A 144,179-nucleotide genomic window follows, 5' to 3' on the forward strand; every position below is an offset into this window, starting at 1 on the left:
TTTAGTTGCATCAACACCACTTTCTGTTTATTTAAAAGAAACTTGAAATAATCTGGTCTTGTTGTAAATCAAAGTATTTTTCCCTCAGGGAGATTTATGAGAATACAAGCAGAAACTGTCAAAATTCAACCATATCCAAGAAAAATTGAACTGCAAGGCTTCTTTTAGTGGCATGTATGCATTGTACACTGCACTTCTTACATGAAAAGGTATGCAACAGTGCCACCTGAAGGTTTTTGTAGACATTGCAGGTACATGCCAAAAAATTAAATAACTTTAAATAGAAAAATGTGAATTGGTATTAAAATAGATGTTTTTCAACATTGAAGTTTCAGATTGCTTTAATTAGGCTTAATGACAGCATTTAAAACTAAATTCTGAACCACCAAGATATTTAGGGGTTGATTTACTAAAACTGGACAGTGCAAAATCTGGTGCAGCTTTGCATAGAAACCGATCCCCTTCCAGGTTTTTAAAGCTTAAATGAACAAGCTGAAGTTAGAAGCTGATTGGCTACCATGCATAGCTGCACCAGCTAATGAGTGCCCCAGGTTTAGTAAATCCCCCCCTTAAGGCCTGAACACACTTGACGGAAATCAGACGAAATATCCTCAGATTTTTCTCTCTCATGCTCAGCGTTCATAACCGTTTTTAGTTGACAGTGCATAAATGTTCACGAAATTTCTTGTCCGATTTTTTTTTTGGGACATTTGTTCCTAGACTTCCGGGTCGTCAGCAACTTCAGATCATGCGCAGTCTTTCATATCCGATTTTTTGCGGACGTATTGCATACACATTAAATGAAAATTGGTCATTTAATGTGTATGCAATTGGTCATTTCGGGACGGATGATAAAAATTTTGTTTGTTTTGAAAATACCATTCATTTTGGGTTTTTTTTTGTTTTTTTTTTGCTCCATTGGCAGAATAAATGTACACGCAATTTTAATGAGCAACCCTTTTATAAGAACACACCTGTGCACTTTTTAACACAAGATCACTATATAACTTAAAGTGTCCATGCATTATTGCAAGTTCTGTCCTGATGCTGTTGATGGAAATAAGCATAAGATAAACATTTTATGAAACAAGGGGTGACTTCAGTTACCCTCTGAAGTCCAAGCAACACACAGAGGTATCACAGGGGTATAAAAGGGGATTGAGAGGCAGCAGAAGCAGTAGAGATGAATGAAGTAGAATCAAGGAGATCCTAGCACTGCAGGCCTTCATGTACAGTTTTCTCTGCAGTTGGCCCTCAGAAGACCAATTAGCTACACCGTTTGGGTTTGTTTTAATTTATTTTATTATTTTTTGTGTAATATATGCCTCAATATGATTTATGCTGTATTGGTATAAGTGTTCCTTTCCAGTCCAGTGACCCCATGGAAATATGTGAAGGTTCGTGACTATGCTTGACACAAGAAGGCCCCTACAATTTTGTTAGGGGCCTTTACAAATTCTTGAATGAGCACTGAGAACAATCAGGATGTTCTCCGATTTCTCAGGCACTAGAGATATCCTGTCTCTGTGGGATTTGTCTCTAATTTGCCATTGCGGGGTCCAGATATGACGAGGATATGATGCGGTGATGCATGCGTAATATATTGGGATGCCAGAGACCGCATTTGATGCCATTTTCCTGTCCACATCGTTGAAGGTGGACAAATATTTTTTAAGAGCTGCCTTGCCCACATAAACAGGAGAGAACTTGGGGATCATAGAGGAGCGTGGATTATCCCTCTTACCTGGCAGGCCTGAATTGTGCAATGCACACTACAGAACTGCTTTTGTGAGTATTTTTTGGCCTTTTTTCCTTTTTTTGTTAATGTATTCTTGATATCTAGATGGAATAGATAGTCTTTGTCTACCATCTAGTAGAGAATGGGGGGGGGGGGGGTCCACTTTAATTATTCTTCCCCTTTTTCTTCTTAAAGCGGAGTTCCGGGCACAGAAGTCATTTTTTAACAAACATACCCCCGGGACAGTCAGGGCTAGCACATTCCACAATGGCTAGCCTCTGATCTGTCCCGGTTCGCACTTACCTTTTAGATGAAATACTTACTTATAAAATTTCTTCCACAGCGTTTCCATCTCTCTTGTGGGCAGCTGAAGCCGGCGCGGTCCTCTTCTGTGTCTTCTTCCGTGTCTTCTTGTCCCAGAATGCGCCTGCATCGGCCCCTCTCGTCACTTCCGGTGCGGCGTCGCCCGGAAGTGACGAGCGGGGCCGGTGCCGTCGCATTGATTACTGGGAGCGATGACGTTCAGCTCCCAGGAATCATCGCGAGACAGGAAGTGACAGCGGGGCCGCGGCGCTGAGGGAGGAAGTACCCTGAGGTGAGTATTTACGATCTTCAATTACAAGGTGAGTTTTAAAAAAAAAAAAAAACCTAACTATCCAATTCCTTTTCAGGTTATGCAGAACTAGCGGATGGGCACAAAAAAAAAATATCGTTTTTGTGCCCGGAACTCCGCTTTAAGTCATGGTGTCAAAATCTTTTGGTTATAGTCCAACAGTCTCTGCATAGCATGAATAATAAATCACAGCAATGACATGGAAGCTGTTTGGGCTATGGGAGAACTCTAGTCAAAGAAAGTATATCAGTGGTTCTTAACCTTGTTGGAGGTACTGAACCCCACCAGTTTCATATGCGCATTCACCGAACCCTTCTTAATTGGAAAAATAAAATATGATTTTTTCAAATTCAAAACATAGGTATATATTTAGGTATAGATTTATACATAGGTGCACCAAATGAACAAAACCATTAAAGAACAAGGCAGACTAGACTTATAATCGAATCTGGCTCTCCTCACCTTGAATTCAGTGAGCGTTGTGTTCTTGTATTTTCCATCTCCATGCAGCTTAAGGAAGTGTTCTCTTAGTTTTGCCGGGGCTAGACTAGAATTGCTCAACTTGGCATTGCAAATCATGCAGTTAGGACGCTGACTCCCATCACGTTCCGTTATACATGTGAATCCATATTGTACATATTCGTCCGACCACTTTCTTTTTTTTCTCGACAGAGTTAGTATGAAGGGATTAATATTAAGAAAGAAATCACACGACGTACCATCACGAGTTACAATTCGACTACTGGGCGCGCCAAATTCCCTGCAGCACAGATAGGCCAAGCAATGTTGCATGATCACCTGCAGCCAATGAGCGGGGCGTGTGATCACGAATCATATGAGTCGAGTGTGTGTCTTGACCTTCGCCGAACCCGCGAGAATGACTCACCGAACTCCTGGGGTTCAATCGAATGTATTGAATGTATTAAATAGACCTAATGTATAAATGTATGAAGTATCAAGTCTAAAGTCAATTTATTCTATGTTACAGACGTGGTAAAAATCCCTGAAGAATTTATTTGTACCTTTATTTTGAAATGCGTTGGATATCCCCACCTATTGGGAACCATCTACAGTTGTATAATTGATGATGGAAATGAACAGCAAGTAGCCGAAGAATACCTCTTCCATGCAATCCTAATGTTTTTACATGTAATTGTATGCACAAAAAAAATTAGCTTTGAAAAATTGTTTGTTTTTGTTTATATATTTCCCTTCTTTTAAGTGAGAAAAAAATAAAAGATAATTATATTTTTTAACATATACTGTATCAATGTTTGAATTGCCTAAAATCCCACAAAATGAGGATACAAATTGTGATGACAAATAATAGATGATGGCAATTACCCACAGCCATATGAGTTTTTCTACTATCCTTACTAGTTATTATCTAGATCAGGGGTCCTCAAACTATGGTCCTCCAGTTGTTCAGGAACTACAATTCCCATCATGCCTGTGAATGTTAGAGTTTTACAATGCCTCATGGGATGTGTAGTTCCGCAACAGCTGGAGGGCCGTAGTTTGGGATCCCTGATCCAGAGGACTTCCAAATATTACTTTTTGAGTATGGTTCCATCTTAAAACACCATGGCTATGTAGATTTTGCATCTGATTTGCACAAATCAAAGGAGGAACAGGTTTTAATTGGTTCGCTCCACTCTTTACTCTTACTTTACTTTGGTTCACTTCTAAGACTACTTAATTACAAAAAAACTATAATTTAAGAAAAGATCAGAGGGAGTTAGGTGATAGCAGAACAATGACTGTGACATAAAGGCTCTGTTCACATACTGGCATATTGGATCACAGGCAGAATCACCATGATTCTGCCCATGATCCTGAATCATTGCAAATCGCGGGACACCCGCGCGATGCCTGTGACTTGCAATGGTACCCTAAACATGGCACGATTTTGCGATTCCCGTGACTTGCAATGGCAACCCCAAACGCAGCACGAATTTGCCACGATTGTCGCCCAATGAATTGTAGTAAAATTGCGCAAACAGAATCGCTGGACGCCTGTCGTCCAAAAGAAGTTCTTGTACATTTTTCGGGCAATAGGTGTGCCACGATTCTGTTTGCGCGATTTTACCACGATTCGTTAATTGACAATCGTGCCAAAATTGCAACGCATTTTGGGTGCCATTGCAAGTAACGGGAGTCGCACGGGCATCCTGCGATTTGCAGTGATTCAGGATCGCAGGCAGAATGGTGGCGGTTCTGCCCGTGATACGATACGCCAGTATGTGAACAGAGCCTAATATATACAAAATAGAAAAATAAGCATATGTTTGGGAGAAAAAAACATATTTTCAACAACTTTTTTAATGTGCCACAAATTTTGTGTGCTTATACCTTCCATTTAGACGTGACCACACAGTGAGGGGCATTTTATTTTTTAAACAATCAAATGCTAGAAGCGGATTGGGCACTATGCACAGCTGCTCCAGATTATTAAATGTTCCCCTGTGTAGTTGGCTTTGAGGTGTGATGTTGTCGGTCCTGCCTACTTTATTTCAGATGGATTAAAAAGAATACACCCCTCTCCTCATCCCTATAACCCCTCCTTGTACTCAGGCAAAAAGCACAGAAAGTTTCTAAAAAATATTTTTTTGCAATTATCAATTACATCCAGCCATATCTTGCCAGTTAACCACTTAAGCCCCGGAGGATTTGGCTGCTAAAAGACCAGGGGTTTTTTTGCGATATTTTTATAACTGCGTGACTTTAACGTACAATTGCGCGGTCGTGATTTTTTGATCATGCACTATAAACAAAAAAAGAGCGTCAATTTTGCAAAAATAACAATATTTTTCACATTTTTTTATATGAAATTCCCCAAAAAAAAATGTAAAAATCAAAATTTTTTTAACATTTTCGGCCAATTTGTTTTATGCTACATATGTTTGGTAAAAAAAATTGCAAAAAGCGTATTTTGATTGGTTTGCGCAAAAGTTATCGCGTTTACTAACAAAGGGAAAGATTTTTGTCATTTTTGGTGGGGGTTTTTTTATCGCGTAATGGCGGCGATCTGCGATTTTTTTTCGGTACTGCGACATTGCGGTGGACAGATTGGACCCTTGACTGACATTTTTGACACTTTTGGGGTTACCAGTGACATTACTGCAGTAATCAGTGCTATACATATGGACTGTTACTGCAAAAATGACACTGGCAGGGAAGGGGTTAACTGTATTGGACAGGGAGGGGTTAAGTGTGTCCTAGGGGCATGATTCTAACTGTATAGGGACATTGCTATTGGTGTAAAAACAAAGATCAACGGTCCTACATAGTAGAACCGTCTGATCTTCATTTTTACACCAGGGAGAATGACGGGCGGCTTGTTTACATAAGCCGCTCCGCCTTTCTCCCTTCACCGGAGCGATCGTAGTGTGACCGGCGGACATCGGGTCCGCCGATCACACGCACTGACTTGTCAGTGAACAAGCCTCGGCGGGCGCGCGCCCGCCCGCAATTGGCTCTCAAGTCATTGACAGGCGAGTACATTGGTGGTGGTGCTGGGGGTGCCGTGGCACGCTCCTGCCCCCACTAGGCAGCGGGAATGCCGATCCACGGGACCGGCGGCTGCAATCGCTCCCTGTTGAGAGAGAAGGACGGTCAGCTGTTGTAAATACAGCTGACCGTTGTCCTCTCTGAAATGATTACAGAGCACCTGGGATCCTTCTATATAGGATCACAGGTTTCTATGATCATTTCAAAGGCCCTCCCCCCTCAGTTAGAAAACACTCCCCTAGGCTCACAATTAACCCTTTGATCACCCCTAGGTTAGACCCCTTCCCTGCCAGTGTCATTAGTACAGAAACAGTGCATATTTTTAGCACTGATTACTGTAGTAATGTCACTGGTCCCCCCAAAAAGTGTCAAAAATGTCAGTTAGGGGTCCGATCTGTCCGCCGCAATGTCGCAGCCAACCTGCCATTACTAGTTCAAAATAAATAAATAAATGTAGCACTGCCCCCTGGAGGGCTGCTGAGAATTACACCTTGCGGGTCCCCTGAGTTACCATTAGCAACCGTCTGTAGAAACGTATCACTTTAGACACTTGGCTCAGACAATGAACAGTCCAGGGGTTTTTTGTGTTTTATTTTAGAACTGGGATGGGAGAAGGGATGAGTGGGATACTCCGACTATGAACTATACACAAATCTTGAGGACGACTGACTGTAGTATGTGAGGCAAGGCCGCTGCTTCACCTTGCCACTGAAGTGAAGATAATGAATATGATCCTGAATTAGTTCCTCTTCAGGGTCCTAACTTGGCACCCCCTTTCTCACTTTCTGTGCATGCTAGCCCCTATCCACTGACTCTCCACTGGAGTGATCCTCTTCCTGGGCAGACCCCTGGCAAGCTTCCCGGTACTCACGGACACTGTTTTTCCAAAGGTTGTTCTGCCTTCAGCTCCACTCGTCAGTATCCACCGGACCTCCTGGCTCAGCACCACACTTCTGGCTCACTAGGCCAACCGCCTGTGACCACCTTCCATACAGACAGGAGGAGAGACAGCCGTCACCCTCCTCTTGGGACCCGGCTTCCCACCCAAAGACACCATGTTACATGTGCCCCTGGCTTTTAAAACATATCCCAGGATTCACCACTGTTGTGCCAACCCACTGGGATAGTCATAAAAGCCTGTGTGCCACTGGCTGGGTTTCCTCCACTGTCCAACTGGCTCCCCCTATTGGATACAGTGGGGACACTCCCTCAGACCAGCTGAATTACACATGGGCACATACAACAGGCCTAACTACTGATCAGGCTCCTCTGATAAGCAGATGGAGCAGACTATGGTTTACCCGCTGCTCCCCTGATAAGCAGGCAGAGCAAACTGTTTACACTACCTAGAACCTATCTAGGAGGGTGCAACATCAATAAAAATTACGCTTATTTCGCTTATTGCAATTTTTTTTTTTTTGCCAAAAATATGTAGCAGAATTCAAATTGGCCTAAAAGGATGAAAAATTTAGATTTTTACATTTATTTATTTTTTTTGGGGTGGGGGGGGGGGGGAATGTTATATAGCAGAATTTGAATAATATTGTTTTTTTTTTTTTTTTTCAGAATTGTCGCTATTTTTTTGTTTATAGTGCAAAAAATAAAAATCACACAGGTGATCAAGTACCACCAAACAAAAACTCTATTTGTGGGGAAAAAAGGACATCAATTTTATTTCGGTACAGTGTCGCACGACCGCGCAATTTTCCATCAAATTAACGCAGTGCCGAATCGCAAAAAAATGGCCTGGTCATTAAGGGGGCAAATCCTTCCGGTCCAGAACTGGTTAAAGTGGAACTTCACCCTCCAGGGCATGTTGCCTCCCATCTATCACTCTTCCTCTGCTGCAGAAATTGGGCTTTTTTTTTGTAAACTACTATTGTATCATGTGACGTCATCGGAATGAAACATATGCATTTGTTGCATTTATTATACAGTTTTTTTTTTTTTTGATTCGTTGACATTTATTACTATGTTCGTTCAGACATTCGTATACATCCAAATCTCTGAAAACGACATCCTCGTCCAAAAAGGGAATGGAAATAAAATGCACATGTCTAGGAGACAGTTAGGAGGGGTAGAAGGGGACAAGGCAAGGAGGCTGATCCTGGGCTGGAGCACCCCAATAGATACGCCCCGTTGTGTGATGTTGGGGAAACCAGTCAGGGACCAGCATTGCTGGAGCAGAGTGACGCCCCTAGCTGCCAGGGGAAGAACTCCTCTAGTGAGGCCAGGAGAAAGGGAAAGGAAAGACAGGTGCTGGTGGTAGGGGACTCAATTATTAGAAGGACAGACAGTGTAATCTGTGACAAAGACCGTGTGCGCCGAACAGTCTGTTGTTTGCCGGGCGCTCGGGTTCGGCACATCGCGGATCGGGTGAACAGATTATTGGGTGGGGCTGGGGAAGACCCAGCTGTCATGGTACACAGAGGAAGATGGAGAGTCCTAAACGATTTCAGGGACTTAGGCGCTAAGTTGAGGACTAGGACCTCCAAGGTAGTATTTTCCGAAATACTACCTGTACCTCGAGCCACACCAGAGAGGCAGCGGGAGATTAGGGAAGTTAACGAGTGGCTGAGGAGCTGGTGTAGTAAGGAGGGTTTCGGGTTCCTGGAGAACTGGGCCGACTTCTCAGTCGGTCACCGGCTCTTTGGTAGGGACGGATTGCACCTAAATGGGGTGGGTGCAGCCATACTGGGTGAGAGGATGGCCAAAAAGTTAGAGGGGCTTTTAAACTAGGGAATGGGGGGGGAGGGTACAGATGTAGAATTAGCCAGTGGAAAGCAAGTTTCAGAGGGCAGAAATGGGGGCATTAGCGGTAGGGTGTTCGGAGCTCCTAAACCCAGGGTGGGTACGGGGAAAAATCAAGAGAGCAGCCTAAAAACATCAAATGAGGATAAATGTAACCGATCAAAATTACGAGGCTTGTATACCAATGCCAGAAGCTTGGCCAACAAGATGGGAGAGCTGGAGCTGCTGATGTTTGAGGAGGACTTAGATTTTGTGGGGATAACTGAGACTTGGTTTGACAGCTCTCATGACTGGATGGCGACCATTCAGGGGTATTCCCTTTATCGCAGGGATAGAGAGGGTAAAAAAGGGGGAGGGGTATGTCTGTATATTAAGAACAGTATACAGGTAAATATGAGGGATGATATTAATAATGGAGCTATGGACGAGGCAGAATCCCTATGGGTAGAGCTTCAAAGGGAAGGCATGGTGGGGAAGGTAATATTGGGCGTATGCTATAGGCCCCCCAACCAGAGGGAGGAGGGTGAGGCGGACCTCATGTTACAGATAGGATTGGCAGCAAGGATGGGAAATGTCATTATAATGGGGAACTTTAATTATCCGGATATAGACTGGGCAGAAGGAACTGCGCACTCAGCCAAGGCTCGGCAGTTCCTAAATGTTTTGCAGGACAATTTCATGGGTCAGATGGTGGATGCACCGACAAGAAACAATGCGGTACTTGACCTACTGATTACCAACAATACAGACCTGCTCACGGATATAGAAATACGGGACAACTTAGGGAACAGTGACCATAGGTCAATTGGTTTCAGTATTAATTACAGTAATAGGAAACACAAGGGTAATATAAGGACACTGAATTTCAAAAGAGCCAATTTCCCTAAACTGCGCTCACTGCTAGAAAATATCAAATGGGATAGAACCCTGGGAACAAAGAACACGGAGGAAAAATGGGAGTGCTTCTAGAGCATACTTAACAAGGGGGTGGGCCAGTGCATTCCACAGGGAAATAAATTTAAAAGAGCAAAACTAAACCCTGGGTGGCTAAACTCCAACATAAAAATGTATATTAGAGCTAAAGAAAAGACCTTCAAAAAATACAAGACTGAGGGGTCATTGGCAGCATTTAAGCACTACAAAGAGTGTAATAAGAAATGTAAAGACGAAATCAGGGCGGCTAAAATAGAACACGAGAGACATATAGCGGAGGAGAGTAAAAAGAACCCCAAGAAGTTCTTTAAGTATATAAACAGTAAGAAAGCGAGGCCAAAACACATTGGCCCCATAAAAGATGATAAAGGAAAAATGGCCACAGAGGACAAAGAAAAGGCGGAAGTGTTAAATAATTTCTTTTCTTCAGTCTTCACAAAGGAATCGGGGGGCTACACGAACCTTGCTTGTAAGACCGAACTAAATAATACACCTCAGGAAGTGCCGCCATGGCTAACAGAGGATAGACTTAGAGCTAAACTAGAGAAACTTAACATAAATAAATCCCCGGGACCGTATGGCTTGCACCCGAGGGTTCTTAATGAGCTCAGCCAAGTGATTGCCAGACCATTATTCTTGATCTTTAAGGATAGTTTACAGACGGGTATGGTGCCAGCTGATTGGAAAAAAGCCAACGTGGTACCAATATTTAAAAAGGGGCCGAGATGTATCCCGGGTAACTATAGGCCGGTCAGCCTAACATCAGTAGTCTGCAAAATTTTGGAGGGGATGATAAGGGACCACATACAAGACTTTAGTAATGAAAACGGTATTATAAGTAGTAATCAGCATGGATTCATGAAAAATCGTTCGTGCCAAACCAATCTATTAACCTTCTACGATGAAGTGAGCTGCCACCTAGATAAAGGTAAGCCTGTGGATGTGGTGTATCTGGACTTTGCAAAGGCCTTTGACACCGTTCCCCACAAACGCTTACTGTACAAACTAAGGAAGGTAGGTATGGACCATAAGGTGAGTACCTGGATAGAGAACTGGCTCCAGGGGAGAGTACAGAGGGTGGTGATTAATGGGGAGTACTCGGATTGGGCGGGTGTGGAAAGTGGGGTCCCCCACGGTTCTGTCCTGGGACCAATCCTGTTTAATTTATTCATAAATGATCTAGAGGAGGGGATATCTAGTACAATCTCAGTATTTGCAGATGATACTAAATTAGGCTTGCCAATATCTTCTATGCAGGATGTGGAAACCTTGCAAGCGGACCTGAACAAAATAACGGGGTGGGCAACTACATGGCAGATGAGATTTAATGTTGAAAAATGTAAAGTAATGCACTTGGGGGCCAGAAACCAGAAAGCAAGCTACTCACTAGGGGGGGGAACCTCTGGGTGAGTCTAGGATGGAAAAGGACTTGGGGGTACTGGTAGACAACAGGCTTGGCAGTGGCATGCAATGCCAAGTCGCCGCAAGCAAAGCCAACAGAATACTGGGTTGTATAAAAAAGGGGATTCACTCCAGAAATAAAGAGATTATTCTCCCACTCTACAAGACTCTGGTCCGGCCACATCTGGAGTATGCTGTCCAGTTCTGGGCACCGGTCCTCAGGAAGGATGTGCTGGAACTGGAGAAAGTCCAGAGAAGGGCAACAAAAATAATTAGGGGAATGGAGGACATCAGCTATGAGGAAAGACTACAAGCACTGAACCTATTCTCTCTGGAGAAGAGACGATTGAGGGGGGATATGATATCAATGTACAAATACTGTACTGGCGACCCGAGCATAAGGAACAAACTATTCAGAGTAAGGAGATGCAATAAGACACGTGGCCACTCACTAAAACTTGAGGAAAGGCGGTTTAACCTTAAAGTGCGTAAAGTTCTTCACTGTAAGAGCGGTAAGGATGTGGAATTCTCTTCCACAAGCAGTCGTATCAGCAGGGAGCATTGATAGTTTCAAAAAACTATTAGATGGACACCTTAAAGACCACAACATACAGGGGTACACAATGTACGGTTAAAAGCAAACACACACACACATCATAGGTTGAACTGGATGGACTGATGTCTTTTTTCAACCTCACTAACTATGTAACTATGTAACTATGTAACTATGAGACACCCTGTAACTCCGGCCCTCCAGGAAACTCAGGCCCTCCAGTTGTTCAGGAACTACAATTCCCATCATGCCTAGTCATGTCTGTGAATGTCAGAGTTTTACAATGCCTCATGGAATGTGTGATTCTGCAACAGCTGGAGGGCCGCAGTTTGGAGATCCCTGCTGTAATGGAAAACCTATTCTTTCCCTCCTCAAACAGATACCTCGCCCTAATGCTGCTCCTATGTATGAAAAAGTAAATGATCTGAAGCATCACAGCAACCACCTCCATCCCTAATATTGTATACAACAGGGAGGGCGTAAGGATAGTGGGACTTTATATGAGGTAGGTTGCTATTGCAGATATCCATAGGAAAATAAAAATAAAATAGTTTCAGAATATTGGTTTATTTCTTGCTGCACGATAAAAGAATGGATCATGCAGCAATAATCAATAAATAGAATAAATAGAATTTCACATATTCACAGTACAGATACAGACAATCCAGGTATGGACATACAAGAGGTAGTAAAGGAAATGTCTTGCTAGGTATATACACATAATAAATAGATATATAATAGCAGATACAAATATCATACAAAGGCATATATATATCAAATACATAGCAAGAATACATCCAGTGGCTCATGGGCTCTTTCATACATATTATGTAATCCATGTCCTGATAAATCTTCATATTTCATATTTTTTGGCTCTACGCGTTTCGTGGTGTTATCATCCACTCTGCAGGAGTTTAGTACAAATTTTCTTTAAATAAGAGCTAGTTTAGGCTAAAAAGATCATATATGGATAAAGGAAACACACCGATAAGTTCCCTCAAAAGTTTTCAAAAAAATTTTTAAAGCTCTGATACTTACATATTAAAAACAACAAAGAAAATCGCAGAGAAAAATCGCAAAGTCTCCCGTCGCTGAGTACACCGTGGATATACGCCTGATCTGGGGCTGAGGCGGGTAAACGCCACTTGGTCCAAAAAGTGGGGGGGGGGAGAAGGAGAAAAAATCCCACAGAAGGAATAGAAGAACCAGTGATTTCATCACATCAGTGACTAAGTTATCTATTCAAGAAAATAAAATTTAAATATATAAAAATGTGTCCAGATTACTTGTATTTTTCAGATGTTGGTGTTGTATGTGATAAGAAAAGGGTGGGAGGACATCAGTAGAAAACACCTGTCTGCCAGTGATTTCATCACATCAGTGACCAAGTTATCTAATCAAGAAAATTTAAACATGTAAATATATAAAAATGTGTCCAGAATAATTGTCTATTTCAGATGTTAGTGTTGTATGTGATAAGAAAAGGGTGGGAGGACATTAGTAGAAAAAAAAAAAAACCCTGTGCCAGGTGCAGCATAGCTAAAATTCAGCAAGCAGCCAGAGAAAATATGTATGTCCATACCTGAATTGTCTGTATCTGTACTGTGAATATGTGAAATTCTATTTATTCTATTTATTGATTATTGCTGCATGATCCATTCTTTTATCGTGCAGCAAGAAATAAACTAATATTCTGAAACTATTTTATTTTTATTTTCATATGGATATCTGCAATAGCAACCTACCTCATATAAAGTCCCACTATCCTTACGCCCCCCCCCCCCCCCCGTTGTATACTAATGCTGCTCCTAATCTCTCCCTATCTACACCGAGTGATGCAGAATCTCTTATTTATGAAACTATTCAAGTCAAGATGACCACACAAATACTTATGGCAATTTGTTATCCAATGGGATTCCCATCACAGGGGACAATTATTCTTCAATGGATTCCGGCCAGTCTGAAGAAACAGTACAGTGCCACTTTCACCCTGAAGAAAACACCGCAGTCTACATATGCTTTATAATAAAAGTATAAGAGTGGGATAAATATCCACTACCTGAGCAAACTGGACAAATATCTTAACTGTGCTCTAAAAAACACAAATAAAGCTGCTGGTTGTAAGGACCAAAGAGGTCTAAAGGCCTCTTTGGTCCTTACAACCAGCAGCTTTATTTGTGTTTGAAGTTTACATATGCTATATAATGCCTGTTTGTATGGTTCTGATTAGGACTTCCGTCTGCTGCCTACAAAGACCTCTCGCTTGTCTTTGACCACAACCTTGCCTTTCAAATCTGTATTTGTGCCTTCTGTCAGCTGTTGCCAGTCTGAGTATATCCAAGGGCTTCTACTTGGGGGTCATTTTGCAGCAAAGTCTATCAAGCTTTACATGGTGCACTGGTAAATATTGGGTGGCTCCTTAGATTCCATGAGTCAGGTACTCTTTAGGGCCCTGAATTCACCTGGTGGTGAATTCAACTTGATATGGGCCAAGGCCAGGGGAGGACTGGGCCAGGGGGCAGGGGGGCAATTGCCCCCTGGGCCGCTCTGATGTCCTGTAAAAAGGCTCCACACAGACGTGCCTAAAGGATTCCTGGTGAAGAGAAGTAAAAAGTCCCTGCTGCTGACTTACTGAGTGTGGGTTGAAGACAAGGACAAAGCACAGCCCCCCCCCCCCCCACAGCATGGATGGTGTAAATTGTGTCTGAGTAGAGTCCGGTTCAATGCCCCACTGGAGACTCTTCTGCCCCAGCCAGCCCCAAACAAGCTGTCCCACCTCCCCCGGCTGGCCAGGTCGGGACCCCGGATTCAGCCGGTATGTAGAGAATATCTGGAGCAGGGCTTCTGCTTCGATTGGGGGTCAGGAGGAGGATTGGGAGACTTGGAGGGGGTGAGGGAAAGTGGGAAGGGGGCCGAGTCTCTGCACCATGGGCCTCTAGTTTGTACTTGCCCCCTGGGCCGAAAGTTGCCAGTCTGCCCCTGGCCAAGGCTACATAGTTGCTCCAGGTTTCATAAACTCTGGAAGAAAGGAGATCGTAAGTTGTATGTGGTTCCTAGTTATTACACAGTATATAAAATGCAGCGCTTGATCAAGCGCTGCATTTTATATATTGTTTCTGTTATCATTTGGTGATTTATGCAGGCTGATAATTTCTAATTTGGATGTGCGGTTTGTTCTATTTTATTCCTTATTATGCCAACCAGAAAGTTTAATTAAAAAAGAAAAAAAAAACATAGTTGGGGGCCTACCTGGGCAGTCAAACAAACCACACATATGAACTGACTATTAAAAAAAACTCAGAATCTATATTTTACCTTGTTTCGGGTAGTGCATACAAAAATAAGGGCACATGTTGTTGACTATACAGAATTGTACTACAGCTGTATTTTCTTCTTCTCTATGCTTAGTCACTATACTCTGCCAAGTTGTTATTTTCCATTGTCATTCTCTATAGATCAAACTTATCTCAAACATTAAGATTTGTCAGAAACAGACAATATAATTGCATAGGAAGTATAAAGTTCGATAAGGTACACCTCACAGAGATGCCATTTACAAGAATAATAAACATGGAAATTGACAACCAATTGAGGAAGTATTAAATTGGCCAGCGACAGACGTGTCAACCGGCGGGCAGAACCCCTTTACAATAAAAGGTAAATACGTCTTTAAAAAAAGAAAAGAGGTATTGGTCAATAGGGATGATCGAACTTTTGAAAAGTTCAGTTCGACCAGAACACCCGAACTTCCCGAAAGTTCGGCCCGGATTTCAGAACCCCATTGAAATCAATGGGACCCGAACTTCGGTAATCAAAAAACACTATTTTGAAGCCCTAAAACCCAATAAATGCCCCTAAAAAGTGCCTAGGGTTCTGGGACATGCCCCAGGGACTATTAATCACACAAAAAAAAAGTTCTTAAAAATTGTCATTTTTGATAGATAGGCCAATTATTGAAAAAGTTATTGAAAAAAAAATGAGATTTCTTTGGATTTAGTGTCTGGGGGGTCTAAAAAGTGTACCTGTGATGTTTCAGCTCTGTAGAATGTCCAGAACCAGAAAAAAAAGATTGTTTGTATTAGAATTGCAGTAGAGCAGGATAGTGGCTCCGCTATTTTCACTTCCGGACGTTTTTGTTGCAGGCGTTTATTGGGCTTTTTTGTGGACGTCTTTGGAGGCAGGCATGACATCTGAACTTCTGTGTAGGGGTATATATACACACACACATGTATGTATATATACACATACACATATATAGGTGTGAAAGTAGCAGAACCCTATGCCTGCGCTAATGAAATTATTTGTAGGCATAGGGCTTCGCTCCTATCACACCTATGTGTGTATGTGTATAAATACATATATGTGTGTGTGTATATATAGCCCTATACAGAAGTTCAGATGTTATGCCTGCCTCCAAAGACACCCAAAAAATGCCCAAAAAAAAGGCCTGCAACAACACACCTGGGCGTTTTTGTTGCAGGCGTTTTTTTGGGCATCTTTTGGGCATTTTTTGGGCGTCTTTGGAGGCAGGCATAACATCTGAACTTCTGTGTAGGGGTATATATACACACACACATATATGTATTTATACACATATATAGGTGTGAAAGTAGCAGAACCCTATGCCTGCGCTAATTAAATAATTTGCAGGCATAGGGCTCCGCTCCCATCACACCTATATGTGTGTATGTGTATAAATACATATAAGTGTGTGTGTATATATACCCCTATACAGAAGTTCAGATCTTATGTCTGCCTCCAAAGACGCCCAAAAAATGCCCAAAAAAACGCCTGCAACAAAAACGCCCATGCCTGAGCTAATGAAGCTAATAATTTCATTAGCGCAGGCATAGGGTTCTGCTACTTTCACACCTATATATGTGTATGTGTATATATACATACATGTGTGTGTATATATACCCCTACACAGAAGTTCAGATGTCATGCCTGCCTCCAAAGACGTCCACTAAAAAGCCCAATAAACGCCTGCAACAAAAACGCCCAGGTGTGAAAGTAGCGAAGCCACTATCCTGCTCTACTGCAATTCTAAGACAAATGATCTTTTTTCTATGGCGGTCACCCTGACGTGGAAGAGTTTGGTCACCCAGCCATAGCAGTCAGAGTCAGTTAACCCTACACTACACTACAGTCACCCTGACACTTAATACTTTCCCTACAGAAACTAGATTATTAAATCTAACTATAGTGGAAAATAGTACCCTAACTACACTAGATATCCCTTTCCTCACACTAATAATTGCTAAATGACACTTTTGAAGCAGGAGTAACAGAACTGCTTCCACTCTCTTCCACATCCCTGTATTACAATGCTAGAGATTTGGCGGGGCTATCTTATATACTGTGGGGTATATTCACTACTGATTGGCCTCTGGACCCCCTAGTCACTCCAATCACATTCCTAGCATCCTCCTGCCCCCTCAATTGGATTTTACTGATGGTTCTGGTCCAGTCACTGGCTTTTAAAGCCCAGTTCCTGTCCCATTGCATTTTGGTCGGTTCTGGTTGCCGAATTCTGAACTTTTTCAGCAAAAAGTTAGGAATTCGGCCGAATTTCGAACAGTCAATGTTCGGGTCGAACCGATGGTCGACCCGAACCGTTCGATTATCCCTATTGGTCAATATAAGTTATAAGATTAGGGGCGGAGTGATCATAAAGATCTCAAGTGCTGTAAATACTGTATATGGAATTCAAAGAGGATCTTCTAGTGATCATGAACAGGATATGAACACATTCACACACAAATTCATAACTTTAAACAGAAAGTAGAAATGGGAGGGAAAAAGGGAGAGGGGTGAAATAAGCAGGAATAAGTGTGGAATGGCTCCCCGAACCCAACCCCCTGTGTCCCCCCACCCCTGAGCCAGGTTGTGAAATTTCCATAGGTAGTCATGCCTAAGGGTAAAGTATTGCCACGGTCCCCATTTGTCGTGGAAGAGGCCCTCACAATTGTATAAAGTGGCTGACATATCCTCCATGTCCCTGAGTTAAATTAACCTTGGAGAACCAAAGAGACCTCGTGGGTGGAACAGCTGATCTCCAGCAAAGGGGTATACATGCCTTGGCTGAGTTTAAGAGCTGGATAGTAAGGGATGTTTTATACATTTTGATGGGCCTTTAAGTGAGATGGAGCAAGCATGCTGCAGGGTCATCTACTAAGTCTACATTTGTTAAGTGTTTGATGGTGTCGGTCACTGCTCGCCAGAAGGGTTTAATTTGTGGACATTCCCAAAAGATATGGTACAAGGTCCCCAATCGAGATCACAACGCCAACATTTGTCTGGGACTTGTGGGGAGAAAAGATGTAAAATTGAGGGCACCCTATACCACCTTCTGAGGATCTTGCACCCTGTTTCTTGTACCTTTGTGGCTATTGATTTTTTGTGCAAAATGGAGGATCTTTTCTTTTTGGGCTTCCGTAAATTTAGTATTTAGGTCAGATTTCCAGCACGCCAGGAATGGAGGGGTAAAGTCTAAAGGCGGGCTGACTAAGGCAGCATAAATTATGGAGATGCTATGGTGGATCGGTTCCTTTCTATGACATATACACTCTATTTCTGTCAATTGGCAAAAGATACCTGGAGGACGGAGACATTTACAGGGAAAATGTCGGAGTTGAAGACTGCTCCAGAAGTCCAGGGGGGGATTGGCCGCCCTAGACAAAATTTCCGTGGAAAGTTTCCCATCATTCCCAAGAAAGTCCCAAAGATGTTGTTGACCCTCTGGGATCAAACCAAGGAACTGTGTACCCTCAAGACCAGGAGAAAATCTGGGTTGCCCAAGACGGGCCCCATCGGGGAGGGACGAGGTATGCGGTATGGAGGAAAGCCTCCCTAATGACCGTAAAGCGTGCTGCCTAAATTGGGGTGGCTACTAAGTTCCTTTGGAATAGGTAACGTAGTCCATAGCCAGCTTTTCGCTGTGTTGCCAAAGTCCTACATTTCCATGGCTACCCATCTTTTGGTCTCAGCATGGCAATATCAGTCAATCAGTCTGATTAAATGAGCTGTTCTAAAGTAGGCTTTCACATTTCTAGTCTAGACTTTGGTAGAAAAAGGAGCTGAAGCTGAATGCACGGTCTTCGATGTGACCAAACGAACTTCCGGAACAGGGAGTCCAAGTGTTTAAAAAGAGGGATGGGAGACGCACGGGGAGGTCCTACATCAAGTACAAAATTTTGGGAAGGCCAGTCATTTTAAGAGCGCTGCACCTACCAAACCATGTAAGGGTGAGAGAGTGCCAGTGGGTTAGGTCATTCTTAATTTGCTAAAGAAGAGGGACAAAATTTGCCGCATACAGGGCCTCATGATCGGGTGTAATGTTCACTCCAAGGTATTGAGTCTGTAGCTAGCCAAAACTAGCAAACAGCCCTGAGTCCCTCCATTGTGGTGCAATATAGAGAAATGGGAAGGGAAAGGGACAAAGCTCCATAGCGTTGAAGGGCTTGCACTAAGTTAGGGAGAGATGTTAGGGGATTAGTCAAGAAAAAGCTCAAATCATCTGCGAAGACAGCGACCTTGTGGGCTCCGGATGGCTTTCGATAGCCTGTGATCTCCGACACCCCCCCCCCCCCCCCCCCCGAAGATCAGAGGAGAAAGCGGACATCCCTGATGAGTTCCATTCGTGATCTCAAAAAAGTCAGAACGCGAATCATTAACTTTGACTGCTGCAGAGGTACGGAATAAAAGGAAAGAATCCAGTACATCATAAAGGATCCGAGCCCTATATGAGTCAGAATAGTCTGAATGATCTGCCAGTTGATTCTTTCAAAAGCCTTCTCCGCATCCGTAGATAGCAGATGGGGACTATGTTGGAGAAGTCTGTTAGCCAAAATTCTTGCAAACAATTTAAGATCCAAATTCAGGAGCACAATGGGAGGGTAGTTACCACACTAGGATGGGTTCTTACCCTTCTTGGGAATCAGAGAGATATGCACTCTAAGAGAGTCAACTGGCATGGGTTGACCATCCTTTATTGAGTTAAGGGCCAAAACCAAGTGGGATGAAAGGATTTCGTTAAAGGTCTTGTAATAAATCGGGGTGAATCCATCCGGCCCCGGGGCCTTCTTGGGTTTGGAGTTTGCTAATGCCAGTCCCAATTCCTCAACCGTGATGGGTTCCTCAAGCTCCCTCCTTGCCTCGGTCAACAAGAATGGCATACTTGATGATGTTAAATAGGACTGAATAGATGCAAAGGTTGGATGAGGCAATGCTGAAGTAGTCGCCTTTCCAATGCCATAGAGCGCCTGAAAAAAGGAGCGGAATTCTGTTGCCATATCCCTCGAGGTGGTCAACTTTCTCCCTCCAGTGGTCGTAATAGAAGAGATAAAAGTCCTGGTATGGGGTCCCCGGAGAGCACTGGCTAGCAATGTTCCAGGCTTATTAGAGAATTCAAACATAGTTCGCCGTGCCCACGCCAATTTCTATATTGTCTTGTGAAATAGAAGAAACCACAATTTCTCATGGACCTTGATCAGGTCCTGGTAAGTGGAGCGTGCCAGAGTAGCTTTATGAGCACCCCCAGCAACTGCAACTTTGCCAAGAGATTGTCAGTAAGCCTAGAGTGCTTGCGTTTCAGCTGTGATCCTATTTGTATTAGTAACCCTCTCACCACTGGTTTATGCGCTTCCCAAAGAACAAGGGGTTTGTCTACCGAGTCACTGTTGGTGGCAAAGTAGTTTGATAACACAGTCCGTAGTGCGGTACAAGATTCTGGGGACTGTACTAGAGCTTTATTGAGCCTCCAAGAAGGTGGGCTCATGTGTGTTGGGTCTATGTGAAGGGTCAGGTGAAATGGGTCATGATCTGAAAGGCAGATGGCATCAATTTGAGCGGAAACCACTTTAGTGAGATCTTTGTGAGGTATTAAAAGATAGTCGAGATGTGAGTAAGTGTGGTGCACTTGAGAGAAGTAGAAATAGTCCTGGTCTTGGGGATGTAATACCCTCCATGAGGGGGAGGAGTAGCAAGTCTGCTTTCATTCTCTCAGACAGGCATATGATGATAGATGAGAGGAGCCCTGGGAGACATCTAATTGAGGATCCATCGCAAAATTAAGATCCCCACCAAAGATCAGAAGCCCCTCAGTAAACTCCAAGAGATTAGGGATCAAGTCCCAGAGGAACTGGGAATGTCCAGAGTTGGGGAAACAAAGGACATCACGGGGGGTGATCTGGAGGCCTGCCGTGCTGAAGAGACTGTGGGGGTGCCTTGCACCCTGTGGACATGGTCCAGTTCCGACTCCGCCGGCGGCGGCCTGCCAAGTAGTTGTTTTAGGATGGCAAGAACCGTGGAGCGTAGGTCAGGTCCCAAGGTAGCTTCTGGGATTCCTCTGAGGTGAAAATTTTTCCGTCTTTTCACTGTCACCAAGCCTCAGCTTAATGTCAATAAAATGTCGGCGCATGGCCTGTTGATCTGTTTCTAAAGCAGATAGCCTGGCATCTGTAGAGTTGGAGGTCTCCTCTAACTCTGCAACCCTCTCCTCTACAGAGTCTACCTGTGTGTGGATATCCTGCAGTTCCTTGGATAGTGCATTTACTATTGTGGCTGCCATTTCTTGGATGTCCTGCTTAGTGGGAAAGTCAGCCAGTATCTCCCTGATAGCCCCCTCTGAATGTGCAGCCAGGCCCTGTGTGCCTGAGGAACGGAGAGGAGAGTCCGCTCTAGGGATATCAGGAGATATGATAGGAGAGTCTACCCTGCTATTGTGAGGTGTACTGTCTCCCAGGGGGTCGCCTGGGCAGCAGTTACCTTCTTGGCCGTCTGCCCAGCAGAGCTGGAGCGTGGTGGTGCGATCTTGGGCTGTGTGGCCGGGGAGAGAAACGGCTGCTGGCAGAGGAAATAGTGGGAGATGTCCCGGCTTTTAGCCTCCCCTGGCGTCTGTGGGTTTTTCCGATCCCCAGGCATGTAAGAGTATGCTGATCGGTAAGCTGTGGGTGGTGACCTTAGTCCCGGCCCGTGCAGAGCTCCAAGAGGTGCGTCCTCACTCCTCCATTGCTAAGCCACGCCCCCAACTTATTATTTTTAACCTTCGTGCATTCTTGCTAACTATCAGTGTAGTAGAGTGCCCACTCACTCACCATGCTCAGATGCAGGTGCAGACCCCTTAAATGTTATTTCCCACAATTCCTTGGATTCCTGGGCACCCACAGGAAAGATACATTTTTCACAGTTCTGCAGAGAAACGAATCAGTTTCCAGGATTTATTGCTAAAGCTTAATTAAACAAGCTGAGGTTAGAAGCTGATAAGGTTTCTTTGCAGAATTGTGACTAATTTTGCCCTCTCTAGCTTTGGTAATAATCCCAGTCTAGCTATAAGTCACTGATCGTCACCATTAGTAGTAAAATAAATAAATAAATAAAAATTCCATAAATGTATCCCAAACTTTGTAGATGCTATAACTTTTTCGCAAACCAATCAATATACGCTTATAGGGATTTTTTTTACCAAATATATGCAGCATATGCTTGCTTGATTTGATGAAGAAATAAGAGATTTGTACATTTTTTTATTGGATGTGTTTTATAGCTGAAAATAAAAAAAATGTTTTTTTTTTTTTTAAATTGTCATCCTTTTTTGCTTACAGCGCAAAAAAATAAAACCGCAGAGGTGATTAAATGCCACCAAAAGAAAACTCTATTTGTGGAAAAAAAATACAGAAATTTTATTTGGGTACAGAGTTGCATGACCTTGCAATTGTCAGTTAAATTAACACAGTGCGGTAATGCAAAAAGATGGCCTGGTCATGAGGGCGTACATTTTCTGGAGGTCAAGTGGTTAAAGAAAAGAATACAGTCCTTATAGTCAAACATGGTGGCGGCTCACCGATGTTTTGGGGTTGCTTTGTTGCTTCAGACACTGGATGTCTTGACGTGTACATGGCATTATGAAATCTGAAGACTACCAATGGATTGTGGAGTGCAATGTAGGGCTTAGTGTCAGAAAGTTGGGTCTCCATCAGAGGTCATAGGTCTTACAGCAGCACAATGACCCAAAGCACACCTTTAATAAAAGCACCCAGAAATGGTTTAAGAAAAAGTGCTGGAGAGTACTGAACTGAACCGGCCAGCAAGGAGTTTAGATTTAAACCTCATAGGGCACCTATGGAGAGATCTAAAACCAGCAGTTGGGAAAAGGAATCCTTCCAATCTGAGAGACCTGGAGCAGTTGGCGAAAGAAGAGAGGTCCAAAATTCCAGTAGAGACGTGTAAGACACTCATTGATGGTTACAGGAATCAATTGATTTCAGTTATTTTTTTTCAAGGGGTGTGCTACCAAATATGAAATGGAGGATGCTGATAATTTTGCGCAGTCCATTTTTGGAGTTTTGCATGGAATGAGTCAGATTTGGCTTTTTGTTTCTCCACTTTTTTATGTCATACCAATACAAAAAAAAGAAATAAACATGAGAATGCCTAGATATTTGTAATTGCAACAATTTTCTGGGTGAAGTGGTGCATTATCTGACAGAAATGCAGGGGTGCCAATAGTATCTCACAAAAGTGAGTACACCCCTCACATTTTCCTAAATATTTTATTATACCTTTTCTTGTGACAACACTAAAGAAATGGCACTTTGCTACAACGTAAAGTAGTGAATGTACAGCTTGTATAACAGTGTACATTTTCTGTCCCCTCAAAATAACTCAACACACAGCCATTAAAGCGGTAGTATCATGTTTTTTTTTACTTTTACCTACAGGTAAGCCTATAATAAGGCTTACCTGTAGGTACAATGAATATCTCCTAAACCAGCACGGTTTAGGAGATATTTGCAGTGCATGCAGCCGCTCACGCAAGCGGCGCATGTGCTCTGAAGGTCCGGGGGGACCTTCAGTTTTGCTTTCCGGGAGCTTGCCGGAAAATCACTCCCGCGCGCATGCGCGGGAGTGACGTCATCGCGGCTCCGGCCAATCACAGCGCCGGAGCCGCCGAACCCGCCGAACCCGGAAGAGACGCCGAGGGATCATGGCAGCGCCCGCAGCGATGTCCGGGGGTCCGGTAAGTAATACATAATGAGCTAGTATGCGATGCATACTAGCTCATTATGCCTTTGTCTTGCAGGTTTTTTTTTGTTTTTTTTAGCGTTTTTGGGTCTACAACTTCTTTAATGTCTAAACTGCTGGCAATAAAAGTGAGTACACCCCTAATGTTCAAATTGGGCCCAATGTGCCAATATTTTGTGTGGCCACCATTATTTTCCAGCAATGCCTTAACCCTCTTGGGCATGGAGTTCACCAGAGCTGCACAGGTTGTCACCAGAGTCCTCTTCCACTCCTCCATGACAACATCATGTTGCTGGTGAATGTTAGAGATCTCGCGCTCCTCCAGCTTCCATTTGAGGATGCCCCACAGATGCTCAATAGGGTTTAGGTCTGGAGACATGCTCGGCCAGTCCGTCACCTTTACCCTCAGCTTCTTTAGCAAGAAACTGTTCATTTTGTTGGTGTGTTTGGGGTCGCTATCATGTTTGAATACTGCCCTATGGCCCAGTCTACGAAGGGAGAGGATCATGCTCTGCTTCAGTATGTCACAGTACATGTTGGCATTTGTGGCTCCCTCAATCAACTGTATCTCCCCAGTGCTGGTAGCACTCATGTAGCCCCAGACCATGACACTCCCACCACCATGCTTGACTGTAGGCAAAACACACTTGTCTTTGTACTCCTCACCTGGTTGCCGCCACACTCGCTTGACACCATCTGAACCAAATAAGTTTATCTTGGTCTCATCAGACTATAGGGCATAGTTCCTGTAATCCATGTCCTAGTCTGCTTGTCTTCAGCAAACCGTTTGCGGGCTTTCTTGTGCATCATCTTTAGAAGAGGCTTCCTTCTGGGACGACAGCCATGTAGACCAATTTGATGCAGTGTGCAGCATATGGTCTGAGCACTGACAGGCTAACCTTCCACCCTTTCAACCTCTGCAGCAATGCTGGCAGCACTCATATGTCTATTTCCCAAAGACAACCTCTGGATATAACGATAAGCACGTGCACTCAACTTCTTTGGTCGACCATTATGAAGCCTGTTCTGAGTGGAACCTGTCCTGTTAAACCGCTGTATGGTCTCGGCCACCATGCTGCAGCTCAGTTTCAGGGACTTGGCAATCTTCTTATAGCCTAGGCCATCTTTATGTAGAGCAACAATTTTTTTTTTCAGATCCTCAGAGTTCTTTGCCATGAGGTGCCATGTTGAACTTCCAGTGACCAGTATGAGAGAGTGAGAGCGATAACACCAAATTTAACACAACTGCTCCCCATTCACACCTAACACTAACGAGTCACATGACACTGGGGGAGGTAAAATTGGGCCCAATTTGGACATTTTCACTTAGGGGGGTATTCTCTTTTGTTGCCAGCGGTTTAGACATTTATTGCTTTGTGTTGAGTTTTTTTGAGGGGACAGCAAATTGACACTGTTATACAAGCTGTACACTTACTACTTTACATTGTAGCAATGTGTAATTTCTTCAGTGTTGTCACATGAAAAGATATAATAAAATATTTACAAAAATGTGAGGGGTGTACTCACTTTTGTGAGATATTGTATATGTATATATACATGTGGACAAGATGGAGATCATGTGTTCCTGCAAAGCAGGAACCAGGATCGCTGTCTTTCCCCAATCAGTGCAACCCCCCCACAGTTAGTAAGCACCCTCTAGGGACACACTTAACCTTTTGATCGCGCCTGATGTTAACCCTTTCCCTGCCAGCGTCATTAGTACAGTAACAGTGCACTTTTTTTTAGCAGTGATCACTGTATTAGTGTCACTGGTCCCCAAAACGTGTCAAAAGTGTCAGTTAGATGTATGGTTTGTCCGCTGCAATGTCGCAGTCCCGCTAAAAATCGTTGATCGCCGCCATTACTAGTAAAAAAAAAATAAATAAATAAAAAATTCCATAAAAATATCCCATAGTTTGTAGAAGCTATAACTTTTTTGCAAACCAATCAATATATACCTTTTGGGATTTTTTTTTTTTACCAAACATATGTAGCAGAATACATATTGGCCTAAACTGATAAAGAATATATTTTAAAAAAAAATGTTTGTTTATAGCGCAAAAAATAAAAACCTCAGAGGTGATCAAATACCCCCAAAAGAAAGCTCTATTTGTCAAAAAAAAAAAAAAGACATACATTTTATTTGGGTACAGTGTCGCACGACCACGCAATTGTCAGTTAAAGTAACAAAGTGTCGTATCGAAAAAAATGGCCTGGTCATTAAGGGGATAAACCTTCCAGTCCAGAAATGGTTAAACTAAAATGATTGCAGAACAGTTCAGTAAACTAAACGTGATAAGAAGACATGTTTCAGTTCTTTGGTTGCATTAATAAATTATTTTGGCACTCTCGTACAGCTTGTTCAGTTTACACAACAAACCCTTTGTCTCGCATGGGCCTGAAATCAAACATTTGGTTTTCATTTCCTTTTTGCTGCATTCAAGGGCATAGAACACACACATTAAAATAACCTTTACATAAAACAAACTAAAGGGCATTCATAACCTTGTGGTGTTTGAATATACAGTGGGGAAAATAATTATTTGATTCCCTGCAGATTTTGTACGTTTGCCCACTTACAAAGAAATGACGGGTCAATAATTTTTATCATAGGTGTATTTTAAACGATAGAGACAGAATATCAACCAAAAATCGAAAAACACATACAACAAATGCTATAAATTAAGTTGCAGTTCAGTGAGTGAAATAATGACTTAGTACTTGGTGGAGAAACCCTTGTTGGCAAGCACACAGGTAAGATGTTTCTTGTAGTTGGTGACTTACCAGGTTTGCACACTTCTCAGGAGGGATTTTGGTCCCCTCTTCTTTACAGATCTTCTCTAAATCCTTAAGGTTTCTTGACTGTCGCTTGACAACTCAAAGTTTCAGCTCCCTCCATACATTTTCTATAGGAATAAAGTCTGGAGACTTCCAGCATGACAATGACCCAAAATATACCACCAAGACAACAAAGGAGTCACTCAAGACGAAGCACATTAAGTTCATGGAGTGGCGTAGTCAGTCTCCAGACCATAATCTTATAGAAAATGTATGGAGGGAGCTGAAACTTCAGGTTGCCAAGCAAAAACCAAGATACCTTAAGGATTTACAGAAGATGTGTAAAGAAGAGTGGACCAAAATCCCTCCTGAGATGTGTGCAAACCTGGTCACCAACTGCAAGAAACATCTTACCTCTGTTCTTGCTTCTTCACTTCAGTCCTAAGTCCTGTTTGGCTTGGGGATAAAATACTTATTTTGCTCACTGAACTGCAACTCAATTTATAACATTTGTATCATCATGTGTTTTTTTCTGGATTTTTGGTTGATATTCTGTCTCTATCATTTAAAATACACATATGTAGAAAATGATACACCCTTCATTTCTTTGTAAGTGGGAAAACCTACAAAATCTGCAGGGGATCAAATAATTATTTTCCCCACTGTATGCAGTATTGTTTTAGGCAGTACAGAATAATAAAGGTTAATACATTTGATTGAACCCTAATGCAATAGAGTACCAACTATATATCTGTAAGGGGGTCCTAAATAAGAAGTTGTTAATCTTACTTAAAGGAAATTTGTGGCCACATCATACATTTTCATTTTATAACAATGAAATATAAACTTACTTGGAAAATCTTTTTTCGTGTTGTGAGTTCAGCCTGTCTGCTGGCCATTATCTTTCCGCAACTTCCTGGATTCCCTGCATGCTTTGCAGATTTTCCTCTGCTGCTTATTTTTGATTTCTAAGTACTATATATCCCATGGTACCTTGCTGCTTGCAAGCAGTGATTACTGTACTGACTCCGCCTCCTGAAATTCCTCCTCTCGTAACCTCTGTAGTTCAGAAGGCAGGCTCGGTAAAATGTGTGACACAGCAAATATGTGGGGATTATTTTCAAACTTCAAGATCATTCAGATTAACAGGAGTAGACGGTAGATACGCTGTAAGGAGTTCCCTGTGTGACCTGCCGTTTTTTTGATTGGTGGATATCCCTGGTCAAGTGAGAGCATATCAGCCTGCGTGGTATGGAGAGACATAATACTTTGAAGACTTGGAGGGTCAATTTACATCTGTGCAGTGCGTTAACCCATGTTATGTCGTGCTTTTTTGTGTGCTTGATTAAAATAGTTATAAACCCTTCCATATACCCAGTGAAGTGACTGGCCTCAGGTGATACACATAGATGAAACAAATCCTCCTACATAAGTTGTATCTGTTTATTTTCAGTATATCTCTACATCCATTGTGGAGTGCAGAATTTAAAAAGCTTGCTTGAGACGACAGAAAAAAGGCAGAGAGCTGAAACTACACTCTGCAGAGCTCAATTAGGAGAACTCCGAGAGCTGATTGGAGGGGAGGGAAGCGAAAAGAAGGGACACCCCCCCCCCTCTTATAGCAGCAAACAGGAACAGTGCTGAGGCTGTCAATCAGCTGGATGCCCCTTCCCATCACCTTTTTTTCTCTTAGTGTCTGGAAGTCTTGTCATAAGTGAGGAATGAAGCAGCAGACAGAGGTGACACCAAAGGGAAGATATACTTAAAATGGGGAGTGCAAAATCTGGTTCACCTCTGCACAGAAACCAATTATCTTCCAGGTTTTATTGACAAAGGTTAATTGAACAAGCTAAAGTTAGTAGCTGATTGGCTACCAAGCACAGCTGCACCAGATTCTGAGTGCTCCAGTTTTAGTAAATCCCCCCTTAGTGCTCTTAATTGGGAGAAGTACACACTATAGAGAGATATGCTATGTTCATATTTAAATATATAAATGTGAAAGCTCTCGCGCTACGATTGTGTGTATTGACTTACTATTTCTAGTCAGTTCAAAATGAGTACAAATAAACTGCAGCAGCTTTAAATCAGGTAATTAAATATATAAAGTGATTTCCATTCAAAATTTACAACCACTAAGCTGTGCAAAATCCCCATGACGAAGTCGGAAGTGACGAAACGCATTGGGCGTGGCTACACGGCACACCACAGAATGTGTCGGAGGCTCAGAGGTTCTTCCCTAGGGTCCGGTATACCAGCGTGGAGGTGGTGAGGACTAAGGGAATGCTCCAGACCCCCTATTTAATATCCATGCGCTTTGCATTATGATAGCTTGTGAGTGCAATATTTGTGGGATTTTAATTTTAGTTAATCGATATTAAGACAATAATTCACTAGTGGAGCTTTCTCTTTTTTGGTTAATTTTGATGGGCTGTTTGAGAGAAAAAAGATGTTGGAGGATGATGATCTAAGAACGATCCTTTTACTAGTGTTCCGACTGTGCATGAGCCCTGACCATGAGAATGGGGGGCAATAATTTGTGGTGAGTTTCCAGCTGATGGGAGCAGATGGCAGTGGTGTCACATTGGTGGTGGATTTATGGTGACCCAATCATCCTTAATCACGGGACTCTCATTATCTGATATCACTTTCACCAATTATATATTTTTTTCAGAAGGACTGCACTAAACACGGAGTATATTGGACAATTTCCTTTGCAGATTTATTTACAGACTGTTGACAGTTTATATTTTTATAATTCACCAATATCTTGTATTATGTGATTTTTTTATTTGCACATGCACTTTTTTTTTGCGCAGCTTAGTTGTTGTAAATTTTGAATGGAAATCACTTTGTATATTTATGTTCATATTTCATGTCTGAGGTTTACAACCACTTTAAGGTAGCCTAATAATTTGAATGAGCTGTCTAATGCATCAAAATAAAGGGTCTCCACCAGGCTGAAAGTAAGGAAAGGAAAAGGTAACAATCACTCATGGTTGTTTAAGGTGTTCCTGAAGAATTCCCCTACCCGTTGTGTTAAAGGAAGCCTGCTTTAATAAATAGGGTTAATGACTAGGATGAGCCCATAACTTAGTTATAGATCTGAGAAATAGTGATTTTATTGGTCATGTGTAGAATGGAAGATTATATGAACATTCATGGGCAGTAATATCATCTATTTAACCACTTTACCACCGGAGGATTTTGCTGTCTTCCGTCCAGGCCACTTTTTGCGATTCGGCGCTGTGCGACTTCAACTGACAATTGCGCGGTCGTGCGACGCCGTACCCAAACGAAATTTACGTCCTTTTTTTCCCACAAACAGAGCTTTCTTTTGGTGGTATTTGATCACCTGTGCGATTTTTACTTTTTGCGCTATAAACAAAAAAAGAGCGTTTATTTTGAAAAAATAACAATATTTTTAACATTTTTTTATATGAAATTCCCCCCAAAAAAGATGTAAAAAACAATTTTTTAAAAAATTTTTGGCCAATTTGTTTTCTGCTACCTATGTTTGGTAAAAAAAATCACAATAAGCGTATTTTGATTGGTTTGCGCAAAAGTTATTGCGTTTACTAACAAAGGGAAAGATTTCTGTCATTTTTGGTGTTTTTTTTTTAACGCGTAATGGCGGCGATCTGCGATTTTTTTTGTGGGACTGCGACATTGCGGCGGACAGATCGGACCCTTGACTGACATTTTTGACACTTTTGGGGTTACCAGTGACATTACTGCAGTAATCAGTGCTATATATATGCACTGTTACTGTAAAAATGACACTGGCAGGGAAGGGGTTAATTTTATTGGAGAGGGAGGGGTTAATGTATGCCTGGTGCTTACTGACGTGTGGGGGGGGAGGTGACTGTGTGAGTCATGGACAGATCGGATGTCCAGCTATGCTGAACAGTCCGATCTGTCACTTCCTGTCACTATGGAGATCCGCCCGCTGTGTTTACACACAGCGGGCGGATCTCCACACTAGATCCCCGGCGATCGGGGCAGAGCAGCGGCGATCGCCGCTGCTCCTCCCCTGGCCCGACTCCCGCTGTGAATGAAAACAGCGGGAGCGAGCCTCCGGCAGGCGCGCAAGCGCCACCCAGAAGGGGGAGTGTCTGACGACGTTAATACTACGTCGTCAGACGATAACGAACCACTTTGCCGCAGTACTATTACCGTACTCGGTCGGCAAGTGGTTAAAGTGACCCTAATCAATATCTTTATTTTCCAAAAATAATCCATACACATCTACTACTTAAAGGCCATGTAATCTATTTTCATGAAATTGTTTCTTGCTGTGTTTTCAGTCTCCTTGTAACCCTTCCTTGAACTCCCTCACTTCCATTTTTTGGAATGAGCAGTGCATGTTAGCTGCAGTCATGCGCATTATTCTACGCACACTACAAATCCTTTAATCCATATTGCATAGTCCCTATTCTATCCCCAGAGAAAGCAAGATTAAGTGGACATGTTCCAACACACAGCGGGACCATGGAGAACAGACATAGACGATCTATAACAGGAAGTCAGAATATAGCAGTTACAAAAAAAGGAATTAGGAGATTTAGAGGAGGCTGAGAACAATAGAAGGTACTTTTATGAGTCAATAATACATACATGAATAGATTTCATTTTATAAATTAGAGCTTAGTGTCACATTAAAGAGGATCTGTATCTGAATACCACAAGTTACAAACATCATTAATCACTTGCCTACTGGGCACTTAACCACTTAAGCCCCGGAAGATTTTACCTCCTTCCTGACCAGGGCCTATTTTGCGATTCGGCACTGCGTGACTTTAACGGACAATTGCGCAGTCGTGCGACACTGTACCTAAACGAATTTGACGTCCTTTTTTTCCCCACAAACAGAGCTTTCTTTTGGTGGTATTTGATCACCTGTGCGATTTTTTGATCATGCGCTATAAACAAAAAAAGAGCGTCAATTTTGCAAAAATAACAATATTTTTCACATTTTTTTATATGAAATTCCCCAAAAAATGTAAAAATCAAAATTTTTTAACATTTTAGGCCAATTTGTTTTATGCTACATATGTTTGGTAAAAAAATCGCAAAAAGCGTATTTTGATTGGTTTGCGCAAAATGTATTGCGTTTACTAACTAAGGGAAAGATTTCTGTCATTTTTGATGTTTTTTTTTTTTAACGAGTAATGGCGGCGATCTGCGATTTTTTTTGCAGGACTGCAACATTGCAGCAGACAGATCGGACCCTTGACTGACATTTTTGACACTTTTGGGGTTACCAGTGACATTACTACAGTAATCAGTGCTATTCATATGCACTGTTACTGTAAAAATGACACTGGCAGTGAAGGGGTTAACTTTTTTTGAGAGGGAGGGGTTAAGTGTGTCCCTAGGGCGTGCTTCTAAAGCCCCATACACACGTACCGATCGTTGGCGAACGATCGGCCGTCTTTTGTCCAGGGCTGTCGTGTCTGTTGAAAACTGCAAAAGACTGCACATGAATTTTGTCGGCCAACAACAGCCGACTGCAGAAGTGATGTCATGTGATGGTTAACTTTCCTTGTCTTTTTTCTTTTCTGAGTATGCCCAGTCTTGCAAATCTACTGTCTGTCGGCCGAAATCTGTACTGACTGGCGAACAATCGGCCGTTCTGGTGTTGGCCAACAAAAATTTTAATGCCTGCACGACAGATTCTGTTCGGCCGAAAATGCGCTGTCGGCTGTCGGAAGCATCATACTAACAAGCCTACAATCGGCCGATCGGTCGTCGGCCAAATATTTACGGCCGACAATCGGTACGTGTGTACGGGGCTTAACTGTGATTGGATGTGGCTGTGTGTGTAACAGCAGAGATCAACGGTCCTACATAGCAGAACCGTTTGATCTCCAATCCTTACACAGGGAAGAATGACAGGCGGCTTTGTTTACATTAGCCACCTGCCTTTCTCCCGGTGTAACGGACGATTGCGGGTCCGCCGGGCACACGCGCGGGGGGGTCCGTGACCGAGCGGGAGTGGGAGCGCGCCTCCGGCTAGTGACGTAGTCCCTTTGTCACTTTGCCTGTGAGGTGCTGACAGCCGCAGTAAATAGTCGTGCGGCGGTCGGCAAGTGATTAAACACCCTTCCTGCCCAGGCCAATCTTCAGCTTTCAGCGCCGTTACACTTTGACTGATAATTGCGCGGTCATGCTACACTGTACCCAAATGAAATTTTTATAATTTTTTTCACACAAATAGAGCTTTCTTTTGGGGATATTTTATCACTACTGGGGTTTTTATTTTTTACTGAACAAACAAAAAAAAAATTAGAAGAAAAAAACAGTTTTCATAGTATGTTATAAAATTTTGCAAACAGGTAATTTTTCTCCTTCATTGATGTGCGCTGATGAGGGGGGCACTGATAGGCTACACTAATGGGCACTGATAAGGCGGCACTGATAGGCACTGATGAGGTGGCACTGGTGAGCACTGACAGGTGGCACTGATGGGTGGCAGTAATGGGCAGCACTAAAATGCACTGATAGGTGCCACTAAAGGGCACTAAAAGGTGGCCCTGATGGACACTGATAGGCACTGGTAGGTAACACTGATAGGCAGCACTGATGATGAGGCACTGATTGGCAGCACTGATCAACACTGATAGGTGGCACTGGTGGGCATTATTAGGTGACAATAGTGGGCACTGGAAGGTGGCACTGGTTTGCAATGGTAGGTGGCACTGGTGGGGACAGATGAGGCGGCAGTAGCTCTATCTCTTCGGGACCGATGTCCCTCTGACAGAAGCCAGTGATCGGCTTTTTTTTTCTGTCAGCGTAAGGAAAAAGAAAGCCGGTTACCGGCTCTGTTTACATCACGTGATTAGCTGTCATTGGCTGACAGCTGATCACATGGTAACCGGCCGCTTACTCCGATCTATGATCAGCTGAGTCTCTTGGACTCGCTGATCACAGAGCAAGCCGTGCACACCCCATGTACATGTACGCCCTCCCAGCAATTTAGGCCCGCGCTGTAGCCGTCTTTCGGCTATAGCGCAGGCAGGAAGAGGTAAAATAAATTTTAGTTTTTAAAGCAAGGTTCCTCATCCATGTCTTTATACTTTACTTTGTTGAGAAATCACTTTGAAAAACACACCCTAGATTCCCTGGCTGTGGCCATCTTGAGTAAGGGCAGATGATTCATGCAGCGTTTACTCCCTAGAATCCATCTGCCTTTAGTTCAGGTATGCAGGTAGGAGAGTATATTTAGCTGAGCCATTCCTCCCCTCCTGAAGACTCCTGGGATGTATGACATCATTTGCCTAGGCATAGAAACCAGGAAGTAACCTTGCAGCTTCACAGCTGGTTCCCTACTGTGCAAGCATTAAGGGTGCTGCACTCTCTGAATGGCCTGGCAGCGGGGGAAGGAGGAGGGGTCTAGCTTCTGAGCGATCGTGCTGCTGCGTGATCTCCTGGAAGCGGAAACAGGTACCTGTCAAAAACAGGTACCCTTTACCCCCGAGAGGTGCCAAATGTGGCACTGGAGGGGGGGAGGAGTCAGATAAGCAGAACTTCCACTTTTGGGGGGAACTCCACTTTAAAACAAATAAATGTAATATACCTTCCTATCTATTTACTAATGCTAGAAGCATAAGGATTAAAAATAGTCAATGATGATTGAAAGAGTGAAGTTCCACTTTAAGGTCCTCAAGTTCTGTTCCTGAATGGCTCTAGCAATACTCATAGCGTGTTAGCAAAGGAGCTTTATCCTAATCCTCCTTGGGAAGAGAAGGTTCTATCTCTTGTTCCCATTGCTCAATGTAATATTGGGGTGAAGAAGAAAGGGAGATGTGGGAGTTAGCAGTATTTTGTATAAGTGGGATATGCTATGTGAAGTATTGACTTAGCATAGGTAAAATGTCTCAAATGGGATTCGATCTCTACTGACTGAGCCCTTTCCTAGCTGAAAATAATTGGAACAATACTCCAGGATAAGATGCTGAGGAATCCAATAGATTTGAAAGCAACTTTAGACTGTTGGACTAAGTGCTTGGGTAATAAACGAAGGGGTATCTGAGTGCCAAAAACAAAAAAGTTGCCAAGATTGGAGTAGTAGGTCTGACATAAGCGGTGTTGTGTTTATGAAGTGAAATGTCCCAGGCTGTGAGTTAGGCAGTCACACAAATCGGGAGGTTCTGGGAGCGTGGCCAATGTCAAGGCAAGATCCAGAGAAGAGAAGTGCTTGGTTGAACTGGATAGACTATGTAAGCAGATTAAATATGAAACTATGTAAGTGAGCAGTATGGGAGATGGATTGCGTTAAGTGGTGACCCAGAGCTTATGTGAGACATGATGGAAAACACATTTATTATTCACATGGCTTTTGTACTGGATCTAATTAAAGCCACATGGGTATATAACTTTGATAAGTAAAAATGCTTCCTAATCATGGATTAATGCACTCCCTTCCATCTGGGACACACATGTACACAAGGGGAAGATTGTTTGTGGAAATCTCTACGATATCAAGAGACATATAATGATCTGCACACTGCCATGTGTATTTCCACTATTATATCAAATGATCCAATATTGTTGCCTGAACCTGAATATTACTTAATCTGAACTTGATACATTATCATATTCTGTTTTGTATTTACTAGAAAATAATTGAATGCATTTTTGCATCATACATGAAACCACAACTTTTTCTCCATATTAACCACTTCTGGACCAGAAGGATTTACCCCCTAATGACCAGCACAAGCAAATGGTTACTGCCCATACCTGTAATGGCGCTTTTCCACTGCATGGAACCGAACGGTTCGGCTCGCTTTTGTGCTTTTCCACTGCTGGTACCGCATGGCACGGTGTAGGAACGGTTCGGTACGGTTAGGTACGGCGGCGCTTTTCCACTGCATGGAACCGAAAGGTACGCCTCTCTAAAACAGTACCACCTCAATTGTGGTTCCAAGAGGTACCATGCCGGTACCATATCCCACAATCCTTTGCATGCAGTCACTACTAGCCACTGATTGGTCAGAGAATCGTTGTTATCCCACCCACTTAACTTTAGTACTACTTTAGAGGAAAAGCAAACCATACCAAACCGTACCGAACCGTTCCAACACCGTCCCATGCGGTACCAGCAGTGGAAAAGCAAACCGGGCCAAGCAGGGCCGAGTAGAGCCGAGCCGGTACTTGTAGTGGAAAAGTGCCATGACTGGTCTCTGCAGCAAGGAGCATTGGAAGGGCAATGCATATAACAAGACACAAAAGGATTTCAAGTTCTCCTTACTGACCAGTCTGCGACCAGTCCAACAGTATGCATTAAAAATATGGGTTTAGTTGCACACATTTGCAAATACATGCGTAAGCCCTTTTTAGTCTTATTATATGCCCCTTAACCCCTTCCATACCGCGCCATAGTAAAATGACGGCGGCAGGAAGTCTTTCTCGATCCGGGCGGCCGTCATATGATGTCCGCCCGGTCTCGCCGCTACAGCGTGGCGATCGGGGGTGAGGCTCGTCCCTCGGACAGAGCCCATCCCTGATCTAGGTAAATAGCCAATGAAATTGTTTTTTTACCACGTGACCGGCTGTGTCCAATCACAGCCGGTCACAAATGTCAACAGAGAACAGGTAACTAGCTGTCACAGTGTTCTCCTCCTCACACACTGATCCTGTGTGAGGAGGAGATTGTGTAACAGCTAGTTACCAATTACAGTGCACCCCAATAACACTGATTGCCCCCCCCCCAATAAAGAGCACCTGTCACTAACCTATCAAAGTACCTGTCACTAGCCCATCAAAGTACCCAAGTACCTGTCACCAGCCCATCAGGTACTCTGATGACAGGTACTCGGGTACTGTGATGGGCTGGTGACAGGTACTCGGGTACTCTGATGGGCTGGTGACAGGTACTCGGGTACTCTGATGGGCTGGTGACAGGTACTCGGGTACTCTGATGACAGGTACTCGGGTACTCTGATGACAGGTACTCAGGTACTCTGATGGGCTGGTGACAGGTACTCGGGTACTCTGATGACGGGTACTCGGGTACTCTGATGACAGGTACTCTGATGACAGGTACTCGGGTACTTTGAGTACCTGTCACCGGAGTACCCGAGTACCCATCATCGGAGTACCCGAGTACCCCTCATCTGAGTACCCGAGTACCTGTCACCTACCCATCAGAGTACCTTCCACCTGCTCATCAGAGTACCTGACACCTGAAGTACCCGAGTACTTGCCACCTGCTCATCACTACTCATCAGTACTCATCAGTACCCATCAGTACCTATCACCTATCAGTATCAGTACTGATCATCTGTACCCATCAGTACAGTATCAGTATCACCTATCAGTATCAGTACTACTCATCAGTACCCATCAGTACCTATCACCTGCCTGTCACCTGCCCATAAGAGTACCCGAGTACCTGTCACCTGCCTATTGGAGTACTCGAGTACCTGCCACTTGCTCATCAGTACCAGAGTACCTGTCACCTGCCAAGCAAAGTACCCGAGTACCTGTCACCCTTCATACAGCCACCATGTCTAAGTCCAAAAAGGTTTATATACGTCCTCCGTTTAAACCTAAATACCGGTGTTATGGCAGCAGATAGCTGCCATAACCCTGGTATTTTTTTAAACGGTGGACGGTTGGCTTTCCGATAAGGGTGGTCCCAGCGGCGGATTCACAGCGGGATCACCCTTCCGGGGTGGCAGAAGAGGTGCCCCCCCCCTCCCGCCGCATTCAGGTCCTTTTCCCTGCTTACCGGACCCGCCGGCAGCGGGGAAAACGATCTGGTCCTGGATCCTCACAGACAGGATGTCGAGTGAGGGCAAGCTTGCCCTCACTCGACTCTATGGTCTTGGAGGACCGGAGCTATGGCAAACGTCGTTGCCTAGCAACCGGTTTAAAGGTCCCTTTTTTTTTTCATTTTATTATTTATTTTTTTATTTATTTATTTTTTTTTCTATCTTTTAGTGTACTTTTGAGATCTGAGGACTTTTTGACTCCAGATCTCACAAAAAAGAGGTCCTGTCGTGCCTTTTTCTATTACAAGGAATGTTAATAGAAATAAAAATGATCAATTTTTTTTTTTAAAAAAACAGTGTAAAAATAAAAAATAATAAATAAAATCAATAGTAAAAAAAAAAAAAAAAAAATTAAAGCGCCCTGTCCCTGTGAGCTCGCAAGCAGAAGCGAACGCATACGGAAACCCCGCCCACATATGTAAACAGTGTTCAAACTACACATGTGAGGTATTGCCGTGATCGTTAGAGCAAGAGCAATAATTTGAGCCCTAGAACTCCTCTGTGACTCTAAGATAGCAACCTGTAAAAATTTTTAAAATGTCGCCTATGGGGATTTTTAAGTACCAAAGTTTGTCACCATTCCGTGAGCGTGCGCAATTTTGAAGCATGACATGTTGGGTATCTATTTACTCGGCGTACCATTATCTTTCATATTATGGAAACTTTATGGCTAACTTTACTGGTTTCTTATTTTTTAATTCAAAAAAGTGAATTTTTTCCAAAAAAATTGCGTTTGGAAGACCGCTGCGCAAATACGGTGTGATAAAAAATATTGCAATAATCTCCATTTTATTCTCTGCTAAAAAATATATATATAATGTTTGGGGGTTCTAAGTAGTTTTCTAGCAAAAACAACTGATTTTAACTTGTAAACACCAAATGTCAAAAATAGGCCTAGGCAAGTGGCTATGATGCATGATGGTGCTCCTTGGATGTTGGGCCCCTCTATATGGCTAGGCTGTGAAAAAGTTTCACACATGTGGTATTGCCATACTCAGAAGGAGCGGCAGAATGTATTTTGGGGTGTCATTTTTGCAATGTACATGCTATGTGTTAGGAATATCCTATAAATTGGCAACTTTGTGTAAAAAAAAAAAGTTTATATTTTTTCCCCACATTTTCCAAAAACTTGTGGAAAAAAATGACATGTTCAAACGACCCATAATGCATAATAGAATATACGTTGGAGTGTTTGCTTTCCAAAATGGGGTCATTTTGTGGACTTTTCCATTGTATTGGTGCTCTAGGGCCTTGAAAAGTGTGATAGGTAGTAAGAAAGTTTTATGTGTATTTATGCTCCTAAAACGCCTGATGGTGCTACTTGGATGTGGAGGCTCTTTTTGTGGCCAGGCTGTGTAAAAGTCTCACACATGTGGTATCACCATGAGCAGGGCCCTCTAGTTCCTCCTGTTTTGAATTGTATTGTAACTGTATTTTCTTCCCTCACATTGTAAAGCGCTGCACAAACTGTTGGCGCTATATAAATCCTGTATAATAATAATAATAATAATAATACTCAGAAGGAGTAGCAGAATGAATTTTGGGGTGTCATTTTTGCTGTGTACATGCTATGTGTTAGAAATAGCTTATAAATTGACAACGATTTAGGGAAAAAAAGAAAAAAACATTTTTCTTCATTTTCCCAAGAATTGTGGGAAAAAATTATAACTTCAAAAAACTCACCATGCCTCTTACTAAATACCTTGGACTGTCTACTTTACAAAAAGGGGTCATTTGGGGGATATTTGTACTGTCCTGACATTTCAGGGCCTCAAGAAAGGAGATAGGCCGTCAGTACATCTGGTGTGATCAATTTTCAGTAATTGGTACCATAGCTTCTAGACTCAATAACTTTCACACAGACTAAATAATATACACTAATTTGGGTTAATTTTACCAGAGATATGTAGCAGTATAAATTTTGGCCCAAATGTATGAAGAAAAATAATTTTTTTGCAAAATTATATAATAGAAACTAAAAAAAAGTGTTTTTTTTGCTTATATCACGAAAAAAAAAAAAAACCCAGTTGTGATCAAATACCACCAAAAGAAAGCTCTATTTGTGTAAAAAAATGATAAAATATTTGTTTGGTTACAGTGTAGCATGACTGAGCAATTGTCATTCAAAGTGTGAGAGTGCTGAAAGCTGAAAATTGGTCTGGGCAGGAAGGGGGTCTAACTGCTCTGTATGGAAGCGGTTAATGACCAGGCCATTTTTTTGCGATATGGCACTGCGTTACTTTAACTGACAATTGCGCAGTTGTGCGAATTTGTACCCAAATAAAATTGATATCCTTTTTTTTCCCCACAAATAGAGCTTTCTTTTGGTGGTATTTGATCACCTCTGCGATTTTAGTTTTTTTGCGCTATAAACAAAAAAGAAAACAACATTTTTTAATTTTCTGCTTTATAAAATTCCCAATAAAAAAAAAAACAATTTAAAAATCAAATGTTTTCATCATTTTAGGCCAATATGTATTCTGCTACATATTTTTGGTAAAAAAAAAAAAAAATCCCAATAGGTGTATAGAACTCAATCTACCAAGCGGCTCCTGGGGGGGTAGCGCTACAGTAGAGAGTACTGAGTTCAGGGAAATTATTTTGGACAGACCTGAATTAAATTATATGGATGGATATGTCAGGTCATTTCTGTTTTGCAGAACTTGGTCCATATGGAACCCACCCAAAATACATCTCAGTTTTCTGTGATATTCTCTTATAAACAGATGTATAGTGTATTTTTAGAGATTCTTGTTAATGTGCGTGACCTATTGCGAAAGCAGAAGAGAATCATCTGAACACTATCCCCCATTACAGACGTAAAGACAAAATGAGACTATACATCTGTTGATCATGAATTTCTAGCACTGTGGGAGTTTGGCCCAATTAGGAAGATTGTTAGACTTTTTCTTGTTTAAAAAAAATGTTTTATAAATGATAATCTAATGATCAGGGAGATCTGCATTCTGGACAGAAGACTATGTAATAGGTCATAAGACTGGCTGCTGTTTGAATGAAACGTTTAACCTCCCTGGCGGTATGATTCTGTCAGGAATTCTGTTCCAAATGCGGTACAATTCTTTTCATGGAAATTTGGCGTTATGTATTATAGGCCTACAATTCTTAGTAATTACTGACTTAAACCTGACCAAAACAAGTCTCTAGTAGACATCCCAGATGTGATAAATTTGAAACACAAACAAGTGAATTATAATCGAATCAATAATATTATTTTATTATTTAATATATAATATATATAATAAAATTATATTATTGATTAGATTATAATTCATGCGTTATATATTATATATATATGTGTGTATATAGAGATATATATATATATATATATATATATATATATATATATATATATATGTGTGTGTGTATATATATATATATATATATATACATATAACGCATGAATTATAATCGAATCAATAATATAATTTTTTATATATATATATATATATATATATATATATATGTGTGTGTGTGTGTATATATATATAGGTATATATGTATATATATATATATATTTGCATATATATATATATATGCATATATATATATATATATATATGCATATATATATATATATATATATATATATATATATATGCATATATATGCATATATATATATATATATATATATATATATATATATACATGCATATATATATATATATATATATATATATATATATGCATATATATATATATATATGCATATATATAATATAAAATGTGTTATGTGTTTTGTGCAACGTTTTTTTTTTTTTTTTTTTTTTAATTTCCCTCCCTAGTTCCGCTCCCATGCAGCATTGCTGCTGCAGGGAACGGAACTAGGAAGTCCTCCTACCGACAGACGAGCGGCGGAGATCTCGGCTGGCGGTCACAGCAATGAGAGCTCATCGCTGGATCGCCAGGATAAGGTAAGAGAAGCTCCGCTGCGCTGTCTGCATAGCTCTGCTCATTGACCCCGAGCGTGACTCGGGGATACCGCTAATAGCAGAAAATTCCTACCCCGAGTCACGCTCGGGGATACCGCTAAGGCGGTTAATAAAATCTCTGATGTTTCACGTAGCATTTTGACCTAGGGGAGCACCAAACCATACAAAAAAAAACCTCACACTTAGTCAGCACAAAAAAATTTGCGGCGTTTCCTGCATCGCATTAGTGTGAACCAAAGCTAAAGCTTTAGTTTTGTTGCAAACATTTGCAAATACAGTATCTCACAAAAGTGAGTACACCCCTCACATTTTGTAAATATTTTATTATATCTTTTCATGTGACAACACTGAAGAAATGACACTATGCTACAATGTAAAGTAGTGAGTGTACAGCTTGTATAACAGTGTAAATTTGCTGTCCCCTCAAAATAACTCAACACACAGCCATTAATGTCTACACCACTGGCAACAAAAGTGAGTACACCTCTAACTGAAAATGTCCAAATTGGGCCTAATCAGCCATTTTCTCTCCCCGGTGTCACACAGAGGATGGCACACAGAGGATGTACATGGCACACAAAGGATGGCACACAGAGGATGGCCCCCAGAGGATGGCACACAGAGGATGGCACACAGAGGATGTACATGGCACACAGAGGATGGCACACAAAGGATGGCACACAGAGGATGTGCATGGCACACAGGGGATGGCACACAGAGGATGTACATGGCCCACAGAGAATGGCATGCAGAGGATGTACATGGCACACAGAGGATGGCACACAGAGGGTGGCACACAGAGGATGTACATGGCAAACCGAGGATGGCACACAGAGGATGGCACACACACAGAGGATGGCACATACACAGAGGATGGCACACACACACAGAGAATGGCACACAGAGGATGGCGCACACACAGAGGATGGCACACAGAGGATGGCACACACATACAGAGTGCCAATCAGTGTTCAATGAATCAATATATATTCAGATATCAAACAGAAAAAAGTCCCAAAAAAACATCCAAATTGTGAAAATGGATAAAGGAGTCTCTGATGGGAATCTTTCGAGATGCACTCAAGCTCTTCAATTCCTCCACCAATACACAGGACCACCCGGTGTGCACAAATGCTTACCAGAACTCACAGACCCCTTAATTATAGGGGGTCAGTGCAGGCAGATCAAGTTGTATACAGGGCTGATATTCAATGGCAGGTAAGTGACTGTAACCCGATATGGTATCCACCAAGCATAAGCTCGCGGCCAACACTCCGTGTTCCTCAATGTATATAATACAGGACAGATAGGGCTTACATTTGGTATCCAGCGGACATGAACCTCACAGCCAAAAGCTCTGTATTCTGGGTGGTACAGAGCTGCACTTCCCCCATCATGTATTTGGGCAGCTGCTCCTTGATTTGGATCTGGTTCTTCAGAGCCGCCTGGCAGAAGGTTCCGTCCAGCAGCACCTGGTAGGGCTCCCGGAAGCAGAAATTGTTCCGGTAGAAGCTCAGATGTTTGTATTATTGATTGCACAATTTTGTTTGAGATATATATTTAGTGCACATATTAGGTTGAGCGCAGCTCTGTTATACATCACTGTATAATTTATTTAGCATTTATCACGTTTTTCACGTTTATGCTGCGGCCCCCATATAGGTTTTTATTAACCTCCTTTTTTTGTTTGCACTTTAGTTTTATTGGGTGTTTGAATAATATTATTTACCCTTTGCGTGGGTACTATTGGTGCTTAACGCCAATATCTTTACCTAACACACATACAGAGGATGGCACACAGAGGATGGCACACACACAGAGGATGGCACACAGAGGATGTCACAAACACAGAGGATGGCACACACACAGAGGATGGCACACAGAGGATGACACACACACACACAAGAAGGCACACAGAGGATGGCACACACCCAGAGGATGGCACACAGAGGATGGCACACAAAGGATGTATATGGCAGAAAAAGGATGGCACAGACAGTCGATGGAGAGAGAGAGAGAGAAAAAAATCAAGCAGCCTGCAGCAGTCTGATTACCTTCCACCGGCCGCACAGCACATGAAGGGAGAAGGAGGATCCTCCTCCGCTGTGCATGATGGGTCCTCCTCAGAACGTCACTGGTTGCTAGATGCCAGTTGGCTGGCCTTCCTAGCAACCAGTGCAGCGGAGACTCAGAGCCACACCAAAGCAGCTGGCGCCCGCTACCGGCGGACAATGGGGAGGGTGCCCTAGACCACCAGGTAAACTAATCTGGCCTGGGGGGGCAGATCGGTGTGTAAATTGCCACCCTGTGTGTGGGGCCCCTTGGCAAGTGGGGCCCCCAGGCAACTGCCGGGCGTGCCCATTCGAAAAGACGGCCCTGTGCCCACATACTATAGATCTCTGTACTCTGCCCTACAAAATAGGGATATCTGGACACAGCCCCACATACTACAGACCTCTGTACACTGCCCTACATACAGTAATATGGACATCTGGACACTGCCCCACATACTACAGACCTCTGTACACGGTCCTACAAAATAGGGACATCTGGACACTGCTCCACATATTACAGAGCTCTGTACACTGCCCTACATACCACAGACATCTGGACACTGCCCTACATACTACGGACCTCTGGATGCTGCTTTACATACTATGGACCTCTGGATGCTGCCCTACATACTACAAACCTCTAAACACTGCCTTACATCTTCCTGTATATACATTATTTTAAAAATTATTTGTTGCATACATTATGAAAATCTCTGTGTAAATTGTAGGTGCTAAATCTATGTCTGCAACAAATAAATTACTATTTTAGTAATATGCTTCCTCTAGAACCACTCCTCACAGAGAGACAGGGGTACATGCGTATCTTAGAAGTAGTGAGATGCTGAGCTTGAAGGAGCATAGAACTAACAATATGTATGAGGAACACTAAAGTCCACAAGGGTCCCAGGGAATACAGGTACACAGGATACAGTTGAGGTGCACAAGAAGTCTAGGGCAGGAATTGTACCTATATGGCACTTTTCCACTGCAAGTACCGGCTCGGCTCTACTCGGCCCTGCTTGGCCCGGTTTGCTTTTCCACTGCTGGTACGGTGTTGGAACGGTTCGGTACAGTATGGTTTGCTTTTCCACTAAAGTAGTACTAAAGTTAAGTGGGTGGGATAACAACGGGGTGGGTGGGATTCTCTGACCAATCAGTGGCTAGTAGTGACTGCATGCAAAGGATTGTGGGATATGGTACCGGGTATGGTACCTCTTGGAACCACAATCGAGGTGGTACTGTTTTTGAGAGCCCTACCGTTCGGTTCCATGCAGTAGAAAAGCGCCGCCATACCGTACCGCACCGAACCGTTCCTACACCGTACCATGCAGTACCAGCAGTGGAAAAGCACCAAAGCGAGCCAAACCGTTCGGTTCCATGCAGTGGAAAAGCGCCAATAGATACTGTCTGAGGAGAACACAGCGTGTCCGCATGTGCAGCCAAGGTGAGGGCCTTGGAAGGGCTGAGGCACAGAGTCTAAGGAACTACATGGTCTTTTTCAGAGTTTTTGAAAGTGGAGATGGGTTGCACTGCATGTTGATTCCCAGTTTACAGTTTTCAGACTCACCCAACCCGGCAGCTACTGGAACCTAAGGGCTGATAGCAGAAAAAAACTCCTTGCAGCGCTGAGGCATAGGGATCACAAGACAGTAGGGAGCACAACCCAAGCTGGCAGGCTTGCAAAGAAACACATAGACATTGGAAACAGGTGAAGAAAAACACACAAGACAACCAGAAGTGAGTAGCAGTGCAACAAGGGACAAATGGGAATCTCTACAAGCAGGTAAAAGGGCACAAAGGACACAGACCAGGAGACAGACTAGACTGGGAGGCGCGGAAGCAGAATGCAGACACAGGTGATGCTAACAAATAACAGACAGAAATTCACAGGTGAACACAGTGGGGCTGGAAGGCTGAGAGTTGATACACATGAAAAACAGGGGGACAAGGACTCTGGAATTTACAAAGGACCCCACAGGTGTAAGGAACACACTAAGAGCCACTGGAGACAGGCTGGAAGATATTAGGGGTACAGAAGTCACATTGGGGAGCACTGGTAGATGCTTGCATACAGAAACTAGGAATATGAGGGATCCAGTACAGGGTCACTAGAAATATCAGGGTCATCAGGGCCTTCTTCAGGAAATCAGGGGTTAGTGGTTTTGAACAAACCTCGGTTCTATTTTGCCATGTTTATTATGACTGACCTCCACTGGTTTTACTACACCTATTGAGCCATTGGCCATTTTTAATATTTGACACTCAATTTTGCTCCACCTTATTATTGCCATGCCCACTCGTATATTTCGTTTTCCATGGACCAAAGATTATCCTACAGTAATTTCAGACAAAATCCACTGTGAAGTATATTACGGCGTACCAGTGACTGGGAACCTTTGCTATGGGTAACAACTCTCTTTTTTTTTTAATTGGTCTACTTTTAGTAAATGTGTATTGGCATAAACTTATGTATAAAAACAACAGTATGTCTTGCATAAATGTATAGACCATTTTGTACACATAGTATATTAAGAGTGATTTATTAAAACTCAGATTGATAAAACATACAAAAGGATTGAACTGCAGAGTTACCATTTAGCAGCACAAATTACATCACACAGACCTACACTTCACAGCTTCAATAGGTCAGAAGAGAAGTAAACCTACAAATAGGAGTGATGCCAGCAGAGTAGGACTCTAGGGTGAGTAGTGAGGAAGAGGTTATAGGTTAAACTAGGCATTAATGATCTCATGTGCCATAATGGTCATCATTCTCAGTAATAATAACTGAAAATAACAGTCACATGGACGGAAATATTGAATATTGTGTTTAAAAGCAAGAAACTGTTACTGAATCTTAGTGGTCTACTTTTCACTTCAGATGGAGGATTGGGTTGCTTTTATGTTGGAAAGCAGAGACTAAAATAAAATATGACTGCTATTTTTTTTTTTTTTTTAGTAACAGAATTTTCCTAGGATGCAAGTATTGTATTTAGAATTTGGTTTAGGTTTAAGCTTCTTTTTTTTTTTGGTGGGGGTGGGAAGTGTTAGTATATTATTTTAGGAAATGGTTAGGCTTCAAGTGTTCAGCGTAGGGGACAATTGAGTAGGAAATTATCTTCAGAACCTGTGCCCAAAAAAGGCAGGTAGAGGGCAAAGAAATAGTCACTAGTATTGCGCATGATGTTCCTGCAGCTAAGCTTTTCCCAATATTGACTTACCTCTTTCTGTGTGGGGATGACCATCTTGGTAGAGGCAGGGCTTTGTTTCCTTATGTCAGAGCCTCCAGCAAGGAGAACCATAAGCAGACTACCAGTCAGGCAGCAGTACTTTAGATTTCATACTACAGATCAGTGCCGGGAGAAGATCATCCAGCGCCCAGGGCAAAGATGCCAATCTGCCCCCCCCCCCTTTTCCCTTAGGGTTAGGGTCAGGGTGTCCCCAACCCTGCAATAAACCATTGCGCCAAGGGGAGCGTCCCCTCCTGCCCAATCCTTGTCCCAGCCCTGCTACAGCTATGATACTGTAGATACAGGAGTCCTTCACATACCAGGAAGTATTCCCCATAGCATAGCAAATCTTCTGTTTTTAAGTTCCGTTTCACTTTTAGACTCGGTCCACACTAGCGCGACTTGTCAGGCGACTTGTCAGACTGACAAGTCGTGCTCCCTCGCGGTCCATTGACTGCTACAGGACCCGTTCCAATAGCAGTGACACAAGTCTCTCCGACTTAGAAAAAGGGTCTTGTACTACTTCGGGGCGACCTCGGAGCGACTTCCATAGACTTCCATTATGTGAAGTCCATGCAAGTCGCTCCGAAGTCGTGGTGCATGGCAATGCACAAGTCGCCCCCGAAGTAGTACAGAGTCGTATAGTCGTGTCGCCTTAGTGTGAGCCGACTCTAAGAGCTAAGCACATGATTTAGAAGATACTGTAACAAATGGGTAGAGCTAGGAAAGCAGATGTAGAAATTTCAGAGTTGGAATCCCTATGAAATATAGGATTATAGTGTATTTCCAGCCAACATTTTTTTTTTTTTTTTTGGGAACCACTGTCTGGTTTTACTACTATTTGTTATTGCGATTTTCCGTCATTTCCATGCCCAGTACAACAGTTTTACCAGACAGAAAGTGAGAAAGAATCAGAAAAACAGCTAAATAAGCAGAAATAAAAATGGCAGAGATGGCAGGAAAAAAAAAAAAAAGCAGAGATGGCAGCGGCTCTAAACTGTTAGAAACTAGCAAATAGGAAAAGGCATCCAAGGGCAGGGCAATATGCAGAACGGTACAAAGGGAATCCCCAGCACACTTTCAAGCTAGCCAGCAAAAAAAAAAAACTAACTAATTTGTTTCAACTTCTGAGGTTCCTTCTGGTGTGTTGCTGTATCTTAAAAGGATATTTTCACTTTTGCAGCAAAATTGGGATAGTGCCTACTTTAAACTTGTTACATGCTCCCATAAACATAGCACAGCTTAAACATTTTTTAAAAATTGCAGCTTGACTTTTTTAAATGCTATTTTCTGGAACTTCTAGTATGGAAAAATTCTACTATGGTCTCTTTGTTATGAGGGAGCTGGAATGTTGTGTTTGTTATATTTAAACTCAATATACTCAATATAAGTATTCTACATCCAATGGTCAATTGTGTCCACCTCATTCAAAATCCCTTTTTTTGTATGTATATATTTAGGGATGGAGGTGTGTCACTTGCAATATGCGACCTTTTTAATAATTGTCTATTCTGTATAGGCATATGTCATTTCATCGGTTGTACTGGATTTGAACACGGGTTGATTTACTATAAATGGTGCACACAAAACCTGGTGCAGCTGGTAAATAGCAACCAATCAGCTTCAAAATTCAGCTTGTTCAGTAAGGCTCCTTTCACACTTGTGCAACTTGTCATGTGACTTGGAACTGCAAAGTCGCATGACAATTCGTACTCCATGATTTCCAATCAGTACCGGTTATATCTATGTATCTATATCTATATATATATATATATATATATATATATATATATATATACGTAATTCTTGTGAATGAGCAGCCCAAACCAACTGTATACATTATATATATATATATATATATATATATATATATATATATATATATATATATATATATAAATATATAATATATATATTATATAATATATGTATACATAATACATGTATACATACACATATATATATATATATAATATATATAATAAATGTATACAGTTGGTTTGGACTGCTCATTCACAAGAATTACATGCAAAATAATGGTACCGCTTTCAGCACCTAAAATCCAAAAGAATCATACCGCCAGGGAGGTTAAGAGTGGTCAAGTGTCAGCTTACCCACTGATGAAAATGGCATTCAGGATAATGGCATGAGAGCTGAATACAAGAAAGTGTTCTGCAAATTAGTGACAGAAGAATAGTGGTGAGAATTAAATAAAGCAGCTGCAACACTTTTCTTTTGTTAACCCCTCATGTTAAGGTATTGTGCCAAATTCATGTGCGACACGTTTGGCTCTGACAGCGACTGGAGCACCAAATTCCTAAATGCACCACTTTAACATTGTATCGCATTCCTAGAGCCAAATTCAAAATACAATTCTGACATTTCGTTTCTTATGAAAGTGGAGCTAATTAAGTCCAACTCTCTTTTAGCGTACAGAGAGAAACTGGCTCAGACAGATTCTGCGAAAGTGTCTCACATGCATTCTAAAAATGGCACAGCATGACCTAAATTCGGGTGCAAGTTCTAGACAGGGGCATGAATTTGGCGCATGCTGCATCACTTTTAGAACACACGACAGACACTTTAGCTAAATGTTTACAGATTCCCAGCCAGTAATTATACTTATACTTATACCCAGGGCCATCTTTAACACAGGGCAAAAGGGGCAGCTGCCCCGTGCCCAGTCATTGTTGTGGGGCCCAAGGCAGCTTCCCTTTAAGACTGCACTGCCTGCAAATAGTTGATAAGTTGATTCGGGAGGGGCCAAGAAAATGTTTGCCCAGGGTCCAATCAATATTAAAGATGGCCCTGGGTATACCTATTGTTTGAAGCAATTTAGCATCATCCAAACATAGGTTATCTTCCCCAATACATAAAGCTTAGGTTTCGTTTTTTTTTTTTTAATGGTACTTACTTTAAGTAAAAGTACTGTATACCTTTTGCTGGTGGCTGCTATATTTATTAAAATTCTTATTCTTCTTCCTCCCGATATGCCCACAGCTGTTATTTTCCAATGCTATTGTAATATGACCTGCCGTACCTGTCACAGGCACTCGTCACAAGTGCCCACTATGCCTGCCCATTTCATCCTCCCCCCCTCCCCCCGCTCTATCTATAAAAGCCAAACTATCACTTCCTGCAATGAAGAAAGTTCTATGAATGTAGGACAGTCATTGAAAAAAGGCTTACATCCTACATTCACAGAGCGCTTTTCATTGTGGGAAGTGATAGAACAGCTTTTATGAATGAAGGAGGGGGGTTGAAAGGGCGGGCATAGTTGGCGCTTTTAATGAGTGCCTGTGACAGGTCCAGTGGCAGCCCCAGCTGTGGGGGGGTATCCAGGGAGGCAGAGGGATTAAGATTTCTACAAACATAGCAGTCACCAGCACATAGGACACTTTTAATTTAATGTACTGTAAGTACTGCCCTGCTGATTTAAAAAAAAAAAAAACTAGACTTAAACTCTAAATCTGACAATTGGATTACTATTGTGCATATGATATATCACAGTGCCCTACTAACATGGTGTAAGTTATAAGTCATGCTGTACTGTCTTTGTTCTACACATTTATAAAAAGAAAAAAAAAATACTCAATTTATTAAAAGATCAAACTGATTATTTAAATAAAGAGGATCAAGGCTCAAAACAGCTGGCTTTTCACTCCTAATTTGTAGCGTGAATGTTGTACAGTTTGATTCATTTACTGTATAGACTTTGAAAGTTCAGTGATTTTGATGTCAGAATACAAAGTACAGGGTAACACATATAAAGCAGCACTGGTGTATTTAAACATGCAGTGTTACCTAAATTCGTTTTTTTTTTTTATTCGTTAATAGAGCACAATGTGGTATACCCAATACATGTTAGCATCCTTTAAATGACATTGGCTACATTAAAGAACAATACATTCTGATCTAATACAATTCATCTTTGGGTTTCATGCTCAGTTTGTATAAGATCTGGTAACCGTCATCCCAAGCATAGATCTGCCGCTCCTTAGGATTATACTTCATACTTGAATGGGATCCATACCTTTTAGGAAAGTAAACAACTGGTACATTTTCATTGGATATGGTGCCACTGACATCAAAGATACACTGTATACGAGAGCGACTTGGGAGTTTGGTGTTGTACACTACATAAAGGGTACCACAGACCACAAAAGCACTTTCTGCATTTTCTATCGGACATGGAGTATCCCACATCTGCTCAATGCCAAGGTTGTTTGAGTCCAGTTTGGCTAAGCATATGTTTTTCTCATTCTCCTTAGTAGCGTAGATGATCCATAGACCTTCTTCGTCGGCTGCTATATCTATGTAGTTATGCTTGGATAATCCATAAACTGGCACTTGGTCTTCGATTGGTAGAACAGCACTATCAACCACTGTTTTGTTTGCCAAGTTGAATTTGATGACTTGAAATTCCTCTCCTTGTCGAACATAATAAAGGTTGCCTCCATAAACAACATGGCCAGTGCCAACCCATGGAAAAGGAAGTTTGATCCGAGATGCTTTGCGTGTTGAAGTAGAAAGTGTGAATTCTTTCATGCGGGGGAACACAAACATTGTGTCATTGCCAGCACCATCAAGGACATAAACTCTCTCTGAATTACCTATGGGGTCCTTCGTCCAAAGGCCAGCAGAGCTCCCATAGCGCTTCAGTATTTTCATGGCATTAACTTGAGAAATGGTGTCACTGCAGTCTACAGAAGCAGGTATGATAATGAAAAACAAAAGTGAGCTTATGTTGTAACAACAGAATAAATCAAATCAATATGCTACAGTGTACTTGCTCAACTGTCTAGAAATGATTGCAACATCATAGTTAAAGCTAAAGTTTATTCTGCTTATATTTTGCCTTCCCTCGTGTCTGCATCCCCTACTTTCTCATCAAAAGACTATAGGTTAATTCACAGTCCATAGTAAAATCAGAGTAGGCCATTTCAGTAGAGGAAAAGAGCCTAAACAACTGTACAAGACTGAAGGTCAGGCTGGAGTTCAACTTTAACAGGAGAAGAGGTAAGAGAAGTTCAGTTAGCTGATTTGGAAAGATACAATATTGTTTCACGGTGCCCAGAGGCTTTTCTGTAATTAATGGAACACACAATACATTTTTTGAGCAGTGAGGATGAGAAAACTGGGGTCGGCTATAATAAACAGTTGAAGACTTGTCTCTTCCCCCATAGGCACATTATAACATACATTACAATACGTGCTGTGTTGTGAATGAGCTTATGATGTTGAAAATGATTTCAGAGCTGGATATGGTCATTGCATGACCATGTTGACGATTGTGACAGTATGAGATGCTGTCACTGTGAAATTGGTCATTTAGAGCAGTGGTCCTCAACCCTGGCCTACAGGGCCCACTAACAGGCCAGATTTACAAGATAACTGAAATACATCCCAGGTGATATCATTTGCTGCTCAGTGATTGCAGTACTCTAGTCTGCATCTCCCCAAGGTAATACCTAAAATCTGGCCTGTTAGTGGGCCCTGTAGGCCAGGGTTGAGGACCACTGATTTAGAGGACGCTGGGTGTGCACATTGGCTCAGTGCAGAACTACAGAGTGTAGATGTGTACTTAACAAAAGTGCTTTTGCAGCTTTATCCAGGTTTTGGTATTCCAGCATGAGGCTCTGTAGTTTGGAGATTCCATAGTGTCTTGGGAGGGACGGAATCTCCAACCCTGTGTCTAGGTTCTGTGGAGGACCAGCAGGGTATGTGCTCAGGTGCACACAACCCTTATAATGAAGGTATAGGAAAACCTCAGGGCTCCCAGTTGGAGACAGTTCCACCCAAGAGAGACAAGAGGTCTCTAGGAGTCAGAGGATGTGTGTGGCAGCCATAGCATGTGTGCGTGCAAGCGACAGCAAACAGCGTGAGGACTAAGGCCAGAGTGGAGCTGTGGGGGCTAGAGTAAAGCAGCCTGCACTGAAGTACCTATAGTCTGGATGACCAGCATCACGAGCAGAGGTACTGGCACTAAAGCTGGGTGAGAGCTCAAGAGCCAGGTGGGCTAGCATTTTATGTTTTTGTATTTTCTGGAGAGGAACCCCTGTGTGGTAAACCCTATGTGTTATGGACTTTCTGTTTGCCTTTTAATAAAAATGGGCTGCCATGCCCTAAAACTGAAGTATTGACTGACGTGAATTACTTTAGAACGCTTCCACCACTAGAGCTAACAATGCCACATGTTACAGCATGCTGTAAAATACCTCCAAGACTGTTCATTTTACATTTAGTGTTTAAGGACAGGGATGAGGTTTGGATCTTGGTCTACCATAGATTGGAGGCATGCCCTGGCTGTTAGCAGTTCTTGGACCCACTTGCACTAATGCAGTTAATTAGCTGCCCAAATTCAATGTAATGATAATACGCTGCAAAGGCCTTTAAACTTAGTTCAGCTGGCTTAGAAGTTGGGTTAGAAGGGCCAATAATGGAGCCCTCATATTGCCCCACCCTCTTAATTAGGCCCTGGATGTAGGATAGAGGACCTTATCACTTAACATTGGACCAAGGGTACTTTGCTCAGGTGGGAGATAACTTTCTGCCTTGCTATACAAGAAGCCCCCCCTCCCAATGTTGACGGGCATGTGGCATGGTCAGGCACAGGAAGGGGATGAACACACACTTGCTGCATTCCCTTTCTTGACCACTCAGTCGGCATGCCTGGATTAGGATATGGTTGGGATATTAAGGTGAACCCCACGCTTTTTTCTGTTTTTTAAATAAATGAGCAATCTCACTTTAATTTTTAAACATCATCTTACTCAGGGAATCCCAGTGGGTCCCTGGTGACATCATTCACCATAAAAGGTAATTTTATGGTAGATAACGATGTTACCTTGGGATTCCTTGAATTTCCCAGGCTACATGCCTTTCAATATTCAGGGTACCTTGCAAGGGGAGGGGTCTCCCCCTCCCTTTAAAAATCACTATTGACTTAATGATTAGGTAAAGGGTCCTTTCCCAGTGATTGAAATTGACCAGTGTTTGTCACCTGGGATTCCTGGCTGTCTGTTTTTCCTGTCATTTAGCAAAGGAAGTGTGGAATGTAAACATTGGCATGCAGTAGGTATTCATGATTAACAGGGATCATATTGCTTGATGTGATTAATGTGGATTTACTTTGCGGAACATAAATGAAATGTATTTTGTTTGTGGTAAAGAAAAGGCCATTGGGAGAAGAGTGCATGATGGGGAAAAGCCTTTGCAAGGCATGTAACCTTGGCTGGTACAGGAGGGGGGGAGCACGTTCACTGCTAGAATAGTAAGGAGAACCCCACACCAATTTTTCCCCTTGTTTTTTTAATTACTACATTTAAACTAAAATGAATGATATTGATGTGCTTCTGCTGCATGCAAGCCAAGCTAATTGTGAAAGAAAAAAAATAAATTCAACAGCCAAATAGGTGTAGCCAGTGTATGCTTTCTCTGAGATTGTCTTTGAAAATTGTACTACTCTGTAACAGTAAGTACAGCTTTAAGCCACCCCAAGCATGCTTTTTTAGGAGATCAGTGTATTTTTTAATGTAGCACTTAAAGCCGCATGAAAAAAACCCTCTCCAAACTGTATGGGATTTTGTTAAAAAATATTTTTGTATTGATACATATCCACCATGGCAGTGCCCAGCTCCCCGTGCCCTTATGTCTATTAGCTTTAAAAATGGCCTAGAAATTAGTATTAGCATTCCCCTCTTATAGACTTCATTAGGGCTTAGTGGTAAGTTTGGGATCTGCAGACTTTGTGCTGGGTTTGGCGAACCCCCTCCCAAACCGAACCTGGGCAGATTCGCTTAATTCCTAGTCAATAAATCAAAAATGAATGCTCCAATTTAAAGGGATTCGTGAAGTAAACCATCTGCGTGATTTGGCTGTCACGTAAGCAGCCATTCCATCACTCATTTGCCTCATACTACTTCTGGGAATGTGAAGATAATCATATTTGAGTCACTGCTCTGGAGCTAGTTTACAGAACTTGAGTCATGAGGTGAATGCTGCAATGAGAGATTAACCCTTTCACTGCTAGGTCTGTACGCCGTACGGACCTACAGCACTGTTTGAAGCTGGCCAGGTCCTTACTCCATACAGACCTCATTCCTCTCCCTGCTATAAGTTCATGGCCAAATCCCGTGCAGCTACCTTCAGAAGCTATCATCCCTCCCATGCCGTTCCCGTCGGCTTCAGGTGCTGCTGGGGCTTGAGGGGGATCACAGAATGCCCCCCCCCCCCAGCAGGCTGATTCCCCCCCCCCCCCCCGTACCGGCACTAACGATGGCTCCTGTGTCCACTGACAGCTCTGAAGGTCGGCTGATCACATAGTAAACCGAGAGTGAGACTATGTGTCAGACTATCAGTTTATGAATGAATAAGGTCTTTATACAGACTCCTTATTTCATTCATGTAAAGTGCTGCAGAGAAAGGGACTTTCTTAAGTCACTTTCTCTGTCTCAGAAAAGAGATATGGGAGTCTGTTTAGACCTCTGATATCTCTGCAAAGACCCCCCCCCCCAAATATATATATATTTATAATTGTAAAAAAATAAAGAAAGTGGAAAAAAAAAAAAAACATGGCGCGGACTCTCAAGCAGATCCGCCTGTTCAGCAAGGGAACTCTGCTGATCCCCACTAAGCAGGCAGATGACAGGTCCACGTCTGTCCACGTTTTGCTGATGCAGAACAGACATGGACACAGTCCGCTGTTCTCTATGGGACGGTCGGATGGAAACAGGCCACCTGTCCATTTCCATCCGTTCCAATCTGCTAGATGTATGAGGAATGGGTTCCCCATCCATCTGTTTTTTTTTTTTTTTATTGAACATTTTTCACAGTACAAGATGGAAAAAATACAAGAAGCCTTCAAACGGCATAATAACAGGAAATTAACCGTAAATCCGATGGTCAATAGTAACAACAGCAAAATAGCATGAGAAAGTAGAAAACAATTTGGAGGGGAGGGGAGGGGGGGGGGGAGAAAATAAGAAGAGTATACATCAAACCTGACCAAAGGTAAAATATATTGGTCAGGTTTGATGTTTGATGTATACTCATTCATCTGTTTTTAGTGGACCGGATCAGATCGGATGCAGGCGAGTGTAAACCGACACATGTCCATTTACATCAGCCCCTTCATAGAAAACAATGGGGGTCCAATTGGGCCTGCTTGAAAAATTGAGAGGCAGACCCGATCGTCTGCTTGTGTGAAAGGGGCCTAGGGCCTTGTTCACACCGGGAATACACAGCGTACCTTTACAGGGACGCACAGGTGTTCCATGCATCCCTGTTCAGGCAGTCCCATTGATGTCATTTGGGATGTAGCAACTGCACGAACAGAGCCGTCACTCCCAATTTGACATTCATGTAGGTCCAGGTCCCTAAGCTCACACTGTCTGTGTTCGGGGTCGTGCACCCACACCCTCATGGATGTCAGATTGGGAACAGTGGCTATGCCTGTGCAACCGTTGCATCCCATTTGACATACAGTATCTCACAAAAGTGAGTACACCCCCCACGTTTATGTAAATATTTTATTAAAACTTTTAATGTGACAACACTGAAAAAATGACACTTTGCTACAATGTAAAGTAGTGAGTGTTCAGCTTGTATAACAGTGTAAATTTGCTGTCCTCTCAATATAACTCAACATACAGCCAATAATGTCTTTGTGTATAAACGTTTATTGAGGATATTTTTCAAAACATAACAATATCATATGTGTATAAAACAGCCAATAATGTCTAAACCGCTGGCAACAAAAGTGAAATTGTCCAAATTGGGCACAAAGTGACAATATTTTGTGTGACCACCATTATTTACCAGCACTGCCTTAAACCTCTTGGGCATGGAGTTCACCAGAGCTTCACAGGTTGCCACTGGACTCCTCTTCCACTCCTCCATGATGACATCATGGACCTGGTGGATGTTACAGACCTTGTGCTCCTCCACCTTCCGTTTGAGGATGCCCCACAGATGCTCAATAGGATTTAGGTCTGAAGACATGCTTGGCCAGTCCATCACCTTTACCCTCAACTTCTATAGCAAGACAGTGGTCTTCTTGGAGGTGTGCTTGGGGTCGTTACCATGTTGAAATACTGCCCTGCAGCCCAGTTTTCGAAGGGAGGGGATCATGCTCTGCTTCAGTATGTCACAGTACATGTTGACATTCATGGTTCCCTCAATGACCTGTAACTCCCCAATGCCAACAGCACTCATGCAGCCCCAGACCATTATACTCCCACCACAATGCTTGACTGTAGACAAAACACACTTAGCATTGTACTCCTCACCTGTTTGCCACCACACACACTTAACACCATCTGAACCAAATAAGTTTAGCTTGGTCTCATGAGACCACAGGACATGGTTCCAGTAATCCATGTCCTTAGTCTGCTTGTCTTTAGCAAACTGTTTGCAGGCTTTCTTGTGCATCATCTTTGGAAGAGGCTTCCTATATGGTCTGAGCACTGACAGGCCTACCCCCACCCCTTCAACCTCTGCAGCAATGCTGGCAGCACTCATACATCTATTTCCCAAAAATATGATATGACGCTGAGCACATGCACTCCACTTCTTTGGTTGACCATGGCGAGTCCTGTTCTAAGTGGAACCTGTCCTGTTAAACTGCTGTATGGTCTGGGCCATGGTGCTGCAGCTCAGTTTCAGGGTCTTGGCAATCTTCTTATAGCCTAGGCCATCTTTATGTAGAGCAACCATTCTTTTTTCAGATCCTCAGAGAGTTTTTTGCCATGAGGTGGCATATTGAACTTCCAGTGACCAGTAGGAGACAATGAGAGTAATAACACCAAATTTAACACACCTGCTCCCCATTCACGCCAGAGACCTTGTAACACTAACGAGTCACATGACACTGGGGAGAGAAAATGGCTAATTGGTCCCAATTTGGATATTTTCACTTAGGGGTGTACTCACTTTGGTTGCCAGCGGCTTAGACAATAATGGCTGTGTGCTGAGTTATTTTGAGGGAACAGCAAATTTACACTGTTATACAAGCTGTACACTCACTACTTTACATTGTAGCAAATTGTCATTTCTTCAGTGTTGTCACATAAAAAGATATAATAAAATATTTACAAAAATGTTAGGGGTGTACTCACTTTTGTGAGATACTATAAATGGAACTACCTGTGCATCCCTGTGTGGGTAAACATGGCCCTCCATGGGCGTACACTTTAGTATGCTACCTGTGTGCAATGCTTTAGTAGTAATTTAGCAGGAATTTTGCAAGGCATGTTGTGTTTATGTGCACTATTAATGATTTTAGTGTATTTATAGTGAAAATAGCGATATGGTGAACATTTGCGCTTAAAAAATCAGTAGTACTTTTTTTATTCTACAGGTCATGTGCTTTCAGAAAATGTCTGGTTCGAGGGCCGATTCACACTGGTGCGATGCCAAATATCACATGTGATCCGCATTGCTGTGCAGATCACATCCAATGTCTGTGCGATGCAAATTCAGCCATACAAACTGTATGGCTGAATTTGCATCGCATTCGGACCAAACCCGTGCAGGACCCTTTTTTTTGTCCACACCAGAGTCATGTGTGAAATCACAGTTTGTACTGCGATCTGCAAACCGATCTGGGGTGTCATTAACTTTGTATTGACACCTGCAGCAGTTCACAGAGGGCAGTGTGAACTGCCGGTGATTGAGGTACGATGCGGGAACCCGCACTGGATTCACAGGGTTTTCAGCAACACACCAGTGTAAACTGTGCCTGAAGGGACTTTCCAAATTCTGAAAGCTGTAAGTGAAAAATGGTAACCTCTGGATTTTTAGAGTAAATTGTTTTTATATACAGTTTTGCGTACATTCAGTTTTCACCATTTCACAAAAAAGTACAATTTAAAATGTACAAATATTTGTTCAAATATTTGTTATTTATTAACTCAATACAGTTTTAACTTTTATATTTAGTAGGATAGTACATTTTGCCATGTATGATTCCCCTATTAATGATTTTAGTGTATTTTTAGCAAAAATATTGGTTTGATAAACACTTGCCCTAATATCGCCGTGCCTTAAAAATCAGTAGCACCTTCTTTTTATTCTACTGGCCATGTGCTTTCAGAAAAAATATGGTTTGGGGGGTCTTTTGTAAACTCTGAAAGTTGTAAGTGAAAAAGGAAAACCTCCAGATTTTTAGAGAAATGTTTGCGTACGTCTGATTTTCACTATTTCTCAAAAAGGTACAATTTAAAATATACAAATATTTGTTATTTATTAACTAAATACAGGTTTAGCTTTCATATTTAGAAGGATCTGCTAATAATGATTTTAGTGCATTTTTAGCAAAAAATATTGTTTTGGAAAACATTTGCGCAAAATATTGCAAGGCCCTAAAAATCAGTAGTACCTTCCATTTATTCTACTGGCTATTTGCTTTCAGAAAATGTATAATTTGGGGGGTCTTTTAAAAATTCTGAAAGCTGAAAGTGAAAAATGAAAACCTCCAGATTTTTTGAGAAATTTAGTTATTTACAATTTTTTGTACGTTCTGTTTTCACCATTTCAAGTGCAATTAAGAATTCACAAATATTTGTTATTTATTAACTCAATACAGGTTAAGCTTTTATATTTAGTAGGAATTTAACAGGAATTTTGTAAAATTTGCTAAGTTTGTATCTGCTATATATGATTTTAGTGTATTTAGCGAAAATATTGATTTGGTAAACATTTGTGCAAATATCATGGGGCCTTAAAAATCAGTAGCACCTTCATTTTATTCTACTGGTCCTATGCTTTCAGAAAATATATGGTTTGGGGGGTCTTTAACAAACTCTGAAAGCTGTACGGAAACAATGAAAAACTTCAGATTTTTAGAGAAATTTGGTTCTTTACATTTTTGTGTACGTTCAATTTTCACCATTTTGCCAAAAGGGGTAATTTAAAAATTACAAATAGTGGTTATTTATTAACTCAATACAGGTTAGCTTTCACATTTAGCAGGAGTTTTTTTTTTTTTTAAATGTGCTGTGTTTTTATCTGCTAATAATGATTTTAATGTATTTTTAGCAAATAAAAAAAAAAAATCAGTAGCATCTTATTTGTATTCTACTGGTCATGTGCCTTCAGAAATAATATGATTGGGGGGGGGGGGGTCTTTAACAAACTCTGAAAGCTGTAAGGGAAAAATAAAAAAGCAGAGGAAAAATTGTAAAAATGGCCTGGCCCGCTAAGTTTAAAAGTGGAGCATGGGGCCTGGCAGGGAAAGGGTTAATCACATCGGTATTTGCTTTGAACTATGACACAGGCTATTTTTTAGGCCCTCTGTCAAGGTGCTTTGTAACCCTGTAAATTTTTAACTCCTCTAAACACACAAAATTTCTGGGTTGCTGAGCTTAGGGAGAACCAGTCCCACTTCATCACATTATTAAAATTACAAATATATTAATGTAATATATTAATGTAATTTTGGTCCATTGTTGCCTAATTAATGTTCAATATCAATTCAAGAAACCTTGTCTCGATTTAAAGCTGGGTAGGTAGAGGAGGACAGAGGTGATTCTGCTCAATGATAAGCCCCCTGGTGCAGATTGATTGATTGACTGAATAATTGATGAGACAGTTTAGTGATACAAAAGTGAAAGAAAAGCATGACACATCTTAGCTTACTCACCAAAACAAACCCTTTCAAATTATATTATTCGAGCTACACTAATAACCTAAATTTGTTTTGCAATTAATCAGTGAAATAATGATATATCTATAAATGAGACAGGATGAAGGCCTTTTTTCCCAATCCTAAACATTAACTTTTCATAGGGAACATTTCTACTGCTAGTTTTTGTCAGTTTTGTTTTTTTATTTCATTTTTTTAACCCAATTGAATGTTTCATTTAGTTTTGTTTTTCAGTTGATTGAACATTTATTGAAAAGAGAAGAGTCCAATGGATCACCCTACCGTTTCATCAGAATCTGAAGTTAAAATGTACTTTCTTTCTAAGGAACTCTTGTGGAAGAGTTCAGAATGATTTTAGTCCTCTCCTCCAAAAAATATTGATCAATGTTCAGTAATGTTGTGAAGTTAAATCAATATAGCAGGGAGTCTGCACATTCATGGACCAAATAGCTATAGTAATACTGGCATTTAATATACACTGCTCAAAAAAATAGCAACAAAAAAAAAAAAAGAAGTATAGCATCAAGTCAATAAAACTCCTTGGATATTGATCTGGTCAGTTAAGTAGCAGAGGGGGTTTTTAATCAGTTTCGGCTGCTTTAGTGTTGATGAAATTTACAACAGGTGCACTAAATGAGCAACAATGAGACAACCTCCAAAACAGCAATGGTTTTACAGGTGGAGTCCACTGACATTTTTTTCCCTACTCATCTTTTGTAAATATTTTTTTACTAGTTTTGCATTTGGCTAGAGTCAGTGTCACTACTGGTAGCATGAGGTGATACCTGGACCCTATAGAGGTTGCACAGGCAGGCCAACTCCCCCAGGATGGCACATCAATTCATGTCATTGTCAGAAGGTTTGCTGTGTCTCCCAGCATGGAGAAGATTGCAAGAGACAGGCAGTAACTCTAGGAGAGCTGGACAGGGCCAAAGAAGGTCCTTAACCGATCAGCAGGACTGGTATCTGCTCCTTTGTGCAAGGAGGAACAGGATGAGCACTGCCAGAGCCCTACAAAATGACCTCCAGCAGGCCACTGGTGTGAATGTCTCTGACCAAACAATCAGATACAGACATTATGAGAGTGGCCTGAAGGCCCGACGACCTCTAGTGGGCCCTGTGCTCACTGCCCAGCATCGTGAAGCTCAATTGACATTTGCCATTGAACACCAGAATTGGCAGGTCCGCCACTGGCACCCTGTGATTTTCACACATGAGAGAAGGTTCACCCTGAGCACATGTGACAGACGTGAAAGGGTCTGGAGAAGCCGTGGAGAATGTTATGCTGTCTGTAACATCGTTTAGCATAACCAGTTTGGTGGTGGGTCAGTGATGGTCTGGGAGGCATATCCATGGAGGGACGCACAAACCTCCACAGGCTAGACAATGGCACCCTGACTGCCATTAGGTATCTGGATGAAATCCTTGGACCCTTTGTCAGACCCTACACTGGTGCAGTGGGTCCTGGGTTCCGCCTGGTGCACGACAATGCCCGGCCTCATGTAAGCAGCCAATTCCTGGAGGATGAAGGAATTGATACCATTGAATGGCCCCCATGCTCGCCTGACCTAAATCCAATATAACACCTCTGGGACATTATGTTTCAGTCCATCCGATGCCTCCAGGTTGCACCAGCCTGGTCAGGAGCTCAGTGATGCCCTGATCCAGATCTGGGAGGAAATACCCCAGGACACCATTGTCAGGCATGCATACAAGCATGTGAGGGGCATACAAACGAGTACCATTTGCTGCAAGGAAAAAAACTTTTTTTTACTTTGATTTTCAGGGTGTCTTTGAATTCAGCCCTCTGTAGGGTAATAATTTTCATTTCCATCAAACGATGTTGCATCCTTTCCTTCCTAACACATTACCCAGTCTAAATCAGTATAGATATCCAGCATGATATTTTTTACCATTGAGTGATGTGTTTTCAAAATGTTCCTTTCATTTTTTTCAGCAGTGTATATAATATTATACCAGCTATAGCATAACCATTATTCTATTTAAAATCAGTTCTGGAACAATGTGATGGTCTACAGGTACTATGGTGAGTATTAATAAAGAGAACCAACTAAAAGCTTTTGCTTGCGAAAGTATTCGGCCCCCCTTGAACTTTGCCACCTTTTGCCACATTTCAGGCTTCAAACATAAAGATATAAAACTGCAATTTTTTGTGAAGAATCAACAACAAGTGGGACACAATCATGAAGTGGAACGAAATTCATTGGATATTTCAAACTTTGTTAACAAATAAAAAACTGAAAAATTGGGCGTGCAAAATGATTCAGCCCCTTTACTTTCAGTGCAGCAAACTCTCTCCAGAAGTTCAGTGAGGATCTCTGAATGATCCAATGTTGACCTAAATGACTAATGATGATAAATAGAATCCACCTGTGTGTAATCAAGTCTCCGTATAAATGCACCTGCACTGTGATAGTCTCAGAGGTCCATTTAAAGCGCAGAGAGCATCATGAAGAACAAGGAACACACCAGGCAGGTCCGAGATACTGTTGTGGAGAAGTTTAAAGATTTGGATACAAAAAGATGTCCCAAGCTTTAAACATCCCAAGGAGCACTGTGCAAGTGATAATATTGAAATGGAAGGAGTATCAGACCACTGCAGATCTATGAAGACCTGGCCGTCCCTCTAAACTTTCAGCTCATACAAGGAGAAGACTGATCAGAGATGCAGCCAAGAGGCCCATGATCACTCTGGATGAACTGCGGAGATCTACAGCTGAGGTGGGAGACTCTGTCCATAGGACAACAATCAGTCGTATACTGCACAAATCTGGCCTTTATGGAAGAGTGGCAAGAAGAAAGCCATTTCTTAAAGATATCCATAAAAAGTGTCGTTTAAAGTTTGCCACAAGCCACCTGGGAGACACACCAAACATGTGGAAGAAGGTGCTCTGGTCAGATGAAACCAAAATCAAACTTTTTGGCAACAATGCAAAACGTTATGTTTGGCATAAAAGCAACACAGCTCATCACCCTGAACACACCATCCCCACTGTCAAACATGGTGGTGGCAGCATCATGGTTTGGGCCTGCTTTTCTTCAGCAGGGACAGGGAAGATGGTTAAAATTGATGGGAAGATGGATGGAGCCAAATACAGGACCATTCTGGAAGAAAACCCGATGGAGTCTGCAAAAGACCTGAGACTGGGACGGAGATTTGTCTTCCAACAAGACAATGATCCAAAACATAAAGCAAAATCTACAATGGAATGGTTCACAAATAAACATATCCAGGTGTTAGAATGGCCAAGTCAAAGTCCAGACCTGAATCCAATCGAGAATCTGTGGAAAGAACTGAAAACTGCTGTTCACAAACGCTCTCCATCCAACCTCACTGAGCTCAAGCTGTTTTGCAAGGAGGAATGGGTAAAAATGTCAGTCTCTTGATGTGCAAAACGGATAGAGACATACCCCAAGCAACTTACAGCTGTAATCGCAGCAAAAGGTGGCGCTAAAAAGTATTAACTGAAGGGGGCTGAATAATTTTGCATGCCCAATTTTTCAGTTTTTTATTTGTTAAAAAAGTTTGAAATATCCAATAAATTTTGTTCCACTTCATGATTGTGTCCCACTTGTTGTTGATTCTTAACAAAAAATTACAGTTTTATATCTTTATGTTTGAAGCCTGAAATGTGGCAAAAGGTTGCAAAGTTCAAGGGGGCAGAATACTTTCGCAAGGCAATGTAGCAAGCATTGAACCTTTCACATCAATTCATGGCCTAGTCAAAAGCACACAAGGCCAATTTGGGTGGAGATTGGATAACCGGCTCCTATGTTTTTGGCGTGGGACTAGAATTTGGAATACTTGGGATGAAGCTTTGGCAGGTTTCAGCAAACTTCATAGCTGACTCATATACAACTAGATTTCACTTACTTTCAGCTTACTGCGTGCTATGTGGGAGGGTTTGTTACAGTCGACTAATCAGTCCCAGTGTTCTAAATTACTGCTGGGAAATGTCACTTACATCAGAAAGAAATTAGCTTTCCTAAAGCATTCTGTACAAATAAATTCCACAGGATTATATTATTACATTGCTTGAGTAGTTCAGTTAACAAAAGCAGAATTATCTTTTAAGTGTCAAAAAGAAAGACAGATGGGGTTAATGGAACCCACTTACATGACTTCCGGATGACAGGAGGACTCTCTACCACATCTGGCTCCGCATTGTCAGCGATCTCAGCCTTGGGGCAACCTATTATAATATGAGAGGTAGGTTCCACTAACCCCTGTGAACTTGCAGTATGCATGCCAAATCAGGCTAACATTACTAGTAGGTAATTTGTGCAAATATACCCTTGAAGTCAACAAATGCTAGATGCCATCATAATTAATTTGCAAATGAGTTACTTTACATATTTAAAGTGTTATATACCGCAAAGAAAACTTCAACCTTTTATTTTAGAAGCGTCAGAAAATTCTAGCAATGTAATAAAGTTTTTAAAGTGAGTTGAAAAAAGTCTTACTGCTCTTGTTAATAAAAAAATGGTGACTGTATTATAGATACTTTTTCAGATAATACACTTTGTACGGTGAAACGAATGTATTGTTAAAGATGTTCAGTGTTAAGGTAAATCACGTCCATATCTCTTCAAAAGAGTGGTTTCTTACACAGAAAGGGCTGCTGAGGTCGGTTCTAATCATTTCTAATATTCGCTAGATAAATTACTTTCTACAGCCATTATTTGTATGCCACTAATGGGCAAAAAATGCCTCATGGAGGAGTCAGTCGAGGACTGTGCTTATACATTAGCAGCCTAATGTGTAAGTTAAATAACTGAGATAATTCAACTGGTAAAAAGTAGTATGTGTTCTGTAAACTAATATAAAAGAGTACTGAGAAAATGCTAAACTGCTTATTCTAAGTTTCTGCTTCAAAAGATGTCAGATCACAATATGAATTTAACAGGTACCCATGTACATTAGGCTACCACTGTACTTAGGAATGAAAACACAGTTTATTTTTACCCTTATACAAATTATTGAGATTTTTCATCACTCCCTGCCCTGTTGTACTGCCTATATGACATAAAGTATTGGGACACCTGCCTTTACACTAGGGATCAACCGATATCGTTTTTTCGTTGCTGATACCGATACCGATATTTTGGCCATCGCAGGCACCCTGTGGTGGGTGGGTGGCTGGCACAGGGGCTGGCTGGTACAGGGCCTGTGAGCGGCTGGCTGGTACAGTGCCTGTGGCTGGCAGGTACAGGGCCTGGGGGTGGCTGGCTGGCTGGTACAGGGCCTGTGGGTGGCTGGCTGGCACCCTGTGGTGGGTGGCTGGCTGTCTGGCACCCTGTGGAGGGTAGCTGGCTGGCTGGCACCCTGTGATGGGTGGCTGGCACAGGGGCTGTGGGTGGCTGGCTGGTACAGGGCCTGTGGATGGCTGGGTGGTACAGTGCCTATGGCTGGCTGGTACAGGGCCTTTGGGTGGCTGGCTGTCTGGTACAGGGCCTGTGGGTGGCTGGATGGCTCGCTGGTACAGTGCCTGTGTCTGCTGCGGGCTGCTGTGGGTGGGTGTATGGCTGTGATACACTCCCGTGAGACTCTTTCCGACTCCAGATGAGGCTGTCCAAGGCGAAGGAGGTGGCCTAAGAAGGCAGAATGATGTCACGAAAATATCAGCAATATCAGTAACTTCCGGGGCCGATTCTGATATATCGGGGAAATTGCATATCAGCCCATGATATATCGGCCTTGCCGATAATCAGTTGATCCCTACTTTACACGCACATGAATGGCATCCCAGTCTTAGTCCGTAGTCTGCCCACCCTTTGCAGCTATAACAGCTTAAACTCTTTTGGGAAAGCTGTCCATAAGGTTTAGGAGTGTGTCTATGGGAATGTTTGACCATTCTTCCAGAAGCCCATTTGTGAGGTCAGGCACTGATGTTGGAGGCCTGGCTCGCAGTCTCCGCACTAATTCATCCCAAAGGTGTTCTGTTGGGTTGAGGTCAGGACTCTGTGCAGACCAGTCAAGTTCCTCCACCCCAAACTTACTCATCCATGTCTTTATGGACTTTGTTTGTGCACTGGTGCCACCCCCCCCCCCCCCATTGTTTCCACAAAGTTGGGAGCATGAAATTATCCAAAATGTCTTGGTATGCATTAAGAGTTCCCTTCACTAGAACTAAGGGGCCAAGCCCAACCCCTGAAAAACAACCCCACACCATAATCCCCCCCCCCCCCTCCACCAAATGATTTGGGCCAGTGCACAAAGCAAAGTCCATAAAGACTTGAATGAACGAGTTTGGGGTGGAGGAACTTGACTGTCCTGTCCTCAACCCGACAGAACACCATTGGGGTGAATTAGAGTGGAGACTGCGAGCCAGGTCCACATCAGTGCCTGACCTTACAAATGGGCTTCTGGAAGAATGGTCAAACATTCCCATTGACATACTCCTAAACCTTGTGGACAGCCTTCTCAGAAGAGTTGAAGCTGTTATAGCTGCAAAAGGTGGGCCAATTCAGTATTGAACCCTATGGACTAAGACTGGGATGCCATTAAAGTTCATGTGCGTGTGAAGGCAGGCATTCCAGTGTATTTGCTGGATTATTGTGATGAGGATGTCATAATTATTATCTACCTATTAGTAAATGTTTTAACCTAAAAACGTCATTAAAGTGTTACTAAACCCACAACAGTAAAATTAGTCTGTATATGCAGTAAAGCATGCTTGTTATACTCACAGTGGGACCTAAGGGATTAATCCTCTGCAGTGTGTAAAAAGCCTGCTTGATCCCATCTTCTCTGTTATTCCCCAATTTCCACTGTCCCTAAACCATCTCCTGATAGAACAGAGGCCAGGTGACAAGCTACACCTGCTCAGTTCGGTGTGTATTGCTAGAGAGTTTTTTTTATTTTTCTTGGAATGTGATCAGCACAGGGCCAATCAGCTCTGTCCGGACAGAGGGTCAGGGGTCCTGCAGCTTCATAGCACAGTCAAAGTAGATTAAAAACTCCTCTTACTGCTGCTGATGAAAAAAGGTATTTAGCAGTTTATATTTACTAAAACTATTGCATTTCCATGTTCTGCGTACTGTGGGAGATCAGATATAGTGATCCTGGGTTTAGTAACACTTTAAGATGACATCATTGACATATTTTTACTTTTTTGTATTTTTTTTTTGACAATCGGCAACTCCATCAGTGTTTCAATTAGAAAATTATTTAACAGCCAATGAGATAATAATTTGTTGTAACTAAACTCAAGTATATCTAAAGCAAAACTTTAGATTCTCCCCCTCTATTTGTTTTGGTGGGTATTGTTACTGGAAATTTAGAAATTTTACAGTTGGAGGGAATGGGAAATCTTCCAATGGGGGCCATTCTCCCATAGACAGCTGTTTAAGAGGGGATTACGCCTAACTTTAGAATGATTTCCACTCACTTTCTGTTGTGTCACCAGAGCAGTAAGGGAAAAGAAATCTCAATGGGACAGCAAAAAAAGAAAGAAAACCACACTATCAAAACTGAAAAAAGGTTTAACTTAAAGGGTAACTCCACTTTTGTTGAAAAAAAAAAAAACATTCCCCTCTGGGTGATCTATATACATTGCAAGGATTTTAACAAAAACTTTGTTGCAGATTCCTACTTTTTGTTATTCTGAAGAAATCATTGTTTGTTCCTCTGTGCTGCATGGGTCAAATGGGAGTGGTTTCATAATTATCTATCAGCTGTGCAGCTGCAGGGTACTAATGAGGACAGCTGCTGGGCCTGCATGCCTTTAGACGTGTTCCTATTGGGAGTATCTCACCAAAAATGACATTGTTGTTGCAGGGGATGCCTGAAATCTGATGTGTATCTTAGGCAGACTTCTGGGAAAATTGGTGAGCCAATCACACAAGCAGGAAATGATGTTTCTGGGGTGTGGTCAGAACACATTCTGTGTACAGAACAGCTCCAGGTAGCCATATTGCATTGCATTTTTAGAAAATTACAACAGCTGCAGATTGAAAAGGAAAGGTAATTTTTAATACAATTCAATTACAATATGACTTGTGTCACAATTGTATACGCTATATTGTTTTTTTCTTTATTTACTATATTTTTTTCCATGAAAGAGTTACCCTTTAAGATAAACTTTAAAATCATACAGTATTTTTTAGTCCCCAAAGGAATATTTGCACAGCTACCTATTTCACATCTCAAAATACAAAAAATATATACCTGTAATTTTCTCATATTTTTCATTTTTCTTCTTCTTGTTCATATGTAGCTCTGTCAGTTTTTCGTCTATTTCAACACATGGCGGTGCTGGGTTCTGAGTTTCCAAATAGTCTACCTCTCTCTCTAGCCGATCAACGCGGACATTTGTGTTCTCCACCTCATTCCTCACTGCTTCTCGCTCTTTTTCTATGTTTTCTAGCATTTTCAGTACCTGGTTCTTGAAATCTCGAAGTTCGGAGCTGTAGCGGCTGCTATGATCATGCCATTGTGAAATTCTTTCCTGCAAGAATAGTTTAAGTTTGTTAACTCTTTCAATAGGAACCCTTAAAGTAGTATTAAATCCAAAAACAAAAATGTATTACATTATAAATATATTGCAGCTTACCAATGCCTATAAATGGCATCTTCATTTATTTTTTAGGCTCCATGCACACTAGTGTTTTTTTAATTTTGCTGACCAGCCGGCGTAGTTTTTACTCTGTCCCGCGAAATGATATACCTGTAACATCGCTTTGCAGGACCGCTAATGGGTGTGCGTGCCCATAGTCCACAGGGGGAGCCAATCAGCTGGTCAGGTAGCCACGTTTGCTGCCGGGCACCCGCGATCGCTCCCCGTGGAGACAGAATGGCGGTCTGCCTTGTAAACACAGACATCTGTCAGTAATGAACACATGGATCCCGTGTTCCTCTTATTTAGGAACACAGGTCTCTGTGTTCATGCAGCAAGCCCACCCCCCACAGTTAGAAAGCATCCCCTAGGGACACATTTAACCCTTTGATTGCCTCTGGGTTAATCCCCCACAGTTAGAAAGCATCCCCTAGGGACACATTTAACCCTTTGATCACCCCTGGGTTAATTGTGTTTATTGAAAAATCTTACAAACAACAACTTATATACAATAAAACCATAATAAATAAATTAATAAATAACATATTTACAAAATAATTGAATAAAACTATACAAAACCAAAAACCAAACAAGAACATAATAAATAAACCAAATTGCGCACAGCATAAACCCTACGAGAGAGCCAGGCTAAGGAACATCACCGTCACCATGCATGTAGCCTTTTATCAAAAATATATTTTATTTAAAAATCTAGGGGAGTGAAGCAAGGACAGAAAGAAATTGATCACCCCTGGGTTAACCCCTTCCCTGTCAGCGTATTTAGTACAGTAACAGTGCATAGCACTGATTACTGTAGTAATGTCACTGGTTCCCCCAAAACTGTCAAAAATGTCAGTTAGGTGTCCAATCTGTCCGCCGCAATGTCGCAGTCCCGCTAAAAATCGACGATCGCTGCTATTACAAGGAAAAAAATATAAATAAATAAAAATGATATAAATCTTTCCTCTAGTTTGAAGACGCAATAACTTTTGCGCAAGCCAATCAATATACACTTAGTGGGATTTTTTTTACCAAAAATTTGTAGCAGAATACAAATTCGTCTAAAATGATGAAAAGATTTGATTTTTAAATTTGTTTTATTTGGAATGTTATATAGCAGAAAGTAAAAAAATATTGTTGTTTTTTTTTCAGAATTGTCATCTCTTTTTTTGTTTTTAGCGCAAAAAAATTTAAATCGCACAGGTGATCAAATACCACCGAAAGAAAGCTTTGTGGGGAAAAAAAGGACATCAGTTTTATTTGGGTACAGTGTTGCACGACCGCGCAATTGTCAGTTAAAGTAACGCAGTGCCGTATTGCAAAAAAATGGCCTGGTCATTAGGGGGTAAAACCTTTCCGGGGCTGAAGTGGTTGAGCTCCTAGAAGCTGTTATTAGCATTTTTTTCTGCTCCTAGAAGCTAAAAGTGTTATCCTAGGTGTCCATGCACTCTTCTTTAGGCTATTAGCATTTTTTTAGCTCCAGCATCTAGGAGCAGAAAGAAAAAATGTTTTTGTAGGGTTTTGTGGAGCTTTTTTCTAGCAGAAAAATATGCTGAATGCTCCAAACTGCTTCTAAATGCTTAACAGCTTTTTTTTTTTCCCTTCATGTAATGCAAAAACACTAATAATTCTAATGCTCCTAAATGCTCCTAAAAATGTCTAAATGCTATTAAAATGCTGCTAGATATGGCACAAAAAATGCGTTTTCATCCAGTATTTTTTTTCTAGCTTTTTTGGAGCTTATGAAAAACGCTAATTTGCATGGAGCCTTAAGGCTTGTACACACTATAAGAAAATCAGGCGAAAATTTTCGTCCAAAGGACTTTTGTACGGTTTTTGTATGGTGTGTACTAGTGATCGACCGATTTCGCTTTTTTATTGTCGATACTGATACTGATATTTTGGTCTTCGCATATCGGTATCGACCGATATTGGCCTATATTTTCGTACATTAAAAATACATACGTACATTTTTTTTATTTATTTATTTTTTTACAGGTACTCTTGTGGAGGGATCTGGGGTCTAAAAGACCCCAAACCCCTCCTCTGCACCTAAAAGCATTCAAAAGCCCAAGTTTGGCTGTTTTGAATGCTGTATTTTTTTTTTAATCTGGCGCCGAGTATTTGGAAGTGATGTCCTGACATCACTTCCAGGTTTTTCCATGGAGACCCGATCAGAGCCGAATGCGGCTTGGATCTGGTCTTCGGCGACCGTGCAGGCTGGTTGCTCGGGTCTTTCGGTGGGACAGAAAACGCGGGCGAGCCGCAGAAGGCAGAGGGGGGGGCCCTCCCGCTCCTTGTAATCACAGCCGAGCGGCTTCTCAGCTGCATCGGTTGTCATTAAAACACAGCCATTAGATAAAATTGCTGCGCTATAATCATAAACATCAATCATAAATTAAAGGTTCAAAACAAAGGTGAAAAGCAACTGACACAAAAAGACATGAAAACAATATCTTCAAGTAGCAATGTGAAAAAATGGTGTAGTGCTAATCACAGCATAAGCATAATTCAGCTGACAGCCTGAGTCCCATGTGCAATGAAAGTCCAAGTCTATCCAAAAGAGTGCAGAGAGAAGCGGGTCCACCACCAAACAGAGCCACTAAACACTCTTATCAGCTGCTTAGACCCAACAGGGTCACACAACGCCCAAAGTGCTGATGTATTCACAACAGGTGGGATCCAATAACCTCAAAGACACTTCTGCTGCTGTGGACTGGAATCACCTCCAATAGACTTTAGTTGCACTCAGAGGACACAAAGAATCCCCTCATGGTGTAGTAACTCATAACAGTTTATTTAAATAGAAAAGAGAGCAGCTTACATTACAGCAGTCAGTTGTCAGCATTCAGTGTTACAGCAAGATCCGAACGTTGGTTTCCCACCAACAAGATGGCCGCAGCGTCCCTCGTCTGCGCATGCGTCAGCCGTCAGCCAATCCCGACGCGTTTCGTCATACAGTGACGTTGTCAGGGGTGTGGCTAGACGGAGACGCTATACCAATATATAGCCGAGGGAGGCGGGTCGCCGAACAAAACCCCGGAAGTGAACGCTCATCACAAGCGTTCCACCAACCGGAAGCCACCAATGCCTTGCACAGGAGATTATTGCGGAGCAACAAATAAATAATATGATATAATAAAACCCAATTCATATTCAAATGAGCAGTGGGCTGCAATACATATATATTAAGCTCATCTTAATAATATCATTATAGAATAGCTCAGACCGGGAAGCAGCTCCATCTAGTGGTGGGAAAACAGTACTGCACAACCAATTGATAAAATGACTATGTATATACACATAAAAATGCTGAAACCATCAACAATAAAAATACAAATACATAAAAGTATATATGTAAAAAGCTGGTAATAATACTACTACATTGGACTAAAAATGATTAAAACATATTTAAAAGGTGCAACTAGTAAGTCTAAAAAGCTGGATAATCAAAACAGGGAAATTTCAGGAGGAAATAAATAGTAAAATACTCTGAGGGAATACAGAATCTGGAAGGGAGCAAGGCGTTTAAGAATTGCTAATAAATGCATTTACGTCCCAGTCGATATTAAGGCCAAAAGGGGCATAAGATTTTATTTTATATATCCAGGATGTCTCCAATCTGGATACGCCTCTGGTCATATTGCTCCCCCTCTAGCTACCCGTAAAGCGGTCAATACCCAGGAACACAGTGCCACTAGGATCCCTATTGTGACATAAATCGTAGTGCCGAGAGACACTATGCTTCAGGAATCCTTTTAGTATATTGGCCACATGCTCCTGCAATCGGATATGAAGCTTACGGATAGTTCGGCCAACATGGCACATGGACACCTAATCATGTATACAACATGTTTAGTGCAGCAAGAAATAAATGGTCGAATACTATGCGCCTCCTGTGTGGACTGCGACTGGAAGGAATCAATCCTCCTGCCACCCGCAGCATTTATTTTGCAGATGGCGCACCTTCTACAGGGGTAAACCCCCCCCCCCCTTTCCTGAAAAAAGGAAACTCTTCTAGGTGGATTTAAAACATTCGGGCTATCTGCAACCGCAACGGGGGCACCCCTCTAAACACCACAGAGGGTATAACCGGGAGGGAAGAGCCAAGTACGTTATCATTGCGCAATACCCCCCAGTGTTTGCGTAAAAAAAATTTGACAGAATAGTGCTGTACAGAGTATGATGAGAAGAAGGCATGTTGAAAAGAGTCATTCCTCTCTCTCACCCTTGGCTGTAACAGATCCATTCTTTCTCGTTGATCAGCTTTTGAAAAAGCATTATCCAATTCAACCTCACTGTAGCCTTTCTCCAAGAATCTATCCCGGAGCACAGAGGATTCTCTTAAAAAATCACTCCGATTGAAGCAATTACGTTTGAGTCGAAGGAATTGACTGACAGGAACGGATTTCAACCATGCCGTATAATGGCAGCTGGTTGTTTCAATAAATCCGTTCCTGTCAGTCTCCTTAAAGAAGGTTGAAGTGACAAGATGTCCATCGACCACCTTGATGTTAAGGTCCAGGATGTGAATCTTTGATCTACTCCACTCATATTGCAGGGAAATGCCCTTGTCATTGGCATTAAGGGTCGTCATGAATTGACTCAAAGATTCAGGATCACCATCCCATAGGAGGAGGATGTCATCAATGTACCTGCGCCAGAGCACCAGCTCGGGCACAGGTACACCGCCAACGACATCCTCCTCCCACCTGGCCATAAACAAATTGGCCATGCTCGGCGCGAATTTCGCGCCCATGGCAACTCCACAACTTTGTCGATAAAAGGTGTTATTATACCAAAAGTAGTTGTGATTCATTGCAAAGTCTAATAGAGACAGCAGGAACTCCCTCTGAAAACTCAGAAGTGTATCTTGCTCCAGGTAATAGGCAACCGCTTCCATACCATGGCGATGTGATATTATAGTATATAATGACGACACATCTGCCGTTGCCAGGATATAGCTTTCCTTCCATGTTACCTGTGCCAATTCGTTAATAACCTGTGTGGAGTCGCTAAGGAAAGAGGGCGTCTTCAATACCAGCGGTTGTAAAAAACTATCAATATATTTACCCACCCGGGAGGTGACAGAGTCCACGCCACTGATGATCGGTCTCCCGGGTGGGTTTACTGGGTCCTTGTGCACCTTCGGTAAATAATAGAACCCGCGGTGCTGAGGGTACTAGAAACGCCCTTTCCTTCTTGGTTAATAACTTTTTCTGAAACTGTTTACCAATGATAGTAATTCAGTCTTATACCCGTTGGTTGGGTTTGCGGCCAGAGGGACATATGTGTCCCGGTCTGACAATAGTCGGTTCATCTCGGCGTCATAGGCGGAGGCATCTAGGATCACGATGCCCCCCCTTTGTCCGCCGGTCTGAATACAATATCCTTTCTTTCTTTTAATAGTTTCAACCCCTTTTGAAAGGATGTAGTAACTCTTGGCCTGTTTAACTGCAACTGATCAAGATCCTTAGCTACCAGGTCTCGAAACACTGATAGAGAAGGTGCCAGAGATCCAGGGGGATTAAAGGTTGAGGAATTTTCAAGAGTAGTGCTTCTGATCCCCATAGAGTAGTCAGATCTGGGATGAGCCGGTTTGGTCATTAAGTACCTTTTGATATTTAGTTTCCGAACATACTTCTGCAAGTCAATAAAAGTTTTGAATTTATTGAACATTTTGGGAGGCGCAAATTTAGGCCACGATTGAGGACATGCTTTTCCTCATTAGAAATAGTGGCGGAACTTAAATTAAATAGTCCACAATCTTTCAGAGCCGCCTCCTTTTTACCTCTGACCCTCCTCCCCCCTCGGGTCCCTCTTTTGGGTTTTTTGGCCTTTTTACTCTTGGTGTACCCCGAGGAAAACCCTGATATCTGTCATCATCATACTGGCCAGAATACGATGATGCCATATTCGGGTAATCTACCTCCTGATGGTACTGTGGGGGAGGTCTATAGTAGCCGTTTTTGGGCTGGGTATAAAGTGGACCCTCCCCTTTCATTCATCGGTTTCGATTTGCTGTGAAACAACGAGGAAAATCGAGCGATTGTTCGCCCAATTTTTTTTAAGTATTTACCCCACTTTTTTGTTTTCTTTGGGTTTTTTTCACCTGTTGATCCAGCCATAAAGTCTGTTATTTTTCAACTTCCTGTAACAAACCAAGCTGTTCTACAAAAGCGTCAGTTAGAGGACCAAGACAAACCATTTGTCACTGACAGAAATCCTTACAATGGTCTGCTTTTATTTATTTATACATTTAAATAATAGCCTTTATCATAAGAGTAAAATAAAACTTTTGGTGTAACTGCTTGCCCGTGCTCTGCTCTATAGTTGGGTGGGGGGGGGGGTAGGGTGTAAATGGACTATGCTGTCCGTTTACACCCAACTGCCCTCTGATTCGATTCACATAGACAGAGGACAAATTTCCTTCCATTAAGGTAGAGGTAGACAGGTGTAAATGGACACATGTCTGTTTATACTTGCCGATCCATAGGCTTGAAAAGAGGGTCCGATCAAGTCCGCCTGAAATATGACAGTGAAAGGGTCCAAAGACAGGAACTATGTTACTGGCCAGAAAAAAAGTGTGTGGGTGGGGGGGGGGGGGGGTAGTCTACAAATAAGCAAACTAATGCAACCAACACATTCAACGAATTCTGAATGACTTCTGGACCGGAAGATTTTTCCCCTTTTTGCATTACTTTAACAATTGTGCGGTCGTGCGGTGTACCCAAATAAAATTGATGTCCTTTGGTTTCCCACAAATACAGTTTTTTTTTGGTGGTCTTTGATCACCTGTGTGATTTTTTTTTTGCTCTATAAACAAAAAAAGAGCGACAATTCTGGAAAAAAAAAAAACGATATTTTTTTATTTTCTGCTATATAACATCCCCCCCCCCCCCAAGAAATGTAAAAATCAATTTTTTTTTATCATTTTAGGCCAATTTGTATTCTGCTACATATTTTTGGTAAAATTAGTCCCAATAAGAGTATATTGATTGGTTGGTGAAAGTTATCACGTCTACAAACTACAGGAAAGATTTATTTAATTTTTTTTATTTTATTTTTTTTTACTAGTAATGGTGGTGATCTGCGATTTTTAGTGGGACTGCGACATTGCGGCGGAAAGATCAGACCCCTAACTGACATTTTTGACACTTTTGAGGGTACCAGTGACATTACTACAGTAATCAGTGCTAAAAATATGAACTGTTATTGTAATAATGACACTGGCAGGGAAGGGGTTAACCCAGGGACGATCAAAGGGTTAAATGTGAGCCTAGGGGGTGTTTTCTAACTGTGAGGGGGAAGGGCTTGTGAAATCAACACAGAGACCTGTAATCCTAAATAGGAGGAACACAGGAGCTCTGCTCTGATTGCTGAGAGAACAACGATCTGCTGTGTTTACAACAGCAGACCACCGTTCTCTCTTCACAGGCAGCGATCGTGGATGCCCGGCAGCAATCACAGCCGCCATCCCCCTGCATCAGCTTCCATGTGCATCCCTTGGATCGATCCTGCGAACCGCCGTGCAGGTACGGTGATTCACTGGAACCTGCTGACCTGCCGACATATATAGCCAGCGGCTGGTCAGCAAATGGTTAAGAATTGGTAAGCTGCAAAATATTACATTTTTGTTTTTGGGTTTAAAGTAGAATCATAGGTACATTTTTTTTTTTTATCTTGGGTGGAGCAAGGGAGGGTTATAACCCCCTATCAGATTTTTTTTTTTTTTTTTGCCATCTGTGTCCCCTTGCGGAGTTTTCCCTTCTCTTCCTGTCCCATAGCCAAACAGGAAGTGATAGGAAATCCCTACAAATTAAGGGAATTCCTTGGGGACCCCCAGTCACCAGAACTAGTGTCCCCATTGGAAGATTCCCCCTCTATTACTTTTTGGGGACAAGCCAAAACTTGGGATTTTCTTTTACTTTCACTTTCGACAATAATGGTAACCAGGACAAATAGAGTGAGTAAATCTCCATAATGGGGCCACAGGCAGCAATAAAAACTGACAGGGGTTTGAATACCACCCACCCTACCCAAAATCAAAATAAAACATTTTGCCTTTAGTTCTACTTTAATACCACTTTAACCCCTCCTGGACAGCCCTACGCAGATATACTGCCACAGGGCGGCCCTCCTGTGCCAAATCACGTACCTGTACATAATTTTGCACCCTGGGTCTGCCCGCCGGCGACCCTCTCCCACTAAATTGGACATAGAGGGAGCCAATCAGCAGATCCAGGGGACCCAATGTTTGCCGGCACCCTGCAAACATTCTCAGGAGAGGCAGAACAGCAGTCTGCCTTTGTAAACAAGGCAGACCGCCATTCTCTGAGAGCGGAAGATGGAGATCTTGTGTTTCTGATAAGCAGGAAAACAGATCTCTGTCTTCCCCTAGTCAAAGCATCCCCCACACAGTTAGAAAGCACCCCCTAAGCTCACATTCAACCCTTTGATTGCCCCTGGGTTAACCCCTTCCCTGCCAGTGTCATTATTACAGTAACAGTGCATATTTTTAGCTCTGATTACTGTAGTAATGTCACTGGTCCCCCCAAAAGTGTCAAAAATGTCAGTTAGAAGTCCGATCTGTCCACCGCAATGTCACAGTCCCGCTAAAAAATCGCTGATCACCTGATGTTAACCCCCTTCCCTGCAAGTGTCATTAATAAAGTGACAGTGCATTTTTTTTAGCACTGATCGCTGTATTGTTTCACTGGTCCCCAAAAAGTGTCACTTAGTGTCAGATTTGTCTACTGCAATGTTGCAGTCCCGCTATAAAACCCTGATCACCAACATTACTAGTAAAAACAATTTTTAAAAAATCCATAAATATATCCCATAGTTTGTAGACGCTATAACATTTGCGCAAACCAATCAAAATACGCTTATTGGGATTTTTTTTTTTTTTTTTACCAAAAACATTTAGCAGAATACATATTGGCCTAAATTGATGAAGAAATTTGATTTTTTTACATTATGCTATAAAACTTACCCAATAAAAAGAAAATTTATAAATTCTAATTTCTTCATCAATTTAGGCCAATATGTAGGCCAAAATTTTTTTTTTTTGTTTTCAAAACTTTTTTGTTTATAGTGCAAGTGATCAAATACCACCAAAAGAAAGCTCTATTTGTGGGGGGGGGGGGGGGGGAAAGCACATTGTCGTTCGACCGCGCGATTATCAGTTAAAATAACGTAGTGCCATATTGGAAAAACTGGCCCGGTCATGTAAACCTTCCGGGGCTGAAGAAGTTAAGAAAATCTTTTCCTATAAGCTTTTTTGTTTGTTTGTTTCCCAGAATTAGTTTTTAGACAATTTATTTTAAATCCAACATATAATGTCTTTTAAAATTATAGTATTTATGTAATTACTTTTAGTCTTTTAGTAACCTCACTTGTGTAAACAGCAGATTTGGTCTTTGAAGCAAGACAGCTGCTGCATAGACATTCGCTTTCTGAAGACTTGTGTGAGATACATGCTTATCTTTGATGTGGTTGCATGTTTTTCTTTTTTTTTTTTTGCTCTTGGAAGTGTATTAAAGAGCAGAGAGGAAAAAGAAAGGTCACGCACTAAACCTACAGTGTGGAAAACTCAGAAGAGCAGCACATGCTCAGAATGTACATCCACGTCAATGAAATAGCGATAAAACCTTTTCATGTTGACATTTAACCAAGAGCAAAAGGCTTCAAAGATGAAATAGTTCACCAATTTATACCTAAACCCAAAAAGCAAGTTTATCCAGTTTGGACATGTATTTACATGGTAAACAACATAGGGTTTTTACAACTAGAGTCTGTAGGCTTTGGTGTTCTGGATTTAACCCACCAAACCACTTTATTTAACCTGAACATGTACCTACCAAGGGGTAGAATTAGGAAGCCATTTCTAAATTAATTAATGTGTGAGAGAGTTTTTATTCATCTTGTTTATAATGTTTTGTTTCTGTTATGTTGTGAAATTGTGTAATCTTCACAATATACGCTATTTTGACAAAAGTATTGGGACACCTGCCTTTACACGCACATGAACTTTTGGCATCCCAGTCTTAAAGCGGAGTTCCACCCTGGATTTGTTTTTTTTTTTTTTTAATACCCCCGGGACAGTCAGGGCTAGTGCATTCCACAATGGCTAGCCTCTGATCTGTCCCGGGTTGCACTTACCTGCAAGACGAAATACTTACCTTGCAAACGTCTTGTCCAGCGCTGCCATCTCAGATGTGGGCAGCTTGAAGCCAGCGCGTCCTCTTCGGCGTCTTCTTCCGCCTTCTGTGGTCCCACGATGCTCTGCGCCGGCCCCGACGTCACTTCCGGGTCGCGCGCGTCACCCCTCCACAGCTTCTGGGCATGCCCAGAAGCTGTTTAGAAGGGGATGACGCGCGCGACCCGGAACTGACGTCGGGGCCGGTGCAGGCGCAATGATTCCTGGGAGCTATGACGTCCAGCTCCCAGGAATCATTGCAGAGCCAGGAAGTGACGACGGACCGCGGCCGAGGAAGGAGGAAGAAGGAAGTAAGGTAAGTATATTTTCTTCGCTACGAGGTAAGTAAAAAAAAAAAAAAATATGCGATTATCCATTTCTTTTTCAGGTGACCCGGAGCGAGAAGATGGAGGTAAGTATAAAAATAGGGTGGAACTCCACTTTAAGCCTAGTACACACGCAACGAATTTCCGCCGACCGGTCGTCTATCTTTTGTCCAGAGTGGTGTCTGTTGGTTGGAATGTGCCTAGACTGCACACAAATTTTCCCGCACGACAAAATTCTACTTCAGAAGTGATGTCATGTGTTGGATTGCTTTCTTTGTGTTCTTTCTTCTCTGAGCATGCCCAGTCTTGCTCATAAGATTTTTCCCTGTTGAAATCTGTACTGACCGCACGAAAATCGGACGTGTTTTGACAAAAACAAAAACTTTTCGGCCCGAAAAGTCAGAGTCGATTGTCGAAAGCATCATACTAACAAGCCGAAAATCGGCAGATCAGTTGTCGGACGAAATTTCCCAACCGAATTTCGACTCGTGTGTATGGGCCTTTAGTCTGTAGGGTTCAATATTGAGTTGGCCAACCCTTTGCAGTTATAACAACTTCAACTCTTCTGGGAAGGCTGTCCACAAGGTTTAGGAGAGTGTCTATGGGAATGTTTGATCATTCTTCCAGAAGCGCATTTGTGAGGTCAGGCACTGATGTTGGTCAAGAAGGCCTGGCTCGCAGTCTCCACTCTAACTCATCCCAAAGGTGCTCTATTGGGTTGAGGTCAGGAGGTGCAGACCAGTCAAGTTCCTCCACCCCAAACTCGCTCATCCATGTCTTTATGGACCCTTGTTTGTGCACTGGTCCAAATCATTTGGTAGAGGGGGGATTATGGTGTGGAGTTGTTTTTTAGGGGTTGGGCTTGGCCCTTAGTTCCAGTCAAGGGAACTCTTAAGGTGTCAGCATACCAGGACATTTTGGACAATTTCATGCTCCCAACTTTTGGGAACAGTTTGGGGGTGGCCCCTTCCTGTTCCAACATGACTGCGCACCAGTGCACAAAGCAAGGTCCATAAAGACATGGATGAGCGAGTTTAGGGTGGAGGAACTTGACTGGTCCACACAGAGTCCTGACCTCAACCTGATAGAACACCTTTGGGAAGAATTAGAGCGGAGTCTGCAAGCCAAGATTTCTAATCCAACATCAGTGCCTGACCTCACAAATGCGCTTCTGGAAGAATGATCAAACTATCCATAGACACACTCTTAAACCTTGTGGACAGCCTTCTCAGAAGAGTTAAAGCTGTTATAGCTGCAAAGGGTGAGCCAACTCAATAAAACTGGGATGCCATTAAAGTTCATGTGCGTTTAAAGGCAGGTGTCCCAATACTTTTGACATTATAGTGTAAGTATAACAAGGGTATAAATATTAGTATGAAAAATAGGTATGCTACCAATGCTATCAAGTAAACACTGCAACTGTAAAAAAAAACAGAAAGCTCATTCAATTTACCCATATGTGTACTTTGTAATCCCCTTCGTTCAGAAAATTCCTTATGGGGTCAGGAGGAGGCCAGGAGGAGTGTATAGAGCGGAAGCCGTGAGCTATCTCTTCTTCAGTCTCATCTTTCTGTATCACAGATCTCATTACATTTCTAAAGCAAGTTTGGGCTGTAGTAATGTTTTTCTTTATTTTTACATCAGGCTTTTTGTGTGTGACTGGCAGCAGGGTGCTCGTAGTTAGTATTCCAGCATTACAAGCAAGTGTGTTCCAGGATCACCCAACTTCCCACTAAATGGAGTACAGTGGACTGTGCATTCCGGTTATGCCTGGATAAAACCCTGACGCACTGAGCTTTGCTCCTTGTATTAACCTCAATGTTTTAGTTTCAATTTTGACTGGAGTATACTTTTAATTCTTCTGACATTTCTTTATTAGTTTTCAATATAGTACTCCTAGTCCAGCTGCACTCTGCTGAATGATTCCTACCTCTACACTTATGAAATTTTCCTCTATAATGAACTCTGATTTGCTTTGGGATATTTTTTTATTGTATGTTATGCTTCTAGATTGCGAGTTAGAGGTCTGTATACTTTCATTTCCTAGATTAAGATTCTGTTCTTTAGCGTACACTACTTTAACTCGATAACTATCAGTCATACGTTTTATGAGTAAATGTTGCTTCAAGCAAAAAGTAAAGATTTCTTTACTCAGTGGAGTTTTTCCTAAAGTGTCGTTAAAGTGTTACTAAACCCACAACAGCAAAATCAGTCTGTGTATGCAGTTAAGCATGCTTGTTATAGTCACTGTGGAACCTAAGGGGTTAATCCTCTGCATTGTGTAAAAAGGCTGTTTGATCCTGTCTCTCCTCTAATCTTCCCCTTCAACTGACTCCAGAACATGTCCAGGTAGTACAGAACCTTTGGAGTCAGGCTGCACATGCTCAGTTTGGTGTGTATTGCTAGAGAGTTTTTTTTTTTTTTCTTGGGAGAGTGCATTTGATCAGCACAGGGCCAATCAGCACTGTCCAAACAGAGGGTCAGGGGTTATGCATCCTGATAGGACAACTCAGTGCAGTAAGGAAACTCCTCCTACAAGCTTTAACTAATGCTCGGCTGACACTGATAGAAGTCCCAAGACTGCTATAAACTGCTGATGAGCTGCGTAAACTGTCGGCGCTATATAAATCCTATATAATAATGAGAAAAGGTATTTAGCAGTTTATATTTACTAAAATAATTGCATTTCCATGTTCTGTGTACTGTGGGAGGCCAGATATAGTGAATGCAGGTTCCTGGGTTTAGTAACATTCTAAATTCATACTATGAAAAACCCTCATTACATGCTATATAACAGAGTGTTCATACTCACAAAGCCACTAAAGCTTTATAGCATTAAAGGATGTAGAATAAAATATACCTGGGTGATCCTGCCTTCAACTCTCCTCTCCATTTTCCCTGTGTAGTGAACAGGTTGACATTATGTAAACCAGTGTCCTCTACGGAGCATGCTCAAATTTGCGCTTCCATCTAAGCTCTAAATTTACTCTTTTTTTCGTATCTGTTCAGCCAACATAACTATAGAGTTACACATATGGTGTATACATAGTGGTGAATGACACTCCCCTCCATCCCTCCTTCCTCTTTCTCCATGTCCTCCTATTGCTAAACACTATGGGGGGCAGCATGTAATATGGTTATTGATTACATTCACTAAGAAAATTTAAAAAAAAAAGCTTAGTTTTATATATCTAATGGAATTGATAATACCTGTAAAATTTAAAAAAGAGCCTTGTATGCAGATGCTGTCTGAACAAAAATGAAAGCTGAAGTCAATCACCTTTGATTCAACCTTCACCATATTAATGCTCAAAAAATACACATTTGGTGTTTAATAAAGATATATAGGGGGCTGTAAAACAGTTATTTGATCCTTATAATTTAATTTTAATTCCTCTTCTGAAACCAAGCCTTTCACAAACTAACTACATGTTGATTTAAACCACAACCGATACAATGCATAGCAGAAGCTCTCATTGTATCCTGGTGTGGCAGACCTCTCAGCTGAGAAGAAAGTGTAATTATAGAAAGGGTAAAAGATTCAATTATTCTATGTACAGATGGTGCAGAATGCCATAAAATTAGGGGTTCCATTTATAAAGTAGTGGTATGGCCTCTACGCAACCATACAATTGCTTTAAAACAAAAAACACACAACACACTTATAAAGCACAATGGCAAGCAAAGCACAAATAAAACGAATGAATAAAAAACAGCCAGGGTGAGAGCCCCATATTCACCTGACCTGTTAAAGATAGGTGACTGTCATATCCTCCAATCACAGAACTCTCTTTGTTGCATTAAGCAGAGTGATCTGTGGCACACCGCAGGCTCAACTCTACAAACTTGACACTGAAGCATGCACTTTATGAATGGGCTGTAAAATGCAGGACGCAGTCTGGAGTAATAATGCAATGAATAGCAGAGAGTAGATAGTGACATCAACTCCATCATATGCTGTAGCAATTGCAACTAGGTGAGTGTGTTCGGCTAATGGCGGCACAATGCCACATCCCCTAGATAATATGCAAAAAAAAAGAGAAGTCCCGTCGGGATTTTTAGGGCTTCCAGGGATTCTCAAACTACGGCCCTCCAGCTGTTGCAGAACTACACATCCCATGAAGCATTGTAAGACATTCACAGACATGACTAGGCATGATGGGAATTATAGTTCCTGAACATCTGGAGGGCCATAGTTTGAAGACCCCCTTGCTTAGGTCGACCAATAGGAGAGATAGCAGAGAGCGTAGTAGACAGTAATAAAATTCAATTGTTTGTTCACCAGTTATAACATAAGTAAAAAGGGATAAATATATCACCCAAAAAATACATAAAATCAAAAAAACACAAATATGTAAATGACATAATACCAAACATGATAAGTTCTGTTCGTGGTCTAAAACGTATAGTCGGTCTCACGGAGTGCGAGATCAGACTAATTGTGTTGTAGACATCCCGATATGTTTCGAAATCTGAATGATTTCTTCCTCAAGGGAAACACAGAGCACAAACATATTCTTCTAGAAATGCAATATACGTAAATTCGTGTAGCACCACCCCCGCAGGAGCTGCTGATTATATTATTGGGTCTACACCCTGCCTAACAACCCAATCAAATTGGCTCGATCCCTCCTCAGGCACAACTGACCCAGAATAGGACTGGACTATCAAATAGATACACAGGTTGGAATACAATACTTCACTATGCAACAATACCTTGTTACCTTCTTGAATAGTAGTCCTTCTGGGTGACACAATGGAACAACGCACAAGATTGTAATTAACCAAACTTAGTTTACTATGTATCAAATTGAATAGGGGAGATACAATACAATACAATACAAGTCCATAAAAGGTTATTTAAAACAGCTTTAAAAAGGTAAAAGAATGCCCCCACACTCCTCCTGCATTAAGGCTAGACACAGTACCAGGTAGGTGGGCCTATCTGAGTCCCTCCCCCAGAGTTCTCTTCTTTCTTGTTGATCTTCGCTAGCAAGGTTATTGAATAGAGCTCATTTGTAATCCAGATTAGGAATAAAGATCAAGAGAGAAAAAACAACGAGCTGTTAGTTGTCACCGCAGGGTGTCTGCGTAACTGAGCAATAACTTCTGCGAGAGAGATAAGCCTCTGGCGACTCCTTTACAGACCTTATTGTTTGTCTATGAGTCTCCTGAGAGAGTATGGTGATAAACCCCGGGGTTTTATCACCTCCTGCTGCGCTACCGCTATCTGTAGATAAAACTGTCTCTTCAGCAGATAAAGTCAGTTATTGGGCATGTGCCCTCTCACCAACAGAAGTTTCTCCTTCGCGCGCTTCCACTGCGGTCTCAGTCCTTTGGCTATATGCCAGCCGCGCGGGGTCCTTCTGGCGGATGACTTCCGGTCTCGGCAAACAGCAGTATGACCTCCAGGAATGTGCCTCGTGCTTGAGATGGGACGGTTCCACGTCGTCCCTCCAGGCTAAAAGGCTCTGGCCCAATATCCAGTGTCAGTCCTTCACTCTCGCTCGCTGGTTCCTCAGAGTCCAGCACAGAAAGGCCCCCCCACTTCGCGCGCTTCTCTCTTCCTTTAAATAACCTCCCCCATAGTGCCGTGCGGTGCAGCCGTGCACCCTGGATCTTGCAAAGCAGCCTGGGAGATGTAGTTTCTTCATCTTGTGAAAAGGAAGTCACAGCCCGGGAAATTCCATGCAGCTACCACTAGAGGGAGCCTAGTTCCTGGATCTTGCAAAGCAGCCTGGGAGATGTAGTTTCTTCATCTTGTGAAAAGGAAGTCACAGCCCGGGAAATTCCATGCAGCTACCACTAGAGGGAGCCTAGTTCCTGGATCTTGCAAAGCAGCCTGGGAGATGTAGTTTCTTCATCTTGTGAAAAGGAAGTCACAGCCCGGGAAATTCCATGCAGCTACCACTAGAGGGAGCCTAGTTCCTTCCCACATATCAAACAGTGTCTTTAGGCATGTTTAACCCCGCTACACACTCCCCCCACTTGAGAAACTTTGGTCCCCAAAGAGGTCAACAGTATGTACCCTAGTGCATAGGTTGGCATTATACAACAAAAACATTAACATTTTGCTGAAATAAGTCAATCTGAATACATCCAACTTTGTATTCTAATAGCAGTGCAACAGTAAAACGATAAAGTGCAATTAATAAACAAATAAGTGATTTCTACAGTGTTAATATAGTGCTGATTTCTAGTGCTTTTATATAGTGCTCCTTTAAAAAGCACATGTGCCTTTGCAATTTCTTAAACACTTACATCTTAAAGTTTGTGTTGAAAAAAAAACATCAAAAGGTGAGAAAGAGAAAAAAACATATAGTGAGGTCAGAGCAACAAAATGTGCGCAAACATTAACTCACAAAGTAAACCAAATTGTGAACATCAAAAACTGTGCTTATTATAATGGCCAAACCCAATATCCTTATGTACAAACTTAAATGCAAACGTTTTCTACTTCAATACTTTGTTCTCATGATCTCTCACAGACCCCCCAAAACTTGGGTGGCTTGTACAGTTGTGCCTGGGGGTGAGCTAGGGTTGTCCCCCACCAAATCTACAGTGGAGGAACTAGGCTGGTCAGGAGATCTTTTGGAGGTAAAAACAGCTTCTTCCGAACATTCACCCAATTGATCATAGGTCAGTCTCTTAGGTGGGTGAATGACTCTCCTTTCCCTCTGTTCCCGTGGAGGCATGCTCTCAGAGGTGCTAGGATCAGGCACTTCTGAGGATTCTTCAATGTCCCCCTCCTCATGTTCCAACACAGAGGAACCTGATGGTTCAAGAGAGGTCAGTTCTTCTTCAGAGAAGGGTGCAACCTCCTCCTCAGGATCTTCATCCTCAGCTGCTTCTTCTGGAAGCATATGAAAGGGTATGAATTCAGGGGCTTCTGCCCGAAGGGCTCCTCTATCAGCCAAGTCAGATGAAGACAGGGAGGCAGGTGTGGGTTCTGGCAACTGAGATGACCACAACCAGTCGGGTACCTCCTCTTCATCTTCCAAATCTTCAGATGGAGAACTTCCCTCTCCCTCATCTGGGAGCGTCGTCTGAGATCTGGTAACTGGTCTGGACCGGCGAGAAGTCGAAGGGGCCTCTGACAAGTCTTCCACAGGGGGCATACGAACCGCTTCAGAGAGAGGCAGCAAATGGTTCCGATGCCAAGCCTTCAATGGACCCACACTTCCTTCAGGCCGAATTTGGTACACAGGAAGGTTTGGCAGTTGCTTGCAGATAACATAAGGTTGGGACTTCCAGCGGTCTGCCAACTTGTGTTTTCCCGGGACACCCAAGTTTCTCAACAAAACCCTGTCCCCTGGTTGCAGGTCATGGATCCGAACTTTTAGGTCGAAATTTTTTTTATTCCGCAGTCCACGTTGATCAGATGTGGCCTGAGCCTTGTCATAGGCCGCTTTCAGACTCTTCCGCAGTCGGTCCACATATCCTCTATGCGATGCTGAAGAGGTATGATCAGGCGAAATGCCAAAGGCCAAATCCACTGGCAACCGAGCCTCCCTTCCAAACATCAGCCGATAAGGGGAATATCCAGTAGCATCACTGACAGTGCTGTTGTAGGCATGCACAATGGCAGCTACGTGCTTGCCCCAATGCTGTTTCTTCTCTGAGCTCAAAGTCCCCAACATATCCAAAAGAGTCCTGTTAAATCGTTCAGGCTGGGCATCCCCCTGTGGATGGTAGGGAGTGGTTCTAGTCTTTTGAATGCCTAACATATCTAACAGTCTCTTGATCAGTCTGCTTTCAAAGTCCCTTCCCTGATCAGAATGGAGGCGTTGTGGTAACCCATAATGTACAAAGAACTTCTCTACAAGAACTTTGGCTACCGTTGAGGCCTTCTGATCCCTTGTTGGGAATGCTTGAGCATATCTGGTAAAATGGTCTGTTACCACAAGGACATTCCCCTGGCCACTCAGATCAGGCTCTAAGCAAAGGAAATCAATGCACACCAGCTCCATGGGTCCCTGACTTTGTAGATGGCCCATTGGGGCTGCTTGACGTGGCAGAGTCTTCCTCTGTATACACCGGACACAAGAATGACAGTATCCTTCAACTTCGGCCCTCATACAAGGCCAGTAGAACCTGTCCCTGACAAGCTGAAAGGTTCTTTCGGGCCCCAGATGGCCATGATTATCATGAAGAGCGGCCAGAACTCCCTCTCTGTATTTAGCTGGTAAGAACAGTTGCCACTTCTCCTCCAGATCTTCAGATGGACCTCTCCGGTAGGCCACTCCTTCTCTGATCTGTAACCGGGTCCACTCTCTATGCAACAGACGGGCCCCCTGAGGGGAGTCAGTTAGAAGCAACTCAGGGCTCTGGATCTCCAGGGCTTCCAAGAGAAGTTTTCCCAAAGGGTCTTCCAACTGCTCCTTCCGCAAGTCCCTTTTGGACAGCCGGGGCAAACCCTCCCCTTCAACTTGGGTCACCTGGCAGTAGCATTTGGGTACTCCGATAGCCGAAACCCCAATCTCTTCTGCTCTTGACCCTCCTCGGGATCGAAATTCAGTTCCCTGATATAGGGCACGCACCCCTTCTGGAGCCAAATGAGTCCATTCTTCCGCAGGTTCCTGTGGAACATGCAACCTTCTGGATAGGGCATCTGCATCCCTATTTCCGATTCCTGGCCGATACTTCAGGCTAAAATTGAAGCTAGAGAGGGCAGCCAACCATCGATGTCCTGTTGCATCCAGCTTGGCCGTAGTCAACAGATAGGTGAGGGGATTATTATCTGTCTTGACAATGAATTCAGCTCCGTACAGGTAGTCTTTCAATTTGTCAACCACTGCCCACTTCAAGGCCAAGAATTCAAGTTTGTGAGTAGGATAATTCCTTTCAGCAGGCAGTAGGCTTCTGCTCACATAGGCAACAGGTCGCAGATGACCCTCATGCTCCTGATAAAGTACCCCCCCCAGCCCATCTCGGCTGGCATCAACATGCAGTTCATATGGTTTTGTGGGGTCCGCATAGGCCAACACAGGGGCAGTGGTTAGGGTTTCCTTCAGCTGGACAAAGGCCCCTTCGCATTCCGGGGTCCACTGATCCTGGATGGATTCCTTAGCCTTCCGGGGGCCTATGGTGGACTTCGCCGGCTTTACCAACTCAGGGACATCATCTTCTTCATTCTTCAGGAGCTCATTTAGGGGTCGGGCAATCTGGGCGAACCCCTCCACAAACCTCCTGTAATAGGAGCAAAAGCCCAAGAATGACCGGAGTTCGGTCACATTTGTGGGTCTCGGCCAGGAAGCAACAGCATCCAGCTTGTCCGGGTCAGTGGCCACCCCTTCTTCAGACACGATATGGCCCAGGTAATGGACCGAGGACTGATAGAATTGGCACTTCTCAGGAGAAAGTTTCAGACCTTCTTCATGTAGCCTCTTCAAGACCTTTTCCAACCTCTCCTCATGTTCTTCTAAAGTTCTGCCAAACACGATAACATCATCCAAGTATACCAGTACCTCTATCAAATTCATATCTCCAACGGTCCTCTCCATCAGCCTTTGGAAGGTAGCAGGGGCCCCGGACAACCCCTGAGGCATGCGATTGAACTCAAAGAACCCCACAGGGGTGATGAAGGCTGCTTTCTCCCGATCTTCAGGGTGCATGGGGATCTGATAATACCCACTCTTTAAGTCCATCACACTGAACCACTTCGCCCCTGACAGACTCTGTAGGGCATCTTCGATTCGAGGAGTGGTATACTGGTCTGGGATGGTTCTTCTGTTCAGCGTTCGGTAGTCGATACAAAGCCTCAAAGATCCATTTTTCTTCCGGACTACCACTATCGGGGAAGCATACGGGCTCCTGGATTCTCGGATAATCCCGATCTTTTTGAGCTCTGCCAGCTGTTGACGTAGATCTTCTAAGTCACCTAAGGGGACTCGCCGGACTCTCTCCCTGAAAGGCTTGTCCTCACTCAGGCGGATCTTATGAGTGGCGCTCCTGGCACATCCCACGTCAAACTCGTCCTTAGAGAATATTTCCCTACATCGAGCAAGTTGTGCCTTGGCCCTCTTCACCCATTCCGGCGGGAGGGCAGCGTTTCCAGAGCAAAGCTCCTCTATAACCGCTTCACCCTGTTCCTTTTCTTTGAAATCAATGGGGGCAACTGGGGTAGCCGGGTTGACTTGGCCCAGGAGCACTCTAGCCGGTACCTTCACTGGTGTAATAGAGGTGTTTCTGACACTCACTAAAACCCTTCCACGGTTTTCCTGTAACACCTTCAAAGGGATCACCTCAGGGATCACTTCTATCCCTCTCTGTCTCTCCTTTTGACCTGATTCAAAGATAATGAAGGGACCCGGCTGTTGCCATGTGAGTTTAACAGAAGCCTTAAAACAGGCCACCTCTCCTGGCTGTAAGACCTTTTCTGCTCTATCCAGCTTCCAGAGTCGTCCAACTCCTTCTGCGGGGGTCTCTTGCTCCAACACTAATCGTTGGTAGGCCTGCCGTAGCATGGGATGGATCCTTGGCGCCTGAGCATCTTGTCCCTGGACCAGTTGTATCAGAAGGCGCCTTACCAGGTCAGTGTTTGTTCCTACGATGAGAGAGCTTTTGTTGGCCCCTGGTGGACGAGGACAGACCACCGCTAAGGTGTCGAAGGTTTCCGCTTCACCAGCCACTGATGGATCAAAGGTCAACTTGATTGGCAGATACCCGTCATAGGGAAAACTTTGGGTCCCAATACCCCATATCTCCAGATCTTCCAACTTCTGCAAAGGTAGATGGGTAAGATATTTATCATAGAAGTCTCTATACAAAAGAGTCACCTGGGCCCCTGTGTCAAGGAGGGCTCTTGTGTAAATTCCTTCCACCTGAACCGAGACCACTGGGGAGGGCCCGACCAAGTTAGTTGGGAATTCTCTTGATGTAGCCTGGTTGTCTGATTCAGTTCTCTGTACCCTGGCCCTCTTCTCCTTTTTCTTCCTTGATCTGGGCCCCCGCTGAACCCGGTGTGCATTGACTTTCCTTCCCTCAGTAACCCGGAGTCTAGAACTGGGGGTATTATATTTGGGTCTGACCCCCTGACTCAGTTTCCCTGATCCTGCACCACTTCTGGAGTCCCTTAAGACTGGCGGACACCCGGTTGACTCCTTCACCGGTGTCCTCTGAAGTTTCCCGCTGGCTCGCGAGGTTTCGCGGCAGCATTTCCTGAGCTGGGACATACCCTTCTAACATGCCCAACTCCCCCGCAGTTGAAACAAGTTAACAATCTTGCAGGCCGTGGCTCTGGATCTGTGCTGAGACTAACAGGTTCATCTGGCCTCTCCGATATACTCCCCTTGGGTAGAGTGGATACCTGACCAGTCAGGATGGACACCATTTCTATCAACTGAGACACTTGGGTCTTTAGGAGTTCAACTTGAGAGTCACCCTCTTCCACACTTATCACTCCAACCCGGGCAGTTGAGTCAAACTGCCGACTTTTCTTCTTGTTGTCCAACATAACCTCTTCCTCTCTGACCATTCGAATCAGATCGGGGTATTCTAGAATGCCGCCATCTCGACGAGTTCGTAACAGTATGGCAATGGGATCTAAAGGTTGAGCCCCTTTCAGAACCTGTCGTGCACGAGTCTCATCTATTTTCCGGTGGTCTATTCCTTTCTTTAACAGAATCTGGTGGATAATCCTATCCAGACGTTTAATGAATTCGGACAACTTCTCCCCCTCTTCTTGATAACAGTGGTCCAACTGGTAGAGAAGTTCAGCCGCGTTCTCCGTCCGACCAAACACATCTTGCAGAATGTCCAAATAATCCTGTGCAGTGCAGTTCTTCTTGCTAAGCTTTAGATTACGTACAGCCTCTAATGCAGGTCCCCTTAAACTCTCTGTGATTCTCTGCTTCTTGTGCTGTTCTGGTACCTCCCATTCCTCCAAAGCCTGAGTGGCGGTATCTAACCACTCTTCGAACCCATCTTCTGCTGAAGGCACAGGCTGTTTCCCAGAGAATGTCCGGAGCTTCCTATATCCAGTCATCAAATAGCTCGAGGAGTCCCTACTACATTTTGCCACAATCTCCCCAAGAACAGCACACAGTTCTGAGCTAAAAGTCGACAAAGGTGATGACTCAGGATGCCCTTCTTGGACACCTTTTTCTTGGCTGGATACCCCAGGGGTGGTGGATGAGGGACCCGCAATAGGAACTCCTGGATGTATCAGGAAAAGTTCTGTTTGGTCAGTAGTTTTTACACTGTTTCCGTTGAAATAATCAGGGACCCCCTCCCTCCACTCACACAGTGCATACGTGTGTGGGACAGTGGTGTCAGTTTTCATGTCAATCACCCAAAATTTCCTGTCTGTGGATAGTGCCCTCAAAACAGGGAGGAGCTTTTCTTCAGTCCAGGCTTCTCCCTTGATTTCAACCACCAGGCCATTTTCCACTATGACATTCTCTTCCTTGCACCACTCAGCAGCAGCGACAGGATCCATTTCTGCGTGGGAGGGGATTCTATGGCTGAGAGGGTTGTATTGCAGGACTGTAGAAATCCCGGACGAGCCCCCACGTGTAGCACCACCCCCGCAGGAGCTGCTGATTATATTATTGGGTCTACACCCTGCCTAACAACCCAATCAAATTGGCTCGATCCCTCCTCAGGCACAACTGACCCAGAATAGGACTGGACTATCAAATAGATACACAGGTTGGAATACAATACTTCACTATGCAACAATACCTTGTTACCTTCTTGAATAGTAGTCCTTCTGGGTGACACAATGGAACAACGCACAAGATTGTAATTAACCAAACTTAGTTTACTATGTATCAAATTGAATAGGGGAGATACAATACAATACAATACAAGTCCATAAAAGGTTATTTAAAACAGCTTTAAAAAGGTAAAAGAATGCCCCCACACTCCTCCTGCATTAAGGCTAGACACAGTACCAGGTAGGTGGGCCTATCTGAGTCCCTCCCCCAGAGTTCTCTTCTTTCTTGTTGATCTTCGCTAGCAAGGTTATTGAATAGAGCTCATTTGTAATCCAGATTAGGAATAAAGATCAAGAGAGAAAAAACAACGAGCTGTTAGTTGTCACCGCAGGGTGTCTGCGTAACTGAGCAATAACTTCTGCGAGAGAGATAAGCCTCTGGCGACTCCTTTACAGACCTTATTGTTTGTCTATGAGTCTCCTGAGAGAGTATGGTGATAAACCCCGGGGTTTTATCACCTCCTGCTGCGCTACCGCTATCTGTAGATAAAACTGTCTCTTCAGCAGATAAAGTCAGTTATTGGGCATGTGCCCTCTCACCAACAGAAGTTTCTCCTTCGCGCGCTTCCACTGCGGTCTCAGTCCTTTGGCTATATGCCAGCCGCGCGGGGTCCTTCTGGCGGATGACTTCCGGTCTCGGCAAACAGCAGTATGACCTCCAGGAATGTGCCTCGTGCTTGAGATGGGACGGTTCCACGTCGTCCCTCCAGGCTAAAAGGCTCTGGCCCAATATCCAGTGTCAGTCCTTCACTCTCGCTCGCTGGTTCCTCAGAGTCCAGCACAGAAAGGCCCCCCCACTTCGCGCGCTTCTCTCTTCCTTTAAATAACCTCCCCCATAGTGCCGTGCGGTGCAGCCGTGCACCCTGGATCTTGCAAAGCAGCCTGGGAGATGTAGTTTCTTCATCTTGTGAAAAGGAAGTCACAGCCCGGGAAATTCCATGCAGCTACCACTAGAGGGAGCCTAGTTCCTGGATCTTGCAAAGCAGCCTGGGAGATGTAGTTTCTTCATCTTGTGAAAAGGAAGTCACAGCCCGGGAAATTCCATGCAGCTACCACTAGAGGGAGCCTAGTTCCTGGATCTTGCAAAGCAGCCTGGGAGATGTAGTTTCTTCATCTTGTGAAAAGGAAGTCACAGCCCGGGAAATTCCATGCAGCTACCACTAGAGGGAGCCTAGTTCCTTCCCACATATCAAACAGTGTCTTTAGGCATGTTTAACCCCGCTACATTAGTATTGTAGAAGGGGGAAGAAAACCACAAAACAGATATCCAAGAAAAACATACATCTGTATATAAGAAAAATAGGGGGCGGCATAACGTATTTACAGTGTGTGGCTGTGTCAATATCTTGATGTAAGAGGTAGCCCCGAACATCCACGTTTATCCTCTCAAAGGAGAGGGTAGTATAGAAAGGGGGGAGGACGCGGCACTGGTTCCAGGCAGGAACCTATATACAAAACTATATATACAGAATTGCCGTAGGAAGAGCTGTTGTCTGTGTTCATAAGGATGTGTAAAAGCAGATCGCTCACGAGGACCGCTACTGATCTCTCACTCCATGAGGCCAACTATACGTTTTAGACCATGAGCAGAACTTATCATGTTTGGTATTGTCATTTACATATTTGTGTTTTTACTGTATATTATGTATTTTTTGGGTGATATATTTATCACTTTTTACTCATGTTATAACTTGTGAATAAACTATTGAATTTTATTACTGCCTACTATGCTCTCTACTATCTCGCCTATTGGTTGGCCTAAGGCCAAAAAATCCCTGCAGGAATTCTTCTTTTTTTCTTTTTTTTGTCCATCATATGCTGTGGCACGAATTTAGATGTATATATCACTTAGCAGGGTTTCTCTTTAAGCGTGCTAATACATTCCAAAAAATGAAGGTTAACAGCCCCCAACATCCCCCCCATCCACTACATATGCCCCAACACAACTGAGATGAGCACATATCCCTTTGCCAAACACCTCAGCCTGTTCTGGGCCAGACAGCTTTTAGATTTTTTTGTGATCCTGCTACTAGCGTGTATCCCGAAATTAAGACATCCCCTGAAAATAAGACCTATTAATAGTTTTGCCTCTCACTGAAATATAAGGCATCCCCCCGGAAATAAGACATCCCCGAACATAAGGCCCCCCCAAAGCTTACCGGTACCATAACTCTGGACCGTAGCGGCCGCACAGCTCACTGTAGGTCGCAGCACAGCCGGTGCAGACAGGACAATCAGAGAGCCCACACTGCCGCCTGCTGCTCGCTCCGCCCTGACAGTGAGTCGCACGGGGCACAGTGTGTGGACACACAGTCGGGCACTGAGCACTGGTGGCTGAGGTAGGAAATGTCTGATTAAGTTGTGGGGGGGGGGTGACTGGCACAGGGGTGGGGTATCACTTACCATAAAATGACACAGGAGGATCAGAGGGGGCAATCAAAATTGCACAGGAGGATCAGAGGGGGCAATCAAAATGACACAGGAGGATCAGAGGGGGCAATCAAAATGACACAGGAGGATCAGAGGGGGCAAAATAAGACATCCCCTGAAAATAAGACCTAGCGCATCTTTGGGAGCAAAAATTATTATAAGACACTGTCTTATTTTCGGGGAAACGCGGTAGGTAGTACTGTACCCACAAGATGATAAAGTATAATGGAAAGGCCGTCTAGTTGTATCAGTGAAACCAGGGATATTCTGTTACTTAAAAAAAATGTTGGAATTAATATGAATGCTACTTCACATCCACTAAGACCATGCAGATAGATATTTTTTTGTTTATGATAACAGGCAGACCCACAGATTTTCCCATTATTAACCTGGAATAAATGCATCCACATCTAATATCCAGCTGTGTATCCATATATAATGTGTGGAGTTATAGAATTTATAGAAGATGTGGTTTTTCCTTACTGTTATGATACACATAAAGAGACTGCTATAAAGGCATATGTAAAAAACAGATGAAGCAGACATAATAGTATTTGCTGGGGAAAGTTTTCCTGTCTTGCATCACTCTAATGAGGTGGCAGTGGAGAAGTTGTGCACAACGGCCAATACTTTCACAAATCAGAGACTAGCAGTCTGAAGGATTACATAAAACTCTCTTTTACAGATCAGAATATTCAGACATCAACCATTTAAAAAAGTTGACAGCTGACATCACATGCATTTGACATTTGTTGATTACAGGCTGAATATAGAGACACATAGTTAGTCTCTATTCAGATATAGGCGTCTCGGATCGCGGGCAGAATTGCCACGATTATGCCCACAATCCCGAACCATTGCAAGTCACGGGGTGTGATTCCTGTGACTTGCAATGGCACCCCGAACACGGCGCAATTTTGCTGCGATTGTCACCCAATTAATCAGGGTTAAATCATGCAAACAGAATCGCGGGATGCCTGTCCCCCAAAAAAAGTGCAAGCACTTGTTTTCGACGACAGGCGTCCTGTGATTCTGTTCGCGCAATTTTACCGCGATTCGTATGGCGACAATCACGGCAAAATCATGCTCGTTTGGGGTGCTGTTGCAAGTCACGAGAATCGCACGGGTGTCCCGTGACTTGCAACGGATCAGGATCACAGGCAGAATCATGGTAATTCTTCCCGTGATCCAAGACGCCTATATGTGAATGGAGCCTTAGAATTTTAATATGCATTTCACATGTAAAGAAAGCAGCAACTGACTAGGGACCCATTTCCATATTTTGCTGCGGTAATGCACACATTGTTGTGTATTGAGGCACAGTACATTGAAGCAGCACAATTACTTTGAATTACGAATGGCACCACAGGTCAAATCTATGTACGAGTGTGTTAACATGCATTGCATTACTGCAACACATATGTGTGAATGTGTTCTCAGACTCTATTCATCCCTGAAGATCTTGTAGCTACAAAATGCTTGAAGCGGAACTTCACCCAAAAGGGGAAGTTTCGCTCCTTTGCATCCTCCCCTCCCCCCTCCTCTTTAATTATTGGCACTTTGAGGGATGGGGGGAGGATATACCTGGTTTTGACAGGTACCTGTTCCCACTTCCGGTCAGATGGCCAGGGCCATCTGACCGGAAGTGCACCCCCTCTTGCCCCGCATCCTTCTGGGATACATCACAGGTCCCAGAAGACTGCGGGACCATTCACATAGCACAGCGCGGCTCATGCATGTTTCAGTGGGAAACCGGCTGTAAAGCTGCAAAGGTGAATGACGAATTGGCTCGGGTGAGGACAACGCTGGATCCCTGGACAGGATAGTGTCCTTATAGCTAAGGAAAGCAGGTGTATAGGTGCTACAACCTTTCCACATAACAGCTCCACCCGGTGCTCAGACCCGATGTCCGCCGGTCACACTACGATCGTCGGTAGAGCGGAAGAAAGGCGGGCGGCTTATGTAAACAAGCCGCCTGTCATTCTCCCCTGTGTAAAAATGGAGATCAGACGGTTCTACTATGTAGAACCGTTGATCTCTGTTTTTACAATAGTAGACATGTCCCATCACAGTTAGAAGCACGCCCCTAGGACACACTTAACCCCTCCCTCTCCAATACAGTTAACCCCTTCCCTGCCAGTGTCATTTTTACAGTAATAGTGCATATGTATAGCACTGATTACTGCAGTAATGTCACTGGTAACCCCAAAAGTGTCAAAAATGCCAGTCAGGGGTCCAATCTGTCCGCCGCAATGTCGCAGTCCCGCAAATAAAAAATCGCAGATCGCCGCCATTACTCGTTAAAAAAAAAAAACACCAAAAATGACAAAAATCTTTCCCTTTGTTAGTAAACGCGATAACTTTTGTGCAAACCAATCAAAATACGCTTTTTGCGATTTTTTTTACCAAACAAATGTAGCATAAAACAAATTGGCCGAAAATGTTAAAAAATTTTGATTTTTACATTTTTTTTTTTTTGGGAATTTCATATAAAAAAATGTGAAAATATTGTTATTTTTGCAAAATTTACGCTCTTTTTTTGTTTATAGCGCATGATCAAAAAATCGCACAGGTGATCAAATACCACCAAAAGAAAGCTCTGTTTGTGGGAAAAAAAGGACATGAAATTCGTTTAGGTACAGCGTCGCACAACCGACGCAATTGTCCGTTAAAATCACGCAGTAAAAAAATCGCAAAATAGGCCCTGGTCAGGAAGGGGGTAAAATCTTCCGGGGCTTAAGGGGTTAATAGGAATAATTTAAGAAACACATCACAAGAAAAAAAAAAAGTGTCCTTATAGCTGCTGACTTTTAATTTTTCTGGGGGAGACTGGCACTCCTCTTTAACATTAAACATTTTATTTTTTAAAATGGTACCTGTTTACAGATATGCGTTTAGGTGCATGTCACTCAAAAAAGTACAGGAGCTTCTTTTCAGGCAGATTTGGGCATTTTGGGCCCTGAAGACTTCAACAGGAGAACTGAAAAAAATGCACAATATGCACATTTTTACGCACATCTACAGTATAATAAAAGTCTATGAGGCGTGATCCTGCCCAGAAGCTTCTGTACAGCAAATTGTTTCTAATGCTCATGAAAAACACAAAAAAAAATGTTGTTATTTGAATATGCTACACTCAACCCTAGGGGGTTGGTTTACTAAAGGCAATAGACTGTGCACTTTGCAAAGTGCAGTTGCTCAAGAACTTAGTAAATAGGGTAAAGCTTCACTTTGCAAAGAATACCCAATCACATGCAAGGTAAATAAAAAGAACAAAAAAAAAACAGCATTTTTACTTGTACATGATTGGATAATGGAAGTCAGCAGAGCTTCTGCTCATTTACTAAGCTCTGGAGCAACTGCACTTGCAGAGTGCAACTGCGTTTTGCAAAGTGCACAGTCTATTTGCCTTTAGTAAATCACCCCCTAAATGTCTTAATATTAATTATTAATGATAATAATTTATTGCTGATGAAATTGAGATGTTGAGAAGATAAAATGTAGTGCTCCCGCAAACCAACATAACCATATGTCGGTTTGCGCAGTATATCTGCGGTAGGTGGTCGGCAAGTGGTTAATGAGCAGCGACAAAACTTAATCTAGAACTCTATCTAAAAGACATCTTTGTCTTAAAAAGGGCATAAATAATAGCAATAGACATGTGTAAAATGTACTACACTGTTTGTGAACTTTCACCCAACTTTCACAGGTGGTCAAAGCAAATAGCCTGCACATACCTCAGCTCCAGCGATGACATCTTTTGCTTATTCTTCTTTCAGAATATTCAGGTATTGTTACTGGCCATGTCAGGATGATGTAACTTCCGCGCATGCGCACAGCAGTTAATCTACCCCAGCACTAAACATATGTCTGGATTGTACACTAAGCTGAGCATGGGCAGCTCAGTGCGCACTATAAAAAAGAGTTTGCAAGGAGGAAGGTAAGAATTTGACAGTCACTGCTTAATAAATATGTCCCTAAACGGTACACAGCAAGGTCAAATTTATATAAATATATATACTGTATATACCATACATACGTTTTATACCAACACAATTTTCACATAGTAGTTAGAAATATATATATATAAATATATATACTGTATATACTATACATACGTTTTATACCAACACAATTTTCACATAGTAGTTAGAAATATATATATATATATATATATATATATATATATATACATATATATATAAATATATATACTGTATATACTATACATACGTTTTATACCAACACAATTTTCAGATAGTAGTTAGAAATATATATATATATATATATATATATATATATATATATATATATATATTTTTTTTTTTTTTTTTTACAATAAGACTAGTAGCTCTTATACTGAAAGAACATTGCATTTCAGTTTTCTGTTCCTTCACATGGCTCTGCATCCCCTTTATTCTGATATAGTCTGAAACAGATTCAAATCTGATACATAACTTGCTTCCCCTGGAAGTTGGTTTTCTTTCCAATCTCTTCCTTTTTTGAGTGACATTTTCTAAATTTACCCGTGACAAACTATGCTAGGGATTTTTCCCTTTAACTCACTTACTACGCAGTTTTCGAATGCCAAATTTCAAGGCTATAGTGGATATTTGCTGAAAGATATTTCTATGCCAGCTAAGCAAACGTTCATTTAGAAAATACGGGGATCTTAATACTTGACAAAAAAAATAAATCAACAGTGGAATTTTCCAATATTGGACTTTAGATTTGAAAAGGCAACAACTACGCTGACAATTGGGCCTTTAATAGAGCATGACCTACATTGGTGTCTGCATCACGTCATACATCTTTAAAATGAAATCAATAAAAATCTAGTAAATTTGTGTGATTTCTAAGTCTTTTTCATATGCAAGGCTTTTACAATAGATGGATGTGTTCATATATTTTTCACATCATACACCTCTGTCTGATGACTCGAATTAGCTAATAAATATTACAGAGCAACATTTAATTGGACTAGCTCCACTTACCTCTAAAACTCCCATCCTTGTTTGCATGTACTCCAGAAATGCTGTCTGTACTTGGGAATGCACCATGGTGACAAGGGAAAGGAGGACGCAGGCCACAATCCCAGCCATCTTTGGCTCCCTCCGTCGTTGATTTGTAAGATGTTCTTATTCCAGCAGGCTTTTCTCTTACCAATAGTGAAAAAGAGTTTGGGCACAGTTGTGCTCTCCTGCTCAGCTTCCAGCCCACAGCTCTGGAATTCCTGGCTTCTTTTCCTTGTAGGAGGGATTTTGTCTCTGCACAGCTCCATTCTCCTGTCTTTATTAAATCCAGATGTAAGACAATTGCTAAATACTGCCAGGAACCCTTTCATCTCCAGTTTCTGCTTTAAAAGTAATTTCAAGTATAAACTTTGACATTATTCGCACAATGATGGATTCAAATAGACAAAGCAAACATTTTTTTCTCCATACCAAACCATTTATCTTCAGTTACAGTGAAAAAATACACAAGACAGTTAATGTGAACATAGATGGCAAGATCTGATAGGCCTCTACAAAACAATCCCTGGTTAGAATGCCAGGTGTTACCAAGACCGTCACTCCTAATGCCTCATACACACGCAACGATTGTTGGCCGTGAATTTTCGGCCAACGTCCGATCGGCCGATTGTCAGCTTGTTAGTATGATGCTTCCGACAACTGACTGCGACTTTTCGGCCGAACAAAATCTGGTGTGCATGCTATAAAATTTTTGTTGGCCGTCAACAGAACGGCCGATTGTTCGTCAGTCAGTACAGATTTGGCAGACAAAAATCAGATGAGCAAGACTGGGCATGCTCAGAGAAGAAAAAACACACAGAAAGTAAACCAGCACATGACATCACTTCTGAAGTTGGTTGTTGTTGGCCGAAAAAATTTGTGTGCAGTCTAGAACACATTTCAACCAACACAACAGCACTGGACAAAAGACGGCCGATCGGTCGGCCAACAATCGTTGCATGTGTACGAGGCATTACTCATAATTGTGTCTTTACACAAAACTTCTATATCACAGTGAAGGCTGTCATAGTTGACCTCTCCTTTGAAAATTTCTAGTTGCTTGACTTTCATGTGGATCCAATGGCTTCAATATGACTGAAGCGTCAAGTATGAACATCAAGAGTTCTGACTTCACCAGTTGCACACTTGCTCTTTTGTTTTCGTGCTCTATCGGTATTTTCATTATAGAAGTTAAAGTTTGTAAGACAAGGTGGAGAGGGGAGTGGGGAAATCATGATCTCCACCTCATCAAATCAGAGAATGTCTTATATTCATTTTAAAAATAATGTGTTCTGTGAATGGTGGCTGTGGCAAGCTAGCGACACCCTCCCCGTTTGGCCCAGGACCCGTAAGATAGCGGTTATCACTGTAGTAGTGTTGATTATTATAGTGATTGTCAGGTTCCCCAAGGTATGAGATATGAATACTTACATAGGTTTAAGCTGCAATAAAGACCATACAGTAAAACCTTGGTTTGAGAGTAACTTGGTTTGAGAGCGCTTTGCAAGACAAGCACATTTTCTAAATAAATTTTGACTTGATATACAAGCGATGTCTTGATATACAAGTAACGTCATGTATAAAAAAGAAGAGAGGAGCCTCTAAAGTGTAGCAATATGGTTACATTTAATGAAGGTTCAATATTTAGCAACTCACATGGTTGATGAATAAAACAGGCACATCTAAGTATGCAGGCATCTGGGGTAAAGCTGTCCACATAGACCATCCTCTGCACAGTCATAAATGTCATCCCTTTCCCGCTTCACTCCACGAGGGATTCAAAGCCTCACTTTCAGATCACTCTACTGCAGGCTATTCTTCCCGGTCACCATTGCAGACTGACAGTGGTGAGAGCCGGTGGTTCAGAAGATGGTCTATGTGGACAGCTTTACCCCGGGTGCCTGCATACTTAGATTTGCCTATTTTAATCATCAACCATGTGAGTTGCTAAATGTTGAACCTTCATTAAATGTAACCATATTGCTACACTTAGAGGCGCCTCTCATCTCTCTTATATTCTGTAGCTCTGCTAGATTTTGCTTCTAATCCCCTTGGGAAGGCTGCATATTGTGGATGGACATTTTATGGTTACACAACCTATCACATTGCTATAATCTTTGTATATAGACTATAAACTGAAGGACTTGTGGAAGGAATCATCTGAGTTTCCATTATTTCTTATGGGGAAATTCGCTTTGATATAAGAGTGCTTTGGATTACAAGCATGTTTCCAGAACGAATTATGCTCGCAATCCAAGGTTTTACTGTACTTGGAGGGCAGCTTTACTTTAATTTCCCCCCCAAAAAAGCAGTGCTTGTAAAAGAACACCGCCCCTTTCACCGCTCACAAGCCAGGCTTTATCCTTCCCAATTCCCTGAAATGATTCATGTGCCAAGACCCTCTAATACGCTCTTGCCCTGCTGTAGTCCACCACCCAAATAACAAGCTGCACACAGAAGATGTTAAACTCCAGCCAAGGTTTCTTCCAATGGTTTATTGCAGGGATTCCCAAACTACGGCCCTCCAGTTGTTCAGGAACTACAATTCCCATCATGCCTAGTCATGTATGTGAATGTCAGAGTTTTACAATGCCTCATGGTATGTGTAGTTCTGCAACAGCTGCAGGGCCATAGTTTGGGAATCCCTGGTTTATTGCAATGACAGCACACTGCTCATGTCCACCCAAAGCCATGCCCCCAACATGTTTCACCCAAGTATGGCTTCCCAATAATTATGCCCTGCCATGGGTGAAATATAATGGGGGCATGGCTTTGAGTCAAGGTAAATGGTGTGCTGTCATTGCAATAAACCTTAGCTGGAGTTGAATGTCTTTAGTGTATAGCCTGTTATTTGGATTGTGTAAAAGAGCACTTACCTGCCCCTCCATTCTTTTCTTTTTAGCGCTGCTTAAGGATCTTATGTATCAAACACTTTCCAGTATGTTGGATGCGTAGTGGGCGCTGAGTTTCCTTCAGCTGTCCCTTATGTTACTACTCTATTCTGTAGTGACAGAGGGGTCAGTGGGAAGAACCACAGAGCACAGCAGGGAACCAGGAGATCAACACGCCTGCAAGTATCGAAAGCAGAATATTGCTCAGACAATGGGTTCTCTGAAACTGAAAAAAGATCAGAATATGAGCAGCAGAAAAGGTGAGTGTTAACTGTGTTCTTTTACAAGCACTGCATTGCTTGCTGTTTTTTTCGAAGTGATGGCGTCACTTTAATCCAATTATCAATGTAACAATGAATTAATATAATGAAAAGAAATCAGGTAAATTGGCATACTGTCTGCCAGTCAGTCCATGTGGTAATTATTAGTATAATTATTTTGCTGCTCTATTGGGCAAGAGGAATCTAATCCTACAGCTTTCAAAGGCTGAATAAATCTCACTGGGATCTACCAACTCTCTCTCTCTCTCTCTCTTTTTGGTGATAACCTTTAGTCTGGAGATTAAAGTAATAAATTACGCCTCTAATCAGAAATTTGGATTACAGTCAAAATAACAGAGAATGCAAAACAACTGAAGAAGAATATTTTAATGTGTAAAGAAAAAGTTATAATCTTAAAAATACAATTAATTTAAACTACATATATATATATATATATATATATATATATATATATATATATATATATATATAAATGACCCCAAACTATGTGTGTTTTATTAGTATTTGTAAAATAATTTGAAAACTGCTCGACCACCTGTGGTTGAAATTCTTTTTCTATTGTGAATAAAATATGAGTTTATGAGATTTGCAGATCATTGCATTAGGTTTTTTTTTTTTATGTAGATTTTACACAGCGTACCAACTTTTTTGGAATTAGGGTTGTACACACAAAAAATTTTTAGCCCTAAAAAGAATTTATATGTACAACCCCAATTCCAAAAAAGTTGGTACGCTGTGTAAAATCTACATTAACCACTTGCCTACTGGGCACTTAAACCCCCTTCCCATCCAGGCCAATTTTCAGCTTTCAGCGCTCTCACACTTTGAATGACAATTGCGTGGTCATGCTACACTGTACCCATATGAAATTTTTATCATTTTTTTTCACACAAATAGAGCTTTCTTTTGGTGGTATTTAATCATCTCTGGGTTTTTTATTTTTTACAAAAAAAAGAAATAAGACAGAAAATTTTGAAAAAAAAAAAAGTTTTTCTTATTTTCTGCGAGTAAATTTTGAAAATAAATTTTTCTCCTTTACTGATGTGAGCTGATGAGGCGGCACTGATGGGCACTGATAGGCTGCACTGATGGGCACTGATGAGGTGGCACTTATGGGCACTGATGAGGTGGCACTTATGGGCACTGATGAGGAGGTACTAATATGCCGCACTGATGAGCACTGATAGGCGGCACTGATGAGCACTGGTAGGCGGCACTGCTGGGCACTAAGAGGTGGCACTGAGAGGTGGCACTGCTGGGCACTGAGAGGTGGCACTGATGGGCACTGATAGGCGGCACTGATGGGCACTGGCGGATGGCACTGATGGACACTGACGGGTGGCACTGATGAGCACTGATGGGCGGCACTGATGAGCACTGATGGGCAGCACCATCAGTGCCCACACTCAGTGCCCATAGTGCTGCCAGTCAGTGCTCATCAGTGCCTAGATGAGCAGGCACTGATGGGCACTGACTGACAGCACTATGGGCACTGATTGTGGGCACTGATGGGGGGCACTGTGGGCACTGAGTGTATGTTTTTTTACCTCTAGTAATCAGGGCACTGGTGATCGGTGCCCTGATTACATTTGTTCTGTGTCCCCGGCGCTGGGCAGCTCTCCCTCCTTCCTCACACTGCAGTCTCCGTGTGAGGAAGGAGCGCTGGCGATGAGAGATGATCTCATATGTTTACATATGAGATCATCTCTCATTGGACAGTCCGATCACATGGTGAATGGCCGCTGTGATTGGCCATTCACCACGATCTGTGATCGGCTGTGTCCAAGGGACACGGCCGACACAGATTTTCCCCGATGCGCGCTCGCGGGAGCGTGCGGGGAGACTGTTTCTGGGAGGCCGTTTAAAAATGGCCTCCCGAAAATGTGAGTCCGCGCTGCAGCCGTATATAGGCTGTAGCGCGGATGGGAAGTAGTTAAAACCTAATGCAATGATCTGCAAATCTCATAAACTCATATTTTATTCACAATAGAAAATAGAAACATATCAAATGTTTAACCTGAGAAAATATCTTAATCCATCTTAATAAAAAAAATAAGGTAATTTTGAAATTGATGACAGCAACACATTTAAAAAAAGTTGGGACAGGGCCATGCTTACCATGGTGTAGCATCTCCTCTTCTTTTAACAACACTCTGTAAATGTCTGGAGACTGAGACCAGTTGTTGGAGTTTTGGTAGAGGAATGTTGTCCCATTCTTGCCTTATATGGGATTTTAACTTCTCAACAATCCTGGGTCTACTTTGTCATATTTTCAGTTTCAAGATCGCTAAATATTTTCCATTGGGGAAATGTCTGGACTGCAGGCAGGCCAGTTAAGTACATGGACTCTTCCACTACAAAGCCATGCTGTTGTCATAGATGTAATATGTAGTTTTATCATTGTCCTGTTGAAATATGCAAGGCTTACCCTTAAAAAGACGTCATCTGGATAGGAGCATATGATGCTCCAAAATCTGGATATATCTTGCAGCATTAATGGTGCCCTTCCAGATGTGCAAGGTGCCCATTCCATTTGCACTTACGCACTCCCATGCCATCAGAGATGCAACCTTTTAAACTAATTAACAAGCTGGAAGGTCCTTCTCCTCTTTAGTCTGGAGGATGTGGCACCCATGGTTGTCAAAAAGATTGTCAGATTTCAATTTGTCTGACCACAGAAGTTTTCCACATTGCAACAGACCATTTTAAATGAGCTTTGGTCCAGAGAAGACCACAGGGTTTCTGTACGATATTTCAGAATGGCTTATTCTTTGCATGATAGAGTTTCACCTTGCATTTTCGGTTGGCATGGTGAACTGTGCTAATAAACATTGGTTTCTGAAATTATTCCTGAGCCCATGCAGTGATATCCATCAGGGACCATGCCTGTTTTTAATGCAGTGCTGCACGAGGGTCCGAAGATCATGGGAATCTAATATTGTGTTTTGGCCTTGTCCCTTGCGCATAGAGATTTCTCCAGGGTTTTGGAATCTTTTGATGATATCATGTACTGTAGGTGATGATATTTAACCGCTTCCATACAGAGCAGTTAGACACCCTTCCTGCCCAGACCAATTTTCAGCTTTCAGCACTCTCACACTTTGAATGACAATTGCTCAGTCATGCTACACTATAACCAAACAAAATTTTTATCATTTTTTTCACACAAATAGAGCTTTCTTTTGGTGGTATTTGATCACAACTGGGGTTTTTTTTTTTCGTGATATATGCAAAAAAAGAGCAAAAATTTTGAAAAAAAAACACTTTTTTTTTAGTTTCAATTATGAAATTTTGCAAAAAATAAATTTTTCTTCATACATTTGGGCCAAAATGTATACTGCTACATGTCTCTGGTAAAACTAACCCAAATTAGTGTATATTATTTAGTCTGTGTGAAAGTTATTGAGTCTAGAAGCTATGGTACCAATTACTGAAAATTTATCACACCAGATGTACTGATGGCCTATCTCCTTTCTTGAGGCCCTGAAATGTCAGGACAGTACAAATACCGACCAAATGACCCCTTTTTGTAAAGTAGACAGTCCAAGGTATTTAGTAAGAGGCATGGTGAGTTTTTTGAAGTTGTAATTTTTTCCCACAATTCTTGGGAAAATGAAGAAAAAAATTTTTTTTTCTTTTTTTTCCCACAAAGTTGTCAATTTATAAGCTATTTCTAACACATAGCATGTACACAGCAAAAATTACACCCAAAAATACATTCTGCTACTCCTTCCGAGTATGGCGATACCACATGTGTGAGACTTTTACACAGCCTGGCCACAAGAAGAGACTCCACGTCCAAGAAGCACATTCAGGCGTTCTAGGAGCATAAATACACATAAAACTTTCTTACTACCTATCACACTTTTCAAGGCCCTAGAGCACCAATACAATGGAAAAGTCCACAAAATGACCCCATTTTGGAAAGCAAACACTCCAACGTATATTCTATGAGGCATTATGGGTCGTTTGAACATATCATTTTTTTCCACAGGTTTTTGGAAAATGTGGGAAAAAAATGAAAACTTTTTCTTTTTACACAAAGTTGTCAATTTATAGGATATTCCTAACACATAGCATGTACACAGCAAAAATGACACCCCAAAATACATTCTGCCACTCCTCCTGAGTATGGCAATACCACATGTGTGAGACTTTTTCACAGCCTAGCCATATAGAGGGGCCGAACATCCAAGGAGCATCATCATGCATCCTAGCCACTTGCCTAGGCCTATTTTTGACATTTGGTGTTTACAAGCTAAAATCAGTTGTTTTGCTAGAAAACTGCTTAGAACCCCCAAACATTATATATTTTTTTTTAGCAGAGACCCTAGAGAATAAAATTGAGATTATTGCACTATTTTTTATCACACCGTATTTGCGTAGCGGTCTTCCAAACGCAGTTTTTTTGGAAAAAATTCACTTTTTTTAATTAAAAAATAAGAAACCAGTAAAGTTAGCCCAATTTTTTTCCATAATGTGAATGATAATGTTACGCCGAGTAAATAGATACCCAACATGTCATGTTTCAAAATTGCGCACGCTCACGGAATGGTGACAAACTTTGGTACTTAAAAATCCCCATAGGAGACAATTTAAAAATTTCTACAGGTTGCCATCTTTGAGTTACAGAGGAGGTCTAGGGCTCAAATTATTCCCCTTGCTCTAACGATCGCGGCGATACCTCACATGTGTGGTTTGAACACCGTTTACATATGTGGGCGGGGTTTCTGTATGCATTCGCTTCTGCGCGCGAGCTAACGGGGACAGGGCTCTTTAATTTTTTTTTTTTTTTTTTTTTTACTATTTATTTTATTTATTATTTTTTATTTTTACACCGTTTAAAAAAAAAAAAATTGATCATTTTTATTTCTATTAAAAGAAATGTAAATATTCCTCGTAATAGAAATAGGCACGACAGGACCTCTTTTTTGTGAGATCTGGGGTCAAAAAGTCCTCAGATCTCACAAGTACACTAAAAGATAGAAAAAAAAAATAAAATAATAATTATAATATAAAATGAAAAAAAAAAAAAAAGGACCTTTAAACTGGTTGCTAGGCAACAACATTTTCCGTAGCTCCGGTCCTCCAAGACCATAGAGTCAAGTGAGGGCAAGCTTGCCCTCACTCGACATCCTGTCTGTGAGGATTCGGGACCGGATCGTTTTCCCCGCTGCCGGCGGGTCCGGTAAGCGGGGAAAAGGACCGGAACGCGTCGGGAGGGGGGGGGCGCCTCTTCCGCCATCCCGGAAGGGTGATCCCACGGCGAATCCGCCGCTGGGACCACCCTTATCGGAAAGCCAACCGTCCACCGTTTAAAAAAATACCAGGGTTATGGCAGCTATCTGCTACCATAACACCGGTATTTAGGTTTAAACGGACGACGTATATAAACCTTTTTGGACTTGGACATGGTGGCTGTATGAAGGGTGATAGGTACTCGGGTACTTTGTTGGGCAGGTGACAGGTACTCTGGTACTGATGAGCAGGTGGCAGGTACTCGGGTACTCCGATAGGCAGGTGACAGGTACTCGGGTACTCTGATGGGCAGGTGACAGGCAGGTGATAGGTACTGATGAGTAGTACTCACTGACTGATAGGTGATAGGTGATACTGTACTGATGGGTACTGATGATCAGTACTGATACGTGATAGGTACTGATGAGTACTGATGAGTAGTGATGGGTACTGATGAGCAGGCGGCAAGTACTTGGGTACTTCAGGCGTCAGGTACTCTGATGAGCAGGTGGAAGGTACTCGGGTACTCTGATGGGTAGGTGACAGGTACTCAGGTACTCTGATGACGGGTACTCCGTTGACAGGTACTCAAAGTACCCGAGTACCTGTCATCAGAGTACCCGAGTACCTGTCATCAGAGTACCCGAGTACCCGTCATCAGAGTACCCGAGTACCTGTCATCAGAGTACCCGAGTACCCGTCATCAGAGTACCCGAGTACCTGTCATCAGAGTACCCGAGTACCTGTCAGAGTACCCGAGTACCCGTCATCAGAGTACCCGAGTACCCGTCATCAGAGTACTCGAGTACCTGTCATCAGAGTACCCGAGTACCTGTCATCAGAGTACCCGAGTACCCGTCATCAGAGTACCCGAGTACCTGTCATCAGAGTACCCGAGTACCCGTCATCAGAGTACCCGAGTACCCGTCAGAGTACCCGAGTACCTGTCATCAGAGTATCTGTCATCAGAGTACCCGAGTACCTGTCATCAGAGTACCCGAATACCTGTCACCAGCCCATCAGAGTACCCGAGTACCTGTCATCTGAGTACCTGATGACAGGTACTCGGGTACTTTGATGGGCTAGTGACAGGTGCTCTTTATTGGGGGGGGGCAATCAGTGTGGTTGGGGTGCACTGTAGTTGGTAACTAGCTGTTACCACACTCTCCTCCTCACACAGGATCAGTGTGTGAGGAGGAGAACACGGTGACAGCTAGTTACCGTGTTCTCTGTTGACATTTGTGACCGGCTGTGATTGGACACAGCCGGTCACGTGGTAAAGAGCCAATTTCATTGGCTCTTTACCTAGATCGGGGATCGACTCTGTCCGAGGGACGAGCCTCGTCCCCGATCGCTGCTCTGCGCGCCCCCGGGGGCGCGCATTGCAGAGAGAACGAGCGGCTCGTGCTGGAGCCGCTCATGTGATCGGCTGTGATTGACACAGCCGATCACGTGGTAAACAGCCAATTTCTATTGGCTGTTTACCTTGATCAGTGATGGGCTATGTCCGAGGGACGAGCCTCATCCCTGATCGCGCCGCTGCGCGCCGCCGGGGGCGCGCAGTAGCAGCTAGAACGGGCCGACGTCATATGACGGCGGCCCGGATCTAGACAACCACCTTGCCGACGTCATTTTACATGACTCGGTAAGGAAGTGGTTAAGGTCTTTGCTATTTTACTTTAAGGATCATTATTCTGAAATTGTTTCACAATATTTAGACTCAGCTTTTCACAGATTGGTGAACCTCTGCCCATCTTTACTTCTGAGACACTTTGACTCTCGAAGATGCTCTTTTTTATATCACTCATGTTACTAACCTGTTGCCAAATAACCTAATTAGTTGAAAAATGTTCTCCCAGCTCTTCTGTGTTAGTACCACTTACTTTGGCAGCTTTTTTTTGCCCTGTCCCAACTTTTTTGAGGTGTGTTCCTGTCATCAATTTCTACATTTCCTTTTTTTTTTTTCTTAAAATGGTAAATTTTTTCTCATTTTTACTTAATTGATATGTTTTCTATTTTCTATTGTAAATAAAATATGGGTTTATGAGATTTTCAAATCATTGCATTCTGTTATTATGTAGATTTACACAGCGTCTACACTTTTTTTGGAATTTGAGTTGTAGATATAGATATCTAAATGTGGAAAACAAAGAGTTAAATAATGTGTGACCGGAGTACCAGTCTCATGAAATAACTCACCCCGCGCACAATGATCTAGTATTGAATAGATGGCAACAAGATATAATTAAGATGACGTAAAGTCTCAAAGCAGCTGCTATACAGATAAAATTGTTACAAAAGGTGTTGAGAATACTGAACCAAGTAAAATATAACTGAACACTAGCAGCGCTAAGGTAAACAGATCTATTGTAAAACACAACGTCCCTAAAGACTCATAAAATATATATGTGTGTACAGTCCATACAGTGGTATATCAGGCACAATCCATCCACCAGGGTAGGGAGTGAAGGGTCTTGTCTGTTCTGCCAAAGTTCAACCACACTCCAGTGCTCCCCCCCTTTAAATTGAACACTCACCAAAACACGGTGAATATAGAGCCTTCAATACGATCCACCAATCAGCGGGTGTATAGATCACTGCTGGGCTGTACCTAGCTGCTCCTCCCTCCAACTTTTCCTCCGTTCAAAAATTCATGTAATTGAACAAAGTGGGGGCAAACAATAGTGTAATTCTGCAACACTTTATTTAAAATCACACAAAATAACAAGCCCCTCTCCCCTCCAGATGGCTACTTACAAGAGGGCTATGGAGTGAAGGCATAAAGCTCAAAATATGCACACTCGATGACCATTCCAAAGAAAATTCCTGCAGCCTAATAGGAATCCCGAATGATGACCAGTGTGCAAAGTATAGCGACCGCGCACATCGGCTCTGACGTTTCGTCCACTTGACTTCTTCTGAGAGCCCATGTGCGCGGCGCGGTCGTGTTCCTTTAATAAAGACGCCGGCGCATGCGCACCAGCGTCCGATTTGGGGTCACCCGAAAGTGCAAGGCTTTTACTGAACACCTACATCGGTATTCAGATGTCCGGACACGCACTTCCGGCCGGACGTGACGACGCACATCCGCCGTCAGCCTCAGAACAGATGAGCGATGTCAACATCCGGTTAAACACCGGAAGTCCGTCACCGTCCAGCTCCGTCAACACCAGCTCTGCAGACATCAGTGTTCCGATGTCCGGACACACACCTACAGCCAGACGTGACGACGCACATCCGCCGTCAGCCCCAGACAGGATGAGCGATGTCAACATCCGGTTAAAAACCGGAAGTCCGTCACCGTCCAGCTCCATCAACACCAGCTCATCAGAGTACCCGAGTACCCGTCATCAGAGTACCCCAGACAGGATGAGCGATGTCAACATCCGGTTAAAAACCGGAAGTCCGTCACCGTCCAGCTCCATCAACACCAGCTCTGCAGACACCCCTTACCATTGGGCACAGGACTGAGACAACAGTCTAACGATCCTGGTTCGCGTATATATGTTGGTAGACAGATCAGGTGCTGGACCCTGTTACCTTTTTTCTCTCTTTCTCGTTTTTTCTGTTCTTTTTTCTTGTGTCTGATTTTAATACAATTTTGACATATTGGGTATTATTGATCATTATCGTTTTTAGATTGTCTTTTATGGTCACTTTTAGTTCAAGTTTGAGTTTATATATATAATTATGCCTTTTAAGATTTTAAGAATTTCAGGTATACATGTTTTATGTATATTTGCTGCTATTTATACAATTTTATCATTAATGTACTTTATGTATCAGACTGCATATTCGATGCTTGATATTTTTTTGTATTTTTTTTGTTTTGAGTACAATTAGCTTATTTATTAAGTTGCAGATGTTAAGTGTAAGGCATTCAGCGAAAAATATGGATGCTGTGTACTATTATTAATATAGTCATAAATTGCCCCGGTTTTATATGCTGATATATAGCGGTCTATTTTAGACTGTTGTCTCAGTCCTGTGCCCAATGGTAAGGGGTGTCTGCAGAGCTGGTGTTGATGGAGCTGGACGGTGACGGACTTCCGGTTTTTAACCGGATGTTGACATCGCTCATCCTGTCTGGGGCTGACGGCGGATGTGCGTCGTCACGTCTGGCTGTAGGTGTGTGTCCGGACATCGGAACACTGATGTCTGCAGAGCTGGTGTTGACGGAGCTGGACGGTGACGGACTTCCGGTGTTTAACCGGATGTTGACATCGCTCATCTGTTCTGAGGCTGACGGCGGATGTGCGTCGTCACGTCCGGCCGGAAGTGCGTGTCCGGACATCTGAATACCGATGTAGGTGTTCAGTAAAAGCCTTGCACTTTCGGGTGACCCCAAATCGGACGCTGGTGCGCATGCGCCGGCGTCTTTATTAAAGGAACACGACCGCGCCGCGCACATGGGCTCTCAGAAGAAGTCAAGTGGACGAAACGTCAGAGCCGATGTGCGCGGTCGCTATACTTTGCACACTGGTCATCATTCGGGATTCCTATTAGGCTGCAGGAATTTTCTTTGGAATGGTCATCGAGTGTGCATATTTTGAGCTTTATGCCTTCACTCCATAGCCCTCTTGTAAGTAGCCATCTGGAGGGGAGAGGGGCTTGTTATTTTGTGTGATTTTAAATAAAGTGTTGCAGAATTACACTATTGTTTGCCCCCACTTTGTTCAATTACATGAATTTTTGAACGGAGGAAAAGTTGGAGGGAGGAGCAGCTAGGTACAGCCCAGCAGTGATCTATACACCCGCTGATTGGTGGATCGTATTGAAGGCTCTATATTCACCGTGTTTTGGTGAGTGTTCAATTTAAAGGGGGGGAGCACTGGAGTGTGGTTGAACTTTGGCAGAACAGACAAGACCCTTCACTCCCTACCCTGGTGGATGGATTGTGCCTGATATACCACTGTATGGACTGTACACACATATATATTTTATGAGTCTTTAGGGACGTTGTGTTTTACAATAGATCTGTTTACCTTAGCGCTGCTAGTGTTCAGTTATATTTTACTTGGTTCAATATTCTCAACACCTTTTGTAACAATTTTATCTGTATAGCAGCTGCTTTGAGACTTTACGTCATCTTAATTATATCTTGTTGCCATCTATTCAATACTAGATCATTGTGCGCGGGGTGAGTTATTTCATGAGACTGGTACTCCGGTCACACATTATTTAACTCTTTGTTTTCCATATCCTATCTTGTAACCCTGCTGCCATGGATGCAATATCCTTCTTGAAAGATAGGCAACTGGAAGTAGACTCTATTTTCTCTGAGGAATCTGAAATTAATGTCTCGCACGATCTCACTTCAAATTTGAACATCCTGGGTCATACCCTGGAGAAACAAGTGAGGACGTGGTGGGACATTTGTACCTTCGAGAAATACATTAAAGAGAAAATCATCATGAGGAGCCTTAGGTGGGAAGTCACCCCCCAGGATGCTCTTGATGATGCCAGTTCCACCCAGGAGTGGTTGGATTTTTTTAATAATTCAGGCATCAGATTGCAGGAACTGATACTAAAGAGGAAAAAGTTGAAAATGAAAATTTTGGAAAAGAAAATAGCAGATTTAAAAATTATTTTAGATGAGGATAAGGACTCACCGATTGTTTTAAAATTCAACTCAGATATTAAGAAAAAATTGCAGAAAATAGACAAAGATACCCATAAGAAAAAGGTTAAAAAATATTATAGAGATTTGGGAGATTTTAAAAGTAATTCAATTTATCTCTGGCAAAACCCAGGGGTTACCTCCAATCTGAGTGCACAGAATGAAATAATATTAGCCGCCAATTATCCAAATAGTCAGTTGGCAACCCCTGGCCCTAGCACTCCTAGAGGCCAGTCCAGGCCATCAGCTGGACAACTTGGGGCACGGGCTAAAACTGTGCAAAAGTCGGAGGTGGCTCCGCCTTATAGGGGTGACCAACAAAGTCAACATGCGGGGTATGGACATCAGTCTGTCCCCCGGTGTGACTCGCCGTATAGGGTCCCGTTACATAACAGATATGAGGCTCTAAATCAATATGAGGACCCACAGCCCTCTATCCCGAATCCCGCTCGCCCTTTTCATTGGAGAGGAGGCAGAGGCAGGGGTGGGAGGAGGGGAGGCAGGCCATGGAGGGGGAGACCCCAGTGGTGGGGTCCACCTCAACCACAGGGGACGTACAATCCCCAGTGGAGACAACAGCCAGGCCCCCAATATGGCATGGGAGATCGAGCTTCAGGGGTTGCAGAGCCGGACATAAAAAACAAAAAAAGAAGACGGGACGGAGATTAAATGGAATTTATAATCTTGCAGAGGTATCCCTAACAGATAAAGAGCTGAATATCCTGCATGCTGGTTTAAAATGCGCTAGACACCAACCTGTAAATAAATTTAACGTTTACATTGACCTTCACAAGTTTGTAAGGAAAATTAATTTGAAAAAATACTACTTGAACCCGGCTCGGTCTTTGGGGGCTCCCAAAGCTAGTCTAACCAACTATACAGTGGGAGTGGATAGTGGGCTTAAGAATTGTTCACTTTTTAACCCACAACAATCGTCCAACCAGCACATAGAAGTGTTTAAAAATCTTGTGATTAGGGATTTGAAGGAAATCCCAAATAAGAAATGTGTGAATCCAAGACATATTCAAGAAGGATTGGAAGCACTGGAAAAGAGAAAGGACGTGATTATTAGGCCCGCTGATAAGGGCGGAGGTGTGGTTCTCCTTAAAAAAGAGTATTACCATACCCAACTCTCTACTATGCTGGCGGACACTGAGACATATAAGATCTTAAGAACGGATCCCACCTTGCAGTATAGACGGGAACTGGGTACACTGGTCGAAAGAGGGTATGAGAATCGGATTCTATGTAAGAAGGAGAAACAATATCTGGTACCTAGCTTCAGCAGAATACCAACGATTTACACGTTACCTAAAGTCCATAAGGACATGGTCAACCCTCCGGCTAGACCAATAGTTAATGGTATTCAATCTGTAACGTCGAGGCTAGGAGAGTACCTAGACTTCTTCTTACAAAAGAGTGTATTACAGTTAAGGTCATACCTGAGAGACACTAAGGCCTTTTTGATCGCTTTAAGAGAGGTTGAGTTACCGAGCAATAGGGACATCTTTCTGGTTACAGCGGATGTCTCGTCTCTTTATACGATTATCCAACATGAGGACGCATTGCTCGCTTTCAATTGGGCCTTTAGTAAAAGGGACGATATCCCGGATATTCAAAAACGTTTTTTGAGAGATGTTCTTGATTTCTGTCTAGCGCATAATTATTTTTGGTTCAATAGTACGTTTTACCAGCAGCAGAGAGGTGTAGCTATGGGGGCGAAATTCGCTCCCAGTCTAGCTAACTTATTTATGGGGGAATGGGAGGACCGGTCGATTTTTGCTGCCCAACATGAAGAGTTGATCATGTATCGTCGATACATCGACGATTTATTCCTCGTTTGGGCAGGGACCGAGTCCTCTCTGGTGGAGTTCTGCGACAAACTGAATGACAATAAAAATAATATTAAGTTAGACTTCAGTTGGAGTCGCGAAAAGATTCATTACCTGGACGTGGAGATATCCCTTCTAGACGGTGGACTGAGGACTCAAGTGTACTTCAAGCCGACCGACCGGAATGGATATCTCCCCGTCCAGAGTGGACACCACCAACTGTGGTTGTCTAATATCCCCAGGGGACAGTTCCTTCGTGTAAGAAGGAATTGTACCATGGAAGCGGATTTTTTTAAACAGTCCCAAATCCTAAAGGAGAGATTTGTCGAGAAAGGGTACCCAGCCGTCAATTTGGATAAAACAATAACTGAAATAGGTTCCCTAACTCAGGAAGAGTGTCTGAGGGACTCGGTAAAAGAAAGGACACAGGAACATGAATGGAGCTTTATTACACAGTTCAGTGCACAGTATCGTGAAGTAGAACAGGTCTTTAGAAGACACTGGCCTGTACTGCGCATGGACAAGCTCCTATGTGGGGTGCTACCTGATTCTCCAAACTTAATTTATAGAAGGGGACCAACATTTGGAGATCATGTAGTAAAAAAGGTTTTAGATCCTCCAAAGAAACCAGTCATGTTCTGGGACGAAAGAGTTGGTTTCTTTGCATGTAGGAGGTGTAAGACATGTAAACAGGTAAATACGCATTTGAGGAACTTTGCCAGTTTTACATCTCCATCGAATGGCCAAACTTTCGCAATAAAAGATCTGATTACTTGCAACACCACCCATGTGGTATACTGTCTGCAGTGTCCCTGTAATTTACTTTACATTGGGAGGACCAAACGGACAATAACCACGAGAGTGTCTGAACATATTACGAACATTCGTAATGGGTTTAAGGACCACAGTGTGTCACTCCATTTCCGAGATTTCCACAATAGGGATCCTACTCACCTCAAATTTTGGGGTATAGAGAAAGTGGAACCGGTATGGAGGGGCTCGAATAGGGTTCGCGAGGTTTCGAAGCGCGAAACACACTGGATCTACCTGACGGATAGTTTGTACCCTAAAGGTTTAAACGTTGATCTGGATATTAACTGCTTTATTAGCAATTATTAATACCAGGGATGAGGTTTATATCCAGACTTCTGGGAGGAAGCATTTTTGTAGTATATGGAGACGATCCTGGTTCGCGTATATATGTTGGTAGACAGATCAGGTGCTGGACCCTGTTACCTTTTTTCTCTCTTTCTCGTTTTTTCTGTTCTTTTTTCTTGTGTCTGATTTTAATACAATTTTGACATATTGGGTATTATTGATCATTATCGTTTTTAGATTGTCTTTTATGGTCACTTTTAGTTCAAGTTTGAGTTTATATATATAATTATGCCTTTTAAGATTTTAAGAATTTCAGGTATACATGTTTTATGTATATTTGCTGCTATTTATACAATTTTATCATTAATGTACTTTATGTATCAGACTGCATATTCGATGCTTGATATTTTTTTGTATTTTTTTTGTTTTGAGTACAATTAGCTTATTTATTAAGTTGCAGATGTTAAGTGTAAGGCATTCAGCGAAAAATATGGATGCTGTGTACTATTATTAATATAGTCATAAATTGCCCCGGTTTTATATGCTGATATATAGCGGTCTATTTTAGACTGTTGTCTCAGTCCTGTGCCCAATGGTAAGGGGTGTCTGCAGAGCTGGTGTTGATGGAGCTGGACGGTGACGGACTTCCGGTTTTTAACCGGATGTTGACATCGCTCATCCTGTCTGGGGCTGACGGCGGATGTGCGTCGTCACGTCTGGCTGTAGGTGTGTGTCCGGACATCGGAACACTGATGTCTGCAGAGCTGGTGTTGACGGAGCTGGACGGTGACGGACTTCCGGTGTTTAACCGGATGTTGACATCGCTCATCTGTTCTGAGGCTGACGGCGGATGTGCGTCGTCACGTCCGGCCGGAAGTGCGTGTCCGGACATCTGAATACCGATGTAGGTGTTCAGTAAAAGCCTTGCACTTTCGGGTGACCCCAAATCGGACGCTGGTGCGCATGCGCCGGCGTCTTTATTAAAGGAACACGACCGCGCCGCGCACATGGGCTCTCAGAAGAAGTCAAGTGGACGAAACGTCAGAGCCGATGTGCGCGGTCGCTATACTTTGCACACTGGTCATCATTCGGGATTCCTATTAGGCTGCAGGAATTTTCTTTGGAATGGTCATCGAGTGTGCATATTTTGAGCTTTATGCCTTCACTCCATAGCCCTCTTGTAAGTAGCCATCTGGAGGGGAGAGGGGCTTGTTATTTTGTGTGATTTTAAATAAAGTGTTGCAGAATTACACTATTGTTTGCCCCCACTTTGTTCAATTACATGAATTTTTGAACGGAGGAAAAGTTGGAGGGAGGAGCAGCTAGGTACAGCCCAGCAGTGATCTATACACCCGCTGATTGGTGGATCGTATTGAAGGCTCTATATTCACCGTGTTTTGGTGAGTGTTCAATTTAAAGGGGGGGAGCACTGGAGTGTGGTTGAACTTTGGCAGAACAGACAAGACCCTTCACTCCCTACCCTGGTGGATGGATTGTGCCTGATATACCACTGTATGGACTGTACACACATATATATTTTATGAGTCTTTAGGGACGTTGTGTTTTACAATAGATCTGTTTACCTTAGCGCTGCTAGTGTTCAGTTATATTTTACTTGGTTCAATATTCTCAACACCTTTTGTAGATATCTAAATGTGTTTTTTTTTTTTTTTTTGCTCTGTGGGCCATCAACCTTAGGCATGTATCCAAACCGTAATACAGATGTGGGAGTTGAATCAACTGAGGTCATCTCTTATCTGCTGGGACATTTATAAAGAAATCAAACAACAAGCCATAAGTCTATTTAAAAATAATTTGCGCTAATATCATATACATAATTACAATATATAGTATGGAATTGTGATAAATCATTAGTGGTTACTTTACAGATACTCTATAGTCTACTCTACTCTACAGTCAGCAAAATATAATTACAGAGAATTGTAAAGCCAAATTAGATATGCTCATTTAAAATAAAATTCTGGTCTCCCATTAAAAAAAAAAAAAAAAATTGTGCTGCAGCACTTAATTAAAAGTGTATCTGTACTTAAAGTTTTCTCTTAGCTTCCGAAAATACTTGTTGATCTTACCAGTGAACTTCACCTGTGATGGTGTGGCAACAATGCTGCACTGCTCCTAAATTCAGAGCAAAGCTGTCACCCTCATGTATACTGCCCCTGCTTGCAATACAGTTGGATCAAAAAATGTTGCAATGGGCATAGTTATCATCATTGCCCCTCCCGACAAACCTGTAGCTTGTCAATCGGCACTTGACCACACCTAGTCCTGCCCACTGATTTCTGGAAAGACAGCATTTTTTATGTTACCTCCCACTGGAAGCTGCAGTGTCTGAGATGGGCAGCATGTGAGACACAAATGAAGGAGGATATGGCTCAGTAAGAGATGATGTAGGACTTTCTTTGCTTAGTTGAGGCTTGTGCATCCCATACTAATTAGATTTGGTAATTGTTTAGACACCAAGTACAGGAGCCATACAGAAGCCTTTAATTATACTTTAAAGAGAATCTGATTTGCCAGTAAAGAGAGAAAGATTTTGGGCCAACTTATGGCTCAAAGCTTACAAAGGGATAAAGGCTCTCTCTCTACCATGACGGTGACAGCAAATTGTGCCTGAGCAGGTAATCAGCATGCTGAAAGATTGTATTAACATGCCTTATTATATTTCATATATATATTTCAGTTTATGCCCATTCTGTGATGGAGTGTGGGCCCTTGCCAGACTGACACCCATTCATCCACCCTGGACAGCAGACAGCTGTATTTTGCATTTAGACGACATGTTAAACCACCTTTCCATTCATTCATTTGAACACTTGACAGTTGGATATTTTGGATATTTTGCATTTAGATTACAAGACATTTTGCATAGAGATTACTGACACCACCCATAAACAATTGACAATTGCTTACATTAACACATCAGGCAAGATGAACACAGACGGACCGACTCTCCAACAAAACACATATTCAGATACAAGAACACCTCATATTGACACAAATACATAAGGAAACAAAAGCCTTTCATGTACTGTTCTGTGAGACATGTTCTATTGTCAAATTGACTGAGAAATTGTAAACCAGTTTGGAGCAGTCTTTCCCGCTCAAAACGTGCCTTAAATATGAGCGCAAAAAGAATTGGCCCACGGGACTTTATATGAGGGACGTGCTCAGTGGCTGGAAATGATAGACATGCACAGTATTTAGATAAAATAACGATTGATTTTATTGCATAAAATAACAATAATTGCTCAGTGGCACATACTGTTATAGCTCAATGGCCTAAAATATGCATAACATGTAACATGATGATAACATGATGTATTTATACTTGAAGTAGGCAACTTGGTGTGACCTCTTGCTTCGAAAGTAACAAAAATGATATAGTAAGATGACATCACAGTGGACTATATATGTTGTGATCTGACGCGTTTCGGGAGCACTCTCCCTTCTTCAGAGATCAATATATTCAATGTGTTTCTATAAAAAGACAATGTTGTTACAGGGTGCAGTAGAGGTAAAATTGAAAATGAAAAAGGTTCAAATATAGTAAAAGGAGCTGAGGGAGTACTGTATACTCACAGATCGAACAAGCTCAAATGGCAGGAGTGGACCTCTGTATAGCAGTGGTGTGTCACGTCTGACCCGGGAGCTGAAGGGTCCCAAAGTGCCGGCAACCAGAGAGGGGGTCCCATGGCAGGCAAGTGTGAGTGTATAACAGAAAACCTTCCAAACCTGTTGTGTAATAATTGTCAAAAATAGTGAATATGTGGCAAATGTGCTCACAATGGAATTAAACTGGTATAATTGGTAACAGGTGGGAAGGACTGATGTGACAATGCATGGGGTGACTGAAAAAGTGTAGAAGAGGTAAGGGAAAGAAAGTAGGATGGGGGGGGGAAGGGAAGGGAATAGGGGGGGGCAGAAGAAGGGAAGAACAAGGAAACAGATGGAGGAAGGGGAAGGGGGAGGAAAAAAGAGAGAAGGGGGGGAGGGAAAAGGGGAGGGGGGGGAAAGAAAAAGAAAGGAGTGAAAAGGAAGGGAAGAAAAGAAGGGTAATAAAAAAGAATTTTTATTACCCTTCTTTTCTTCCCTTCCTTTTCACTCCTTTCTTTTTCTTTCCCCCCCCCTCCCCTTTTCCCTCCCCCCTTCTCTCTTTTTTCCTCCCCCTTCCCCTTCCTCCATCTGTTTCCTTGTTCTTCCCTTCTTCTGCCCCCCCCCTATTCCCTTCCCTTCCCCCCCCCCATCCTACTTTCTTTCCCTTACCTCTTCTACACTTTTTCAGTCACCCCATGCATTGTCACATCAGTCCTTCCCACCTGTTACCAATTATACCAGTTTAATTCCATTGTGAGCACATTTGCCACATATTCACTATTTTTGACAATTATTACACAACAGGTTTGGAAGGTTTTCTGTTATACACTCACACTTGCCTGCCATGGGACCCCCTCTCTGGTTGCCGGCACTTTGGGACCCTTCAGCTCCCGGGTCAGACGTGACACACCACTGCTATACAGAGGTCCACTCCTGCCATTTGAGCTTGTTCGATCTGTGAGTATACAGTACTCCCTCAGCTCCTTTTACTATATTTGAACCTTTTTCATTTTCAATTTTACCTCTACTGCACCCTGTAACAACATTGTCTTTTTATAGAAACACATTGAATATATTGATCTCTGAAGAAGGGAGAGTGCTCCCGAAACGCGTCAGATCACAACATATATAGTCCACTGTGATGTCATCTTACTATATCATTTTTGTTACTTTCGAAGCAAGAGGTCACACCAAGTTGCCTACTTCAAGTATAAATACATCATGTTATCATCATGTTACATGTTATGCATATTTTAGGCCATTGAGCTATAACAGTATGTGCCACTGAGCAATTATTGTTATTTTATGCATTAAAATCAATCGTTATTTTATCTAAATACTGTGCATGTCTATCATTTCCAGCCACTGAGCACGTCCCTCATATAAAGTCCCGTGGGCCAATTCTTTTTGTGTTGATATAGTTATTGGGATGGAGGAGTGCTCTGGAGGAAACCAGACCATTACCCTTTTTTGTCCTTAAATATGAGCGAAACTTGCAATAAAATCAGTTGTGTCTGCACTAAGTTTGAGTGCTATGTGTCGTCATAACTCCCGGCCGGATGAGGGGAAATTCACTATCTAGTGGGGGGTTAGCCACTGAAGGGCCGTGTATCATCTTTTAATTGCCTCCTGACGAGATTTGAGCTAACACATGCTTCACATACCCAGAAGTTCTTTTAATTATTTTTGCACCCTGCAGCCAAATGAATCATCTGGGGAACATAAAAAAAATATTGAAGCTAAAGAGTATGGCTATAGGGCGTTTCTGTTGCTTTGCTCTGCACGGCCAAAGCTAATGTTCATTGTAGAATTTGTTGCTTCTAACATCCAATGGAAATGTACACAAGAAGTAAATACAAACAGAAACCAAAAGACCACCAGTTCATTTTTTAATCCTCCATGATCATTTGAGACAAAAAGGCCCCCTCTGGTTAAAGCCTTTTTATTGACAGTAGTTGATATGGAAGCAACCTCTGGTAAGAGCCTTTTCATTGACAGTAGTTGATATGGAAGCAACCTCTGGTAAGAGCCTTTTCATTGACAGTAGTTGATATGGAAGCAACCTCTGGTAAGAGCCTTTTCATTGACAGTAGTTGATATGGAAGAAACCTCTGGTAAGAGCCTTTTCATTGACATTAGTTGATGTGGAAGTCCTCTTCCAGGTTTACAGTACCAGCAGTGAAGACAGTAGCCACACTATTGTTTGTGAAAGTGGAATTTCCCTCTACCATATGGATGAAGATTTTTTTTGCAGTAGGTATACTTTTATTTTGTGTATTTTGCACCTACCACCAATCGCCTATTATTCATAGCAAATTGTGTTTTGAGTTTCTGTTATTTTGGTTTTAGTAGTTTATACATGGTTGATTACTTTGATACTGTTTTATTTGATGTCTTTTCCCTGGGACTGAGCATAGATTTCCCTTCCTCCTATGTCAACTGCCTTACGCTGCCCCCCTCGTACCTCAATCTACATACCTCGTAACCCCTTATACCTTTAATCTAACAGCTAGCTTTTTAGTATCACACAGATCAAAATCAATAATTTTAGTCACACAACACAAGCCATAGCTAGAGTTGTAAAACATTAAAGGGACAGTTTGCCAATTCTCTCTCAGTACACATAGAACCAATGACTAGAGTTTGGTTCTAAGTATCCTATAGCATAAGTGTGTAACTTACAAGATTAGCTTTTTAGAATTACAAATCTATAGCCATGTAAAACAGTAAGCCTATGTGTATTTTGCTATTTTTCTTGAGTTTAACTTAAAAGGCATATAAATAATCTATGTGTAAAAATGCTTTGTCTCGTGTCATTGTAGAATATAACGTATAATTCCATGGCACTTTACACATCAATAGCAACTGCAAAAACCTAATTTTCCCTGCAGGTTTAAAGGACATTTTCACATTTTATCAGCATAGGTTTTCCATGTGCTGTTAAAAAACAGCTAATAATTAAACTATTTTGCTAGAAAGGAGAACATAAATGTCCCCTTTGTGGACATGTTATTTTTAAAAGTGCAAAAATATTTTTCAGCCAGTGTTAAATGTATGACCAAATAGTTATCTTTCTTTAATGGCAAGTGAAAAAGGCATTGTTTAAAAATATCCACTATGCCTCGGGCACATAGCCAAAATTCCCTATATGCATGGACAGACATTACGGCCATGCAAAACATCAACTGTCTAAAAGGCCATCACAACTGAAATGGAACACTTCAGACAGCTGCTCCACAAAATTTCAAAGCTTCAAGGACTTGCTCACAGCACAAATTAAAGTTATTGCCGGCTGCACGCTCATTTCCGACGTGCAAGGCCCTGGGGAGGATGGTCTGCCCATGGAGGTATATACCCAGTATGGCAAGCAGGTACTGCCGCAGTTGTTGGAGGTGTTTAATGCCTCTATTGGGGGGGGGCAACTTCCACCTTCGATGGCTAGGGCTAATGTGATCCTAATTCTTAATCCTGGGAGGGATCCGGGTGATCCGGGGTCATACAGACCCATTTTTCTCCTTCAAAGTGATATTCAGATCCTTGCTAAGGTCCTGGCACTTCGGGTAAATGGGATTATCTCCTCTATAATACACTCTGACCAGGAAGGTTTTATGCCACACAAATCCACGGCCACAAACCTTAGATGCCTTTTTTTTAACATGCAACTAATGGCAGACAATAGGGGACATAGGCCTCTACTATCTATAGACACCAACAAAGCGGTATGTGGATTAGTCTTACAATGAGGCAGAGAGTAGGTTTTGGTGTTAGTTGGGTTTTGACTACACTTCCCCTTTAACTCAGCAAGACAAGGAAGAGGAGTGTAGTTGCTAAGAGTAATTAAGCACAAACCAACCAGTTGTTAGGTGTGGTACCTGGTAGAGGTGGCAGGTCCCTCACTAGTGGTCTGTTTCCAACAGCAATCTGAGCCAAACCTGCATTATGGAAATCAAAGGCCTGGTCAGAAGCTAACGGGAAGCAGAGATGTATAGTAACTAAGTAGAACTACTTCACTACTGTACTTAAGTACCGAAAGGCGGTATCTGTACTTCCTTAGAGTAGAATTTTTTTCTCCTACTTCCACTTTTACTTCACTACATTTTTTCAATGATTTCAATACTTCTACTCCGATATTTTTTTTCTGTGCTACATAGTTACTCGTTACAATTATAAAAATTACCACTGCCAGAACAGGAGATGGCAGGTTTCATGAAGCTCAAAACATGTGTATTATCAGCGCATACGAAAATAAATGCTACTGTATGTATAAATAAAAGCTGCATTTGAAATAATAAAAAACAATATGATGTTCAAACTTTTGACTTCTTTCTTTAATAACTACATAACACAGTACTTGTACTTTTACTTTCAGTACTTGAGTAGCAATTTTTTTTCAAACTACTGGTACTTTTACTTTCAGTATTTGAGTAGCAAAATGTTTAAAAAAACTACTTGCAATACTTAAGTACAAAAAATGTTGAATACTTTAGTACTTCTACTCAAGTCACTTTTTGATCGAGCACTTCCACTTCTACTGAAGTCACTTTTTGATCGAGCACTTGTACTTTTACTCAAGTATGGGTTTCGAGTACTTTATACAACTCTAAAGGGAAGTAAGGTGTAAATATGTGCACGCCTATGGTCCACCCCATTCTGTTACTGGGAGTGAGGTAACAGAGGTACATTGGGCTGGTGGAGTGGGACGCAAGCTCAGCATGTCCTTCCTAATACAGCATCTAGCAAGTTACAGTGTGTAGTGGCATTGGACAGTACTTTTCAGAGGAACTCTGTATCATTACTGCACATAGTGTAAAGGCTCATCTCTAAGTCAGGGAATTGCCTCAGTATTTGTTACCCAAACACTTCATATTCCTGATATGTGGCTGCTGTACCATGTACTTGTATGAGTAAGTATGCTGTTCTCTTTGTATCACTTCCTTTATGTGAAATCCCTGGTGTTCCTGCCAGTCCCTCTGCTTTCCTTTTAAAAATTGATCACACTAAGCAGGAGAGCATACCGTGGTCAGTTCTCTAGCTATGCTGGGAACTCAGTGTGTTCTCCTTCAATGATCAGACTTGTCCTGACACGCCTCCCCTGCACAGCCATTCACTGGGAAGCTCAGCATATTGCTGCTTCTCCTCCCCTCAGCTCTTATGCAGCTGAGAACAGAGGGAATGTGATCACTTATTAACCAGTTCCCACCCAGTGTTTTGTAAAATAACGCAGTCGGGAACCTCTCATCCCTCCAGGTGGGCATCAAATGAGGTCCTCCCAGTCTAGCCGCGATCGGGGATAAGACATGGCCCTCAGACACACCCCATCCCTGATCAGGGTAAAGAGCCAATGAAATTGGCTCTTTGCCACATGGCTGACTGTATCCAATCACAGCCGGTCACAAATGTCAACAAACTGCAGTAATTCGCTGTCACCGGGTTCTCCTCCTCACACACCGATCCAGTGTGAGGAGGAGATTGCTGTAACAATGAGTTACAATTTACAGTATAAAGCACAGTCCCCAGATTGCCCAGATAATAAAGAGTACCTGTTTGTGAGCCCATCAGAGTACCTGTCTCCAGCCCAGAGTACCCGAGTACCTATCTGCAGCCCATCAGGGTACCGGAGTACCTATCTGCAGCCCATCTGAGTACCTGTCTTCAGCCCATGCCTCGTAGAATAGATGTTGGGGTGTTTGATTTCCAAAATGGGGTCATTTTGTGGGTAAGTCCACTGTCCTGGTACTCCAGGGCCTTCAAAAGTGTGATAGGTAGTCATGAAATTTTATGTGTAACTTATGCCTTTAGAACACCTTACGGTTCTTCCTGCATATCGGGCCTCTGTATGTGGCCAGGCTGTGTAAAAGTCTCACACATGTGGTATCCTCATACTCAGGAGGAGTAGGAGAATGTATTTTGGGGTATAATTGCAAGTATGCATATGCTGTATGTGAGAAATAACTTGTTAATATGACAATTTTGTGTTAAAAAAATAAATAATAACTAATTTCTTAATTTTCCCAAGAATTGTGGGAAAAAATTACAACTTTAAAAAAAACTCACGATGCCTCTTACTAAATACCTTGGAATGTATATTTTACAAAATTGGGACATTTGAGGGGGGGGGGTATTTGCACTGTCCTGACATTTCAGGGTCTTAAGAAAATAGATAGGCCGTCAGTAAGTCAGGCGTGATCAATTTTTAATCATTGGCACCATAGCTTGTAGCCCCCGTTTACATCAGCTCGATTTGACATGTAAAATCGCATGCCAAATTGCAGCCTATTGCCGGCAACGGCACTGTCCCAAACGGTGCAACGCTGACTTTGCGATGCCTCACTGATTTCCAAAAGTAGTTCCTGCACAACTTTTGGTGACTTTGGGGGCGATTTCAATGGACATCTAAGTATGAACCCGCACAGATGTCTTTCAAATCGCCTCCGAACTCGCACTAAAAATCAGGATTGAAATCTATTACAAACCCGCATTCAATGTGAAGGTGGGCATAGACTCTATAACTTTCACACAGACTAAAAAATAAAAATATCCACTAATTTGGGTTATTTTTACCAAAGATGTGTAGCAACGTTTAGAAAAGTTTCATAATAGAAACTAAAAAAAAGGTTTTTGGGGTTTTTTTTCAAAGTGTCCGCTTTTTTTTTCACTTATATCACAAAAAATAAAAAACCCAGTAGTGATTAAGAGAGACCAAAATAAAGTTCTATTTGTGTGATAAAATTATAAAAATTTTGTTTGGGTACAGTGTTGCATAACTGAGTAATTGTCATTCAAAGTGTGAGAGCATTGAAAACTGAAAATTGGCCTGGGCAGGAAGGGGGTAAAAGTGCCCTGTATTGTGATTAAAAAAGAGAAAAAAATGATTTATGTTTTTTTTTTTTTTCAAATCTCTGCAACAATGTTTTCCCTTTCAAACCACTTTACCACCGGAGGATTTTGCTGTCTTACGTCTGGGCCACTTTTTGCGATTCGGCACTGTGTGAATTTAACTGACAATTGCGCGGTCATGCAATGCCGTACCCAAACGAAATTTACGTCCTTTTTTTCCCACATACAGAGCTTTCTTTTGGTGGTATTTGATCACCTGTGCGATTTTTAACTTTTGCGCTATAAACAAAAAAAAGCGACAATTTTGAAAAAATAATATTTTCAAATTTTTTTATATGAAATCCCCCCCCCCCCCCCCCCCCAAAAAATGTAAAAATCAAAATGTTAACATTTTAGGCCAATTTTGTTTTCTGCTACATATTTTTGGTAAAAAAAAACAATAAGCGTATTTTGATTGGTTTGCACAAAAGTTATTGCGTTTACTAACTAAGGGAAAGATTTCTGTCGTTTTTGTGTTTTTTTTTTTAACGAGTAATGGCGGCGATCTGTGATTTTTTTTTGCGGGACTGCGAAATTGCGGTGGACAGATCGGACCCTTGACTGACATTTTTGACACTTTTGGGGGTACCAGTGACATTACTACAGTAATCAGTGCTATAAATATGCACTGTTACTGTAAAAATGACACTGGCATGGAAGGGGTTAATTTTTATTGGTGATCAAGGGGTTAATGTATGCCTGGTGCTTACTGACGTGTGTGGGGGGAGGGGACTGAGTGACACAGGGACTGATCGCAGGTTCAGCTATGCTGAACCCTGCAATCTGACCCTGCCTGTCACTTAGGAGATCCGCCCGCTTGTGTACACAAGCGGGCGGATCTCCACACTCGATTCACCGCCGCTCCTCCCCTGGCCTGACTCCCCCTGTGACTGAATACAGCGGGAGCGAGCCTCCGGCGGCGCGCGCGAGCCTCCGGCGGCGCGCGCGCGCCGCTGAGAGAGGGGAATACGTAGGTCTACGTCGCCAGACGTTATCGAGCCACTTTGCCGCAGTAGAGCTCCAGTGAGCAGCGGTAAAGTGGTTAAATGAGATGGGTTATTTTACAAGGTGATCATTTACAATCGGTTCTTCACATGACCACACTCTGTGCCTACAAATATAATAAATTGAATGTGCATTACCAGGGGTGGCAAACTGAATGCATAGGATAAGAGTTGTGCCACATCCTAAAGGGAAATATTGGAAGTGTATGTGGAAAAATATGGACTTTAAAGGCACATATATGGAAATATATCAACATTTATTAATACGAAAAAGACATACAGTTTTTAAAAAATCATGAATTATCACATGAACATAGAATAAAATCATAAACCAGCCCCTAATAAATATACCCAATTGTTCATTTAGGGTATGGGGAAGTCCTTGGAAAAACCAAAAACCATACCATTATCTTATGGATCCAAAACCTCTTTACATTGGAATTTTCTTCTGATTACCAAGACTATTTCCTTCTATGCTTGTGGAATCTATTGCTATCCAAAAGCCTCTATAATATCCATTTCTAATATCTTCTATATCAACGGGACCCTCCTTTTCCCAAGGACTTCCCCATACCTCAAATGAACACTTATAGATATATTTATTAGAGGCTGGTACAACGCCCTTGTACCCAAGCATGTGTAATTCATGAGACATTTGATATTATTTTTTCGTCATATCATTACCTTGGTGGATCCAAATTTTATGGACCGACCATCTTCACATACCAAATCTCTACAACTTCAGTGGTGAGATATGCTCTTGAAGAAGTGGCAAAACATGTCGAGCTAGCACCTAATCTACCACTATTCAGCACCACAGCTATGCCGATATCCCCAGAGGGTTGTTTGGTATTTATCATTATCCCCTTAGGGGATTTGGTTATATGACCATAGTTATCATTAACCGGTTCTCGACCAGCCGCCGCCTATTTACTGCGGCAATGTGGCTCTCCTGCGCAAACCAACGTAGGGCTATGTCGGTTGCAAGCAGGGAGCTAGGGGGTGAGCGCGCGCCCCCATTCAGCAGCGGGGAAGCCGATGCACGAGTCAGGTGGCTCCGATTGTCGCCTGACACCCGTGATCACTCCACGCTGAGAGAGAAGGATGGGCAGCTGTTGTAAACACAACTGACCGTTCTTCTCCCTGGAATGATCATAGAGCCCGGTGATCCTTCTATATAGGATCACATGTCTCTATGGTCATTTCAGAAGCCACGCCCCACCCCCACAGTTAGAATCACTCCCCTAGGCTCACATTTAACCCCTTGATCACCCACAATGTTAATGCCTCCTGATGATCAGTGCCCTGATTACCTTTTCTAGGTTCCCCTTTGAGGTGAAGCCGCTGATCAGCTCTCCTTGCCACACACTCTTGACAGTGTGAGGCGAGGAGAACCGATAAACGGCACTTCCTCATTTACATGTGACCGGCTGTGATTGGACACAGCCGATCACATGGGTAAAGAGCGAGAGAGGCTGTTCTGGAGCGCCGTCATATGATGGTGTCCCAGAACAATAGGCACACCGCTCTGCTGTCATTTGACAGTGGGCAGGTGGGAAGTGGTTAAGGTTTACGATTTTATTCTATGTTCATGTGATAATTCATGATTTTATTTAAAAACTGTATGTCTTTTTCGTATTAATACATTTTGATATTTTTCCATATATGTGCCTATAAAGGCCATATTTTTCCACATACACTTCCACAGTCTGTGCCTGTTGATGCGTGTGCCACGCAAAAGGTACCCTCTAGTGCAGGGCGAGTAGGCCTTGCCCACAACTGCACAAGAATCAGTGGCTGCTGCAGCCGTTCTTATGGTTGTCAGCATTACTGGAAGAATCTGCTGTGTTCTCTGCTGTGTGGCCGGGGAGGAGAAGCAAGTAACCTGCCAACAGTGTGCCAGTGCCGGATATGGGCACCCCTAAACCAGCAGACACAGAAGTGGAGGGGCTGGACAGCTGGGGACAGAACAGAACTCATGATTGAGACGGTGAAGCATGCCCAGTGTACTGAAGTCAGAGTACACTCAGGGCTTATTCACAATACATGCGATTTCCGATAAACACAGGTCACTACTAGCATACCTAGAATACAATTGTTTTACAGCCCGTTCACTTCTCTATGCTGGTGTGACATTCAGTGCGTAGAAATGCAGTGGGTCTGCAGTTTTTTGCCCCACGCTGGAAGACTCTGCACAGCAGCACAACACACCTCACTGATGTGCCTACATCCTAACAATTCAGACAAAATCAGAAAGGACAGATGTTAACATGGAACTACTGTCATATGTGGACTTTAAGGGCACATCATGAGACATACATAAATTATATATTATTTTCCATAAAATACAATTTATTAGATCATTCTTAAAAACGTCTCAATAAAACAGAGCCTGGCTCTACTTAGGCTCAGCTCACACATCGGAGATCAATGTCTCCAGACAACTACAGTCATGTACAGTCAGGTCCATAAATATTGGGACATCGACACAATTCTAATATTTTTGGCTCTATACACCACCACACTGGATTTGAAACAAACAAGATGTGCTTTAACTGCATACTTTCAGCTTTAATTTGAGGGTATTTACATCCAAATCAGATGAAAGGTGTAGGAATTACAACAGTTTGTATATGTGACTCCCACTTTTTAAGGGACCAAAAGTAATGGGACAGATTAACAATCATAAATCAAACTTTCACTTTTTAATACTTGGTTACAAATCCTTTGCAGTCAATTACAGCCTGAAGTCAGGAACGCATAGACATCACCAGACGCTGGGTTTCATCCCTGGTGATGCTCTGCCAGGCCTCTACTGCAACTGTCTTCTGTTCCTGCTTGTTCTTGGGGCATTTTCCCTTCAGTTTTGTCTTCAGCAAGTGAAATGCATGCTCAATCAGATTAAGGTCAGGTGATTGAGCAGGCGCCACACAGTGTAGTATGTCAGGATAATACGTTTAATAGACCAAATGGAAAGGTACTCACAAACGGCTGCCCAGTACTTTGAGACCGCTTGTGCCATCCTGAATTCGGACACTGGGATCACCAATCTCTCTTACAATAATGCTGTTTTTACACAACCGTTTGTGAGTACCTTTCCATTTGGTCTATTAAACGTATTATCCTGACATACTACACTCAGTGTGGCGCCTGTTTTCTCCCTGCAGCTCGTCACAAGTCCCTTCTACTTGTTTGCAGAGCAGCCTGCGGATTGTGGTGCATGGAGACGTATGTACATGGACTCTTTATATGGACTTTTCTTATATAATACCATTAAGCTACTGTGTTCCTTATAGTGGCAAATGTTTGTATTGGAGCCTGCGGGAGTTATTAGACACTCATTTCCCCAGTTGTGCGCCAGGTTAACCCCCTCCTTTCCAGGTCAGACTTGACCATTGCATAACATTCCACTTCTTTCCCTTAAAAATCTCTTAGGTTGCTTTCGCAGTATGCTTCCGGTCATTGTCCATCTGCACTGTGAAGCGCCGTCCAATGAGTTCTGAAGCATTTGGCTGAATATGAGCAGATAATATTGCCCGAAACACTTCAGAATTCATCCTGCTGCTTTTGTCAGCAGTCACATCAATAAAACAAGAGAAGCAGTTCCATTGCCAGCCATACATGCCCACGCCATGACACTACCACCACCATGCTTCACTGATGAGGTGGTATGCTTTGGATCATGAGCAGTTCCTTTTTCTTCTCCATACTCTTCTTGCACACCTTGTTTGTTTCATTTCAAATCCATTGTGGTGGTGTATAGAGCCAAAAAGATTAGAATTGTGTCGATGTCCCAATATTTATGGACCTGACTGTATCCATACATATATAGAAATGAAATCGGTACACATCACAAAAGAATGCAGTTAGATGGTTCTTGTCTGTTCACTGGTCAACGCGTTTTGCATGTAGCTTCCTCAGGACTGTGACGATATACAGACAGTTATCTCAGAGAAACTCCAATGGCCTGCCCGGGTGGAAATAGGGGAGCAGGTCAGACCAATTTATGATATATATTATGGGAGTTTATCCCAGTAGTCCTTTAGGAATTTAAGCTGGCTTATACAGGAACTGGTGCATGGGTAGTTACATTTTACACTTCAAATGGGGTATCACCTGTTGGTATTTTGATGTTAAGGTAAGTATCTCTGATTGGTAGGCATTCCTTTAGGGTTAAATATAGGTGACCATATAGAAATAAGGCTCACCTGTAAATGAATATCCAAATCGCATGCCGCCCTAATTGGAGGGGTGAAGCATAGGGGGCTGGACAGCTGGGGACAGAACAGAACTCCTGATTGAGATGGTGAAGCATGCCCAGTGAACTGAAGTCAGAGTACATTCAGGACTCATTCACAATATGTGCAATTTGCAATAAACACAGGTCACTACTAAGGTACCTAGAATACAATTGTTTTACAACCCCTTTCACTTCGCTATGCTGGCGTGACATGCAGTGCGTAAAAATGCAGTGCGTCTGCAGTTTTCTGCCACACACTAGATGACGCTGCACAGCAGCACAACACATTTCACTGATGTGCAGTGACATGAATGAGTGTCACTATGTGACACTTTCATTAAAATTGAGAAAAAAACAAACAAGAAGTGCAATGCGCTGAATAATGCACCGCACTGTCCTCTGGAGTGGACACTGCATTGGTCTGTGAGGCAAAACACTGCGTTTTACTATGCAAGCTCATGTGAATATAGCCTCACTGTACTTGGAGGGAGCACTGATGCACTTTTGCCAGTGTTGTTTTACTTGGATCACTGGCAGGTATCCTGCATCTCTGGCCATTTGTCCATTACTAATATAGATCTGCATTTCTGCCACAATCACAGAGAAAGTTTTTTTCTTTTTTTTTTTTTCCGTAGGGTGGCCCTGGGAAGCCTGGAGAGACAGAAAAACAAAGAAAGGTGACCTCCATAGATTTTCCTGCTTTATCTATGGTATGGGGTGTAGTGCAAGGAAGTCTTTGCAATGCAGCATATGTGCTTCATATGGCTAACGTTATCTAGATTATTGTCTTTGTCAAATTACATTAGCAGTTCATTATGTATCATTTTTTTCAATAATTTTTATTTGTTTTTAGACATTTCTTTTACAATATCAACAATTGTATACATTTTTTAGTTTGGAAAGCATGCTCGACTTTTTTTACCACCGCACCCCCAGATTAGACAGGCTAGATATGGTCCTAGCTGTGATTGTATCAGGAGGGAAGGAGGTGTATGATGGGATGATCACTGCTTAGGCTTTACTACCCCTATTTTTTAATGGGGCTATCACTAGAGATCTTTGATCTCTTCTATGCTGCTCAGGTAGATCTCCACCTCTCCAGGGTTGACTAGCCCTGAATTAGAGAATCAAATACCTATTCTTTCACTGTGTGAAGAACAGGATGAGATCAAGGAACCAACCCCCTATACCTTAACTGAACTGGAAACTTTATGAATCTGCTCACACATCTTTTCTCTGGCTTGTAGATTTTTCTATTGGTACTGAAACTGATATAGATAAATGTTTCTAGCACCACCTTGTGGTAATTGTAGGACTACAATTTTTTCAGTAATAGGTTTAATAACTGAACATGGGACTTGCTTAAGAGAAGAACTATACTAAAAACACCTTTTTTTTAAATTGTATACGCAAGTGAAAAGGAATTTTGTACGCACAGTAAAATAATTGTCTTGGAATTATTGAGGGACACAGGACATTTGGGTTATAGTGCTATCTCCAAAATATTTACCAGCCTCTTATAACCCCTCTTTCACCCATCATGCCTCAATTTGCAACCAAATCAGCGCAGAAAGCAAGACCATTTACACAGTGGGTGGAGCCCTCAATGAGATCCAAGAAAATAATTATATGGTGAGTACAAAGATCCAGTTTTAGTCATTGAGGAACATAGGATTCATATTTATTTGGGACTTTCAAAAGCAGGTACATTTAGTCCCGGCTCACATTACCGCGACTTGTCAGGCGACTTGGCCGCCTAACAAGTTGCGGTCCATTCAGTGCTATGGGAACCGTTCTAATAGGAGAGACTCAAGTCGCTCCGACTTAGAAAATAGTTCCTGCACTACTTTTGACTGAAGTCGGAGCGACTTGCATTGACTTCCATTACGGAAGTCCGTACAAGTCGCGCCGAAGTCGCTGTGCACGGCGACTTCACTAGTTGCCCCCGAAGTCAGATCGCCATAGTGTGAACCGAAACTTAGATAACGAAGCTAAATCACTAACATGCCCACAAAAAAAGTGGGGACTGCCTTTAGAAGTCTGGAGTGGAACTTGGCAGATAAAAATACCTCAAAAGAGGGTACCATCTGTCTCTAATCTAGGACTCTCATGCATAAGCAAAACCAGATGAATACTGGACTGAAAAGCTTAATCTCATACTTGTCAGTCTGACTTTTCTCCGGAAGAAGAAACACTCAGGCCTGAGCTGTGTCCAGGACTAGACCCAGATACTCCAGACAACAAGTTAGCCACATTGTTCGACAGAGCCAGTGCCAACTCTTTCCTAAAGAACCTTGCAGTTGAAAGCTGCATCCACAGAAGATTCAATGTCCACCTGGTAGAACCTGCAAAGGCCCAGGGCTGGACAACAGAGGCTTGGTGCTATAATGCCCTAGAAACACCCACTAACCTAGTGGAGTGAGTGCATAAGAGCACAGCAGGAGTACTGTCCTTTAGAGTGTAAGCTCTGGCGATGAGTTGATAGATCTTTCTGGAGGTGGCTTTTTTTGCTTATAGCAAAGTAGATATGAAAGACTCAAATACCCCTCTGTCCTTTAAAACTTGAGCTTAAACAGCAATGATGTTAAAGCCAGTGAGTGAGAAAATAAATGCTAAAACTGGAAAATGATCCAAAAAAAAAAAAATACAATGAAATGAACATGCTTAAGTGTGATCCAGGCTAAAAAAAAAAAGCACTAGAATGTTAGCCTTTAATTCATTTGTAAATAACTTGACCATGCTTTGTACCGGATATATAATGTTTGTGTCATAAGAAATCATGCACACTGGAAATTTTTAACACTGATGCTAGGGGTGTCTGGCCAGGAGCAGCAACGTTTTTGGCAGAAAAATGCTTGAAGCATGTAAATGCTTCTAAATGCGTGTTAAGCATTGATTCATTCTAAAGGCCAGAGAAAATTATTTTTCTGGATAAAGAAAATAATGCCTAAGCGCTTGATGCACTTAAATGCATTTACACCCAATTACAAGCATCACCCTTTTTTTTTCTGGGGGGGGTGAACAATGCTGCTAGGAGGAAAGGTGTCTAGGAGAGATGGGTAAATACCCTGTATGCATGAGGCCTAAATGGAATAAATGATCAAAGTAACACTAAGGGGATATGTATAAAGTAGTTTGCTGACTTCACTATAACAAGAAAGTGCAGGCTCTAAGGTGCTGTCCCATTTGGAGAGAAAATGTATAGTCTACTGACCAGTCGCTGCTGTCCCAAACTCAAAAAACAATGAGATCAGTGAAAGGCAACAACAAATGGGGATAAAGCGCTGTACCAGAACAGAATTAAAATACCATTCTTCAGAAGGTAGAATTATAACAGTTTATTGGACATACCACGATGTGTGCAAGCAAACTTTGGTCACAAGACGCTTAGCCAAAACCCGAAAGTACCTGTTGGAGGTGACAGCATGAGTAACAGGACACTCCAAAAGACTCCTGGGGAGACTGCTCAGCTGTGTGTAAAGGGGGGTGCTGAAGCCACTAGCATGTGGAAGGAGGTCCTACCTGATGGTGAAGGGTCCAGTGCCGGAGTGGGGTCATGTCGGTGCCAGACAAGGCCACCCAGGACATCCAGGTAAACAGACCGCCAGCACACTAGAAGCCCGGAGATGGCGTCAAGGGTCTGGCGAGACTGGATACTGGTGTCGGTGATGTATGGGCAGCAAGGAAGTATGTCACAGTGCTAAGGTCAAACATAGGTGGGGGAATACAGGGGAGCCAGCTACAAAGACAAGACTACGTGTTTCAGGGCCAAGCCTCTTCTTCAGGTCGAAAATGAAGCTGGCAAATGTATGTGAAACAAGGGTTTAAATTAACAATAAAGAGATAATAGGAGGGAGAGGAGGACAGAAATACATGTCACTCATGCTTGCCCCTCCAGTGACAAACATGAACTGCAAAAACATCAGGGATCTAGCAGTGAGCCAAGGTCATGTTAGCACGATTGTCCTACAAGCAATAAGGGTTCCATATTCATTGGACTTCAGTTGTCCAACAGGCCCCTGCTGGGGAATATGCACCTCGGTTGATTTACTGGGATACTAATCCTACATGGATGTACGCTTTCACCTTGACCCACCATACAGGCTCTCACAGTCCGGTTGCTTTTAACCTATTTGCAAACAGTATGAAAGTCACATAAACGCAGTTGATATAAATTACTATAAAGTCAGATTTACCCCTAAAGGAGGAGTGTTTACTTCGAAATGCGTTGGATTTTCTTCTGCTGTAGTACATTATCATCTGCATCATGTGTAATCTAACATATACTGTTTGCATTCTTTTTATCAATGTGTTATGTTTTCAATAAAATATATTTTTGTACATTATACTTTGTAAACTTTTTGAGTGCCTGAAAAGTCCCACCACCAGGGGAACAAACCTCCTTTTTGTTTGCCATTGATATATGTGGAATTACACCCCAAAATACATTCTGCTGCTTCGTCTGAGAATGCCACGTGTGAGACTTTTTTGCAGTCTAGCCGCAACCAGGACCTGAAAACCAATCACCGCCTTCACGCTTTTTAAGTGCGTAAATTGTGATAGGTAGTGAGGAGTGAAAAATTTCAGTTTCGGAGGCCATGAAATGCAAAGATAGCACAAAACCCCCACAAATGACCCCTTTTCAGAAAGTAGACACCCCGTGGTATTTGCTAAGAGGCATGGTCAGTATTTTGCAGCTCTCATTTGTTTTGGAAAATGAAGTAAAGGAAAATGTATTTTTTTTGTCTTTTTTCAAAACTTTGTGACAAAAAGCGAGATCTGCAAAAAAACTCAAAATGCCTCTCAGCAAAAAGCTTGGGGTGTCTACTTTCTGTAAAGGGGTCATTTGGGGTTGTTTTTTTTTTTTTTTTGCTGTCTTGGCATTTCATGGCCTCCAAAACTGTGATAGGTAACGAGGAGTGAAAATTGAATTAAAATCCTTTTCTCTGAGGTTCACTGATAGACAGCTTCAATTCTTCAGACCATTGGGTATTATGCGGTCTCTCTTCAGGAGTAGGAATAGGCGGAAAACTTTTTGGTTATGCCCCTGGGGCAGTTGGTTTTTGGTTATGCCCCTGGGGCAGTCCCAGAGGATATACCATCACTTCCTGCTGTAGGACTCCAGTTTGTAACAAGCAGTGTCAGAACAACAAATAACAACCCCAAAAGTGGGGCGGGTGCTGTGTCTGTCAGTGAATCTCAGAGAAAAGGATTTTACGGTAAGACAAAAATCCAGTTTTTCTCCTTCGTTCACTGACAGACACAGCTTCAATTCTTCAGACCATAAAATGTCCCAAATGCAGACCATAAAATGTGCCATTTTGGAATACGGTCAAATCCTACATACTCAAAATAACCACCCAAGACTTACAATTACATCCAGCTCAGTTTCTACTGCACTTTCACCCCAACTCTCCACCTAACTACTTCAAATCCCTTCCTATGATTATGATAAATGCTGCTAAGCTTTGCATCCCCAGACTTTGGGGTACCACGAAAGTCCCATCCCTACATACTTGGCTTACCCAGATCAACAAAATCTCCGAAATGGAGGAGCTCATATCTACAGTTCATGACTCTCCAAACAAATATCTTAAAATCTGGAAAGATTGGATCATTTTCCGATACTCCGCCGAATATGAACAGCTTACTAACTCTTCTACCGATTAGTTAAGTCACCTCCTCCGTATTATCATTTATTATCTCCATGATCCCTAAAGTGGCTTAGACACATAAGTTGATTTGGTCCCTACCCGCCTCTCCTCTGCCCACTCTCCTTGCCTTCCCTCTCCCTCTTCCCCATCTTACTTCTCTAGCTTACTCCCTCCCCATCCCAGCGGACCCAATGCTGGTCAGAGGGTCCGCTCCCCCACTTCCTCTGATATTCTACCTCTTACTCTGTTATTTTAGCTTTATTAAGCGGAAAAAGATGTTAGCCCTTAACAGCCATATTTCATGGGTTATGTTGTTTCAACATAAAACTTCTCACTCTAAAGGGCGAATCACCTCAGTTTTATCCTTTTTTCCTGTATTAACACGTGTTACAACATACGTTTTCCTTGAGATCTGATTATTTCTTTTGCCTAATGTAAACTGATACTTACTCGTTTATAATGTTATTGGATCAGTTATGATTGTTATTTCTTCATACAATGTGAAAAGTATAATTACATGTTGTTAACCTCATTACTCTTCAATAAACTTGTTGGAAAAAAAAAAAATGTCCCAAAGCAGTGTCAATATGAGGGGTGGGAAAAAACACAGCAAATGCAGAATTCGCAACAAGGCTAAACATAGCCAATCAGGTAACAACAGGACCTCAACTAGAAACAACTGGAGCTCACCAGCAGGAAAAATTTTCACCCTCAAGAAGCAGAAGCCTGCGCAGCCGCAGCCTGCAAAACTTTGCGGCCAAACGCAGTATCCGAAGATGCAAGTATATCCACCTTATAAAATTTTGTGAATGTGTGTGCAGACGACCAAGTAGCCGCCTTGCACACCTGAACCACTGACGCCTGATGACGGAAGACCCAGGAGGCACTTAGTGCCCTCGTAGAATGTGCTTTAATAGGGAAAGGAGGAATCTGACCCTTAATATAGTAGGCCTGCACCACTGCCTGCCTGATACACTTGGAAATGGTCGCAGCAGATGCGGCCTGCCCCTTACGAGGTCCATCCGTATAAGAACAAAGAATCAAATTTCATAAATCGGTTCAGTCACCGCCAGGTACACCCAAATCCCCCTTACCACATCTAAAGAATGCAAGGCAATTTCCTTAGGATGTGTAGGCTTAGGACATAGGGATGGTAGCACAATGTCTTCATTCAAATGAAACCCTGAGACAACCTTAGGAAGGAACGCGTGACAGGGTTGGCAACACCACTTTGTCCCTATGAATCACCAAGTAAGGTGACCGACAGGACAATGCAGCCAACTCCGACACGCAATGTGCGGACGTAATAGCTACTAAGAAAGCCACCTTCTGCGACAGAGTGAGCAGAGGAGTTTCTCGAATATTTTCAAAGGGAGGCCTTTAAAGCATCAACAGAAACAAATTGAGATCCCACAGTGGTACCAGGGATCGCACCGGAGGATGGCGAACTCCCTGCACAAAAGTGTGAACCACAGACTTCGCCGCCGACGGCCTTTGGAAAAAATTAGGCAAGCCAGAAATATGGCCCTTGATGGTGCCTACAGCCAAACATTAATCTACACCCAATTGTAGAAACTCCAACAGGCAAAACACAGAAAAGGAGCAAGGAGAAACCCCCCGAGACTCACACCAAGTAATGTACGCCTTCTAAACTCAATGATAAACCTTCCTGGAAGTAGATTTCCTAGCCTTCAACAGTATAGGAATCACCAACTCCAACAGCCCTCTGTGTTTCAGCACTGGACAATAGCCCCGCCGTTAAAGCCAGCGACTGTAAAGCAGGATGGAAGATTGGTCCCTGAGACAGAAGATCTTTTCTGAGAGGAAGTTTCCAAGGGACGTCTGCTACCAGCCTTACCAGGCCTGCGTACCAACACCAATGAGACCAATCTGGTGCCACCAGAAAGACTGGAATTCTTTCCACCTCGATTCTGTGTAGCAGTCTCGACAGAAGTTTTATTGGAGGAAAGGCGTAAATCAGACGATACTGACGCCAAGAGGCCACCAGAGCGTCTGTGGCGTCGGCAAGAGAATCTTGAGACCTTTACACGAACCTCTGCACCTTCCTGTTGAGACCAGCAGGTCTACATCGGGGTCCCCCACCAAAGACACAGTTGATTGAAAACCTCTGGGTGAAGAGACCATTCTCATGGGTTCCAACGTTTGCCAGCTGAGATGGTCCCCTTGCCAATTCTCTACCTCTGGAATGTGCACAGCAGAGAGGGCCAGAACATAATGCTCTTCCCACCTCAAGATGTCAGCCACTTCCTGGGCCGCCTTGATGATTGAACTATGCCACAGCTGTTGAATTGTCCGATTGTATCCTCACAGCGCATGCCTGCAGACGATCCATTCATTGAGACAGACAAAGTCTGATCGCCCGAATTTCCAGGATGTTTATTGGCAACCTGGACTCTTCCTGAGTCCAGGCACCTAGGGCTGAACACACTCCCAAGACACCTCCCCATTCGGACAGACTGGCATCCGTGGTGATTACAGTCCAACCTTTGAGGAGAGAGGTTGTGTGCAGCAGGAGCTCCCAGAAAGATCCAGAGCTTTCCGTCTTGGGGGGGGGGGGCCTCAACCTGGTTCAGAGGAAATGACCCCTGGCCACCTGGAGCTCTCCTTGGAGGACCGGCTTTTTCTGGACACCCAGGAAGAGCTCCTGGATTGGTCTAGGGCGCTGCCGGGTGAAAATCAAGTCAAGGTGGAGGCAAGGAGAGAGAAAATCAAATGTTTAATGAGCAAAGTTGCCTGTGTTTTTTAGGGGAAAATGACCCGGTGAGTGCTCCTCGAAATCTAAGGGACAGATCAGGAAGAAACAAGAGGGCCGGACTCAGTAAAGGCTGTGGAATCTTGTTGGTGACCTATCCCGTGGTGGCTCTGGTGAGAAGGACTTCCTATCGGCCATATCTATAAGGCTGAAGAGGGCCAGCGCCGAAGGCAGCCAGTCCGCTAGGAGGTCCCAGCTTGCATCAAAAGCAGCTAATGTGGAGGTAAGACCCATCTGTACCGAGGTTTGTGGTGCTAACAAACCGGGGGCAGGGAGTGTGCCAGAGGCTGAGGTGTTGTCAGCCCAGGGTGAGCAGGTCTGCAGTGCTGCAGGTGAAACCTCCTTACCTATGGTAGGGACAGTTATTGCCTCATCCCCGGCTAGTAATGCGGCTGAGGTTGCTGCAGCCAGGGTGGTGCAGGTTCCCATGGAGGTCCCTGTGGTGACCCCTGATTTAAGTATGCCTAAAGCCCCGGTGGTTGAAGTGACCAGTGGTCCCCATGTGGTCCCCCCTGCTATGCCCACTACCTCCCCGCCTGTAATAAATAATCTTGGTGGAGTTTCCCTACTATCTCCAATGCAGTAGATGGCAGAGGGTCTGAAAGCAATGGATGTCACTGAAGCAGGCAGGCAGGAGAAACCGGATAGCTTGCTGGCCCCTGTAGCCTTGTTTTCAGTTGCTGATGCTCAATGTGGTGAGAAAGGCCCTAAAATGGCGGCCGTGGCTGGAGACAGCATCCCATGTGTCAGTCACTTTCGGGATCCACACTTCCTGTCTGGACAGCAAGTGATGTCAGGAACGATCATAGAGTTGCCTGGAGGACAGGAAATGATGTCAGGAAGGATTATAGAGTTGCCTGGAGGGCAGGAAGTGATGTCAGGAACGACCAGAGAGATGCCTGGAGGACCGGAAAGTGCTGGGGAAAACCCGGACTGGATTGTAAAGAATGTAGAAAGTCTAAACAGTGCTGTAAATGTTATGGAAAGCCTGGACAGAGCTGCAAGCAGCATGGATGGGGGCAGTGATGTGTTTTCATCAGGAAATGTGTCCCTTCAGCCTGGCCAAGTCACTGTGTTATGGGGGTCCTCCAGACTGACTGTCCAGTTCTTGACTGCATTAGGCAACTGGAGGAGCGGCAGGTGTCAGCGTCAGTGGGTGAAAGTTCTCCTGCTGTGTGCAAGGATGCCGCCACCTCTGGTTGGCCTGCTGACTGGGGGACCTTAGCTGAAAATGCGGGGTTCCTGGTTGATGGGGCGACTGACCATGGTGAAGGGCAGAGCACAGTTGCGATTGTGGGTGGGGCTGTTAAAGGTGATTTGAATATTGTGGCAATAGGGGGAGGTATGGGTGACAGTACTAGGGGGGCAATAGTGGCAGATTCCGGGGCCCTGGGAGGGGCAGCTGAGGGCCCAAGTCCGGGTATGGTGACTGTGATTGAGTCAGTGAAGGAGGGTGGGCCAGAAGTGGCCCAGGGGGTCTTCTCCCAAGGCAGTCCCCCCTGTAGCTGGAGGGGCTTCCAGACTTCTGGGCCCTTCTCAGGAGGGTAGGCTTCTCTCTGCAGGAGGGACGCACTTTTGCAAATATCGTTGGTGTGCCCACCAGGATTGACCATTTATATGGTCAATTTGGCTCCTGGGTTTTTCAGGAGCCCCCTGGCGGGGGCTGGTGCAGGGGTTTGGTCTAAGGGGGTAGGAAGGCCGGAGAGGAGATGCAGGAGCGTGGTACAGGTGAAGTTCCATGGTTCGGTTCGGGTTCCAGCTCAAGCAGGGGGCACGTGATTGATTTGGTCCTGGGTTTGGTGTTTAGGGTGGCAGACTTGTTTGCTGTCATCCACCCCCACAACTCAGCCGAATATGATATCAGTTTTGTGTCCCCCTGCAGCCATGGAGCTTTTCCTAAGTATGAGCTGGTTAAGGGCCATGAGTCCTGGAAGAACTTCCATCTGACCGCCCTCTCCAGGCATGAGGTTAAGAATGTCACCATCCTTGTTAGGAACGAGTCTCTGCCCCCTGCGGACATCATGACCTGGCTGGGGAGGTATGGTCAGCTCTTGGCCCCGCTCTGGAAGAACTTGGATGAGCTAGAGATTGGGACTGGGGCTTGGTCGGCCCATGTTAAGCTCCACAGGAGGGGCCTGATGGTTGCGCACATCCCTGCTAGTGCCTTTATTGGCAGGGACCATATTCTTGCCTTTTACCTGGGTCAGCCGAAGCTATGTTTTAAATGTGGCAGCCCGACGCACTTCAGTGCGGATTTTGCCGTACTTAGGTGCGTGCGCTGTGGTGGCCTGGGTCACCTGACAGAAGAATGCGCACTGATCAGATGTAATCTCTGTGCAGAAATGGGGCACCCCTTTAGTAGATGCCCCAGGGCTTTTAGGGGTTACACCTCAGACAGGTCAGGGGGTAGGGCGGAGGGGGATAGGGCAGGAGAGGGTAGGTCTTGGGCAGGGGAGTCTAGGTCGGTGGTAAAGGGGGGAGCTTGTAAATCCAGCACCCAGACGCTCTGGGACGAAAGTTCCTGTATCATCTAAGGTCGAGTCACTTGGTGGTAAGGTGCTGGAGGAGGCTTGGGGCTTGACAGCCTCTGGCTCCCCCTTTGGCCTGGTGGCTTGTCCTTCTCCCTCTCTCCCTGTCCCTCTGGGTGTTCAGCCCTCTGTTCCTTTCTCTTCCCTTCTGCCAGTCAGGCGGCGTGGATCGGGGGGGGGGGGGTTATCACGGCCTCCGGATCCCCCTGACCCAGGGGGTCGGAGTGCTGTTGTGGGGGGGAAGGGTCCTGATGGCTCCAATCTTGGGGTGCATAAGCGCTTGAGGGGGAGTTTGCCTGGGGTGGTCGGTGGTCCCTCCAGTGAGCAAAGTGCTGGAGAGATGGGTGGCGATAAAGAGGGGTGGGAGAAGCAGGGAAAGAGGAAGCGTAATTCTCAGAGGAGAGGTGAACCTCAGGTGCCTGATGGGCAGGTTGGGGGGCTCGGAGATCCACGGGCATGGAGGTTTTGTCCCTCTCCAACATGTACGGGGTCCTCTCCTCATCAGAATCTGAAGGGGAAGATGAGGAGGTTCCCATGAGAAAAGAAGAGTTGAATGTACAGTAGGAGGGAGCATCACTGCCTTAATCACTAAGGATGGCTGTGCCCGCTCCAATCCGGCTTGCGACCATTAATGTCGCAAGCATTCAGTCTACAGGTGCTTGTTATATGGCCTTAGATTTTCTCAGCCGGGTTGAAGCTGACATTTTATTTTTGCAAGACACGTGGATGGCATCGGTGGCAAAGATGCACCTGGCAAAGAGGGAGTGGAGATGTGGGCCCTCCCTCTGGTCTCTTGCGGCTGAGCCTTGTAGTGGAGTCGCGGTCCTTTTTAAGATTCGGTAGTCTGCCGACAAGTGATTGAGGTGGAGGTTGGTAGATGTTTGGTGGTAGACGTTGTCGTAGGGGGTTATCCCTTCGCCTTATAAATTTTTATGGTGAACAGACCAAGTGGGCAAGGCAGAGCCTTCATACGGCGGTCAAGCCTTATCGGTTTTCATCCCAGTAAGTGGTTTTTGGAGGTGATTTCAACGTCGTTACTAGGCCTAAAGACAGGACAGGTGCCAGAAGCCCGCTGGGGTATGATAGTATATTTTTGAATGGTATAGTTAGAGAAGCTGGACTGGTGGATGTGCACCGTAACATTTAAGTCAGCTTCTAGAGCAGAGGAAGACTCTGCACGCAGAAGCAGATTGTCCAGGTAACCTAGTACCGCAATCCCCTTCTACCGTAGCAAGTTCAGAACTGAGGCCAAAACCTTTGTGAACACTCGCCCACGGGAAAACGAAGAAAACGCTGATGCCCG

General features: G+C 42.8%; 1 protein-coding gene across 2 annotated transcripts; it reads right to left on the reverse strand.

The window, feature by feature from the left end:
• Positions 1 to 50,057: 50,057 nt before the first annotated feature.
• OLFML3 (olfactomedin like 3) lies at positions 50,058 to 99,448 on the reverse strand. Of its 2 annotated transcripts, XM_082247786.1 has the most exons (4): positions 99,209 to 99,448; positions 68,152 to 68,431; positions 64,100 to 64,174; positions 50,058 to 51,018 (listed from the first exon to the last, which is right to left on the reverse strand). In XM_082247786.1, exons 1-4 carry the CDS (start codon positions 99,314 to 99,316, stop codon positions 50,231 to 50,233), a joined length of 1,251 nt encoding a protein of 416 aa, XP_082103912.1. In that variant the 5' UTR covers positions 99,317 to 99,448; the 3' UTR covers positions 50,058 to 50,230. The 2 variants fall into 2 exon arrangements, with proteins under 2 accessions (XP_082103912.1, XP_082103913.1); XM_082247787.1 differs by lacking the exon at positions 64,100 to 64,174 and having other exon boundaries at positions 99,209 to 99,446.
• Positions 99,449 to 144,179: the final 44,731 nt, after the last annotated feature.

This window comes from Pelophylax lessonae (assembly GCF_965119305.1).
Source record: "Pelophylax lessonae genome assembly, chromosome: 2".
In the NCBI taxonomy this organism is placed as follows: Eukaryota; Metazoa; Chordata; class Amphibia; order Anura; family Ranidae; genus Pelophylax; species Pelophylax lessonae.

Coding starts and splice junctions, on each gene's coding strand:
- OLFML3 (XM_082247786.1), bottom strand. CDS start 99,316: ATGGCTGGGATTGTGGCCTGCGTCCTCCTTTCCCTTGTCACCATGGTG. Junction 64,175..68,151: donor AAAATATGAGAAAATTACAG/GTATATATTTTT, acceptor ATATTATAATAG/GTTGCCCCAAGGCTGAGATC. Junction 51,019..64,099: donor TCCTGTCATCCGGAAGTCAT/GTAAGTGGGTTC, acceptor CTGCTTCTGTAG/ACTGCAGTGACACCATTTCT.